This window comes from Marmota flaviventris, chromosome 2 (assembly GCF_047511675.1).
Source record: "Marmota flaviventris isolate mMarFla1 chromosome 2, mMarFla1.hap1, whole genome shotgun sequence".
Taxonomy (NCBI): Eukaryota; Metazoa; Chordata; class Mammalia; order Rodentia; family Sciuridae; genus Marmota; species Marmota flaviventris.
Genome location: NC_092499.1, coordinates 92,129,568 through 92,241,103, shown reverse-complemented (window position 1 = coordinate 92,241,103; position 111,536 = coordinate 92,129,568). Strand labels below are relative to the sequence as shown.

Sequence of the window (111,536 nt, the reverse complement as noted above, 5' to 3'; positions counted from 1 at the left end):
ATGTTGGATTAGGCCCCGACTTCCTTAATAAGACTCCTAGGGCTGGGGTTGTGGCTCAGTGGTAGAACACTTGCCTAGCCCACGTGAGGCACTGGGTTCGATCCCCAGAACCACATAAAAGTAAACAAAATAAAGGTATAAAAGATATTTTTTTTAAAAAAAAGACTCCTATAGTACAAAAAATAATATCAAGAATCAATAAATGGGCTGGATTCAAACTGAAAAGCTTCTCAGCAAAAGAAACAATCAGTGAGGTGAATAGAGAGCCTACAGAATGGGAACAAATTTTACCACATGCATGTTGATAGAGCACTAATTTCCAGGATATATTAAAAACTCAAAAAACTTAACACCAAAAAAGTCAAATAACCCAATCAGTAAATGGGCTAAGGAGGTGAACAGACACTTCTCAGAGATGATATACAATTAATCAACAAATATATTAAAAAATGTTCAATATCTCTAGCAATCAGAGAAATGCAAATCAAAACTAAGATTTCATCTCACTCCAGTCAGAATGACAGCTATTAAGAATACAAACAATAAGTGTTGGCAAGGATGTGGGGGAAAAGGCACACTCATACTTTGCTGGTGTGTCTGCAAATTGGTGCAACCAATTCTGGAAAGCAGTATGGAGATTCCTTGGAAAACTTGGAATGGAACCACCATTTGACCCAACTATCCCACTCCTTGGTTTATACCCACAGGACTTAAAAACAGCATACTACAGTGACGCAGCCTCATCAATGTTTATAGCAGCACAATTCACAATAGCTAAACTGTGGAACCAACCGAGATTCCCTTCAGTAGATGAATGGATAAAGACACTATGGTATATATACACAATGGAATATTACTCAGCATTAAAAGAGAATAAAACTATGGCATTTGCAGGTAAATGGATGGAATTGGAGAGTATTATGCTAAGCGAAGTAGCCAGTCCCAAAAAAACAAATGCCAAATGTTTTCTATAATATGAGGATGCTGATCCATAATGGGGATGGGGTCAGGGTGGGGGAGCATAGGAGGAAACTTTAGATAGGGCAAAGGAGATGGAGGGTAAGGGAGGGGCCAGAGGGATAGGAAAGATGGTGGAATGGACATCATTACCCTAAGTACATGAATGAAGACATGAATGGTGTGACTCTACTTTGTGGATAACCAGACACGAAAAATTGTTCTCTATATATGTACTATGTTTTGAAATGAAATCTGCTTTCCTATATAACAGATTAGAATAAATAAATAAAATCCTATTTTTTAAAAATGTGTGTGTGTGTGTGTGTGTGTGTTTATATATATATATATATACACACACATACACACACACATACATACATATATTAAAAGGGCTAGGAATGTAGCTCTGGTGGTAGAATACTTGCCTAGCATGTGTAAGGCCCTGGGTTCAGTTCCCAGGACTGTAAAAACAAAAACAGGGAAAATAATTCTGGGAAATTTATTCAAGTTTAACTAAATCGACAAAGTTCAATTGTTTTGATCATGTACCTTTATTATTTCAGATTGTTTTGATCGTGTACCTTTATTAACTCATCAAGTCCAAAGTTTTTAATTCTGCAAATATTTCAATTAAATTGATACAGGTACATTAAAATAAGTTGGAAATCATAACATATATCCTTTGTATATTTTCACATATATATATATATATATATGCACACACACACACACACACACACACACACACATATATATTCAGGGTTGTGGATGTGACTCAGTGGTAGATTTAGCATGCTCAAGGGCCTGAGTTCAATCCCTAGCACCACAAATATAAAAAAATATATTTTTTCTGACACCCCAATCATTCACCTATTACTTTTCTCAAAAGAATATAACTCTAAAAACATGATGTTTACTTCAAAAGTTAACATAAGTAGTATATTTGTTGCTCAGTTTAATTTTTTCTGTGTCCCACCTCAGGCACAATGGGACTTAGTGGGTTAAATTTTTCTTCTTTTTTTGGTTGTATGACCTCTTTTTAGGTTTTCCTGTAGCTGGTTTCAATGTCTACTTGGTTTTTGCTGGCCATCTTCTTCTTTCCAAGTTTTTTTAAAATTTTTATTTTTATTCCAAGTTTTAAACGTGTGGTCCTCAGCCATTTTTGCATCTTGCACTACAAATTCTAACTAGTTTTATTCATTTTGTTGTTGGTGGTGGTAGTTTTCATTTGTTTGTTTGTTTGTTTTGTTTTCAATGCTGGGGATCCAATCCAGGGCTTCATGAATGCCAGGCAAGCACTCTACTGCTGAGCTTATATCCCCACCTCTGCGGTAGTTATGTTCTATAAAGTTGGTGCAAACAACTGAATTAGTGAATACTGAACCATCACTGCTATAGGAAATATGGGGTTAGGCTCTTGTGAGATTTATCATCACATTTAAAAAATATATATGTTTTTTAGGTGGACATAACACCTTTATTTTATCTATTTTTTAAAAATATTTATTTTTTAGTTGTAGTTGGGTACAATCTTTATTTTATTTATTTATTTTTATGTGGTGCTGAGGATCAAACCCAGGGCCTCGCATATGCTAGGTAAGTGCTCTACTTCTGAGCCAAAACCCCAGCCCTTTTTATCTATTTTTATGTGGTGCTAAGTATTGAACCCAGTGCCTCACACGTGCTAGGCAAGTGTTCTACCACTGAGCTATAACCCCAGTCTTTCTGGCCACATTTTTATCAAATTATCATACATAAACTTGTTTCCTTATGTGTTTCTATTTAAAGACACTTTATTTAATGTGTGTTCATTTGTTGACATTGGACTCATGGCCATCAGCTCTATAATTCGTCTGTGAATGAATTTTATCTAAAACATTTTCTCTTGGGGCTGGGGTTGTGGTTCTGCGGTAGAGAGCTCACCTCGCACGTGCAATACCCTGGGTTTGATCCTCAGCACCATATAAAAAATAAATAAGTGAAATAAAGGTGTTATGTCCACCTAAACATGTATTATGTACATGTGTCCGACTACAACTAAAAAATAATTATTAAAAAGCAACAACAACATTTTCTCTGTAAAGCACATCATTGCCTACTTGCACTTAAGAATACCACACAACACTTCAGCACTGAGCTTGAGGGCCATTTTATTTTATTTATTTTTTTTATTGTTGGCTGTTCAAAACATTACATAGTTCTTGATATATCATATTTCACACTTTGATTCAAGTGGGTTATGAGCTCCCATTTTACCCCATATACAGATTGCAGAATTACATCAGTTACACATCCATTGATTTACATATTGCCATACTAGTGTCTGTTGTGTTCTGCTGCCTTTCCTATTCTCTACTATCCCCCCTCCCCTCCCCTCCCCTCCCCTCCCCTCTTCTCTCTCTGCCCCCTCTACTGACATTCATTTGTCCCCCTTGTATTATTTTTCCCTTTCCCCTCACTTCCTCTTGTATGTACTTTTGTATAACTCTGAGGGACCTTCCATTTCCATGCAATTTCCCTTCTCTCTCCCTTTCCCTCCTACCTCCCATCCCTGTTTAATGTTAATCTTCTTCTCGTGCTCTTCGATCCTACTCTGTTCTTAGTTACTCTCCTTATATCAAAGAAGACATTTGGCATTTGTTTTTTAGGGATTGGCTAGCTTCACTTAGCATAATCTGCTCTAGTGCCATCCATTTCCCTGTAAATTCTATGATTTTGTCATTTTTTAATGCAGAGTAATACTCCATTGTGTATAAATGCCACATTTTTTTTATCCATTCATCTATTGAAGGGCATCTAGGTTGGTTCCACAGTCTTGCTATTGTGAATTGTGCTGCTATGAACATCGATGTAGCAGTGTCCCTGTAGCATGCTCTTTTTAGGTCTTTAGGGAATAGACCGAGAAGGGGAATAGCTGGGTCAAATGGTGGCTCCATTCCCAGCTTTCCAAGAAATCTCCATACTGCTTTCCAAATTGGCTGCACCAATTTGCAGTCCCACCAGCAGTGTACAAGTGTACCCTTTTCCCCGCATCCTCGCCAGCACTTGTTGTTGTTTGACTTCATAATGGCTGCCAATCTAACTGGAGTGAGATGGTATCTTAGGGTGGTTTTGATTTGCATTTCTCTGACTGCTAGAGATGGTGAGCATTTTTTCATGTACTTGTTGATTGATTGTATGTCCTCCTCTGAGAAGTGTCTGTTCAGGTCCTTGGCCCATTTGTTGATTGGGTTGTTTGTTCTCTTATTGTCTAATTTTTTGAGTTCTTTGTATACTCTGGATATTAGGGCTCTATCTGAAGTGTGAGGAGTAAAGATTTGTTCCCAGGATGTAGGCTCTCTATTTACCTCTCTTATTGTTTCTTTTGCTGAGAAAAAACTTTTTAGTTTGAGTAAGTCCCATTTGTTGATTCTAGTTATTAACTTTTGTGCTATGGGTGTCCTATTGAGGAATTTGGAGCCCGACCCCACAGTATGTAGATCGTAGCCAACTTTTTCTTCTATCAGACGGCGTGTCTCTGATTTGATATCAAGCTCCTTGATCCATTTTGAATTCACTTTTGTGCATGGCGAGAGAAAGGGATTCAGTTTCATTTTGTTGCATATGGATTTCCAGTTTTCCCAGCACCATTTGTTGAAGATGCTATCCTTCCTCCATTGCATGCTTTTAGCCCCTTTATCAAATATAAGGTAGTTGTAGTTTTGTGGATTTGTTTCTGTGTCCTCTATTCTGTACCATTGGTCCACCCGCCTGTTTTGGTACCAGTACCATGCTGTTTTTGTTACTATTGCTCTGTAGTATAGTTTGAAGTCTGGTATCGCTATACCGCCTGATTCACACTTCCTGCTTAGAGTTGTTTTTGCTATTCTGGGTCGTTTATTTTTCCATATGAATTTCATGATTGCTTTCTCTATTTCTACAAGAAATGCCGTTGGGATTTTGATTGGCATTGCATTAAACCTATAGAGAACTTTTGGTAATATCGCCATTTTGATGATGTTAGTTCTGCCTATCCATGAACAGGGTATATTTTTCCATCTTCTAAGATCTTCTTCTATTTCTCTCTTTAGGGTTCTGTAGTTTTCATTGTATAGGTCTTTCACCTCTTTTGTTAGGTTGATTCCCAAGTATTTTATTTTTTTTGAAGGTATTGTGAATGGAGTGGTTGTCCTCATTTCCATTTCAGAGGATTTGTCGCTGATATACAGGAATGCCTTTGATTTATGCGTGTTGATTTTATATCCTGTCACTTTGCTGAATTCATTTATTAGCTCTAATAGTTTCTTTGTAGACCCTTTTGGGTCTGCTAGGTATAGAATCATGTCATCTGCAAATAGTGATAATTTAAGTTCTTCTTTTCCTATTTTGATGCCTTTAATTTCTTTCGTCTGTCTAATTGCTCTGGCCAGTGTTTCGAGAACTATGTTGAACAGAAGTGGTGAGAGAGGGCATCCCTGTCTTGTTCCAGATTTTAGAGGGAATACCTTCAATTTTTCTCCATTCAGAATGATGCTAGCCTGAGGCTTAGCATAGATTGCTTTTACAATATTGAGGTATGTTCCTGTTATCCCTAGTTTTTCTAGAGTTTTGAACATAAAGGGATGCTGTACTTTGTCGAATGCTTTTTCCGCATCTATCGAGATGATCATATGGTTCTTATTTTTAAGTCTATTGATGTGGTGAATAACATTTATTGATTTCCGTATATTGAACCAGCCTTGCATCCCAGGGATGAATCCTACTTGATCATGGTGCACAATTTTTTTGATATGTTTTTGTATCCGATTCGCCAGAATTTTATTGAGGATTTTTGCATCTAGGTTCATTAGAGATATTGGTCTGTAGTTTTCTTTCTTTGAAGTGTCTTTGTCTGGTTTAGGTATCAGGGTGATGTTGGCCTCGTAGAATGAATTTGGAAGTTCTCCCTCTTTTTCTATTTCCTGAAGTAGCTTGAAAAGTATTGGTATTATTTCCTCTTTAAAGGTTTTGTAAAACTCTGCTGTATACCCATCTGGTCCTGGGCTTTTCTTAGTTGGTAGTCTTTTGATGGTTTCTTCTATTTCCTCAATTGATATTGGTCTGTTTAGATTGTCTATATCCTCCTGACTCAATCTGGGCAGATCATATGACTTAAGAAATTTATCGATGCCTTCACTATCTTCTAATTTATTGGAGTATAAGGATTCAAAATAATTTTTGATTATCTTCTGTATATCTGAAGTGTCTGTTGTGATATTGCCTTTTTCATCCCGTATGCTAGTAATTTGAGTTCTCTCTCTTCTTCTCTTCGCTAGCATGGCTAAGGGTCTGTCGATTTTGTTTATTTTTTCGAAGAACCAACTTTTAGTTTTGTCAATTTTTTCAATTGTTTCTTTTGTTTCGATTTCATTAATTTCAGCTCTGATTTTAATTATTTCTTGCCTTCTACTTCTTTTGCTGTTGTTTTGCTCTTCTTTTTCTAGGATTTTGAGATGAAGTATGAGATCATTTATTTGTTGGTTTTTTCTTTTTTTAAGGAATGAACTCCAAGCAATGAATTTTCCTCTTAGAACTGCTTTCAATGTGTCCCATAGATTCCGATATGTTGTGTCAGTGTTTTCATTAATCTCTAAGAATTTTTTAATTTCCTCCTTGATGTCTTCTATAACCCATTGATCATTCAGTAACCTATTGTTCATTCTCCAAGTGATGTATGCTTTTTCCTTCCTTCTTTTATCGTTGATTTTCAGTTCCATTCCATTATGATCGGATAGGATGCATGGTATGATCTCTACTCCTTTGTATTGTCTAAGAGTTTCCCTGTGACATAATATATGATCTATTTTTGAGAAGGATCCATGTGATGCTGAGATAAAAGTGTAACTGCTTGATGTTGGGTGGTATATTCTATATATGTCAATTAAGTCTAGGTTATTAATTGTGTTATTGAGTTCTATAGTTTCCTTATTCAACTTTTGTTTGGAAGATCTGTCCAGTGGCGAGAGAGGTGTGTTGAAGTCTCCCATGATTATTGTATGGTGGTCTATTAGACTCTTGAACTTGAGAAGAGTTTGTTTGATGAACATAGCTGCACCATTGTTTGGGGCATATATATTTATGATTGTTATGTCTTGTTGGTGTATGGTTCCCTTAAGCAGTATGTAGTGTCCCTCTTTATCCCTTTTGATTAACTTTGGCTTGAAATCTATTTTATTTGATATGAGTATGGACACTCCCGCTTGTTTCCGAAGTCCATATGAGTGATATGATTTTTCCCAACCTTTCACCTTCAGCCTATGTATGTCTTTTCCTATCAAATGTGTCTCCTGTAGGCAGCATATTGTTGGGTCTTGTTTTGTGATCCATTCTACTAGCCTGTGTCTCTTGATTGGTGAGTTTAAGCCATTAACATTTAGGGTTATTATTGAGATATGGGTTGTTCTTCCAGCCATATTTGTTTATTTATGTTACTAAACATGGTTTGTTTTCCTCTTTGATTATTTTCCCCCCTTTACTGTCCTACCTCCCACTGTTGGTTTTCATTGTTATTTTCCATTTCCTCTTCCTGTAATGTTTTGCCAAGGATGTTTAGAAGAGATGGTTTTCTAGCTGCAAATTCTTTTAACTTTTGTTTATCGTGGAAGGTTTTAATTTCATCTTCCATCCTGAAGCTTAATTTTGCTGGATACACAATTCTTGGTTGGAACCCATTTTCTTTCAGTGTTTGAAATATGTTATTCCAGGATCTTCTAGCTTTCAGAGTCTGTGTTGAAAGATCAGCTGTTATCCTGATTGGCTTACCCCTAAATGTGATCTGCTTCCTTTCTCTTGTAGCTTTTAAAATTCTCTCCTTATTCTGTATGTTGGGCATCTTCATTATAATGTGTCTAGGTGTGGGTCTCTTATGATTTTGCACATTCGGCGTCCTGTAGGCTTCTAGGATTTGGGATTCTGTCTCATTCTTCAAGTCTGGGAAGTTTTCTCGAATTATTTCATTGAATAGATTGCTCATTCCTTTGGTTTGAAACTCTGTCCCTTCCTGTATCCCAATGACTCTTAAATTTGGTCTCTTGATGTTATCCCATATTTCTTGGATGTTCTGCTCATGGTTTCTTAACAGTCTTGCTGAGCTGTCTATGTTCTTTTCAAGTTGAAATACTTTATCTTCATTGTCTGATGTTCTATCTTCTAAGTGTTCTACTCTGCTGGTAGTATTCTCAATTGAGTTTTTAATTTGGTTCATTGCTTCCTGCATTTCTAGGATTTCTGTTTGTTTGTTTTTTATAACCTCTATCTCCCTGTACAGTTGATCTTTTGCTTCTTGGATTTGTTTATGTAATTCATTGTTGAAGTGATCTTTCATTGTCTGATTTTGCTGTCTGATGTCTTCCTTGAGACTCCAGATCATCTGAAGCATGTATATCCTGAATTCTTTATCTGACATTCCATCTGCTGCAGCTATTACCTCTTCTAAAGTTGAGTTGACCTGCATTGCTTGTGGTCCTTTCTTTCCTTGTCTCTTCATACTGTTCGCGTTCCTTTCTACTTGGTGAAATTGTTGTGCTATTGAATTTTCCCCCTATATATTTATATTGGTCTTGTATAGTTGCAAAGTCTCCCTCGCAGGCGTGGGCGGCGGCTCTGCCCCACCTCCAATTGGGGCAATGTGCCTACCACGCCGGCAGGCCACTGGGCCTGCTCTGCCGGTCGGTAGCAGGTCCACCTACCTTGCAGGCGCGGGTGGTGGCTCTGTCCCTCTGCGGGCCGCTAGGCTTGTTCTGTCGGTGGTCGCAGTTCTGCCTACTTTGCAGGCGCAGGCAGCGGCACTGCCCCTCTGCAGGCCTCTGGGGCTGTTCTGCCAGTGGGTCGCAGGTCCGCCTACCTTGCAGGCGCGGGGGGCGGGGCGGCTCTACCCTTCCTCAGGCCACTGGGCCTGTTCTGTCTGTCGGTTGCAGGTCTGGCCTGTTCTGATGGTGGTCACAGTTCCGTCTACCTTGAAGGCGCAGGGGGGTGGGGGGCGGCTCTGCTCCTCAGCAGGCCGCTGGGCCTGCTCTGTGGGTGGTCCCAGTTCCCTCTACCTTGCCGGCGCAGGGGGAGGGGGCGGCTCTGCCTCTCAGCAGGCCGCTGCTCCTCTTCTGCCCGTGGGTCGCAGGCCCACCTACCTTGCAGGAGTGATTGGAAGCTCTGTCCCGCCGTGGGCCACTGGGCCTTTTCTGTCAGTGGTCACAGTTCCGCCTACCTGGCAGGCGCGGGGGTGGGGGGCGGCTGTGCCCCTCAGCAGGCCGCTGGGCCTGCTCTGTGGGTGGTCCCAGTTCCCTCTACCTTGCTGGCGCAGGGGGAGGGGGCGGCTCTGCCTCTCAGCAGGCCGCTGCTCCTCTTCTGCCCGTGGGTCGCAGGCCCGCCTACCTTGCAGGAGTGATTGGAAGCTCTGTCCCGCCGCGGGCCACTGGGCCTTTTCTGTCAGTAGTCACAGTTCCGCCTACCTGGCAGGCGCGGGGGTGGGGGGCGGCTCTGTCCCTCAGCAGGCTGCTGGGCCTGCTCTGTGGGTGGTCCCAGTTCTTGAGGGCCATTTTAAACAGCGAAATCACCAACAAAAATCACAAAGCTATAAAAAATGTGGCACCAAAAAAAAAAAAAAAAATATATATATATATATATATATATATATATATATATATATATATATATATATAGCATGAGAGCTAAAACAAAAGGCAGACCATTACTTTGTTTGACCTTAACTGGCAATTTGTATGTCTGGTAACACAAACTTTTCACAGTGCTGCACATGTCTGTGAGGAACCTCAAAAGAACTATAAGTATTGAATTTGGTATTACAAATAAATTTAGTGATGAGGTGAATTCACTACCACACAACTTGTAAATAATGAGGATCTACTATAAATGCTGTGAGTTGGAACTTCAGATCTTATAATACTACCGTCTCAACATGCAATTTCTATGTTGCCTCAACAGAAAGACTGTTAAGAAGGATAATTTGCTGCTCTTAAATTCTTTGGTCAGTCACAATCTGCTGGACAGAACTCATCAACTGAGCTCACCTAACTGCAAGGGATCTGGAAAATGTGGGAAATACTTGAGTTTCTAGTAAGTAACAAATATTTTAGTTACAAAATCAGACCAAAAGGGAGAAAAATAATCTACTTTACAAAGGAAGTTATTTATTCTTGTCAGTCAGCAAGTGCCCTTTTGGAACGTTTTGGGAAGTAAGGAAATTTCAGGGTTCTCAGCTCCTTTGACTTCCCCAGGTGTATCAATTCCAATTGCCAGATCACAGTCATTCCACCAGTCTCATCCATTCACTTTAGCAGGACACATGATTACTTTTTTGTTCTGGACCCCTGTAATTTCAGTTTGCTGGTTCTGTTTGTCTTTCTTTTTGGTCATTTACAGATTGGGACTTGCCTTGTTATTGTTGAACCTTAGCAAATTAGTAGTAGTAATCAACATAGTCAAAAAGCCTAATAAATTTGCCATAAACTCTAAGCTCTTGGTTAGCATATAGTCTAAATTCTTATTAGCAAGATAATTACTTAACCAACTGCTTACTCCAGCATCATGTGGACAGCCAAGAAAAATCTGCATCTGGTTTGAGGGAGTCCTCATTGTTCCCATACCTGTTTGACTCAAAATGTTCTATCCAGTCAGCCCTTTGTATCCACATGTTCCACATCTGCAGATTCAATCACACGTAGGTATAAAATATTCTTAAAAAATTTCATCTGTGCTCAACAGATACAGACTTTTTTATGTCATTATTCCCCAAACAATATAAGAACTATTTGTATAGCATTTACAATGTATTAGATATTGTCAGTAATCTAGAGATGATTTAAAATCCACAGGAGGATGTATATAGGTCATAAGCAAATACTATTCCATTTATTTATTTAATTAATATATTTTTTTAATTGTAGGTGGACACAATACATTTATTTTATTTATTTATATGTGGTGCTGAGAATTGAACTCAGGACCTCACATGTGCTAGGCAAGAGCTCTACCACTGAGCTACAACCCCAGCCCAAATACTATTCCATTTATATAAGGATTTTGGGCATCTGCATATTTTGGTATCCTTTGGGGGTCCTGGAATATCAAGAGGTGACTATATTTGTTCTAAAGGTCTTTCACTCAAGATACTATTTCTGGCTAATAATTTTCTGTATTAACTAAGATTCTTTTTAAATAAAATAATTCATTCTGAATAATACTAACAGCAACACTACTATTACTCTGATAATAGTATAATGCCAGATTCGTAGGACCCCAATAGACTTCCAGGAGCCAAATCCGATGCAATCACACAAGAGTCTTTATTGCAAGCTCGAGCCTGGACTCACAACTGTTTCTGACACAAAGGTATGGAGGAGTGAGTCCCAGTCCTTTGTTCAATGAGGATTTATAGATTTTTGGGGGATACTCTATGCGTCACAACATCACATAGCAAATCATTTCACACCTCAGGAAAGTCAAACAACAACTCTTAACATTGATTTGCACATTCACTGGCGGGAACAAGTTGGGTAAGGGTGATTGGTTAATACAAGAGGGGAATTTGTTTGAACTGGTTGGTTTAATCCGTGAGGGGTGTACGTGCTAAACTACATGGTTTCCCAACATGTTATCAACCACCATAAAATACTAGGGGGTCATCTGGTATTTTCCCTGTCTCATGCTGATTGGTGGTTGCTTGGGGGTTGCTATGGGTCCTCACCTAGCCTAACTGAGTCAGGGATACCTGGTGTCTCCTGTTAATTTGCAGACAAACAACTCAGCAGGGTGGGTATGTGCCTAGGAGTGGTCTGTGGGTTTTTTCCAAGGACAAGGGTCACGCCCCCTTCCTTAGACAAGCTTTGATGTAGAGGCTGGTTTCTCAAAAATGGAGTCACATCAGTTTCTCAATAGTAATAGTAACAGTAAATATTTTGTACTAGTACATGGCAAAATAGATGCTTAACAAATGCAGACACTGTACTAAGTACCTTTTTGTGTGTTTGTGTGGTGGGGGATCAAACTCAGAGCCTCATGTCTGCTAGGCAAGTTCTCTGTCACTGAGATATTCCCCAGCTCTTTTACTAAATATTTTAAATGCATTTTCGAATTTAATCCTCATTACAACTCTATACTAGTAACTTTTACTTTTTGTATAAAAGATCTCTATGACCCAGGAGTTTAGAAATGGCCCCAGGAACATACAGCTAGTAAATGTTGGAGCCAGGATTTGAACCTAGCCCATCTTACTTTTTGCTACCCCATAAGCAAAAAAGAAAAGGGGGGGGGTGGGATTGGGAATTTATTATAAGGGAGTTATTATAGAATCAAGGGCAGAAAATCAGGTGAACTGCGGGATGAGCTGAAACCAAAAACTAGGAAGATTTTGGCAATACAAGTCATCTTTTCTCTCTGATTCTCCTCTCTGCTTTTCAGATTAGATAGGGTACTTTTTTAAAATATTTTTTTAGTTGTCAGTGGAAATTTATTTATTTATTTAGGTGCTGAGGATCAAACCTAGGGCCTTCTCCCCCCCTTCTGATTAATTAAACAACAAGCAATGTGGCTTAAGGACCGTGCCTGGTAGGTTGTCCAATTCAACATATGGTTCTTACCCGTCATCGGAAAACTGACCTTTAGGCGTCAGCCTCCTGTCTTAGGTTGATACCACTGCAATTGGATCATACCCGTCACTGACTACCGGTCCAGCACACAGCCATACTTGTGGATAGGTCTATGCACCAGTGGGGGGGGGTGAGGTTCTTTGCCTCACCTCTGTTGGCCCCCAAATTTGGCCTTGGTGCCAGTGGGGGAGTGAGGTTAATGTGGCTTAAGGACCGTGCCTGGTAGGTTGTCCAATTCAACATATGGTTCTTACCCGTCATCGGAAAACTGACCTTTAGGCGTCAGCCTCCTGTCTTAGGTTGATACCACTGCAATTGGATCATACCCGTCACTGACTACCGGTCCAGCATAAGCCATTGGCCCCCAAATTTTAGACCATCACTAGCAGAAGGGAGGAGGATACAGAAATGCCACAACACCAAGCCAATTGACGGCTCCTTGGGAAAAATTGCATCACTGGTGACACCATCAGCAAAGATATGTCAGCACTACCACAATTAACATGGGGTGCGCTGGCAAGGAAATAAAAATTGCATCACTAGTGACACCATCAGCAAAGACATGCCAGCATTACCACAATTCGCTGCACCAAACGATAGTTACATAGTTCAGGCAAGTTTTGCAAGCAGTTCAAAGCGGAGGAATCTATCAATATGTCCATTTCCTCCCAAAATCCGTTTCCTCCCAAAGTAAGTTGACTCCTTGATTGAGCATTACTTGTTGAGTTATATTCACTGATGCATCAGTTTATACAGCTTACTGTGATAGCTATCATAGAAGCTGTAGTTTGGTTTTATCTTTGTCTTCACCGGCACTGGGATGAAGATAGGAATTCTGGCAATGATGCTAAAAAGACATTATCCTGAAAAGAATTATTAAATATAATGAAAAGGAAAGGTGAAAGTAAACAAACAGATCTGTTAACCTACTTTAAAAACAATCCTTAACAGCTTTTTACCTAATTTAAATTAGTAAACAAACAGATCTGTTAACCACCTTTAAAAACAATCCTTAACAGCTGTTTACCTAATTTAAATTAAACCATTTAAATCACGTGAATAAAAAAAATAATAATAATTCGGATCCATTTTTTCATGAGCGCTCCTCATATAAGAAATATGGACATACGCACATACAGACATACAACACAAAACACAAGAGTGTACACAAACGTACAACACATAAGAAAATAGTAAAGGCCTTGTAGCTTTACCTAGGTGAAATCTCCATTGCAATGTTTAAAAACTTCACAGTTAAAAAATAAAACTGATCAGAAAAACATTAACCTAGGTTTGTATGAGCTCAAAAAATAAAATAGAACTTTATGATGTGGGAAAATGCAATAATAAAATAGCTATTGAAAAAAGCATCCTGGTTAATCACTGTCGCAGATGTAAGAATGGCCAAGCTGGAGTTCTGGATATCAGCTGTTATGGATTTGAGTCAAATCATCTTCTTTTCGATCTGTAGAAATTGTTTTAGTTAATCTCTCTGGAATCCAAATTGGCTGCTGTTCTCCCTGTGGAAAAACACAAACAGACCCCCGACTCCAGACAATCACTGGGTCAGGACCTTTCCATTGTCCTGTTAGAATATCTTTCCAAAGTACTTTAGGCTTATGTACATTTTTTGGATACATATGTCTTTCTGCAGCACTAAGTCCTGATGAATCCAAATTTTAAAAGTTTAGAGTAAAAAGGGTTATTTTAAGTTTATCTTTGGGGGATATATACCCCTTTCCAATTCCCTCTTTTTGCTTTAATAAGTATATGTCTGTATCTAATAGTTGTCTAGCTTTTTGCATTTTTCTATCTGAAATACCTTACTTGACATTTTCAACCATTTTTTATCTTATTTCTATCTTCTAGTTTTTTTTTTCCCCCTAAGGTTTGTACATTCACCCTTAGTTGCTTTTTTTTTTTTTTCTCTTAGTTTTCTTTTTCCTATTTTGTGGGTTTAAAATTATTGTCTTCCTACATTTTTTCTATCTTCCTATATCTTTTTTATCTTTCTACATCTTCTCTCTTTTTTTACCTTTCTGTACTTCTGTCTTTAAAGTTTTTCACTTTAAATTTTTAATCTTCTTTATCTAAATATCTTTTATCCTATTATCTTCCCATTTTTTTTTTAAGTAATGTCTTTAAGATTAACTAGGCTTCGAATGATGCAATAAAGCAATCTTTTTTCCGCCATGAAGGTATCTCGACCACCTTCAATTTAACCTTTTAAAGCCTTTTAATTATCATCTATACTGTACTTTTAAATGTACTTTTTCACCACCTACAACTTCACTCTTTTAAACGAGGCTTAGATTTTGTTTAAATTGCTTTAATGTTAGTTTACATGGCTGCCCTTCAACCAAAGGCTTTTTTTTTTTTAACTCCATTGAGAAGTTTTGTCTCAATCTGCCATGTACAAATACCTTTTTCTTCTTTCTTCCTTTCTCAAGCTTTTAAAGTAAGTCTAGTTTCCTCAAAATCTTTTTAAATGGCATTTTACAACTTTTTACTTTACCACACAGAGATTATCTCATCTAGAAACATTTCTTTTTCCTTTAACCTTTTATATTAATATATTTCCACATCTTGAATCTTTTTCTCTTTTTTAACCATTAACCCTTTTAAGAATTCACATTTTGAAACAACTCTTATAAAATTTCTGATTTAGACAAATTACTCCACTTTAATAAGATGAAAGACTTTCATGTTTTTTATGATACTATAATACTATAATTGAAACCCAACTGAAACTTCTTATACTCTTTGTATATAAATTACACATGATAGAATCTTAACTCTTAGTAACCTTGTTTTAGCAAAGACACAGACACAAAGCAATATTAAACATTTTTTCCATTTACCAATTTATGAAAACACACATAATGTTTAAATATATTATCATATGGAACTTAATAAGTAAAGAGTACTTGATTTTATATTTAGTGGTTGATATTTTAACACTTTAGCTTTGTAAATTAATTAGATGTCTGTAAAAACCAAGATCTTAGACAAATTTAGTAAACAGAACTAGTCATCTCTTTCTTGTTGAAGAAAAATCTTTCTACAGGATACCATGATGGTCCCATTAATATACTTAATAACTCGTCTTTAAAAAGCCATGGGCTACATTTTTGTATTGTATCAACATATGCCCTAATTGTTCTTGGTCTCACTGGGGTGCCTCCTTCCTCTAACAATTTCTCTTGCTCGGAGGCGAACAACTTCAAACCTTGAGTCAACCATTTTCCCCAGTTTGCCTGAGAAAGTTCTAGGAACAGGCAACTTGAAATAAAAACAAAATAAATCAAAACAATAACACGTTGTTTTTTGAAATGTTCACCCATTCTTTCTCTCTTCCTCAAGGGTGAGAAATTTTACTTACCTCTAAGCTTCAGAAGTTCCCCGTACGGGCCACCAAATGCCGCAGTCTGGCTGGGCACACAATCACGAGCCACCACACAGCTTGTAGATTCAAACAGCAACTCTTTATTCCCGAACTCACACCAGCACTCTACAAACACATTCTGGGGAAATCCACGTTCTCTGCCCAAATCCACCTCCACTGGGCTTCTATCTCCCAAAAAATACTGTCTGAATCCTGTGAGAACTCAAGGGGAACTCAGGCAGCAGGATACGCCCTATTCCCAGCAGGAATAATCTTAAACCTTAAACCTGGAACCTAAACTGGGAACGCCCTAAACCCGATTATCTTAAACCGGGAACACCCTAATCCGCCCTGGTCCTTGAGCAAGGTCACCTACATTCAATGTCACTGCAACATGGGGTACGCTGGCAAGGAAATTGTCATACCTACTTGGCTAATGGCTCCCAGCAGGGCCTCACACATGCCAGGCAAGTACTCTACCACTGAGGTACAACCCCAGCCCCAGATAGGGTACTCTTGATGAACAAAAGGGAAATATTGAAAATAATGATACAACTGATCATCTCACGGGTCCCTGCTTTTGACTGGCTTTGGAAAATCCCAGCACTATCCCAACTCCCTTAGTAACTTGGGGCAAATCATTTCATTTCATTGGCCTCAATTTTCTTGTGTATAAAATGAGAATTTTGTACCAGAGATTTCTTTGTGTCACTTCCACCTCTAAAATTCTGTGATTCTCAGTATTGATAATGGAGTTGAATGTGTAGGTTTGGTGAGAAGATAAGGAAGGGTGCTTAGAAAAGAGAGACAGAAAAAAAGGTTTGGGGGGAATCTCAGTGTTAATTACTGTTTATAGTAGGAGTCAAGTAAAGAGCTTTGGAAAGATATAAAGAGAGATAGAAATAACTTTTAACCCTGATCACCAGCTTATTTTGAATAGGATCCTTCTGAGCAATCCAAGGATTCTATGAGCAATCCAAGAGGGAATAGTAACTCCTTGCACAGTGATTAATCTGGTTTATCTCTGAGATTTTTTTTATAGGACTTTCACCTAGGCTACAGAACCAGAGACAAAGAGAAACCCCAAATATATGAATGTCTAATAAGAAAGTCACATCTCTCTGGGTCTGTTTCCTTCTGATGTGTAAATTGCAAGGTTTGGTCTCTGTGATCTCTGGGTCCTGTTCATATCTTAACATTTTTGGGTTCTTGGTTGAATCTAAAGCAGCTCCCTTTTCTGAATGATCCATCTTTGGGCCAGACCTCTGTTGTCATTCCCCTCTTTTTCGGTACCAAGGAATGAACCCAGGGGCACCAACAACTGAGTGCCATCCCCAGCCCTTTTTTATTTTTTATTTTGAGACAGGGCCTTGCTAAGTTGCTGAGGCTGGCTTTGAACTTGTGATCCTCCTGCCTCAGCCTCCTGAGCCACTGGAATTACAGGTGTGTACCATGCACCATGTCTGGCATCATTCCTCCTTTCAGTTTATACCTGATTGCCCAGTTCCTTTCTTTGTGGCCTCCTTCCTTCCTCAATTTCCTTGAATCCTACTTGCTTTTTAAGCTCCTTTGCATCCTCTTTGTTTTCTTATATTTTTCTACAGACCCCCAGATTACACATATGATCTCCAGTTCTCTGTTTCTATGTCTGCTTACTTCTCTTTGCATCCCTGGCTCCTAACTCAAAATAACTCCTTGGATTCCTCCAAGGGCCTCCTGGGATCTCCTATCATTGGTTTCTCTCACAGAAACACACCCTTTCCAGAGCTAAAGGATCAGGTATTCAGTGGCTCAGGTGACAAACCTGCTATCAGGTTACAGATATTGTTTCTTGAAAGACCACACTACCATGTCAGTGGAGCCTCGGGGTGCCTATAGTGCCCTGCCCTCACCTGGCTATTCCACACAAGGTGAGAATAACCAGAACTCACCTCTGGTACCAGTGCTTACCTGGAAACATGGCTCTGAGCCTCTGGCCCCCACTGCTGCTCCTGCTGCTGTCCTGCACAGGTGAGAGATACAGAGAACAGTGTTGAGGATTAAGGGGAGGGTTGCTTAGAAAGAGATGTAAGAATGTGTAGGTTAACCAGATAGGAAAAAAAAAAATACTAAAGGGACAAGGAAGAGGGGCAGAGATTGTTGCCAATGAAAGGGACCTCATTTCATCTTTACATGCAGGCAGGGAATTGTGTTCAGGGGCAAGGCTGACTGGGCTTTTTCTCCCTATTAGTGACCTCTGGTTTCTCTCCTTACAGTGACTCTGACCCCTACCGGACCTCAGTCCCTGGACCCTGGTCTCTCTCTCTTGAAATCATTCCTCTCTACTCTGGACCAGGCTCCCCAGAGTTCCCTCAGCCGTTCACGGTTCTCTGCATTCCTGGCCAACATTTCTTCCTCTTTTGAGCCTGGGAGAATGGGGGAGGGACCAGTGGGAGAGCCCCCACCTCTCCAGCCCCCAGCTCTCCGGCTCCATGATTTCCTAGTGACACTGAGAGGCAGCCCAGACTGGGAGCCAATGCTGGGGCTGCTGGGGGATGTGCTGGCACTGCTGGGACAGGAACAAACTCCCCGGGACTTCCTGGTGCACCAGGCAGGTGTGCTGGGTGGCCTCGTGGAGGTACTGCTGGGAGCCTTAGTTCCTGGAGGGCCCCCTGCCCCTACACGACCCCCATGCACCCGTGATGGTCCCTCTGACTGTGTCCTGGCTGCTGACTGGTTGCCTTCTCTGCTGCTGTTGTTAGAGGGCACACGCTGGCAGGCCCTGGTGCAGGTGCAGTCCAGTGTGGACACCACCAATGCCACAGGTCTCAATGGGAGGGAGCCAGCCCCTCACTTTTTGCAGGGTTTGTTGGGCTTGCTTACCCCAGCAGGGGAGTTGGGCTCTGAGGAAGCTCTTTGGGGTGGTCTGCTACGCACAGTGGGGGCCCCCCTCTATGCTGCCTTCCAGGAAGGGTTGCTCCGTGTCACTCACTCCCTGCAGGATGAGGTCTTTTCCATTCTGGGCCAGCCAGAGCCTGATGTCAATGGGCAGTGCCAGGGAGGTGAGTGATGCTGGGTAGGGGGCTTGGATGAGGTAGAGCAAGATGGGTGAGATTGGGGTAGTTCTCTTTCTTGCTCTTTTCCTCCTAGGTAACCTTCAACAGCTGCTTCTCTGGTAAGTAACAAAAGACCAGTTCTGAGGGGTTGGACCTGGGAACTCTAGAGTTGGAGGCTGAAGACATCAGCCTATAGAGCCAAGGAGAAAACTGATGGGAGGAGTGTGGCTTAGGGGTTTTGGAGTGTGAATGTCTGGGTTAGGGTTCTTTGTCCATCTCTTCCTAGCCACGTGGACTTCGGCGTGTTACATACTTTATGTCTCAGTTTCCCCATTTGTAAAATAAAGATGATAATATTAGTTACTGCAGAGTTGTTGTAAGGTATGAAATGAGTTGACATTGTATGTATAAACTGCTTAGAACAGTACCTGGCTTAATAAACTTTAGCTAATAAAGATGGGGTATGGAAAAAGAAGAAAGACTGAATTCCTCTACTCCCTTACTAATTCAGTACATCAGTGTCAGCGTAGTTAGGCATATTCAGTTGCTAGGCAGATTTCCTGATATGAGGCCAATCAAGGATTGAGTTTAAGCTACCTAAAACCAGATGAAAAAAGGAGAAAGGAAGGAGTCAGGTAGACAGAACAGAGTCCAACTGGGGCTGTTCCTAGATGATTTTGTGCTTTGGCAGCACAGCTCTCTCCTTTTCTTCATCCTAGAATTTAATCCAGTAACACCTACACTCAGGAACCTCATTTTTGGAAAAGCCTATGCTTTCCATGCCCTCTGCAGGGCTCTGGGGTAGGGTCATACTCTTCAGTTGGAAGAAATGTGATCTAACCAGATCCTGCCTGTTCCTCCCTCTACGCCCAGGGGCATCCGGCACAATCTTTCCTGGGATGTCCAGGCACTGGGCTTCCTATCTGGATCACCACCCCCACCTCCTGCCCTCCTCCACTGCCTGAGCACCGGTGTTCCTCTGCCCAGGACTTCCCAGCCCTCAGCCCACCTCAGCCCTCGCCAACAACGAGCCATCTCTGTGGAGGCCCTCTGCGAGAATCACTCAGGCCCAGCACCACCCTATAGCATTTCCAACTTCTCCATCTACTTGCTCTGCCAGCATGCCAAGCCTGCCACCCCACAACCCCCTCCCAGCACCGCTGCCATCTGCCAGACAGCTGTGTGGTATGCAGTCTCATGGGCACCAGGTGCCCAAGGCTGGCTACAGGCCTGCCATGACCAGTTTCCTGATCAGTTTCTGGATGCAATCTGTAGCAACCTCTCCTTTTCAGTCCTATCTGGCCCCAATCGCCGCCTGGTAAAGCGGCTTTGTGCTGGCCTGCTCCCACCTCCCACCAGCTGCCCTGAAGGCCTGCCCCCTGTACCCCTCACCCCAGAGATCTTCTGGGGCTGCTTTTTGGAGAATGAGACTCTGTGGGCTGAACAACTGTGTGTGGAGGCAAGTCTACAGGCTGTGCCACCCAGCAACCAGGCTTGGGTTCAGCATGTGTGCCAGGGCCCAACCTCAGATGCCACTGCCTTCCCACCCTGCCACATTGGACCCTGTGGAGAACGCTGCCCAGATGGAGGCAGCTTCCTGCTGATGGTCTGTGCCAATGACACCATGTATGAGGCCCTGGTGCCCTTCTGGCCTTGGCTAGCAGGCCAGTGCAGGATAAGTCGTGGGGGCAATGACACTTGCTTTCTAGAAGGGCTACTAGGTCCCCTTCTGCCTTCTCTGCCACCTCTGGGTCCATCTCCACTCTGCCTGGCTCCAGGCCCATTCATGCTTGGCATGCTATCCCAATTACCACGCTGTCAGTCCTCTGTGCCGGCCCTTGCCCACCCCACTCGCTTGCACTATCTCCTGCGCCTGTTGGCCTTTCTCCTGGGTCCAGGGGCTGGAGGGACTGAGGCCCAAGGGATGCTGGGCCAGGCCCTGCTGCTCTCCAGTCTCTCAGACAACTGCTCCTTCTGGGATGCTTTCCGCCCAGAGGGCCGGCGCAGTGTGCTGCGGACAGTTGGGGAGTACCTGGAGCAGGAACAACCAACCCCAGCAGACTTCGAACCCACTATCAGCCTTAGCTCTGGCATGAGCAAGATGGAGCTGCTGTCTTGCTTCAGTGTGAGTGAGTTTCCCTTGGGGGAAAGTTCCTGGAATAAGGGAGGGACCTCCAGGGGAATTCCTTCAATGTGAGAGGCAGGAGAATGTATTTACAGTGATGTAAGCACACAATTCTAGAGTCTGACAGGCTCGGGTTCACATCTTAGTTCCATGATCAACCTTGGATAGGTTATTTAGCCTCTCTGAGCAATATCTTTCTCTTCTTATCTATAAACTAGGAGTAATAATGGTGCCAATCCCTTAGGGGGCTTGTAAGGATTATATGAGATAATACATGCTGACATGCTGTGGGCTTAGCTCACTGTATGATACATAAGCATACAATAAATGTTATATTATAATTATTCTTTTGCATTCTTTGATTCTCCCCCTTTCTGCTCCAGAAAGAAGAGGAATCAAGTTAGAGGGCTCTAATCCCCTCCCTACCAAGTTAGAACTGGGGGTTGGCAGTATATAGGAAGGTAAATCAGGAATGAGAAAGATTCAGGGGGACTACAAATCAGAAGGCTTGGGCTGGGTTCAATTATGCCATAAATTAGTGTGATCTTAGATAAGTAGATCAGTTTTTCTGGGCTTCAGATTCTTCTCTGTAGAGTGAAAGGGCTTAAAATATGTTAAATACCATATTTCATTCATTGAGTATCTGTTATGTGCAAGGCACTTTGTTAGGTTCTATTGGGTATATAAAGATCCTTGACCCCACATTAGGGCCCCCTTTTTTAAGCTCTGGCTTCAAGGAAATGGAATCGGGTAGACTGGTAGTAATTTGGTTTAGATGTACAAATACTTGTTGAGCCAACTGTGGACCTGGCATGGGAGAGGACATGGAAAAGCTTAGAACATGGACCCAGACTTAATGGGGCTCAATCTCTGAAGAGACACACATACTTGCTTCAAATGGAGGATAATCATCCCTGCAAGTTGATTTTGGGTGCCTGGGGAAGCTGCAGGAGGACAGAAGAGAGGCTATCTTGGCATCTTGTCTTTTTCCCCACCAGCCTGTGCTGTGGGATCTGCTACAGAGGGAGAAGAGTGTTTGGGCCTTACAGATTCTAGTGCAGGTAACAGGTGGAGGGGTGCAGGGGTGGACTGGGTGACAGCCATTGCCTAAAGTCCTTGTCCAGTGAGGTCATGCCCACCATGATCTCCTGTTCCCAGGCATACTTGCACATGCCCCCAGAAAATCTCCAGCAGCTGGTACTTTCAGCAGAGATGGAGGCTGCACAGGGCTTCCTGACACTCATGCATCGTTCCTGGGCCCAGTTGCAGGTGGGCATAGACGGGGAGGGAGCAATGATGGAGGGCAATCTAGGGATGAAGTTTGCTTGGAACCTAGTATTCCAGAGTCTTGCCTTAGTGGGAGAAGGAACTCCAGAGAGGAGATGGCAAGAATACTGAGCATCTCCAGAGCTAGCATCCATTCCTATGTCTCCCAGGTGCCCCCATCCGAGGAGCAGGCTGTGGGTCGCCTGACAGCCCTACTGCTCCAGCGGTACCCAAGCCTTACCTCCCAGCTCTTCATTGACCTGTCACCACTCATCCCCTTCTTGGCTGTCTCTGACCTGATGCGCTTCCCACCGTCTCTATTGGCCAATGACAGTGTGTAAGCACCACTCCTCCAGTTTTCATTAGTATCAGGCCATCCCCATGACCCTAGTAGCCCTGTCCACAACTCCTCCCTGTTAAATTGATGACAGTCTCCTTTCCTTCCATGAGAGCTGGGCTACAGAAGATCAGGGGACAATAGTTTGGAATAGGTAAAGGGTTAAGACCCATTATTCTCCATAGCCTGGCTGCTATCCGGAATCACAGCCCAGGGATGAGGACTGAACAAAAGGAGGCCCTGGCAAAACGACTTTTGGCTCCTGAACTGTTTGGAGAAGTGCCTGCCTGGCCCCAGGAGTTGCTGTGGGCAGTACTGCCTCTGCTCCCCCACCTCCCTCTGGAGAACTTTCTGCAGCTCAGCCCTCACCAGGTATGAAAATCATCTTCTTTACTTGACTGGCCTGTCTTCTGGTAGTTGGGATAGGAATCAGTGACATGTCTCCTAGTGGGCCCCTCCCTGTAAGTGTCCTATAGTGCCCCAACACAGGATGACCCTCCCCATCTCAGATCCAGGCCCTGGAAGATAGCTGGCCAGTGGCAGGTCTTGGGCCAGGGCATGCCCGACACGTGCTGCGCAGCCTGGTGAATCAGAGTGTTGAGGATGGTGAGGAGCAGGTACGCAGGTGAGTGTTTGTGGGAACAATGATCAGACCAGATGGGAGAGGAAGAGAGGTAGGTATAGCTGCCATGTGGATTGGTGTTCTAGGAAGGAAGGGGAAAGAGAGTACACAATGGGTCTAGGCTGTGTAGGGCTCCAGGAGAGACATATGGTGCCCACATTTCCTAGTTTCAAATTGCCTATGCCACGTACTCACATAGTCCCTATCTTAGTACTAGGCTCTGTAATCACATGAAGGCCAGTTTCATGCTCTCCTCAGACTTGGGTCCCTCGCCTGTTTCCTGAGCCCTGAAGAGTTGCAGAGTCTGGTGCCCCTGAGTGATCCAATGGGACCAGTAGAACAGGGGTTGCTGGAATGTGCAGCCAATGGGACCCTCAGCCCAGAAGGACGGGTAAGCCCCTTGACACAGGCCTATAAAACTCCAGCCTTTCTCTGAGATGTGTGGATGACTTGCCTGATTTTACCAACCAAGCTCAAGCACAGAGATACCAACCCCTCCCCTACCTCTGATACCTTCATTTCTCCCTCCATGGTCATTCTTACCTGTTACTACCTCTTCTTGGCCCTACCCTATCTGGTCTGTGGTACCCCAAAACGTCCTTTGCCATCTTGAACTTAATCTACTCTGGTCCCATCCCTGGTTCCAAGGAAAGGTCCTTGGAAATTTAGGTGTGGTATTAAAGAGGAGGTTAAAATCCATCTGTCTCTCTCTCCAGTCTCAAACCTTCTTCGGTTACAGGTGGCGTATGAACTTTTGGGGGTTTTGCGCTCATCTGGAGGAACTGTGCTAAGCCCCAGGGAGCTGCGAGTCTGGGCCCCTCTCTTCCCTCAGTTGGGCCTCCGCTTCCTTCAGGAGTTGTCAGAGCCCCAGCTTAGAGCCATGCTTCCTGCTCTACAGGGAACCAGTGTCACACCTGCCCAGGTGGGCCTGTCTTACTCTCTAGTGTCACTTTCTGGAGCCCTAGTCAAGAGAATCACATTTAGGGACAACATCAGCCCCTCCTTTCCCTGGGTGAGCACTAAAGGTGAACCCTATCCCAATAGGGTCTTCCTCATTCCTCTTCCTTAGCTCAAGAAGGAACCTGACTCATGTTGATCACTGGGGATGGTTGAGAGGGAGCTGGAAGTTTTGGAGAGCAGGCCCTAGGAACCTGTTGAGGACTATTGTTTTCTATTTCATCCCATCCCAGGCTGTTTTGCTCCTTGGACGGCTCCTCCCTAGACATGATGTGAGTAGCAGCCCTCTGGAGATCAGCAGCCCTCTGGAGATCTCTGTCCCCTTTACCCTGCCCTCTCAGTCCCCCTCGTACCTATTGCCATGCTGCATTGTGACTGTTGTCTTCCCACCACTCTACCCTCTTCCTCAGACCTCTTGTCTTTCTTGCTCCTCAGCTGTCCCTGGAGGAGCTCTGCTCCTTGCACTCTCTGCTGCCAGGTCTTGGTCCCCAGACCCTCCAGGTCATTCCTAGGAGAGTACTGACTGGGGCCTGTTCCTGCCTGGCCCCTGAACTGTCGCGCCTCTCTGCCTGCCAGACCGCAGCATTGCTGCAGACCTTTCGGGTATGAGTGTAGGAAGGATGAGAGCATCAGGGATATGGGTGCCAGATGGGAGGAGGGCAAATTTCTTATAATCAGGGAACCTCCCTACCCCATACTTACCAATTACTTTACATACAAACTTACACAAATACATTGCTGATTATCATGCAGGTGAAAGATGGTGTTAAAAATATGGGTACAATAGGTGCTGGTGCAGCTGTGTGTATCCCTGGTCAGGTATGTGTGAGATCTCCCAACTGAGCTCCTCTCTGTGTATGGGGCAGTTCCATCTGGATTGTGTTGCCTTGCATACTTGCCTTGCAGTGGTCTGAAAACTCAAGTTAGCTCTGTGCCCACTTAGATATTAGTAGTTCTTCCCAGTTCCAGATACAGGACAGCATGATCCCATCGTCCTACAATGTCAAAGCCAGAAGTTCCTGAGAATTTTTAAGCCAACCACCACACTTTGAGATGAAAACACCAAGATTCAGAGAAACTAAGGGACATTAGCTTATCAGGTGCCCAACTAGCAGCAACCCTTAACTACAATAGATGTTTATGTATTCATGGCTATAGTGGCAAATGCCATTCCATCACTATCCTAGCTTTGGTTCCTTTCTATGCCTGTGACTCCCCTTCTCTGAGGGCTGAGTGCAGACCCTCTCATCTATTACTACACTGCTACGCCCATCACACCAGCAGCCCATCCCCACCACGTGGCCAGATTGCCTGCTTCCCTTGCTCCCATTAAAACTTCTACAACTGGACACTGCGGCTCTTCTAGCAAACCGAAGACGTTATCGGGAGCTGCCCTGGTCTGAGCAGCAGGTAATTCTCTCACTTCTTCCTCTCAATCTCTTCCATCTTCTTTACCCACCCTTTACCCTATTTGGTGGCTTATCCCTAGGGTAATTTGTAATCAAATCTCTCTCTCATTCTGTCTTTTATTTGGAAGAATAGGGACTGGTATGGTCTACAGAGTGGAGAGGCAGAACTGAGTCCCTAACATCTTAGGCAATATCTTTGCTGGGAAGCAACTCTTCTTTTTTTTCTCTTGTAGGTACAGTTTCTCTGGAAGAAGATGCAGGTGCCCACTAACTTGACCCTTAGGAATCTGCAGTGAGTAATTTGTGTTGAGTGGTCAATTTAATCTAACTGACATTTTTTTTGTGTGTGTGTGTGTGTGTACTGGGGATCAAACCCAGGGCCTTGTACACACTAGGCAAGTATTCTACCATGGAGCTACATCCCCAGTCCCCCACTAATATTTTTTTAAAAATTCTTACCATGTGTCAGGTACCTTATGATATGCAAGGGGGGATACAGGGATGGATAATTCATAGTCCAGCCTCATCAGCATTCCTCTGGTTCTCCCACCCCCATGCCCTTCTGTCCTTTTACAGTGCCATGCCCATCCTGACTTAGAGCTAAGGAACTCAGAAGAGCTGAGTTCAGGTCCCCATCACTTACTTGTGCTCTTAGGCAAGTCATTTAACCTCTCCAAGCGTCAACCTTTTCTTTAATAGAAAGAGAATTAAAATGTACTTACCTCATAGGTAGTAATGACAAGGCAGGGGTTGCATTTGTAACTCTGGTAGAGCACTTACCTAGCATGTATGAGGCATTGAGTTTGATCCTTAGCACCACATAAAATAAATAAATAAAATAAAGGTATTGTGTTCATCTATAACTAAAAACAATGACAAGTCCTATAAGATATTTAATATAGTATCTGGTCCAATACAAACTCCCAATAGACATTGATGTTATTTGTTTAATTCAAGGTAACTTCAGAGCCATGGGCCAAGCAAAAACAAATAGGAATAAATAGGTTTTAGTTTACCCACACCCATAATAAAAGAGCTAGGGGCTTCAGAACTTAAATACATAGTTCTTGTCTCTGTTTACCACACTTCAGGTAGATTGATATTGGGAATGTCAATTGACCTTCTCTAAATCTTTATTTTCTTCTCTGATAAACAATGACGATATTAGGGAAAGTTAATGAGAAGATATGTGTATGAACATTTCTCCAACTGTAAATGACCATAAATGAACATCTGTCTTTGTGTTAAGAGTGCTGATATCAAGGAGCAGACAGGCTGTGGCATGTGTTACATCTACCCACTCCCACAGGGCTCTGGGAAACCTGGCAGGAGGCATGTCCTGTGAGTTTCTGCAGCAGATCAACTCAATGATAGACTTTCTTGAAGTGATACACATGCTCTATCAACTGCCCACTGGGGTTCGAGGGAACCTGGTAAGAGAGGGTACTTGGGCAGTAACTAGCAGGAACACCAAGACTGGGACCCTGGGTGCAGAAACCTAGAACCCATGCTTGGCTCTGTACTGACCCTGCTTCCCCACCCTGTCCCACAGAGGTCCTGCATCTGGGTGGAACTCCAACGGAGGATGACAATGCCTGAGCCAGAACTGACTACCCTGGGGCCAGAACTGAGTGAACTTGACACCAAGCTACTACTGGATTTACCGTAAGCTCTATGGCTGGAGGTACTGGATCCTCAGAAAGCTCAACTAGAAGATCTGCCCTTAGGGAATGCCCAAGAGGAAGCAGTTTTCTGTATGGTGGTTTCCTGATATCATTTATAGCCCAAAGTAGAGGATTCTATTCAAAGTTGCTCTGTGAATTGCTTGGCTCCCAGAATATGGCTCCAACATAGGACAGGGGAGGGAGACAACATTGTGCTGTGACTTGCCAAGTAATCTTGATATAACCCAGGCCACATTAATCAAATAAGAGTATCTGAAATGAGGGAGGCAATGGTCCAATTCTGCAGACTACAGCTCTGCAGACTACAATTTCCAAAGGATTGTAATCTTCTTAGGGCTTTGTGTTCTCTATATGTTGAGGAGTGGAGAAAATATATGAAAAACATGACAAATGCCTTCAAATCCCTGAGGGGCTATCAAATAGAATGTATAAGGGCATATTTCTGAATAGTTCCATAGGGCAAGATGAGGACTGTAAGATATGGAAAATGACAAACTCCAAAATAGTGTGGTCTGGGAAGAGGAAATGAAGAGGAGGGCAGCACATGGATGGCATTGATCCTTTCCCAGTGCATTCTTTCCCCATGACAGAACAATCCCTAGAAAGGAAGCCAAAGTATTGATCCATCCCCAGATAAATCCTTTCCCAGTGACAGTACAATGGGACCCTGAAGATAAAGAGATAAGCACTGAACACTGACCCCAGACCCTCCATTCTTCTCCAAGTAAAAATATTGCCCAGTAAAATTCCAAATTCTCACAAATCTGTTTCCTGAGTGCCCAAACTGACATGCTCTGTTAATAATTAAGTCACCTCTCAGAGTAACCTATATATATAAGCACAGACTCCCTCTTTAGCCAGTATATCATTTTCTACCAGGAAAGTGGGTCCATCAGATGTGTGATTTCATTGCTGAATAAAGGCTGTGCTGATCCATGAAGTTTGCACCTGGCTTGGTCCTTTCGTACTAACAAGGACTAATGAGTTAAAAACAAATTTTTATATAATATGTGAGAAATTAAGGTAGTGCATTCTTTTTTTATGAAAGTCTGATTGAATTTATTCACTTGCTACTAAGACCTAGATAATCATACATTTCAAGGCAATGAAAGGAGAAATGGTTTCTGAGTTTTAATAAAACACATCAACAACAACTAACACAACTGTAATTATTGAGATTATTTGTTAGTTGTTTGTGGCAATTTCTAAAATTTTTAATTTGTTTTAATTATACATGCAGTAGAATATATTTATGCACTTTGATATATCATACATAGATGGGATATAATTTCTCATTTTTTAAAAAAATATTTAGTTGTAGATGGATATAATATCTTTATTTTATTTTTACATGGTGCCAGGGATCAAACCCAGTGCCTCATGCATGCTAGGCAAGCTCTGTACTACTGAGCCACAACCCCAGCCCCATAGTTTCTCATTTTTCTGAGTGTACATGTTATAGAATCACATTGGTCATGCAGTCATATATATACATAAAGTAATAATGTCTGTTTTGTTCTATCCTTCCTATCCCCAATCCCTTCCCCTCTCCTCCCTTCACTTCCCTCTTCCTAAACTAAGGTAACTCTGTTCTTTTCTAGTGACTCTTCCTTATTGTGAATTAGTATCCACCTATTAGAGAAAACATTCAGCCTTTGGTTTCTTGGGATTGGCTTATTTCACTTAGCATGATATTCTCCAGCTCCATCTATTTTCTGGCAAACGCCATAATAGTAATAGTCCAGTGTGTGTGTGTGTGTGTGTGTATGTTTCACATTTTCTTTATCCATTCATCTACTGAAGGACATCTAGGTTGGTTCCATAGTTTAGCTGTTGTGAATTGAGCTACTATAAACACTGATGTGGCTGCATTACTGTAGTATGTTGATTTTAAGTCCTTTGGGTATAAACTGAGGAGTGGGATAGCTGGGTCAAATGGTGGTTCCGGTCCAAGTTTTCAACCATAGGAGCTATTCAATCCTAAGCTGGGTGGCTCTGTGGCAGAAATGCTATGGAGCAGATTCAAGTATGGGTTGGGAGGACCAGATGAACCTAAGTCCTCTCCATCACAGAGATCCTAGGAGCTTATGAATATCTCCCTGATATATTTATTTTCCCATTTTTGATCCCATTTCACCTCACTGCCATCTGAACTGTAAGTCAGAGTGGGAGAAGGAAGGGTTATAGTGGTCCAGGGGATGTGGTGATGGTAAAAAGCTGTTGACTCCATATATGCATTTTTATATGCCTTTCCATTGATTTTGGCTCTCGTATATAACTGGCCCAGTTCCAGAATTTGCAACCTTGTACAGAGTACAGGATATCACTTTGATTTCTGGGCAAAAGGGCTTTGGTTTTGTTTTTATTAATGCCATTCAAATCCATTTAAATATGTTGGTTCTCTGAGATAACTTAGAATCCCAAGGGCATGGATGAGGTGAAAGATTAAGACCATGAATCAGAAATCCTCATTTGTGAAAAGGTGTGAAGAATTTTAATAACTAATATCTAGAGCTTTGGAGTCCATTAGATCAGGTGAGATTGTTATTTCTTTTTAGGAAGACAAGAAATAGGTCACTCTCTTTGTTCTCTCCCTTCAAGCAAACAGTGAGAATTTGTTCAGGGCTGTTTGATATCAGTTCCTGTTCATGGTCACAGGGCTTGATCTAGTCACATAAATTATCTGGGGAATGTGGGGTCCTTTCTCAACTTGGCTCGGTTCCAAATGAGTGCACCTGTTGTCTAATTGCTATAATAGGATCCAGTTGATGGACAGACTGTCTGATGAATCTATTATGTTGGTGGTAGAGCTGGTACAAGGAGCTCCAGAGCAGCTGCTAGCACTGACCCCAATCCACCAGGCAGCCTTGGCAGAGAGGGTACTACAAAACCTGGTAAGAGTTCATGCTTCCAGATTCAGATCTGTTACCCTTGGTAATGTGTACCTTTCAAACAGTGTTCTCACCCCCACCTCCCTCTCCTTGCTGCTAAATAGGTTCCTATGCATAAGGCCTTATCCCCTTAGATCTGCCTCTTGATTCTACTCCTTGATAATCTGCTTCATGTTTCTTGTCCATACCCCTTGAAGTTCAAGAAATCTCTTGGATTCCACCTTTCAGTCTTTATGCCTCCTCATATCTGGGCTCATTCACTATTTTTAAAATGTGAACAAAGGTAATGAGCTCACAAAGATGCTAACTTGGGAGCATGAGGGAGGGAAGGTCAAGGGGCTTGGTGTCTGGATCAAAGAGGCTGGTACTCTGAGTCAGAGATAAATTGTCCAAGGGTTGATACTCTTCTCCAGGCTCCAAAGGAGACCCCAATCTCAGAGGAAGTGCTGGAGAAACTGGGTCCCTTGGTTGGATTCCTAGGGATAGAGAGCACACGGCGAATTCCCCTACCAATCCTGCTATCCCATCTCAGTCAGCTGCAGGGATTCTGCCTAGGAGAGACGTTTGCTACAGAGCTGGGATGGCTGCTGTTACAGGAGCCTGTTCTTGGGTATGGACCTTTGAGAACTTCAGATTCTAACTTACCCTATACCCAGCCCCTCAACCATCATCTTCAGGGGCAGACTATTCCACTTGCTTAAGTCCTAAGTTCTCCCAATCCTAGCATATCCTCATATCCCTCAGCTCCCTAGCCCATGGTCTTCTTCCTGTCCCCCAGGAAACCAGAGCTCTGGAGCCAGGATGAAGTAGAGCAAGCTGGACGCCTAGTATTTACTCTGTCTACTGAAGATATTTCCTTGATCCCCAGGGTGAGATGAAAGAACAAAGGAGAGTAAATGCATAGAGAGGACTATAAGCTGGTATTGGGGATCTTAGACCAAAAAGTGTGCAGTCTGATTCTGGAAAGTACTGCTGACAGACATAGCAGCTGCAGCAACTGGCCCTGATCCTGTGTGGCTCTCCCCACCTTCCCTTTCCTCTGTCATGCAGGAGGCTTTGGGTCCAGAGACCCTGGAGCGGCTTCTAGAAAAGCAGCATAGCTGGGAACAGAGCAGAGTTGGACAGTTGTGTCGGGGGCCACATCTTACTCCCAAGAAAGCAGCCCTGGTAGCTGGGTTTGTGCGGCCAGCTGCTGAGGATCTTCCAGGTGAAGCTACCCAAATACTCATATTTCCAGCAGGCCATACAGGAGAGGGTCTCAAACAATGATGCAGTCAGAAGTCTGGCCTCTAGAGCTGGGGTTTTAGCTCAGTGGTGTGCTGAGTCCTTAGAGCAAATTCGCAAATCTGTGGTAGCAGGTTTGGTTTGGTAATTTACAAAACAAAATGATTGGAGGGATGATATTCAAATTCCTTTCTAGTTCTAAGGTTCTGTGATTCTGGGAGTTTATAACCCATTAGGTTTTTAGTCTAGGACTCTTAACTCAGTTCTTCCTGGGCTATGTGTGGAGCTCTCTACTGAGATCCCCAGAAGGAAGAAGACTACTTGGGAGCTAGAAATTCTTTGGAGTTAGATACCTGGATTCTAATTTAGCTTTGTCATTAAATTACTGGGCAACTTCCTCAGTAGTGCATTTATGAAATCAGCCCTTGTTCCTCTTCAATCACTTATTGTTCTAATATCCTCTGAGCCCTATAAATCTCAACCCATAATCATTCCTTGACTCATACTGCCTACACTACCCCACCCTCCAAAAGTTGGAAAGGTCATTCATGTACAGATATCTCTCTGGGCATATTTTAATACTATACTGACTCCCAGACCTGCCTTTCTACTCAGAACCTGTACCAAATTGTGCAGACATAAGGGGGACCTTCCCAGCAGCCTGGTCTGCAACACAAATTGCTGAGATGGAGCTCTTGGACTTTGAGGACTGCCTGGCACTATTTGCAGGAGATCCAGGACTTGGGCCAGAAGAACTACGAGCAGCCATGGGCAAGGCAAAGCAGGTTAGGGATAGAGAAGCCAGTAGGAAATTGCAGGGGGGAAAACATGAGGAAGTTGGTTGAGAGTGTTATAGGACACAAGAAAATGGGGAGTTGGGTGAGAGGGGAAGAAACAGGAGATTAAAGGGTTAGAGGGTTTTGGATCACAAATAGATTAGAGGGGATCAATGTTTAAGAAAGGGGCTAGAATAGTGGATAGAGAGACTAGAGTAGTGGGAATCAAATTTAGTGTGTATTAAACCATCGGAGTGGCAGGTTTTTAAAATGCTGTTCCTGGGGTCCCATATTAGACTAAGAATCTCAGGTTGGGTCTAGGAATCTACATTTTAACAGATACATCAGTGAGTCTGGTGTACTTGAAAGTTTAGAACTCATAGACTAGAGTTTTCTTTTTTCTATTGATACTCTAATTTTTTAGTCCCAGAAACTATAATCCAATTCTCTCATTTTACAGTTGAGGAAAGTAAAGAAAAGGCAAGTGATTTGCCCAGTGTTCCACAGCTAAGGTTAGAGACAAGATTAAGACCCAACATTCTGACTCCTAGTGCGGTGCTTTCTCCATTCACATTATTCCTCTTTTTTTCCTAGTTGTGGGGTCCCCCCCGAGGATTTCGTCCAGAGCAGATCCTGCAGCTGGGCAGGCTCTTAATTGGTCTAGGAGAACGAGAGCTACAAGAGCTGACCCTGGTAGACTGGGGAGTGCTGAGCACCCTGGGGCAGATAGATGGCTGGAGTTCTGTCCAGGTAATACCTTCTCTCCTCCCTGCCACTTCCCAAAAATCCATCCCATAGACCCAGGCCTATAGGTTACCCAAAGTCCAAGGAATTTTTTCCAGTGACCCTCCCTGACCATTCTTTTTTAAAAGTATGGTGCTGAGAATCGAACCCAGTGCCTCACATGTGCTAGGCAAACACTCTACCACTGAGCTACAACTCCAGCCCCTCCCTGACCATTCTTTCTGTCATTTCTCAATAGCTCACTCTAGCTATCTAAGGAACTCGGTGATTTATTCACAGTGAGGTCCTGGACACATAATATTCTCTCCTGCCTCTTTTTCTTTTGCCTCCTTTTTTTTCTCCCCCCCCCTCCTTTTTTTCTTGAGCAGTAGGTATCTTTAACCTTCCCCCTTGGCCATTGGATCTTCTGAAAGAGCCAGGTCTGGGATTTTTTTTTTTTTTAAAGGATATGGTCCAGTAGCAACTACCTAATCCCCTAATAACTTCCCTATTCACTAATTCCCCATGATTTCTCTTATCCTATGTGCATGTACCTCCACTCTAGCTCCGGGCTGTGGTATCCAGTTTCCTACGGCAGAGTGGTCGGCATGTGAGCCACCTGGACTTCATTCACCTGACAGCACTGGGTTACACACTCTGTGGACTACAACCAGAGGAGCTACAACATATCAGCAGTTGGGAGTTTAGGTCACCTGTAGAGGGGTTGTGGGTGATGGTGCTGAGGTGAAGGTGGGCTCTCTGGGGAGGGAAGGATTATGAAGGGGTAGTCCCATGAAAAAAGGGAGATCATTTGAAATCATCTCTTTCCCTCTTAACCACAGCCTCTATCACTGAAGCTGAATTTTCCTTTCTTCCCACTTTTCCACAGCCAAGCAGCTCTCTTCCTGGGCAACCTGCATCTCCAGTGCTCTGAGGAACAGCTGGAGGTTCTGGCCCACCTCCTTGTGCTGCCTGGTGGTTTTGGCCCAGTCAGTAACTGGGGTCCTGAGATCTTCACTGAAATTGGCACAATAGCAGGTGGGGAGGCTGGACTCTAAATGTTGGTGCTAAATTTCAGGATTTGGTTTCCATATCATGGGTGGACTGGGTGGAGGATTGCTTTGGACTTCTTAAAGCAGAAGTCTGAGAAAATGTTTAGATAAGGAGTTAGAGACAATGTTAGAAAAGGTAAAGTAATTTTGGAATAGTTGGAAGGGAAGTTTTAGGTTTGAAGAGAAGGGAAGAGACATGACAGCCTATGACATTTAGATGAATCCTGCTTCCTTCAATAGCTGGAATCCCAGACCTGGCTCTTTCAGCACTGCTGCGGGGACAGATCCAGGGGCTGACCCCTCTGGCCATTTCTGTCATCCCTGCTCCTAAATTTGCTGTAAGTTTTGTTGCATTGGGGTCTGGGTTGACAACAGGAGAACCAAAGTTACATGTATACACTAACGCCTATCCCCACTTCCAGGTGGTGTTCAATCCCACCCAGCTATCAAGTCTCACCAGTATTCAGGCTGTCGCTGTCACTCCTGAGCAAATGGCCTATCTGAGTCCTGAGCAGCGACAAGCAGTTGCATGGGCCCAGCATGAGGGGAAGGAGAGCCCAGAACAGCAGGGTGAGTTCCTGACCCTCTATATCCTGATTCACAATATAAACCCTAATTTGGTGCTGTCTGACCCATAGATTCTGCCTAAGGAGATCCTTGGAGTGAAGGGGTCTATAGGAAGAAAACTTGTTTCCAAGTACCATTGGCTCCTGGGAAGCAGAGTTGTGATATTCCTCTATTCCTCATAGGGCGAAGCTCAGCCTCGGGCCTCCAGGAGTGGTCTCAGTCCTCCTGGGTTCTGGTATTGACCATCAGCTTCACAGGACACCTGCTATGAGCCTGTCTCTACAGTTAAGAGAAATTATTGAGCAAGAAACCTTACATCATAATGAATAAAGTGCAAATGGAAGTACATCCCAATTATTCTCAGGAAGCTGATGAGAAATATGGGTAAAATGCTAATGCTTTCCACCCACCTGGGAATCAGTGTTCCTGGCATGCCTTATCTGGAGTCTCTTTCTATCATAAACAACTCCACTGCTTCTTTTTACTTCCTGGAGGTTTATCCCTACCCCTCACCCACCAGTAGAAATAACACAGACAGCTGAAGCATAGCAAGGAGTCTTTACTAAGATGGGGGCTGGAGGTTGAGACAGGTTAAGGACAAGTAGAATGGGTCACCATTAAATGGGAAGAAGTCCTGGGGCTCTTGAGTCATCTGCCAGAGACAGGGAGTCAATGTTTGTTTTGGATGAGAGGTGCAGGGATGCGGATATCCTGGCCTCTCTCCAGACGCCGTTCACAGTCAATCAAATAGTTTACTCCATCGATGACCAGTTGCACCAGCTCCACCTGAAGGACACTAATCCTTGATCTCTGCTTCCCATAATCTGAGTTTCTTTCTTTAGCACGTACTGACTTTCCTGCTCTGGAAATTCATTTCCAATTGCCTTTTTGCTTAACCTGAATTTCACTTCAGATTCTGTTACATCTTGAGGCTCACTCTCACTGTCACTATCTCAACCCCCATAGACCTGTACCTCTTTTCATTCTAACCCCTTAGGATCTCACCTCTGACTTGCCCAGTCGATCCAAATTAGAGATGTCAAAGATATTGCCTGTGGCAGCAGTGTCTACTCCTCCAGTCCCACGCTTCTGGAGTCTTAGGTTCTCTAGGATCTTTGGAAAACGGCTATCCTAGAGGGGAGATAGGGATTGGAGGTAGGGTCAATAGAGGCAGAGACTGTTCCTATCTGCTCAGAGATTTTCCCCTGACCCTTTAGTCCCAATATGTCTGGCTCCTTTTGAAGTATCCAACCCCACCCATCCACACTCATCCTCTTCCTCACTTATACTACTTTCTAAACCCCCACAACTCCTTTACTTTGCTTAGCAGGGGCAGTTTGATGTGCACTCCAGCCCGAAGTCCAGTGCCCAGGTTAGATGGACAGGTCAAGATGTATCCCAAACGCTCATTCCACATGAATTCCCAGCCACGCTCCTGGATTAGCCGTTCCACCTGAGCCCACAAAGATTCTGTTAGTCAAAAAACAAAGGATATGTGGACCCTCCCTTAGGAACTCTAGAAATATATAGAACAAGAAACTTGGGTGTGAATAAATAACATTGTTTTTTTTTAAATGAAAATAGTCGATTATTGTCATCATATATGCAAAGCAATTTTGATGTTGTAAAATAATGATGTGCCTTATGATGAGATTGTGAGAAAATATATTGTGTGTGGAAGGAAAGAAAGTTGAGGAATGCATTAAGGATGATCTAGGGAGCTGGGCCCAGTGGCATGTGCCTATAATCCCAGAAGCTTGGGAATCTGAGAATTGCAAGTTCAAACCCAGATTCAGAAACTTAGAGAGGCCCTAAGCAACTCAGCAAGATCCTGTTTCTAAATAAAATATTTTAAAAAGGGGTGGGGACATGGCTCAGTGGTTAAGTGTCTCTAGGTTAAATTCCCAGTATGGGGGTTGGGGATGACCTATGGAAATGAACAGAGGTAGTACAATGAACTGAGAAAGAATTGATTATTCAATGAATTCTGCATGCTTTACAATGAGCAGAGGCTCCTTTCAGATAAAAAATGAAGGTACAAGTTTTGCAACAGAAAGATGCAAGAAAGCCTTCTGTTAGCCATGGAAGGAGCACAAGTGAGAAAGCAGAGACATGTGATAACAGAACAGAAAAGCCAGATTCATAGGGGTGTGTGTGAGAGAGTGAAAGGGGACCTGGAATGGGTGTTCTCGTTTCTCTTAGCTATCCTAATCATAAAGATGAAGATTAGAGTTGAAGAGACAGAGGATCTGTCAGGGCAATGAACACCAAGACCATTTTCCAATATTAATAAAGGGGACCCTGTTTATAATTCAGAAAGACATGATGGTATGGGGGATTCTTTCATGCTGAATATGGGGAACCCTTCTGTTAAGAATAACAACATATACCTAGCACTTATTAAGTACTTGATATGGAACAACCACTTTATCTGCATTATTTAATGTCTTACAACAACCTAAAATGTAGGAAATCTTATTATCTCAATTTTACAGATGAGGAAACTGAGGCATTTAATTTAAAGAGTACTTCCCTACATATGCATAGTCAGAATATGTTATCCCTTATTGCCAAAAATAGTTTAAACTTCCCAGCTAGAATCTAAAAAAGGAGCTTGCTTTCTTTCAAGTCTAAAATAGAACTGTATATAAGAGAACATACAGTAAGAATTGGGTTTATAGCAGGTTCTAATATAGAATTAAATATGGAGATTCAATCCATACAGGATTGTAGATTCTGTTCAATCCCTTATCTAGAGCCATACATTCTGGAACTTGAGCCATCCCATCCTCCTTTTTCTCTTATCCTTCTCCCACTCTTAGTTTAAAGCCAAGACATGATAATTTAGCAAGAATGACAGAATCTAGAGTCAAGGCCCATCTTGACTCAGAACTGAGGGATTATTTTGGAATCTTGAATACCATAATCTCTCAACCCTACATCAATCCAGGCTCCAGTGTTTTCCTAATCTGCACACTCCACCATCCCACACCATATGTCCCAGGAACTAACTTGCCATCTCAGTTATTTCTTCTTTGCATTATCTGGAAACTGCTTTATTTACTTCTTTTTGTTTCTGACATTCTTTTTCTCTTCCTATATTTCGGGTGACAATATGTCCTGGCTTTCCCAAGACAGTCCTGGTTTTACACCCATTGTCCTGGAGTGACAAATGGTAACCCTTTTTACTATTAGAAATGTCCTGGGTTAGTTGTTTATGTCAATCTACCTAGGCTGCTCTTTGGTTTTCCTTATTTCCTCCCACCTAGCTTCCTTATACATTCTTTTTCTTTTAATATTTATTTTTTAGTTGTAGTTGGACACAATACCTTTATTTTATTTATTTTATATGGTACTGAGGATTGAACCCAGGGCCTTGAATGTGCTAGGCAAATGCTCTACCTCTGAGCCACAACCCCAGCACCCCCTTATACATTCTTCTCCAACCTCTTTGAGGCCCCGGCAGAATCTTTCAAACACTCTCTTCATGTTGCCACCCTTTTCCATGGAGATGACCCGTGTATGATCCTCCTCATTCACCCAAATCAAGAAGCTCTTCTCATTGTTGTGCCTGAGGGCAGGAGGAAAAGGGGTCAAGTGGCAAAACAAGAACTGGGAAAGAAAGGGGAAAAAAACATTTATGTGGGCACAGGGGATAAAAGAGGTGAAGAGCAGCCTCATACCAGATTCCACGAGCATCTGGCCAGTCTCGAGCCATTCCTGCTGCAGTCAGTAATGGGGACACAGGCTTATCAAATAGAAAGTGGTCCTGGGGAGAGTAAAGCAACTTGGGTTAAGAATCCTTCAGGTATTGAATGAAGCCTTGAACCCAGAGCCCAGCTATTTTATATGGCCCAGGCTCCCCTCTGGTTCTACTCCCCCAACCCAGCTCCCTTTCAGGGTCCCTCACATCAATAAGCTGCTGCTGCTCAGCCTCTGTCATCTCACTGAGCCTATAGTAACGTCCAGCCAGGTCACCCTTCAGGCCACTCAGTGCATCCACCACAACGCGTTCCACCTCTCGCCGCTCTGCCCGAGTGCAGGCTGGAGGCAGACTGAGTCCCCGGATACTTCGGCCAGTTCTGACTCTTGAGGACAATACATACCTCTCATCAAAGTAGCCAGAACGAATCTGAGGGACAAATGGAATATAAGTCATAGAAACAAGTAGATATATAGCTCAGTTGGTAGAGTGTTTGCCATGCATGTATAAGGCCCTGGGTTCAATCACCAGCACCAAAAAAAAAAAAAAAAAGAAAAAGAAATAAACACCCTTGGGGAAGGAGAGATTTCAGGGATTAGAGGACCTTCCTTCACACAAGGTATGTATTCTTCCTGCATACAATGAGGGGAGGAGTCAACTGGGCAAGACTCCAATTGAAGGAAGTATTGTGGACCCTTCCTCAAACTTCCCACCTTGGAGCATGGTCATTCTTATTTACTGTTTTCTCCACATCTGTTATTTCTTAAAATACAACTCTTTCCCCACATTAAGATTAAAAGCTCAGCAGTATAATGACCATGAGTCAGGAAATAATCAAGGTGAAGGAATTGGAGATACAAAATCTTTTACATGAGGCAACACAAATCAGAAGTGGAATATATGGCTCACCTTACTGGCATCCAGGTCAGTGGTGTGCTTCATTGTTCTGGGATCATATCCATTGTGTCGCTCTTGAATCACTGGGTCAAACAGGTCAGCAAATATCTAAAGGGGAGTTAAGAGGAAGAGGTGGTTACAGAGAGGAAATCTCTTCTTAGACTTCAATTATGAATAGATTTCACTGGGTCAGAAAACTTCAGTATGGATGGCCCAGAGTCTTGAGGGAAAGTGAGGGATCTTTAGGAGAAAGGAGGTGGAATTACTGGGAAGACAGCTTGGATTACCAGGGAGACTCTGGGGGCCCCCTACCTCATAGGTCTCCTCATCTCCAGCCACCATGCCCACAGTCTTGATGAAGGGGTGGCCAGGGTTGTCCACGCCAGTCTGGATGCACTGATCTAGAGTCCAACCCGTGGGTGTGGTCTTGTCGCAGAGCCGTGCATAGACTGCTGGGGTCAGGTGACTGGCCATGCAGTTGTTGTGCTTTCGGAGGTCTGGGTACTCAGCGCTGGGGAGGGGGTACCCAGTAACCATGGAGGGAGGGCACAGAGGCCTGCACTTAGTGCTATCAGCTGGGAGCTGTCCAGTTAGCCACATTTGCCTTTGCTCCAAGGGAGGAGGGGGAATTAGAGGTAGGCTAAGCCTTGATAATCTCTTTAGGACTTTCAGGGTCTATTCTTTCCCAATAGTTCTAGCTGCCTGTGGCTGGCTGGCTCAGTTCCCCCAGACCTGCACAGTCCTTTCCTCCCATGAACACAGCATTAGTGATGGGGGAGGGGAAAGACTAAGGAGGAGAATTCAGGAAATGGGGGAGAACAGCAGGAAAAGGAGATGGAGAGTGAAAAGGATAGTTCCTGGTCTTCGGATTTGGAGTCTGGGCAGGGGTGCAAGTAGAACTCATAGGGCCAGAACTGGTCTTGGTGGCGGGGACCGCGGGTTAAAGGTCCCCACAAATGCTCTTGCTTTTTGGGTTTGGTCCCCGCTTCCGCCCCACTGAAGTCTTTTTGTAATTATTGTCCTTGTCTGTTGCCCAGGTCCTCCTCACTATCCCCACCTCCGTTCCCATAACCTCCTCCTGCGAGCCTCAGGCACTGATACCTTGGGGGATACAGCCTTCGTCGTTCACTGGCAGCTCGTACAGGTTCCGGGCGGAGCAGAAATCCAGCAGCTAGGGATCCGGCTCCGGCCAAAGCCAGGAGCCTGAGCCCGGGGCGGGCAGACAGCAGACGAGAGAAGGGACCAGCCATGGCTTATGGGGTCCGACTACTGGATCCCAGCGCAGGAACTGGTGCGACAGGATCAGGGAGGGAGGATGCAACCGGTCAGACTGAGTGCTGGAGCTGGGTCCCAGGCTGATGCCAAATGAGGGTGGGGGTGGTGGCTGAAGCCGGAGTAGGAGCGGGTGCCAACCAGGCTGCTGGAGAGGCGCAGTGAGCTAGTTGGAACAGAGGCGCAATGAGCTAGTGAGGGCGGGCGGAGCAGAGGAAGGCTGGAGCCGCAGTCTCCAGGGGTGGGGCTCACTTAGACCCCGCCTTCTCGCCTGCCACCGCGCTAGGTGTGTGGGGGCGGGGGTGGGCAGCACTAGTCAGGTAATTTGGAAGACCTGAGACTCGCACCCCTAAGGCTGGGATGTAGGCCCACCTGGGATGAATCTGCCCAGATTTCAGCACCACGTAAAGGACAGCACCACAGCACTCCGAAACCCGAACACCATACCCCCAAGCTCCCTTGGTTTAATCTGAAACCCGATCCGTCGACTTTGTGGGTGTGATAAGGTCACATTGCCAACCTCTACTCTGCTTTCGGCCTCCCCCAGCAACCTCTCATCTTCCCAGGGGAGGCGGCCGCAAGAAAACCGCGGAATAAGCACCGATGCCAGAGGAAGACACACAGAAAGCACAAGGTTAGAGGCAGACAGTAGGATAGACACCCGCAGGCTCAAGGTCACCTTTTCCTAAGAACCAGGAAGAGTACCAAGGTGCCTCCTTGACATACCTGTGCTCTCCTAACAAGGTGGAAAAAGAATTCCCTGAAAGGAATCAGAGAAATATTTGCTCTTTTCCCATCCGCTATGCTCTGTCCTTCATTCCCACTCTGCCCCCAATTCTGCAGCCCTACCTCCACTTCTAAGTCTCTACTTATCTTTCTTCCCCACCCTTCTCCCCATTCCCTACTTCACCTTCAATCTTTTACTTTTCTTCCTCTTTTCCAGGCTCAAACCTGTTTACTGCTCACAGGTCTCCCTCCGAGTAGTCTCTGCGAGCTTGCCTACCTGTTAGTTGCACTGGGGATGGGGGCGGGGCAGGAAGGGAATTGTTAGCTTTCTCTTCCTTCTTTCCCTTCTCTGTAGCTCCCAGTTCCTGGACTGGAGAGGAATATAAAGAGAGAAGGGTGTGGTGAGATGACTGGGTGTGGAATGGAACAGGCAGGCACAGGTCTCCAAGCACCACATGTGTTTCCTCTCTTGGCTCCCTAATGCTGTTTAATCCGGAGTGTAAAGGCAAATGGTGTCCAAGGGCATAAGGTCATCAGGGAATCTCTGCCTTCCTCCTAGTCTTCTCTCCTCTCACTCCTCATAAAGTTCCTATTCAGATTTGAGAGGGCTTAGTTTCCACAGCTCCACATATGACTGGTAGGGAGGAGAATGAATGCTGGAGCTGAAATAGGGATGTTCAGGGCTTCAGTGTGGAGGGTCAGTTAAGATGGAGTAGATATATTGGTATTAGTCCCTTCCTTCAACTGTCCTAATGTACCCACAATACAGGAAGATACTTTGAAATTTCAAGAGAGAGTATTTTGGAAGGAGAAATTCCCTTCACATTGTCCTCTGGCTCCACTGATGTCTCCCCACCATACTCTTATTCCCTTAGCTGTCCTGAATGTCCTTTTTCCTACCTTCCTCGTTTTTAGGTATCCTTAGAAACTATCCATCTCTCTTTGGTATCCATTATTAACTCTTTCTCCTGATGAGACAGTAAGTATCAGAGATTACGTTAAGTTCTGCAGTTAGAGTGGTCACTCTTGGAGAGACAGAAAATGTTACCTGTGCTAAAGGTGCCCATTACTTAGGTAAAGGTATAGCTATGAGTAAGTAAATATAATTACTGGGTATGGTGTATATTTATCCAGATAAAAGAGAGAGATAATCTTCCAAACCAGTAGGGTTGTAATTTTACTTAGAGGGTGTTAAGGAGATAGGGGGTGAGAAGAGAATTATATATAGAAAGAGAAATAAGACAGCCAGAGGAGTAGAGAAATTATTTGAGTTTGAAAAGTACTTATCCTAATTTATAATAGCTCCACTGAGAAGGAACATTTATTTTTATACTTTTATTGTTCTTTGTGAGCCTCTGACAGACATATCATGTATTAATACTCATTTAAAAAATTATCCTACAGCATATGTGAAATAGTCAACACATCTGTATTTGATTTATCTAATAATTACTGCTATTTTAAATAATATGTAATATTTTTCAAGCATTTTGCATTTGCAAAGAACTTTTATATATATTATTTTACAGAATCAAATTGGATTATTCCAGTGTATGACTAGGAACAGAATCTATATTTTCATGGAGATCATAAGAGAAATTAAATACATGAAAGATACTATAATAACTTGTTTGAAGGGTTGGAGTGATGAAGAAGGTATGAGCCTGAGCATGAACTAGGGAGGCATCTGTTCTTCTGAGAGCCAGTGCTTAGAATCATCTCTCTCCATTCAGGAGAGTTTGGCTTTGGGGTAGGGGGTCAGTACCTTCAGGCACCTGACTGGCAAAGGGGCGATATCCCTAAGGTTGCAAAGAAGAATTTGTAACTGTTCTGACAAAGGAAACCCAAGTGAAGATGCAAGGATGATAATCAAAACACAAACATATCCAAAATACTTTCACATAACCAGTACCCTATAAATTAGTTAATTTATAAAAATTAGTTATAGATGGACACAATACCTTTGTTTTATTTATTTATTTTTATGTGGTGCTGAAGATTGAATCCAGTGCCTCACACATGCTAGGTGGGAGCTCTACAACTGAGCCACAATTCCAGCCCCTAAATTAGGCTTTTAATATTACTTTTAAGAAAGATGGAGGCTCAGGGAAGTTAAATGACTTGCCCAAAGCTACACAACTGTAAACGTTAGACCAGGATTTCAAATCCAGTTTTGCAGATCCCCAGCTTGGAGGGTATAGAAAACACAGGGTGTGGAGATAGGAATCAACTTGTCCAGTCTTCTGTGTCCATCCATTTTATTGTATCCAACAAAAAATAAGTCTCTTCGTAGCCAGGCACTGTGACTCATGCCTGTAATTTCAGTTATTTGGAGGGCTGTCACAGAATGATCACAAATTCGAGGTCAGCCTGGACAATCTGGAGAGCTCCTGTCTCAGAATAAAAAATTTAAAGGACTGGGAATGTAGCTCGGTGGGAACCCTCTCCTCTCCGCCCTCATTCAATTCACAGTACTGGAAAAAATAAAAGCCTCTTTGTTCCTTCTCTTAACTTTTTAATCTGCTTCTTTGTTTTTGTCTTTGTTCTCCCTGTCATTTCTCTTTGCATTTTACATTTTACATTTTACATTTTCAGCCTATATTGGATCTTTTACCCCGTTTTGTCTTATAAAACAAACAAAAGACTGATTTTGCTCTCAAGGAGGTGCAATGGCACAAACTCTTGTCTTCTCCTTTGGGTCTCGCTTTTCCCAAAACCGCACTGCCTTTGTCTCAGACCAAGAGTCTGAACTGTGGCGACGCAGTAAGAAATTAGAGGTAGAAAAGCATCAGGTTGCATTCCCGCCCGCAGCCACTAGGAGCCACCCTCCTCTGTGCAGAAGCACCGGCCAACGCAGCCTGACTGTTGCCGGTGCGCGCCCTCCGCTGATTGGTGGCACCGCAAAGAAGTCGAGCTTTGATTGGACCACTGTCAGGTGTCGCTGCCGGCAGGTTCGGCTGTGCGAGCGGAGAGAGGCGGGTGAGTGCGGGCCGGGGGCGGTGGGGGAGTGGCTGGGGGCTGGGGGCGGTATCGGAGGGGGTGGGCGCGGTGGAGTGGGCTAGGTCTTTGCAGAGGGCGGTGGTTAGTATCCGTTTGGGGCAGCTTCGGGGAAAGAGGCCCAGCGGAGAGGCCTGTGTGTCAGCGCAGGGAGAGTGAGGCGGGGGCGAGTAAAGGCTAGAGAAGTCCGGATGCCAGGGCGGTATTCGTGATCCCGAGCTCTGTAAGGAGAGGACGAAGGAGAGGGTCAGCGAGAGGGGAGATGAGTGTGTAAGGATCCGAGTGAGGAAGAGAGGGTCCTACAAGGGGGCGGAAGGAGTGGAGTGTACAGGGGAGAGGAGCAGGGAGGAGGGGGGCCAGCGCGAGGAGGATGGGGACTGGATGGACTGGGGAGGGTCCGGGCGGGAGGGGCTCAGCGCAAGGAGGGGAGGGAGCGGAGTGGACAGGGGAGTGGGTCCACCTCTTCCCTACAACAGTAGGGAAGAGGCGAGCCTCCAAAGAACGTCGTGTGAGGAAAGAATGGGGATCTCAGGCAGCCATTGTAGGGGAATCATTGAGGATTTAGTATAAATATGTAACCGAGTGTGATGACTCATGTAAAGGTTTGAAGGCCTGTGTAATTCCGGGGAAGCAGTGAGTGGGAGGATTAATATGATTAGTTGACTAGTAATGGGGGACAGCACTCAGTGTGGGGAGTGGTTGGGGGAAATCAATGAAGGGTCATTATAGCAAGTAGGGGAAAGAAGGCAATATGAATGTGTTAATGCTCAGGACAGGGTGGCCGAAGGAATAGGGAGTAAGTATGGAGGATTAAAATGTGCATTAAGAAGGAAGTGAGGGGTCCACTGTTTGAAGGTAGGAAGGAGATAGTGTTGGTAGCCTGAGAAGTTTTTCTGTTGGAAGTATTTCTTTATCACCCATGGAGCCCTCCAATCAAGTGCAAGGTGATTTAGGAAATTAGGGAACTATGCAAAAAGCAGCACTAAGGGATAAAGAAGTTACATAGTTTATTTATCCTCCCTTTTCACCTCTCTAGATCTGGTTAACATAGATGTTTCTGAGAAGATTGCCTGCCCCTTCCTTCCTGCTTACCTTACCCACTTTCTCCTTCCACCTTCTCGTCTTTCTTTCCTGCCTCCTTCCCTTCCTTCCTTCTTTTCATATTTATTGAGGCCATAATTAGTCCGCTCTTTTGCCCAGTGTAGAATCTGAAATTTTCTTTCGCAAGAAAATTTGGGGGAGAGGATGAAGGGTAAAAAGCATAGAAAACAGGGAAGTGGTGCCTGACATTGTGGCGCAGTCCTGTAATCCCAGTCTCTTTGGAGACTGAAGCAGAAAGTTTGAGGTCAGTCTGGGCAGTTTTAAAAAGATCCTGTCTCAAAATGGGGATAAAAACAAAAACAAAAAAACAAACTGGGGATGTAGCCCAGTGGTGGAGTACTTGCCTAGCATGGGTGAGGTCCTGGGTACAATCCCTGTACCAAAATAAAAATAAATAAAACAGGGAAGTGGTTTTGGGAACACCACATTAAACCCCAGCTTCTCTCAGAGGTACTTCTAAATAAGTCCAAGCTTATTTCATAGCTATTTCTGTCAGCTTTCTATTTTTGCCTTGTTAAATATGAATTTGGACCTTTCAAGTCTGTATTCTTGAATAGACTCTTCTCCATTCTGTTATTTTCCATCACCCCCCATTACAGAGTTGTAATAGAATTTCAAGAGCATGACTGTACATTCAGTAAAAATTCATTAAGCGCTTAGAGAAAGAAAAGGCAAAGGATTTTGAATCTTAGACATGAGAGAAAGGTTAAATAGTGAAACACAATTCTAATTACCTAAACTGTACAGAAATCTTGGGAATGCAAGTCATGGGCATTGGGTCAGGTCACTAAAGAAGAATTCATAGAAATAACTATAAATTAGGAGGAGGAGTACATGTATGAGACCTGCAGTGCATAAGTGGAAATGTTCAGTCTAAGAAAATGTCATACCCGTGGTAGTTGAGCAATAGAGATAACAGGTGAAGACTGGAAAGGTCAAGGTCTATGTAAAGGTCATCTATTACTTCCTAATCAAAACTGCAAAACCCCATTATAATGACAGAGTTTTAAATAAAACTAGTAAAGTAGAGAAAGTAATTGTTGAAGACTTTAAAAAATCTATAAAACTAAATTAGTTCATTTACTTAAGGAGTTTGTGGCTTTCATTAGAGTTGTCAGTATTTCTGAGAACTCCTGGAGACCATGGAAAATTGCTGATGTATGACTCAATTTTATTTTTGGAAAATAATAACAGATGCTAATATCCCTGTAATTCACTATTAGCAAATGTTTGCCCTTTGTGTATTTGCTTCAGATCTTTTTAAAATTTAAATAAACATTATAGTTAAGGCTGTGAAGTACCATGTGAATCTTTTTCAGTTCCATTCTCCTTTCTTCTCAGAGGTAACCACAATCATAAATTCAATGTCTTCCTTTTAAGTCCATGTTTTTATACTTTTAGTAATTATTTTTGCAGTCATAAACAATATGTACTCAATACAATACAAACAATATGACTCAAATTAATGTCTTAAGATATTTTTACTGATATGGCTTTAGGCAGGACTTTTTTCCACTTAGCTCCTGAAGTGAAGGACCTTGCCCTAGACCAGCACTGGTTTTGTAATGTGTAATATTGCTTGTTTTTACAAATGGAATTGTACTGTATGCATATCTCTACAGTTTGCACTTGGAAACTGCCAACTTGTTATATATATATCTCTGTTCACTTTTTATTTTTTCTAGCTCTATCACTAAGCTCATTCATCATAGCCTTTTTAAATTTTTATTTTGAGTCAGGGTCTCTCTAAGTTGCCAGGACTGGCCTTGATCTTGTGATCCTCCTACCTCTGCTTCCTGAGTAGTTGGGATTACAAACTGTGTGTCACTATGCTAGGTCTGATTCATTTCACTTTTTTTTTTCCCTGGGTACTGGCGATTGAACCTAGGGCTTCTCACCCATGCTAGGCAAGAATTCTACCACTGAACTACATCTTGCCCTTTTATTTTTTATTTTGAGGCAGGTCTTGGTAAATTGCCAAGACTGGCCTCAAACTGAGATTCTCCTGCCTCAGCCTCCCAAGTTGCTGAGATTACAGGTGTCTGCCACTGCACTGGTTAACCTCCTAAATTCTGATTCACTTTACTATGTTTCATTTATTGCATTGTATCCATTCTTCTACTTATAACATCTAAATTGTTTTCAGTTTTTTTTCCATTAGCAACAGTGAGATTAAGGACAGCTGGGTGTAGTGGTACATGCTTGTAATCCCAGCAATTTGGGAGACTGAGGCATCTTAGTGAGGCCCTGTCTCAAAGAATATAAATGACTGGGGGTGTAGTTTGGTGGTAAAGAGCCCCAGGGTTCAATTCTCAGTACCCTCCCCCACCAAAAAAAAAAAAAAAAGAAGAAGGAAGAAGAAGGGGAGGAAGATGGTTAAGAACATGTCTTCTTGGGCTGGGGATGTGGCTCAAGTGGTAGTGCGCTTGCCTGGCATGTGTGCGGCCCGGGTTCGATCCTCAGCACCACATACAAACAAAGATGTTGTGTCCGCCGAAAACTAAAAAATAAATATTAAAAAATAATTCTCTCTCTCTCTCTAAAAAAAAAAAAAAAGAACATGTCTTCTTATGTAGGAGAATTTCTCTACAGCAGGGTTTCTGTACATTGTCACTACTGACATTTTGAACTGGGTAGGTCTTTGTTGTATGTGGATATCATATACATTTTAAAATGTTTAGCAGTGTCAGGTATGCTAAGCAAAAATGTCCCCTGTACAGCAAAATCACAACTGGTTGAGAAAGACTGCTCTAGCTGTGTATATATAAAAGTGCAACCGCCAGCTTGTTCTGACTCATTTTCCCTGATGTGAAGGACCTTGTCCTAGACTAGTACTGATATCAGGAGACAGTAACAAAACATTGAGATTAGAGTTTCAGAATGGACCAGAGACTGCTCTTTGGATGCTTGCATCATCTACCTCCCAGCCAGCACTAGACTTCTTTCCTTGAACTAATTTTCTGGACTTGGGCTTCTGTCTTTTAAGATGGAAGAGGTGAAGGGGAGACATTGGGAATTTTAATGTTCTATTATAATGCTTAGAACAGAGGGTGCCCTCAATGTTTTTTTTTAATATTTATTTTTTAGTTGTAATTGACACAATACCTTTATTTTTATTTTTATTTTTGTGGTGCTGAGGATCGAACCCAGGGCCTCTCATGTCCTAGGTGAGCACTCTACCTCTGAGCCACAACCCCAGCCCTCAATTAATGTTTTTTTTTGAGTTAATTCTTGGTAGAAACGAAGATGAAGTTTAAGGGCAAATGGCATCTGAATTGTCTCATTCCTTTATTCCTGAGTTAAATCCTTGAGTTCAGAATTACTGTGGCACAGGGTAGAAATATTGTGGAATTAATCCAGAATTTGAAATGTCACTCTTACTTTCTATTCTGGTAAGGAATCAACAATAGCCTTCCTTGAAGAACTGTCTTTCCCATTTGCTACCTGAAGTTAACATTGTTTCCTGCTGGCAGAATCAGGGACATGGGAGCACTGTAAGTCTTAATCTCCAGATCCTCTTAGCTTGGTTAGGGTGAGATGATCAGGGAAGAAAAGGGAAACTTTTCTTTTACAGTTCTTTTTTTTTTTTTTTTTTAAATTTCAAATCATTGCCCACAGCCTCCCTTCTTGTTGACCTTTCTTTCACATAGCTTTGTTTCCTGTTTCCACTTGTACCATGTAGTCCCCTTATTTTCTAGTTCTCCATACCCAATTCCCACTCATTGCTTGAAGGCTTAGATTCTGAACTGATGGGGTACCCCCTCTCTGCAGAACGGGATGAGTGGGTGTTCCGGCGGGGATGTGGTCATTGACGGCCAATGAGGACGAGAGCACCACTGCTCACTTCTTCCTTGGAGCTGGAGATGAGGGGCTGGGCACTCGTGGAACAGGCATGAGGACAGAAGAGAGTGACAGTGAGCTCCTGGAGGACGAGGAGGATGAAGTGGTAAGATTAGGGAAAATGATGTAACTTGGTGTTGGAGCCCCCATCATAGAGACTTGAGATCCTATGGGATAGAGACATCTCTCTGCTCTTTCCAAATATATAGACTGTCTGTCATAAACAAGCCCTATCCTGGTTTAGGGGAGGGACAGTGAGATGATTAATTGCTTCTCTTTGAAACCCCTGCCCTTTTGCCCTTCTCCTATTGTCTCATGGTTATTGGTTCTCTGACTATTCTGCTTGAGCATATATTTCCTATAGTGGAAAGCTCCTATTCTGTAGACAGTAGTAATCCCTAGACATGCCTCAACCTAGACCAAAGTTAGTAGGCATCCTTGGTCCCCAGTGTTAAAAGTCCTGAGAAGAAACTGTGCCCTAAAGAGATGAGATTGTGTTCCTTAATGAGGGTAATATAGATGGGAAGTTCCTACATTCCTGATAGTACTTTTTCTCTGTAGCCTCCTGAACCTCAAATCATCGTTGGCATTTGTGCCATGACCAAGAAATCCAAGTCTAAGCCAATGACCCAAATCCTAGAGCGACTCTGCAGATTTGACTACCTGACCGTTATCATCCTGGGAGAAGATGTTATTCTCAATGAACCTGTGGAAAACTGGCCATCCTGCCACTGCCTCATCTCTTTTCACTCTAAAGGTTGGTATCTGGAAAGAAAGACAGGAAAGGATGGTGGTGGGAATGCAGGATTGGGAATGAGGTTCTTACTGTCTTATTAGTAAAAAGGCCATCAGCTCCTCCCAACACTAGAGAACAGTGCCAAGGGATTTGCTTTCCCTACATCTTGGAGGAGTTGCTGGGTGTAATTAAGCCTCAGGATAGCTCTAAAACTGAGAATCTCTGACAGAGTTGGGTTTCTGGAAGGATCTTAAACATAATCTTTTTTTCCTGATGAATATCCTAGACTTAGGAAACTGGACAGAGGAATAAGTAAAGGGTTGGATGGGTAGAGGAGCTCAGTATCAGCTATGACCTTTAATGTGTCTCTCTGTCTCTCTTGCCATTTTCTTACCCTGTCTTTTTCACTTTCTTTGTTTGGTCTATTTCCTTTTTTCCATCCCAGGCTTTCCTCTGGACAAAGCTGTTGCTTACTCCAAGCTTCGAAATCCCTTTCTTATCAATGATCTGGCCATGCAGTATTACATCCAAGATAGGTATAGCTTTCTGTGGACCAGTGGGATGGATAACCCTGAGATCGTGCCCATTTAGGGAACCACTCTGGGAGGGGCAGAGTCAAACAAACATGTTTAATTTTTGTATCATACCCTATTGAGTTCTGTGCCCTGGTATCTTCCAGTTCCTATGCAAATGATATCCCTAGCCTCTTCCCTTAGTCAATCCCTACTTCTCCCAGCTAAATTTATTTGGGGGTGACAGGAGAGAGGTGTACCGGATCCTGCAGGAAGAGGGTATCGATCTGCCTCGATATGCCGTGCTCAACCGTGACCCTGCCCGGCCAGAAGGTGAGTACCTGCCCTTGCCTTGCTTTCCATGACTTAGCCCAGTGTCTGTCCTCTAAATATCTCCTATATACCACCTATCTATGTGGGACTTTGGTTATTGGATTATGGGTAGGATAAGAACCATGGGTCTTTGGACAAAGACTCAGACCTGTTACACAGATACTGTCATATCTATATACCACATATCTATATTACTATATCTGTTACTAAGAGATGGCCATAAAGTTTTGAGGGTTGTAAAGATTAAAACCCCAGGGAAATGGGAGTTGGAAATATTCTATAACCTTAGGCCCTACACACTCCCACCTTTTAGAGTGCAACTTGATAGAAGGTGAAGACCAGGTAGAGGTCAATGGAGCCATCTTTCCTAAGCCCTTCGTGGAGAAGCCAGTGAGTGCAGAGGACCACAATGTTTACATCTATTACCCCAGCTCTGCTGGAGGAGGAAGCCAGCGCCTCTTCCGTAAGGTGGGTGGGGACATTTGAGCATCTGGGAAGTTAGAGAGGTGGAAGGATGAGGATGATATTGTGAAGAAGGGGGCTGAAGGATTTGGGGATAGGGTGGTGGATTGAGGCAATGTTTTCTTTCCTTTCTTTTCTTCCTGAAGATTGGCAGCCGAAGCAGCGTTTACTCTCCTGAAAGCAGTGTCCGAAAGACAGGGTCATACATCTATGAGGAGTTTATGCCAACAGATGGCACAGATGTCAAGGTTATGGTGGACACAGGGATTTAAGATGTTACAAAGGTCTGGGTGGGGATGGGGTTCTTGGGAAGCCAGTGCATGTGGAAGGGGTGCTAGAAATTAAATGTGAATTCAGTTGGCTTTCAAATTCAAGTGAAGATAATGAATGGAGAATGTAGACATTCTTATTTATACTGTCAGAGCAAGGGCAAGGTGGCATGAGAAATGGTGTAGTGTTGATAAATTACTTTTTAGTGAGGACTAGATAATAGTGCTAGAGTTCTAAGAAGAAACCTTCCTAATAATGCTGCAGTTGGGCTCAATAAAAATAGTGTCAGTCTCCTTATTCTTAATACTCAGGGGTTTTTTGCTTTGACTTTGTTTTGTTTTGTTTTTACTCTGAAACTAGTCTACAGACCTAGTCCTCATATTGTCTTCTCATATACAGGGTGAGCTGTGGGCATACTCAGTGATGCTATGTACCTGCAGGTGTATACAGTGGGGCCAGATTATGCCCATGCTGAAGCTAGAAAATCTCCAGCTTTGGATGGAAAGGTTGAACGAGACAGTGAAGGGAAAGAGGTTCGATATCCAGTCATGCTGACTGCCATGGAAAAGCTGGTGGCCAGGAAGGTCTGCGTAGCTTTTAAGGTAGGGGAAGGACCATGGCATTTGTGGAATGAGGGAGACAGACAGGAGCAGAAGTCTGGGAAAGAGTCTTTTTTTCTCCTTGTCTCCTTCCCCTGCAGCAAACTGTTTGTGGATTTGACCTTCTTCGTGCCAATGGTCATTCTTTTGTGTGTGATGTCAATGGCTTCAGTTTTGTCAAGAACTCAATGAAGTACTATGATGACTGTGCCAAGATTCTGGGGTAAGAGACAGTAGTCTGTGCTGAGAGAATGAACTTAGAGAAAAGAGACAGAAAGCTTTTGCTTCTTAAAAAATATTGCAAAAAGGGCCAGGTGTGGTGGTGCTTGCCTGTAATCCCAGCCGCTGGGGAGGCTGAGACAGGAGGATCACAAGTTCAAAGCCAGCCTCAGCAACCACGCGAGGCATTAAAAACCTCAGTGAGACCCTGTCTCTAAATAAAATACAAAATAGGGCTGGGGATGTGGCTCAGTGGTCAAGTGCCCCTGAGTTCAATCCCTGGTACCCTTCCCTCCAAAAAATATTGCAAAAATTATTTAAGAGTGAAAAAGGAAAAAAAAAGCAAAAGGGCTTCTCATCCCCTTTGCTTTCCCAGGGCTGCAGTCCTCAGAGATGATAACTGTTAACAGCTTTAGACATAACAGATTATCTTTTTCTGCCATGTATAAATAAATTAGATTTATTTTACTTAAGATGATCATATTATGAAACTGTTCTGCAACTTGGTTTTTTTAAAAAAATCATCATATAATGTTTAAACTATTCAAAAATATGTAAGGAGTAATGAACATGGTGAACATCCATGAATGTAGTAGTGTTGGCTGAGCATTTACTAGCCTAAGAAATAAACAAGAATATAGGTGAGCCAGGTACAGTGGTGCATACTTGTAATTCTAGTGATTCAGGAGGCTGAGGCAGAAGGTTTACAAGATTGAGTGCAGTTAGTGAGATTGTCTCAAAAACAAACAAACAAACAAAAAACCAAACACTTCTGGGTTCAATCCCCAGCACTGCAACAAAGGGGAAAAAAAATAATATAGTTGAAGCCCCTTACACTCCTCCCTGGTTACATCCCCTCTTCCATGTCCAGAGGGAACCACAGTCCTTAATTTGCATTTATTTATATTTCCACCACCTATGTGAGGGTATATGTTTGCATGTTTTCAAACGTTTTATTAATGTATTCTTCTGTCACATTATTGTTTTTGTGCGCTTCATTCAGATTTATAGTACTGATTTGTTATTTTCACATTTTTTTCATATTTCTCCTTCTAGAAACACCATTATGCGGGAACTTGCCCCACAGTTCCAGATCCCATGGTCCATTCCCACAGAGGCTGAGGACATTCCTATCGTTCCCACCACATCTGGCACTATGTAAGTGAAAATAAAAAATCTGGAGTAACACTTGGGATTCCTTAAGCCAGACCAGTGGTTGCTCCTGACTCATGCCATCTAACAGGTAGAGCCTGGGTCTCTTCTAAGTAGTCCCCTTATCAGTACCTATATCCCTAATCTCAGATCCTTGCTCCTCTGTTCTTTGACGTGTCAAGTATGATGTGAGGATGGGGGGTGATGGAAGGTTGGGATAGGAGAGAGGCTCTGAGAACATTCCTTATCTTAGGATGGAGCTTCGTTGTGTCATTGCAATTATCCGTCATGGGGATCGTACCCCCAAACAGAAGATGAAGATGGAGGTGACACACCCAAGGTAGGAGAAATGTCCAAATGTACACAGGTCTTTGTGAGGGAGATTGGGTAGAGAACAAACAGCTCCTAAAAGCTTGATTTGTCTTGCTCCTTACTTCTTCAGGTTTTTTACTCTATTTGAAAAACATGGTGGATACAAGACAGGGAAATTAAAACTCAAGCGACCTGAGCAGCTTCAGGTAAGGTGGTGAATCTCACCAGAATGAGTGCTAGGAGAAAAAAGGTGTGGGGTTGATAAGAGATAGGGTGGAAGGGCAAGCCTCAAGGACATGGCCTCCTACATGGAGACCCTATTATTTCCTCTAGGAGGTCCTGGACATCACAAGGCTGCTGTTGGCTGAACTAGAGAAAGAACCAAGTGGTGAGATCGAGGAGAAGACTGGGAAGCTAGAGCAGCTGAAGTCCGTGTTGGAGATGTGAGAAAGGGGATAGCAGAAGGGAGCCTGTAACAGTGAGAAGTGAGGTACTAGGGCACAAAGTAAACTGTTGTTGTATCCTGCAGGTATGGTCACTTTTCAGGTATCAACCGGAAGGTGCAGTTGACTTACTACCCTCATGGAGTAAAAGCTTCTAATGAGGGGCAAGGTAAGATAGCCCCTCTTTCAATTATCATTCACATCTCTTGTTCTTAAACCTGTAGAGTGCCTCTACCTGAAATTACCTTTATGGTTTCCTCAGAAGTTCACCAGTTAGATGTTCATAATATTTTCCTTACATCTAGACCTACTCACTGCCCCATATTCTCTCAGATTCACAGAGGGAGGCTCTTGCTCCATCTCTGTTGCTGGTTCTGAAGTGGGGTGGAGAACTGACTCCTGATGGCCGTGTTCAGGCTGAGGAGCTGGGGAGAGCTTTTCGCTGCATGTACCCTGGAGGACAGGGTGAGTGTTGGGGTAAAATCCTTAGTAGGGCTGGAGTAAGATGATTAGAAAATAAGTCAGGGAAAATGGAAAGAGGCAATGGGGAAGTTAGAGAGGAATAGAATATTCTTTCCTCTATATGGGTACTTATAACAGTCTATTTCTGGTCCTTTCCTTTGCCCCCAGGTGACTATGCTGGCTTCCCTGGTTGTGGGCTGCTTCGTCTCCATAGCACTTTCCGCCATGACCTCAAGATCTATGCCTCTGATGAGGGCCGTGTCCAGATGACTGCTGCTGCCTTTGCCAAGGTGCCTATTATGGCTTTTTCACAGTCCCAGCGTCTATTAAGTAGAGAAACAGAAGGTTTGGAGAACTAGTTGGGAAATGTCAAAGTGTTTGTATACCAACTCAAAAGAAGCTATCACATTGTATACAACTGAAAAGAAGATGAGAATAGTTAGGGGGAGTAGGTCTCCTTGCTCCTCAACCAGCTCCTGTTTGCTCTCTGGAATAATCTAGGCCTAAGAGAACTGGCTTGGAAAAAAGAACTAATTGACCTTGGGCTTCCCCTTCAGGGCCTCCTGGCTCTAGAAGGAGAGCTGACACCCATTTTGGTACAAATGGTGAAGAGTGCCAACATGAATGGTCTCCTGGACAGTGATGGTGATTCCTTGAGCAGCTGCCAGCACCGGGTGAAGGCTCGGCTGCACCACATTTTGCAGCAGGATGCACCCTTTGGCCCTGAAGACTATGATCAGGTCAGGCTCTCCCTATTTCTGTGCCCCAAATACCCTGGATCCCAAGTTCCTAGAATTCTAAATAATAATAGTTATCAGTGTAATAGACTTATTACACGCCAAACATTGTTTTAGGTGTCTTACACATATTATCTTGTTAATCCTTATAGCAACTCTTGGAGATAAGTAAATGCCATAATTCTCTTATCCACAATTTCAAAAATTAAAAAGGTATTTATCAGTTTGACATCATTCATTTGGCAGCCAAACCCTACATGAATTGTCATAGGACTATTTATACTTCTTAAACTTCCTATTTAGTGTCAATAGTCATACATTTTGTTGCAGAAATATTAATGTGTTTGGTTATGCCCTAAATTGAGCTGAAGGCATTAAATAATGTATGACATAAACACTTTTAAACTTCTGAAGTTCAAAAAATTCCCACCAAATGTAGCTAATCCCAAGGACTGTGAATAGGAGAATGTTTCAGTTATCTCTTGTTATATAAGCCCCTGGGAGCTGGGGATATAGCTCAGTTGGTAGAATGCTTGCCTAGCATGCACAAGGCCCTGGGTTCAATCCCCAGCACCACAAAACAAACAAACAAACAAACAAAAAAACTATCCCCCAAACTTAGCAACTTAAAGCAATAGCCATTCCATTATCTCTCATAGTTCTGGGCTTTACTGGTCTAGCATTGGGTCTCTTCTGGGGCTATCTAGGAGGTTTGACTGGGGTTCTGGGATGGGTGGCTTTCTCCTTCTTCATGCTGTCCCTGTAATCTCAGGATTACACAAGTTTTCTTGTGGCTTCTCAAACATATAACTGAATTTCTTTTTTTTAATATCATTTTTTAATTGTTGTTGTTTATTTTTTTTATGTGGTGATGGGGATTGAACTCAGGGCCTCATGCTTGCTAGGCAGGTGCTTTACCACTGAGCTACTCCCTAGCCCCATGACTGAATATCTTAAATGATGCTTTAGGGTTCCCTTAACACAGAAATTTACCAGCTTTCTTAAAGCATAGACCCAGAATTAGCACAACATAAGTTTGTTATTTTTTATTGGTTAAGTAGTCACAGGGCCAGGCCAAGGGGAGAGTCAAGGGAAGGGAAGACAAAGAATTAATGATCACCTTTAATTACCACAAGGACTGTCGGAACTGTACTACTTTTCTCCCATTTTACAAATGAGGAAATATAAGCTCTAAAGAATTTAAGCAGCTTTTTCCAATATCACACAGCTACACAGCTAGTATGAACCCTAGGAGTCTAACTCCAGAGCATAGGCTGTTAATTACTACAATACACTGTCTCTCAGTATCAATCATAGTGGGTACCATTATCCAATGTGACCATCCTTTTTCTTGGGTATCCAGGCCACAGTTGACCAGGCAGTGGTTTTCCACTATTCCAATTCTCATTTCTGATAGGTTCTTTTTTTTTTAATTGTAGTTGGACACAATACCTTTATTCCATTCATTTATTTTTATGTGGTGCTGAGGATCGAACCCAGGGCCCCGCACATGCTAGGCAAGCGCTCTACCACTGAACCACAATCCCAGCCCCTCTGATAGCTTCTTTTAAAAATGATTCATTTTTAAAATTGTATCTTTTTAAACATTTTTAAGTGTACAGTTCAGTGGCAGTAGGCATATTCATATTATTCTGTAACTGTATACTGATAGGTGTATTTTTGGTGTGTTTGTGTGTGTGTGTGAGTGTGTGTGTGTGTGTAGTGCTTAGGAACCCAGGCAAGAGCTCTACCAATGAGCCACAGTCCCAGCCCTATGACAGGTTCTTAAATGAGTTACATAGCTAAATACATAACGTGTCTTTGCTGTGTTCTCCTCTGAGCAGGACTCAATAAGGGACAGAATCTTGCTGCCTTATTTTTCAATCTGTGTTCAATGCCAAATCTAAAAAATCTCCCTTGCTTCCTTTTTCTAGTAAGAATGAAACTTATGAGGCCTTAGGTAGACCTGTGCATCCTACCTAGAATCTTCTTCCTCCCCATTTCTCATTCTTTTTTTAATTTTTAATATTTATTTTGTTTGTTTGTTTTTGGCAGACACAACATCTTTGTTTGTATGTGGTGCTGAGGATCGAACCCGGGCCGCACGCATGCCAAGCGAGCGCGCTACCGCTTGAGCCACATCCCCAGCCCCCTATTTCTCATTGAATGTGACTGTCCTAAAAGCTTGAGTTGGAATCCAGTTCTGTGGCAGCACTTCTACTCTAGGTCCAGGCAATAAACACTCATAAAAACATTCTGTCGATGTTTTGTAATAATGTTATAGAGATTCTGTAATAAACTCACAGGAATCTGGGCAATCAGCACTAAACCTATCTTGCCTTTCTTCACTCTTCCTCACAGCTGGCTCCTACAGGAAGCACTTCCCTCCTCAACTCCATGACTATCATCCAGAATCCTGTGAAAGTCTGTGATCAGGTATTTGCCCTGATCGAAAACCTCACCCACCAGATCCGTAATCGGATGCAGGACCCCAAGTCTGTAGGTGGGTGTGAGTGCTACTGTCTTCAGGTACGGGTGCATTTCTCAGGCACTTGTGTGGACTTTCTTAAATGTCTGAGACAAGGCATCCTCATCCCTCTGGTTCTACTCCAGAGTTGTCAGGGTCTTTTGTTGGAGGTCAAATCTTTGGCTCTATCTGACTGCCTGCCTTCCTCCCAGACCTGCAGCTCTACCACAGTGAGACACTAGAGCTAATGCTACAGCGTTGGAGCAAGCTGGAACGTGACTTTCGACAGAAGAGTGGGCGCTATGATATCAGTAAGATCCCTGACATCTATGACTGTGTCAAGTATGATGTGCAGCACAATGGGAGTCTGGGACTTCAAGGCACAGCAGAGTTGCTTCGTCTGTCTAAGGCATTGGCCGATGTGGTCATTCCTCAGGTGTGTCTCATAAAAGTGATCTAGCCTGGGGATAAGGGCATTAGGAAAGGGAAAAAAAGATTTGGGAACCAGGGGAAGAAAAATTAGAGAAGTAATTAGTTAAGTTGTTAAAATTCTCAAGATCCACTCTGACTCTGGGTAAGTATAGAAGGCTAATTGAGGAGATATTTGGAGAGAGGAGAGGGAAAGTGGTGGATAGAAAAGAAGCCTTAGATCTGAGGCATGATCTTGGGGCTAGAAATATGAAGCAAGAGGAAAGCAAGATTCACTGAAGTACTTATTCCTGGCGCATGGCCCCTTAGGAGTACGGGATCAGTCGGGAGGAGAAACTGGAAATTGCTGTGGGCTTCTGTCTTCCACTATTGCGGAAGATACTACTTGACCTTCAGAGAACCCACGAGGATGAGTCTGTCAACAAGCTGCATCCCCTGTGAGGGAGGGCTGGGAGGGGTGATGGATGGAGGGAGGGGCATGTTGGGAACCCTTGGAAAATCAAGTCTGGGATGGCTTGGGCAGCCAAGAAAAAAGGGGATTCTGGGATGGAGAGAAGTCTTTGAGGTGGGAAAAATGAGTTTGTGGAAGCCTGAGGAAAGGATTCTCTGACTTCATGCTAATGTAATTGTTATCTCAGGTACTCCCGAGGAGTGCTCTCCCCAGGTCGCCACGTTCGAACACGGCTGTATTTCACCAGTGAGAGTCACGTCCACTCTCTACTCAGTGTCTTCCGTTATGGGGGACTTCTTGATGTAAGGATCCTCATTATTCCTTTAGTCTATGAACATCTATCCCCAGAATTCTTCTACTGTCTTCCTCATGCTGCTTCTCCTTTTTTTTTTTTTTTTTTGTGAAGTACTGGGCATTGAACCCAGAACCTTGCACATGCTAGTCAAATACTCTATCACTCAGCTTTCACCAGACCTTTTAATTTTTATTTTTAAAAATCTTATTTTGAGACAGGGTCTCTCTAAATTGTTGAGGCTAGCCTCAAATTTGTGATCCTCCTACTTCAGCCTCCTGAGTAGCTGGGATTACAGGCATGTGCCACCATGCCCAGCCTCATACTTCTTTTTTTCTGCAAACTTTCTCTATTCTCCTTGGCTCCCTGAACATTCCCTGACTCTCTGTCCTTGGGCATTGGCTTACCTCTTTTTGTGTTTGGTAGGAGACCCAGGATGCACAATGGCAGCGAGCTTTGGCTTATCTTAGTGCCATCTCAGAGCTCAACTACATGACACAGATTGTTATCATGCTTTATGAGGACAACACACGGGTGAGGAGCAAACAGGGTGGGATGAGGAGAGGGCCCCTTCTTTCTGCCTCCATTTAAAACTATCTTCTTATCCTTAGAATTTGTGGAATCCAGCTAAGTGTGGCACCTAGACACAGCATGGCACAGAGCATCCAGGAGGTTCCTATTGGAACAGAAAATATGTTCTGGGATGATGTTGAGCCAGAGAGATTACCTATAGCACAGTTGTGATGTTGGGGAGGATATAGAATTTGGGACATTATAATGAGTCTTTTTCCCTCAAATATGATTATATATATACTTTCTGCATCTGTCTCCACAAAGATGTCTTTAACATGCTGCTGAATGCACCATAGCAAAGTTGCAGTATTGTAGAACTAGGAGTTTGAAAGTCATGTGGAGTGGTGAACTATAAATGGTGGGAGGTGAGGGAATGAGGATCCAGTGACAGAGTATAGTTAAAGGGAAACTAAAACAGATCAGCCTCAGATTGGTGCAAGACCTCAGTCTAAAAGTTCAGGCCTGGATGTATCCTCTTGAGTTTCTCTCTGTTGCCCTTGCCTGCTCTTCCACCTCATACCCAGCTTTTCCCAATGGCCCCTTCTGTTCCATAGGACCCTTTATCAGAGGAACGTTTCCATGTGGAGCTGCACTTCAGCCCTGGAGTAAAAGGCTTTGAGGAAGAAGGCAGTGCCCCAACTGGCTATGGTTTCCGTCCAGCCTCTTCTGAGGTGGGTCAGAGGGCTGAGATATGATTTAGGAACCAAGTGGTGGGAAACTACAAACCATCCAGGACAGAAAAAAGGGTTGGGGAGTTTGAGATTTGGAGGCTGGAAGCTTTAACACCTATTCGGTCTGTTATGGAACAGAATGAAGAGATAAAAACAGACGAAGGAAGCACGGAGAACCTGTGCCCAAGGAAGGCACCAGATGAGCCAGATCGGGCTTTGCAGACCTCACCACAGCCTTCTGAGGGCCCTGGCCTTCCAAGAAGATCACCCCTCATCCGTAACCGAAAAGCTGGTTCCATGGAGGTAATGGAAGGGGCTTGGGAAGAAGATGAAGGGGTGGAAATATCCATGTATACTCTGAATCCTCTTGGAGTTATTCTTGGGACCTGAGTCTTCCTACCCCTGGTTGATATGTTTTACCCTAATCTCTCTTTCACAGCTGGTCCCCCAGTAGAACTTCTTTAAGCTGATTGCTACTTCTAATATTAAAGTTGCCAATGACTCGTGCCTGAGAGAGAATGATTTTAAATGACTAGGTTGAGGAGGACGCTGGATAGCTTTGAACAGGTGGTTCTTTAAAAGGAAATATATTAGAAACAGCATGATCTCTGGGCTTACATCCTAGTCTGATTCTTAGAAGCTGTATGACCTTGCCTCGATAACTAAACTTCTCTAAGCCTCATTCTTTTATCTATAAAATATAAGTAATATTCACTTTATAGATGCTTATTAAATGGTAACTATAGTAACAATACCAAAAGATGGCTCTCTCCATCTTTTTTTTTTCCACCTTGGGTAAAAATTATAGTGCAGACATGAGCAAACACCTGACACTTTAATGCCATTAGGGTTATATCTGTGTGTGGGCCTGTGCCCTGCCACTCTTTTGTCTCTAGTTCTGGTTCTTATTCTCAAGTCTAGAGAAAGGAACAGTTTTTAATCTCACATTGGGTTTATCTAATTGTCCTGGGGTTTTCATTTGATCTTTTTCCTGGAAACACTGTTTTATCTCTTTGACCCAATGATACTCTTTTTGATGCCATGATTTATTCCTCTCTCGGGGACTTTTCTAATTTGGATGCTTCTGTGACCCCATGAATTACTGTTCACTTGACTCTGTGCCAGATCTCTATCCTGGAGGAGTTTTTTTTTTTTTCCATTTTAGGGATTTCTTAGAAGAATGTACAACTGGCTTTCATAGGTCAGCCATAGGTTTCCACTTCAGATTTTGGAGAAAGCCAAGAAGAAACACAATGGTCTCTTTTCCAAAATCATCCTTTACTTCCTAATTATTTTAAGGTAGAATTGATGTTGATAATTCACATTGGGATATGCATTATTTTCTCCTTGAGGTTTAGGTGTAACTTGATGTCTACATTTCTCTACATACCCTACAGACTCATATGAAATTGATTAAATGGACAGAATGACACATCATCTTCCACAGAAAGCTGCTGCTTCACATTGAAATGTCTTCCCCACTGTCGTGGTCTGCTGGTCTGCCTGGCAGGATTGTGCTGGACCTCCTTTTTTCTTCTGGTCTAAGCACAAGAAGACATAGGCAAAGGAGAGCTCTCTGTGTATCATATCTTAGTCTTGATAATATTGTCTTCCTTCAGTAAGCTTCCACATTCCTTCTTTCAGTTACTGTGTTACTTAGACCCTGGCTCAGCCAGGATGATGGCTGCTTAGGATACACTCCTCAACATTGTAAGAAATCTTCTTTTTGCTCTTTGGTCACAAAGCTTTATTATAATAATATTTCCTCTCCTTGCTGTAGGTATTGGACTATCTTATCCTTATCAATGACATCCTTCCTCCCATCCCTCCTTCTTGTCATCTCATATTTTTGAACTGTTTTGACCTTCATAGCAGTTGTGCCCTAGGTGGTTATCCTCTCCAGCTCTATAACTGGCTCAGCTCTTTGGGCACTGGGGATTTGGGAGCCAGGAGGTTAAAGGAGCCGTGACCGGCTTTTCATCCGGTCTGATTGCAGGTCATGAACATGCAGTGCACGGGGAACCTGGACCTGATCCCCTTGAGGGGACGGCGCCGCCGGAGGTCAGGAGACCTCCCCCGGCCTTCCCCAGCCATCGGCCTACAGCCCCGGGCTGTGTCCACCACCCACCTGGCATCCTGCACACAGGTGTCCCTCCCTGTATCACTTTCCTTTCCTGTTTTCTGTCTCTGCTTTTTGGGATCTAAGGATATGAAACACTATCTAGGTGGGATGTGTGTATGTTAGGGATTGTGTGATTGGTCCTCATGGACATTGGAATAAATTGGTTTTATATATCCAGAAGTTAAATAGTTGGGAGTGGGGCACATTTGATGTAAATTAGAAACCTATGCAGTAATCACAGTTGTCCCATGGAAAAGAGGAGAGGGTGACCAGACTTTGTGGCTAAATCACTATAGTTGTCTTTCTGAGTCCTGGGGAGGGATAGATAAGATTAGGGACCCCAGTCTACTGAGAACTATGAATAATTGGATCATGATTTCTCAGATTTGGGGTGGGAGGGCTGTGAGGACAGTTATCTTAGGAATAGAAGTGACTTGTATAATAGAAGAATTCCCTGGACAGTTATCTTGCAAAAAAACACTCTCTGTTCTCTTTTCATTTCTCTTTCCTATAAAAATTCTTTGATTCTTTCAAATTTTCTGATGCTGCTTGGCTTTGTAGGGGCAAGAATTAAAAACCTGGGTTTTATACTTCTAGGTTGAGGTAGCAAAATAATAACATAGAGTCTTTTTCTGCAGGTGCTGTCTGAGACTTCGTCTTCAAGGCCTGGTGGCTATCGGCTCTTTTCATCTTCACGGCCACCAGCAGAGATGAAACAGAGTGGCCTAGGTATGGTTTTCTAGCATCTCTCACATATGGTGGAAAGGGTTGTCTGTCTGTTCTTCAGAGTTTTATTGTGGGAAATCTTTGTCATGGGAGGTGGGACCATCCAGTGAGTGGAACTGTCAGGTGGGGGTAGGGAGGATGAAGTGTGAGAAGCCATAGTTAAGTATGAACTTGTATCTCAGATGATTGTTTCCATCTCATGAAGGTGTCTGTCTTTTGGTTTTCTCCACAACCCCCCATTTCCCTGGCTGAATGGCATTTTTCTGGCTTTCCCTCTCATTCCTTATCTGCCCCTCCAGTCTACCTCAGACCTTAAGGGGCAGTGAAGACTCTGAACCTTCAGAGTTATCAGTGACAGAGCTTTAAATAGAGGTACTCATGATCCTCATAATTGTCATATTCCTCATATGGAGAACTTGTGCCATGTCTTCCTCTGAAGCCTGTGTTTTTCACATCCCTGTGCTGCCCACTCCTACCTCTATGCCCTGGCCTTTATCCTGTCCTAATACTGTAACTTTTTTCCTTTCCTTTTGGAAGATTGAGGGACAAATCTGAAACTGGTGTAGTGGCAGAGGCTTCTCTCAGGACTTTGAGGGAATGTCTCTTGATTTTTTTGATCCCTGGAAAGGGGTGGAGAACTTCATTCAACCTTTTCTAAGAACACAGACTGCAGGAAGAACCAAGCCACTGAGGGTATTGTATTCTTTGGGAGGGGGAGGTGGTCCTTGGGAGAGGCTGTCTCTGAACATGCTGCCGTGTCAACCAGTAACTAGAATTAGAGGTCAGAGATGAATGTGTGGGGTCTGAACTTGTTCCCCACCTTTTAAAATTTTGTCCTAATATTCTATTTAAATCTTCTCACTTTTCTGTTACCTTTGTCCTTAGTACCTAATTTCTTAGTTCCCAAATGGTCAGCATTTGAATCAGCAAGAGGGTGAAAGACTTTGGTCACTTTCCAGGCTAATTTTATGAGAGTTGGGTACATTTTAGATCCCTGAAATAGAGTAGATGGTTTGGGGCATGAGAAACAAATGACAAATGTGTATATCTGTGATACGGGCTTTTCTTCCCAGAAGTCCTAGTGAAGAGTAGATTTCAGATAGTCTGGAGAAGTGGGTAGGTATGTCTGGCCCAGTTAAATGGGAGTGATGTCAAGAATAAGGCATGGGTAATGGACACAGAACTGGTTGACAGATGGTGGTGGTAAGGTAGAGACCACTGGGCAGAACAGGATTGGCATGACTGCACTAGAAAATTTTTCAGTGGAGGAACTAAATGTAGGACAAAGCTTGGGGTGGTCTGGGATAAAGCCAGCTAGTGTTTGCTTTCCTGAATAAAAACAGACATATTTAGCAACTCTTATTGCTCTATGGCACCCAATTCTAGCATGAAAGATAGTGGAAATTGTTATAGAGAAATCCTGAATTTGGGGGTAGAAATTATTAGCTATCTGATCTTTCTGATTTCTCTGGTTCCCTTGAAACCATGGTCTCTTCTTTGTGAGCTCAAGGGAAACTGACCTTCTCTCCACTTTATTCATTTCCCCTATAAATATTAAGTCACCAGCCAAACTGAGGGTCTTGGCAAAGATAGATTTGAAAGTAGAGAGCAAATCCTAAAAATCTGGGTGTCAGTTTTACCTCTTCCTGACTATGGTAGTAAAGACCATGTAATTCTAATTTTATGCTAAATCAGATATTGGGGGCAGTGACTGGTTTGATTTAATCAATAAAACCTTATTTAATCAATAAAAACTTGATTCTTGCTGGGCATGGTGGTGCAGACCTGTAATCCCAGCAGCTTGGGAGGCTGAGATAGGAGGATTGCAAGTTCAAGGCCAGCCTCAGCAAAAGCGAGGTGCTAAGCAACTCAGTGAGACCCTGTCTCTAAATAAAATACAAAAAGGGGCTAGGGACGTGGCTCAGTTGTTGAGTGCCCCTGAGTTCAATCCCCAGTACCTCAAACAAACAAAAAAAAACTTGATTCTTCAAGTTTTGCTCCTCTGATTGACAGTAGAATTCTCTTTGCTTTCTTTGAACTTATATGTATGAAAATCTGGTTCTCATCATAGGGCTTACAAAACAATAAACTTTGAAGACAGAAAAAAAATGCCTGTTTTTATTGTTGTTTCCTGCTTTCCTTCTTAGTAGGATGCTTAGCCATAATAGGTATGCTCTACATATAATCAGCTTACTTTTCACATGCCTTCCAATTTGTGTCCATCTTGACTTCAGGAACTATACTGTTTTCTCTATGAAAAAATAAATTCTTTTCTATTAGAAAAGAACTGTACTATTAGTACAGTTGGTCCTCAGGATCAGGAGACCTAGATTCAGGTCCACCTTAGCTCCTAAAATACTGTGTGATCTTAAGAAAAGGAGAATACTTCTGGATCAGTTTCTTCATCTCTAACATGAGGAAGTCAAATAGATGGTCTCTTAAGTCCCTTCCAGCTTTAAAAATTCAATGAATCTTTTACTTTCATTCTTGAGAAATGTTAAAAAGGCCTGAAGATGGGGAATGTTGGATGAAGAAAGAATTGGAAGGGTGCCAGCTGAGTGCACAAAACATGTCTCTAGTTTCAAGAAAGGATTTTCCCTTTCAAACCTACAAGAGATTAGATTTCTGGGTTTCTCAAATCCTATATCATTTATATCCTCTAAAGGGCACTGAGTTTAATCTAGGGGAATCCAGAGGGACCTAGCTATTCTTGTAGGAATTCTGAGAGCCACTCAGAGAGCATAGTCTCTCTCTTTCAGTAGCTTTGAATACCATACTGACATGACTAACCCTGTATTTGTAGTGGCCTCTTTTCTCTGCCATGTAGATCTTCAGGAGAATTCTCACTTTGCTTGCTGAGTGTGGCAATGGACAGTAGTGAATGCTGTTTGTGGTTACATGGAGTGGCCAAGTGTAGTGGTTTTGAATGACTGTGTGTGTGTGTCTTGATGTTGTCCTGTGAAGTTCTGTATACTTCTCTGTGCAGCTTTGTGTGGCTACTAACACACTCCCGGCCTTGCAGGCTCACAGTGCACAGGGCTGTTCAGCACCACAGTGCTGGGTGGCTCCTCCAGTGCCCCGAATCTTCAGGACTACGCGCGCAGCCATGGCAAAAAGCTACCACCTGCCAGTCTGAAGCATCGAGATGGTATGTGGGTGGGTTATGGGGGGCAAATCTTTTTTTTTTTTCACTTGTCTCCCCGCAAGGACACAGCTCCAGAACTATTCATGCTTAAGATGGCACTGAAAATGGCATTATAACAAGTTTTCTTCATCAGTAATAAATGGAAGAAGAAACCAGGACCCCTTCCACCCCTCCATTTGCATTCCCTCTCACCATACAAATACTACTTATTTATGCTTATCCCTTCATAATCTCCTACATACAGGCTTGCTGCATCAATTTGTACTCTTTCCTGGATTCTGGCCTATAGGGGTGAGGACCAAGAGAATAATCCATGGTCAGGAAGAACACAGTGGATTCTTGATTAAATTCCAGGAAAGCAGGGTTAGGAAAGTAGCTCAGTTAAGGTAGAAAAGATGTATGGAAAGAGATTGGGGAAAGGGAGGAATGTGTCTGCAGAGATTTTCTTTTTTCCAGATGACCAGAAAGAGGACATGATGGTGAAATTAGTGTTGTTTGTGGGACTGTATTGTTGTAGAGGTGACACAGATTACTGAGAGATTACACCAGAGGACAAGATTAATATATGGTAGCTAGGAATCTTAAGGGGTGGGAATGGGATAAGGCCATATAACTAATTAAAGAATAGACTGTACTGTGGGCAAATTCCAAAGCAGAGGGTGGGGACAGGGGTGGGTATAATCCCCATGATGTCTTTTCTCCCCAGAGCTCTTGTTTGTCCCGGCCGTAAAACGATTTTCTGTGTCGTTTGCAAAGCATCCGACTAACGGTACGTTTGCTTCTGACTCAACATCATTCCTCCTCACCATGTCACCTCCAGACACTTAACCTCTGAGTTCTGACACTGACTTTGCCTCTCCTTCCACTGTGTTGACACCCTCCTGTTTCTGAATGAGCTACTCACTAAGTGTTCCTAATGGGACATTTCCCTAGTGACAACTTTAGCCTTGGCTGCAGCCTGGTTGACCTATCCCTGTGGCAACTCAGATTCTTACTTCCATAATCACCATCATCACCATTATGTCTTTTTTGTCAGCATCACCATCAAGACATTGATTAGATCTCTCCTTTTCCTATCACATGACTGCCAGGCTGAATACAGCCGATAATGAATGGTTCCCCTTCCTAGAAAGAATAGCATTGCCTAGATTGGGCCCATTTCTTTTACCCCACCCATTTCTCACTTTATGTAATTTTAATCTTCCTGGGTTTTTTCTCCAACTCTTTTGATGGGGTGGATTACTAGTTTGTTTCTCTTTTAGAGTAATGTTGCTGTTGCCAGGTCCCAAGCCTACCTATAAAGTCATTTGTCTCAAAGATATAGTTTCCCATCTCCATATTCCTATCTTCCTGCCATTGTGTGTACTTTGTGTGACTCTCGTGCTCCTGACATCTGCTTTATGTTACTACTAACCTAGTGCCTGGGCCTAGAAAACAAGAGCCCAGATTGTTTTGGGATAAAAGAGGGAAAATAATCCCAGTGATAAGTTGCCACGCTAATACGGAGCCACCAGGTAGGGCAATGTGGCCCTGGTTTGGGTGCCAGTGAGTTTAACAAAACTTCTCAAATGCAGACCTGAGGGACATGTTAAAAAAATACACTCATATATATGTATTTATATATACATGCGCGTATATATATATATATAAAGTAAAGAGGGAATATAAAAGGAGTTGGAGGTGGGGAAGTAGCAGATAAAGGAGAAAGAACTATACCATGAGGATTTTTTCCTTGGTGGTTTTGTATGTATGTGTGTTTGCGTGTGTGCACATGCTCTAGGGATTGAACCCAGGGCCTCACGTGTGCTAAGAATACACTCTACCACTAAGCTAGACCCCTAGCCCCTGTATCTTGAATTTTTAAAGGTAGTTTCCATGTGGTCCTAGCCTACCTATGGCAAAACTGCCTAAGAGAAGCTGGAGGAGTTGAGATGTCTGCAGGGGATCCCAGGGAAGCTTAGGAAAGAATAATATCTCAAGATTTTTGAAGAACTGGGTCTGCTCACACTAAGGTGGGTGAGTTTGGAGATCTGTATAAATGAAAACCTGAAAGGTTAAGGTCTGTTTGCATGTTTTTCTGGATTCTGGCTAGTAGTGTATAACAGGAGAACTCAAGGTTTATTCCCTGTTGAGTTTTTATCTTTTATATCCTTAGTTTTCTCTGTATTAGTCTTATCCTCAAGGTAAATCTAGTTTTGTTAGATATGGTTTTCTTCTTTCCAAGAGCTAAGACTCTCTGAGGAAGATAAAATTAGTCTGGTTTCCTGGCTAGGAAACCTCCCCATGCTGATATCCTACTGCTTAGCCAGTGGCAGGTTTTGGATTTTAGCCTAGTCAGGTCATACATCTCTACTAAACACTGGTGAAATCTCTCCTTAGGTCAACAAACCTGTATTTGCTTAATTTATCCCCATCCCCAGACCCCCACTTGTACCTGTGGCAGAAATCCCCATTCAGAGTGATATGGCTGTGCCTACTCATTTAGCTTCAAGCTTTTCTGGCCTTCATGTGCCATAGGCATCTCCAGAATAGAACAATATACACCAACCCCCAACTCTGTCACTCAGATTTAAGGTCCACAATATAGTACTAGGTGCTGGGGCCCCTGAAATGAGAGATAAATCACATATCTCTAGATCCTTAGGTTTTATTAAAAAAGATCCAAGTTCATAAAACAGATCCTCAAACTATATCTCCAGTTCCCTGAAGCCTTGGTTGGCAGACTCATCAGCTGAAGAAAACAAGAATTAATTTTACCATAAGGAGGAGAGGAAGAAAGACCTGGACAATTCAGGTATAGTGCAGGAGAACAAATTCAAGGTCTCCTCCAACACTTTGCATACTTTAGGGGTTTTCTGGCCTCCTTTGTTTTTCTTGTGCTTGAACTTGGAGGCTAATGTGCCTTAGAAACTAGAATCTGGGGTCTGTTGGCAACAGAAGAAATTTTTGTCTCTTGCTGAAGATTCTGTAGATTTAATTTGGCCCTTAGAACAATATGAGAGCTCTGCCCCATGGCCAAGATCTTGCTTGACCCAGCAAGCACAGAGTGGATGCTGTGTCTACAATTGCTTGTGGTAGATTATACACAGCAGTATGCCAGCCTACTCTTATTATCATCATCTCCTTGCATGATGTCTAGCTTTGAAACAGCAGCTTGAAAAACTGGACCTGGCTTTCAAAAGGAGACAAGATAATGCTTTCTTCATACTTGGACAGAAGCATAGCCCTTGGTCTCTTCCTGCCTCTGTTCCTGATAAGCTTCTGTGGCATCCCTGACTACATCCAGCATACAAATGTGCCTGTTACTAAACTGTATGCTGAACTCACCAAAGTAAATTAATAAAGTAGGAGAGAAACTGTGGCTTACCCTCATCCAGAGTATCAGAATATGCCTAATGGATTTGTTAAGCCCATTATCTTCTAGGGACCCACGCGACTGTGTGACCGTTGGTAAAGTTGGTTCTCATCAGACTAGTCTGGGTAGAGCTGAATTATTTCTTGACATACAAACTAAAAGTCTCTAGAAACCATATTTTCATGGGATCACCCTATGGAACTAGCTCTGGTCTGGGAGTTCTGAGCAGTCATCCTCACCTGCCTTGATCCTACCTTTTCTATACCAACATCCTGAACTCAGGTTCTTACTCATCCTCACATCAGGTCTTATAACCCCATGCCTTTTCCCCAAGAGCTTTCCCTGTTATTCTTCTTATACTTACCCCACCACATATCTTTCATTGCTTTTTAGCCTTTTTCAGCCAAATCCCATGCATCCACAAAGTTTGACAACCAGCTTAAATAATGAGGAGTTCAGAATCAAAGCTTTTCCATTCATCAGCTGAAAAAAGTTCAGTTAGACTCATCAGCATAGGAAGAAAACATAAAATGATCTCTTTTGGCTTCTGTAATGGCTACATTGTCCTCAAGAACTGAGATTTATGCATTCATTTAAAAAATATTTATTTGAGTAAGGTAAAGGATGATTAGTCAACATTGAGAGTTTCAAAAACAGATTCAATTTTTTACATGCACTATTTTAAAGGAGTCCTACATCTGGTTTCCTACTAGTCTTTTGTGCCAGCTTCATAGTGCCAGCCCTGACTACATCTATCTTGGAATCTGGTCCAGAGAGCCTGGCCTGAGCCTTCAGGAGAATTTTTAGCTTTAGGTGTATCTTGATACTTAATAGAATTCTTGACCCCCCTTCTCTGAGTGACTTTGAATCATTCCATCTCTATCCCAACCTCATTAATCCATTTGTCTGAGAAGTGGGCCCTAATTAGAGTTTTCCCAAGAATGACCAGGGATACTAAAGCCCTACTCAAAGCTACCAGTGACAGAATTTCCAGCTTACTCTGTCCAGAATGATGTGACTACTCTCTGGAAGTACTGACTGAATTATGCTCAAGAAGGAAAGGGAGGACCTTGTATGATAAGGTCTCATTTGTCCTTTCTTTTATTCTCACTGTGTGATGTCAACATTCTTCTTTGCTGCAAGAGATGCCCAATGGCTCTGACCATCTCTGCTTCTCTCTTAGCTTACCTTGGATCGAGTGGCCCTCACCTCCCAGTAATCCTTGTGCCAGTCAGTGCCCCCCTCATTGTCTCTCCCTCTTCTCTTTCTTTATCTTTGTGCTTCCTACCATGGTTCCCCCACCCCCTCCAGAACTGCTAGATGACCAGCACCCTGTGGTCCGGTTGCTGCGCAGTTTTTCCTCTGACTGCCCAGGGGGCCGGCCAGTCTCCTTGGATGCCACGCTGGCGCATCACCTGCACCAGTGCTCCTACCACCTGCGCCTCTTCCGGAACTGGCTGCGCTCAGGCCAGGATGACCCCGAGTGCCTCTACGGTACCCCCTGCCACAGGCTGGCTGCTGCCACTACCCTGGCTGGGACTGATTGCTTTGCTTATTGCACTTCTGGCAGGAGAGCCCATCTAGTCCTTTCTCCTGTTTTCCCCAAAGTTATGTGACTTGCATTTAGTTGCTTGGATGGGACTGGAGCCAGTCTGCCTGGTAGCTGTAGCATTGGCTGCTCATCCCCTTCCTATTCTCCTTTGTCACTGCCCGCTAATGTTTCCCATTCCCTAATCTGTTCGGTAGAGGTGTAATCTCTTGCCCTAGAATCTTTTCTTATCTTTATAACCCTCTACTACAACCAGTTTCAAAACCAGAGGTTTTTCTAACCACCCCGAGGAGCTAGAGACTCCTCTGTGCACCCCTGCCACTAGGTTATGGGGAAACAAAGGCACAGAGGCCTCAATTAAATTCTTGAGGCAAACAAAGGCCAAAGGTTAGAAAATGATCAGATATGATCATTTTGAATTGTAGGTTTTAGTTGTTGGTGAACAGGAGGCCAAGTCTGCATAGATATTGCTGCCCTGCCTACCCTTTGTCCTTTTAAGGAGATGTAGAAAAGACATTGGAAAGACTGGGTACTGAAAAAGTGGCTGGAATGCATGTTTCTTGATCCTTCAATGGGAACATTGTTTCTATCAGTAGTCCCTGGAAGTAGGGTTACACATTTAGGTTTACCTTTGATCCTACCCAGACTAGTAGACCTATATTAGAATTGTTGGGTTTAAAGCATAGTTATAGTGTAGACTCCTTTTTCTAGGAGTTTTCCTCATTTATTGATGGAATATACAGATCCAAACAAATCTAGGATCTTCTAATAGAGCAGATGGGAAAAGCTTTGATGTGATGGAAATGACCAAGAAAGAACTTCCATCCCCCACCCGTTCATGCATGTGGTTTTCCTTGGCTGAGCTTCATGTGTATTGCATGCCCTCCAGTTTGCATCCAAGTATTCTAGCCTTTCTACCCATATCCTAAATTTGCATGAACCCTGCCTCCCTCAGATTTCATGCCCTCCTCCTTAATCTAGTTTTCTTGTTCATGATACCTGAAATCTGCTGTTTCTTCCCAGCTCCATGATCTCCCTGCCTCATGTTAGATCTACAGTTTCACTCCTTACCTGTGGATCCTTGTTTTATTTCCCTAGAAATTGCAAGAGCAATGTTAGTGCTTACCCTACTGGGCTTCTATTGATTTTTCCAGGGGACATTGCAGGCTATCCATAGATAGGATCAGAGGTGACTTGATTCACCTGGAAGCTTTAATAGATAGAATTTTTAGGAAATCTGGAGGTGAGAAAAATAGACTTTCCCTAGGGGCTCTAAAGAGTTCCCTCTCCTGGGAATCTTGGATACCCCACATTCTAAAAGCCACGGACTCTCCTGATGGCTCTCAGGGACTGTCCATGCTTCCTTGGCCAATTTAATTGGGTTCTACCTGATAAGAATAACATTGACTTTCCTCATCTTTTTTCCAACAGGATTTGAAGGGTGCTCCATGGTACCTACCATTTACCCACTGGAAACACTGCATAATGCCCTTTCTTTGCGTCAAGTGAGTGAATTCTTAAGTAGAGTCTGCCAACGCCACACAGATGCCCAGGCACAGGCATCTGCAGGTATGGAGAGTACTCTTATTTTGTACCCCTGTCTCTACTTCCATTCCCATGATTCCTAGAAGACCTGAAAGTAATAAATTAAAAACAGGTACTCCATAAAAACACAAAAGTAGACTTGAAAATATGTATAATCATATAGGCCAACTAAACATCACAGAAATATTACTCCTTCCTAAGTTAATTTCGATGTTTAATGATTCCAATTAAAAACACAAGGGCTGGGGTTGTGGCTAGGCGGTAGAGCACTCACCTAGCATGTGCGAGGCCCTGGGTTCGATCCTCAGCACCACATAAAAATAAATAAATAAAGATATTGTGTCCAACTAAAAAATAAATATTAAAAAAAATCACAAATCAAGGACTGGGGTTGCGGCTCAGTGATAGAGTTCTTGCCTAGCACGTGCATGGCACTGGATTCGATTCCTCAGCACCACATAAAAAAATGAAGATATTATGTCCATTTACAACTAAAACTATTTAAAAAAAAACCCACAAATCAATTCTTAAATTCTCTTTGGAAAACAAATAAATGAGGGCTAGGGTTGTGGCTCAGAGGTAGAGCGCTTGCCTAGCATGCATGAGGCACTGGGTTCAATTCTCAGCACCACATAAAAATAAAATAAATGGGCTGAGATTGTGGCTCAGAGGTAGAGTGCTCACTAGCATGCGTGAGGCACTGGGTTCGATCCTCAGCACCACATAAATATAAAATAAAGACATTGTATTCACCTATAACTAAAAAATAAATATTAAAAAAAATTAAAATAAAATAAAGATATAGTATCAACCTATAACTAAAATAAATAAATATTTTTTAAAAAGACAAATAAGCAGCAAGGTATGATGGCGCACACACCTATAATTCCAGCAACTCAGGAGGCAGAGGCAGGAGGATCATAAGTTTGAGGCTAACCTCAGCAACTTAATGAGTCACTAGGCAACTTAGTGAGATCCTGTTTCAAAATAAAATGAAAAATAAAAAGGAATTGGGATGTAGCTCAGTGGCAAAGGGCCCCTTGAATTCAATCCCCAGTATACACACACACAAACACACACACACACACACACACACACAAAGGCAAGGATAGCAAAGAAAACCTTGAAGAATAATAAAAGGATACTAGCTTTACCACATTTAAAAAATATTCTCTGATCCCAATTTCTTGGGAAGCTGAGACAGGAGGTTCATGAGTTTAAAGCCAACCTCAGCAATGGCAAGGCACTAAGCAATTCAGTGAGGCCCTGTCTCTAAATAAAATACAAAAATGGGCTAGGGATGTGGTTCAGTGGTTGAGTGCCTCTGAGTTCAATCCCTGGTACCTCTAAAAAAATTCTATAAAATGTATATAATAAAAACAGTGTGATTGATACAAAAATAAACAGTAAAGCCAAGGAAACAAAATAGAAAATCTAGAAATAGATAATATTAGCATTCAAAATACTTGGTAAAAGAGAGTCTTTTTTAAATAAGTAGACTAGGGCTAACTAGCTATTTGACCAAAATTAAAATCAACTTTATACTCTGGAAAATAACAAAAGTTTGCAGGAAGTAGTAAAATGCTGATTCAAGAGAGAGGTAACCTGGGCTGTGGATGTAGCTTGGTGGTAGAGCACTTACCTCATGTGTGTTGAGGTCTTGGGTTCAGTTTCCAGCACAAGAAAACAATAATTACTACATTGGTAAATGTAAAAGCCAGCATTATTATATTTTGTTTTGTAACTCTTTTTTTTATTATATATATGATTTAACATACAAATGTTTGAAAGAATCACTGTGTCTATATTAATTCACAGACTTGCACACAGATGTAATCTGTGGTAAAAACAACATAAGGTGAAGACGGAGCTTTATAGCAGTAGAGGTTTTATATGTTACTGAAGCTAAATTGCTATCAAATGAAACTACATTGTTATATTTTCTATGTTAATTGTAATCTCCATGGTTACTACTAAGAAAACACCTTAAAATATATGCCAAAAAGGAAGAAAGAGGGGAATCAAAATGATATACTACATAAAACCAATTAAACAAGAAGATGGCAGTAATGGAGGAAATGAGGAAACAAGGAACAAAATAAGTATGTAACATACAGAAATATCAAAATTGCAGAAATAAGCAATTTCTTATCAATAATTGCTTTAAATATAAATGAATTAAACTCTTCAATCAAGAGGCAGAGTGTCAGAATGGAGTTTTTAAAACATGACTCAACTATATACTGTCTACAAGAGACTCATGTTAGATCCAAAGACACAAATAAGTTGAAAGGATAGAAAAAAGATAGTTCATGAAAATAGTAACCAAAAAAAGAGTTTGAGTAACCCTACTAATATTAGACATAGGTTTTAAGTAAAAAATAGTTACAAGAAACAAAGAAGGTCATTATATATTAAAAAGATAACTTATCGAGAAGATATAACAATTATAAAATGCATACCAAACAATAGCACCCAAAACATATAAAGAAAACATTGATCAAACTGAAGGGAGAATTCTAAAATAATAGTTGGAGATTTCAATACCCCATTTTTAATAATTGGCAGAACATCTACACAGGAAATAAGTAAGAAAAAGGATTTGAACAACCCTATAAAACTAGACATAATAGATAAACAGAATATTCCACCCAACAAGAGCAATAGATTCTTTTCAAGTTCACATGGAATATTATCTATGATAGATCATATGTTAGGCCACAAAACAAGTCTCAATATTTAAAAGATTGAAATCATATAAAATATGTTCTTCATCTACATTGGAACAATGCTAGAAATCAATAACAAAAGAAAAACTGGGAAATTCACAAAACCTATGGAAATTGAACAAAATGTTCTTTTTGGGTGTGTGTGGTATTGGGAATTGAATGCAGATTTATTCTACCACTAAACTATATCCCCAACCTTTTTAAAATTTTTTTAAATATTTATTTTTTAGCTTTAGGTGGACACAATATCTTTATTTTATTTTTATGTGGTGCTGAGGATCGAACCCAGTGCCTCATGCATGCCAGGCAAGCGCGCTACTACTTGAGCCATATCCCCAGCCCCCTTTTTTAAATTTTTATTTTGAGACAAAGTCTTGCTAAGTTGCCAAGACTAGCCTCAAACTTGGAATCTTCCTACCTCAACCTCCTAAATTGCTAGAATTACAGGTGTGCACCACTGTGCCTGGATGATAAACAACATATTCTTAAACAAACAACGAATCAAAAAAAATCACAAGGGGAATTAGAATATGCTTTGAGATGAATGAAAATGAAAATAAATACCAGAATTTATGAGATGCAGCAAAATCAGTGCTCAAAAAGAAAATTATAGTTGTATACACCTACACTAAAAATGAAGGGAGATATTTAGTCAGTCACCTAATATGTACCTTATAGAACTAGCAAAATAGTAAACTAAACATAAAGCTAGCAAAGGGAAAGAAGTAATAAAAGTTAGAATGCGGGTAAAGGAAATAAAGACCAGAAAAACAATAGGAAGAATCAACAAAAACCAAAAGTTAGTTCTTTGAAAAGATCAACAAAATTGGTAAACCTTTAGGTAGACCAAGAAAAAGAGAAAGAATATTGAAATATCTAAAATCAGGAGCTAAAAGAACTTTATTGGGGCAGGGGGAGGTACCAGGGATTGAACTCAGGGGCACTTGACCACTGAACCACATCCCCAGCCCTATTTTGTATTTTATTAAGAGACAGGGTCTCACTGAGTTGCTTAGAACCTTACTTTTTGCTGAGGCTAGCTTTGAACTTGCAATCCTCCTGCCTCTCAGCCTCCTGGGCCACTGAGATTACAGGCATGCCCCACAAGGCCTGGCAGATTAGAACATTTTTAAGCTGACAAGGAAAAAAATAAAATCAGGAGTCAAAGTGGGGACATTCCTGTTGCCCTTGCAGAAATTAAAAGGATGATTAGAGGGTTCTGTGAACAATTTTGTGCCCCTAAATTAGGTTATCTAGATAAAATGGACAAACTCCTAAGAAGAAATAGAAAATCTGAGCATTTTTATAACAAGGGAAAAGACTGAATGAGTATCAAAAACCTTCCAACAAGGAAAAAATCCAGAACCAGATTATTTTACTGATAAATTCTCCCAAATATTTAAAGAAGAATTAACCCCACTCCTTCTCATGCTCTTCAAAAAAAAAAAAAAAAAAAAAAAACAGAAAAGAAGGAAACATTTTCTAACTCATTCTGTAAGGTTATCATTAACCTGATATCACAAGCCATAGATACCATGGAAAAAGAAAACAACAGACGAATGCCCCTTATGAATATAGAGGGCTAAATCCTGAACAAAATGTAACAAAGTGAATGCAACACTACATTAAAAGAACTATATGCCATGGGGAAGTGAGATTTATCTCAGGAGAAGGTGATTAGCCATAAGAAAACCAGACAATGAACATTAATGGAATGAGGTGGGGGACACTGTCATCTCAGTTGACACATAAAAATATTTGACAAAATTCAATACCTTTTCATGACAAAAATTCTCAGCAAACTAGGAACAGTTTGAACTTCCTCAACATGTAAAGTGCATTCATGAACATCCATAACACAAATCATGCTCAGTGTTGAAAGATTGAAAACTTTCCCCCTAAGATCAGGAATAAGAAAAAAAGAGTCCTACTTTTACCATTGCTATTCAATATTGTACTGGATGTTCTGGGCAACTGAAGATGGTAGGGAGCGGACATCTAGATTGGAAAAGAAGAAATAAAATTTTCTATATCCACAGTTGTCCTATATATAGAAAGTCATAAAGAAACTTTCAAAAAAGATCCCTAGATCTAATAAATAAATTCTGCAGAGGTTCAGGGTTTAAGACTGGCTCACAAAAGTCAGTTGTGTCTCTATACACCAGCAATGAACAATCCAGAATGGAAATTAAGAAAACAGTTGTGGCTGGGCATGGTGGTACACACCTATAATTCCAGTGACTTGGAGGTTGAGGCAGGTTTGAGATCAGCCTCATCAATTTAGCAAGGTCTAAGCAAACAAGATTCTATCTCAAAATAAAAAATAAAACAGGCTGGGGTTATAGTTTAGTGGTAAAGCTCCTCTGAATTCAATCTCCACTGCTCAAAAAAAGGAAAAACATTGTGTTTATAATAGCTTCCAAAGATTAAGATACCTGGGGGAAAACTTAACAAGGTAGTTGAAAGATATGTGCACTGAAAACTACAAAACCTAAATAAATAAATGGATAAAGATCCCATGTTCATGACGAAGACATTATTTATTATGTTATTAAGAAGGCAGTACTTGGGGCTGGGGTTGTGGCTCATTGGTAGAGCACTCACGTAGCAAGGCCCTGGGTTCGATCCTCAGTACCACATAAAAATAAATAGATAAAGTAAAGGTATTGTGTCCAACCACCATTAAAAAATAAATATTAAAAAAAAAGGCAGTACTCATCTGGGCATTCTGGCACTTTACTGTAATCACTGTTCTTCAGGAGACTGAAGAGGCTCACAAGTTTGAGGCTAGGCTTAAATATTAAAAAAAAAAAAGAAGAAGAAGAAGAGTTAGGGATGTAGCACAGTGTTAAAGAGACCCTAGGTTTAACTGCAAGACACAACAAAAAAGTCACATATTGTATGAGTTCATTTATTTGGAATATTCAGAATAAGAAAATCCATAGAGGCAGAAAGCAGATTGATGGAATCCAAAATTGGGGGTAAGATGGATACAGAATTTTTCTTTGGGGATAATGAAAATGTTTTAGAACTAAATAGAGGTGATTGAACAACACTGAATATATTAAATGCTACATAATTATACACTTTAATGCCATGCGCAGTGGGGCACACCTGTAATCCCAGCAGCTCTGGAGGCTGAGTGAGGCAGGAAGATCACGAGTTCAAAGCCAGCCTCAGCAACAGTGAGGTGCTAAACAACTCAGCAAGATCCTGTCTCTAAATAAAATACAAAATAGAACTGGGGATGTGGCTCAGTGGTTGAGTGCCCTTGAGTTCAATCCCCTGTACCCCCTGCAAAAAAAAAAAAATACACTTTAATATGGTTAACTTTATGTGTTATGTGAATTACCTCAATTAAAAAAATACTGAAAGATCGTGGAATGAGATGGACATCATTACTCTAAGTACATGTATGACTGCACATATGGTGAGACTGTACATTGTGTACAACCAGAGAAATGAAAAATTGTGCTGCAATTGTGTACAATGAATCAAAATGCATTCTGTTGTCATATATACCTAATTAGAATAAGTAAATTAATTAATTTTTAAAAATACTGGAACTGCTAGACTGGTGGTATATGCCCGTAATCCCAGCAACTCAGGTGGCTGAGGCAGGAGGATCACAAGTTTAATGCTAACCTTGGCAGAGCCTACGTGACTTAGCAACACCATGTCTCAAAATTTTAAAAATAATAAAATAAAAATTTTTTAAAAGAGCTAGAGAAGTAGTTCAGTGGTGAAGCCTCCCTGAGTTCATTATGATACCTAAATAAATAAATAAATAAGCAGGGTGGTGATAGTAAATTTCCTTAAATCTGAAGGAAAGCCTAATTCATGACTCAAAGTCATATTTAGGAAGAAATAGGAAAATACTGATAAATTAAGTAATATAAACATTTTAAGGGCTGGGGTTGTAGCTCAGTGGTAGAGCACTTGCCTAGCATGTTTGAGGCACTAGGTTCGATCCTCAGCACCACATTAAAAATAAATAAATAAAATATAGGTATTGGGCTGGGGTTGTGGCTCAGTGGTAGAGTGCTTGCTAGCATGTGCAAGGCCCTGGGTTCGATCCTCAGCACCACATAAAAATAAATAAATAAGGGCTGGGGTTGTGAGGCACTGGGTTCAATTCTCAGCACTGCATATAAATAAATAAAGATCCATCAACAACTAATAAAAATATCTAAATAATAAAATAAAGGTATTTTGTCCAAATACAACTAAAAAAATAAATGTTTTATATATACATAGTGTCCTTCTACAACTAAAAAAAATACTTTTTAATTTTTTAAATTGCTAGCAACATCATAAGCAAAGAAAAAATATTTGCAATTCTATATATTATATCATCCTGTCTTTCATTCCTATAACAAAGTACCTAAGGTAATTAACTTATAAAAGAAAAGGTTTATGTAGTTCATAGTTCTGAAGGTTCTAGTTTGAAATTAGGCAGACCCATTGCTTTGGGCCTCTGGGGAGAAGGTACCAAGTGGCAATGGCAGGAAACATGTGGCAGGGCCAACCACTTGCCTCATGAACCAGGAAGCAAACAAACAAAACAGGGGAAAACAAAAGAGACCAGGAACCTATAATCCCATTCAAGAATATATTGCTCAGTGATCTAAGGAACTCCCACTAGGCCCCATCTCCTAAAGATTCACAGTGTCTCTCAGTAGAACCACCCTAGGGACCAAGACTAACCCATGGACCTCTGGGAAACATTTATCTGTATTCAAATTACCATATTCAAATCCTATATAGTATTGGATTAATCATCTCAAATATAAAGAACTCTTATATTTTAAGAAACAAAGACAAAAATGTGATTTTCTTTTCTTTTTTCCTTTTTTTCCTTCTGTGGTCTGGGGATCAAACCTAGGGCCTTGCATATGCTAGGCAAGTGCTCTCCCACTGAGGTATATTAATAGCCCTCAAAAATGTGATTTTAAAAAATGGACAGTATAAACAAAAAGAAATGCAGATGATCCTTGTGTATGCAAAATTATGCTCGACCTTGGTCATAAGCAATGTGCAAATTAAACTACATGGAGATATTATTTCTCACCCATCAAATTGGGAAAAATGCCATATATACTCACTTAGAAAATCTTGTGAAACAAGAAATTCCACACATTGTTGGTGGAAGTATAAAATGATAGTGTATTATCTGGTTTTTTGTTGTTGTTGTTGTTGTTTACATTGGGGATTGATACCCAGGGTTATTTTACCCACTGAGCTATATCCCCAGCCTTTTTTATTTTATTTTTAATTTTGAGATGGGACCTTGCTTAGTTGCTGAGGCTGCCCTCAACATGTAATCTTCCTGCCTCAGCCTCTTGAGAATGATATAATCTTCTTTTTTTAAGATTTTTTTTTAATTGCAGATGGACACAATAGCTTTTTTTTATTATTATTATTTTAATGTGGTGTTGAGGATCGAACCCAGTGCCTCACACATGCTAGGCAAATGCTCTACCACTGAGTCATAATCCTAGCTTGATATAATCTTTATATAGGTAAAAATTGTAAAAATATAGTTGATCTAATAATCTACTTTTAGAAATTAACTGAAATCTATTCTGAAACTAGTCTTGTACAAGGTTGAAATATTACTTATATGAAGTTATTCATTATGGCATTATTTATAGTGTTGAATGTTGGAAACAACCCCAAAGTTCTTCAGTACAAGGGTGGTTGAAAAAAATTGTTCCATCCACTCCATTGAATACTACTTACCTGTTCAAACTAATGAGGAAAATCTATATTATCTGATATGAATTAATGGCCAAGATATATTTTAAGTGAAAAATAAAGGTACAGAATAGTGTTAATAGTATGCTACTGATTTTGTATGTAAAAAGAAGAATAAAGAAAAATGTATTTATAAAAAATGCTGTAAGTATAAAAAAAAAACAACTAATAAAAGTGGTTACCTTTAGATGTGACAACAGGGAATGAGTCTGAAAGGCGTGAAGGAATTAAAACTATTCTACATGTGCCTTTATATAGCTTTGATTTATGAACCTAAAAATGTTTCCACAATATATAATCTAAGTCAGTGTGGCCCAGTGGCAGAGCGCTTGCCTTGCACATGTGAGGCCCTGGGTTCAATCCTCAGCACCACATAAAAATAAATAAACAAAATAAAGATATTGTGTCCATGTATAACTAAAAACACATTTAAGAAAAACTAAATCAACAAGGAATAGATCAACAAGCAAATTCTAAATAGAAAACAAGAAGGGAATTATCTAAACTGTACAGTTGTGGCTCAGCACTCTACCGCTGAGCCACAACCCCAGCCCTCTTAATGTGTTCTTAACAAAAGTATTTAACCTAAATCATCTAAGATAAAATAGTAAGATAATCACATAGGTAAAAACATTTTTCAAACAATTCTAGAATACTTTGTAAATCCTTTGGTGGAACAAAAAACTATAAAATAATTTTAATCCTCATTCAATAGATAGTATCCTTATTAATTTCTAGCAGTGATCTTGATACTGCATACTTAGAATTATGTAAATAAGGAATAAGGAATTATGTTCCTATTATTAAGAGCCAAGATTTTCAAGTAAGTAAGATAAATTAAACACAAGTCTAAATTCAAAAGCATTTTAAAAATTCTGTGATATTTAATTTGAAAATAGCAATATGAATTCAGTTTTGTTCAGTGCTTTTTCTATACATTAGAAGCAGTAGCAATGAGCACCTAGATTTTAGACTCTACATACTCTTCTTTACTAAGAACAACTAGGATTCCATGGGAAAGTAGCTGATTTTTTAGTCTAGAGCAGTGCTTTTAATCTTTTAAAAATTCCTATGCCGGGCACACTGGCACATACCTGTAATCCTAGTGGTTTGGGAGGCTGAGGCCAGAGGATCAAAGCCAGCCTCAACAAGTTCAAAGCCAGCCTCAACATCATAGCAAGGTGCTAAGCAACTCAGTGAGACCCTATCTCTAAATAAAATATAAAAAAGGGCTGGTGTCTGCCTAAAAAATAAATAAATAAATGTTAAAATTCTCTCTCTCTCTCTCTTTAAAAAAAAAGGGGGGGGGGCTGGGATTAGCTCAGTGGTTAAGTGCCCCTGGGTTCAATCCTGGTTCAATCCAAAAAAGATTAAAAAAAAAAATCTATATCCCAGGAGCCTTTTTAGAACCCACCCCCCCATCACCCTATACCACATGAAAATTTGACACCACAAATATATCATCTATCTGCTTATGTATGGTGACTATTTGATGAACCACAGACCTTTGGAATATCTTAAGGCTTTTTCATCCTCACCAAGAACCATGTTTTTGAGAAGGCATGGAGAGAGCAAGGAAAATATAAGGTAATCCTGGGGCTTGTTGTAACAGAAAGCAAGGAAGCAATCAAGCCTGGAGGCTCCTACTTACTGGAATTGTAATAATTTGAGCATTATGAAGAGTAATTTACTAAAGTACATTGAATATATAAAAATTAATAAGCCCATACTTAATCTTACAAAAAAAGAACAAAAATAAAATAAAATAATATTCCCCTGCCAACTTTGGACAATTGCTTCACCAATTCTTTCTTTGAAAACTAAAGGCTAATAAACACTATGTTGCCTTTTCAGTGAGAATTGTAGTTTGATTTGATCAAATAGCTCTAATTGAAGAGGGAAAGAACTTTTTTTTTTTACAGAAAATATTGATAGAAGTAGAAAACCATCATTTGACACCTCTAATACAATAATTAAGGATTGTCAAAGTAGACTAACACCATTTAGTGAAATGTTTATAGGGAGCTAGACATTACCAAAAGGATCACCCATAAGCAGAAGGAGAAAACTTTGCAACGGTGAGATCTTTTGGACATCACCCTAACCCAGTTAGAAAGTCAGCTTTGACAAGGACACATTATGTGTCTTCAGTATTATTCAATATAAAGTACACATGATCAACTGTTAATGTATTATTATATTTTTTTTGGTGGGGTGGGGGGTCACTGGGGATTGAACTCAGGTCCACTCAACCACTGAGCTACATCCCCAGCCCTATTTTGTATTTTATTTAGAGACAGGGTCTCACTGAGTTGCTTAATACCTCGCCATTGCTGAGGCTGGCTTTGAACTTGCAGTCCTCCTGTCTCAGCCTCCTAAACCACTGGGATTACAGGCACGTGCCACCACATCCAGCCCTCTTAATGTGTTCTTTTTTTTTTTTTAATATTTTTTAGTTGTAGATGGACACAGTACCTTTATTTATTTTTATGTGGTGCTAAGGATCGAACCCAGTGCCTCACACGTGCCAGGCAAGCACTCTACCGCTGAGCCACAACCCCAGCCCTCTTAATGTGTTCTTAACAAAAGTATTTGACCTAAATCACCTAAGTAGGTCTTTTATGTCTAACTTCCAGTTTATAGAAAATACAAGGATTAATTAAATAAGTTAAATGATTTTATGAGGAAGTAATCAGGTAAGTTCAGGACGTAGGATGTGACACTCTGCAATATAACTATCCTGTTTTTTTCAAAAAGTTATAAAGGAAAGTTGAACTATTTTAGACTAAAAGAGATTTTAGCTGGGCATGATGGTGCACACCTATAATCCAGTGACTCAGGAGGCTTAGGTAGAGGATTGCAAGTTTGAGACCAGCCTCAGCAATTTAGTGAGACTCTCAGAAACTTAAGTAAGATCCTGTCTCAAAAAATTAAAAGGACTGGGTAATAGCTCAGTGGTAAATTCCCCTGGGTTAAATCTTCAGTACCAAAAAAATAAAAACAAAAAATAAATTAAAAAGAATTTTTAAATACTTTTTTAGTTGTAGATGGACACAATATCTTTATTTTATTTATTTATTTTTATATGATGCTGAGGATTGAACCCAGTGACTCACACATGTGAGGCAAGTATTCTACCATGAGCTACAACCCCAGCCCAAATTTAAAAATTTTTAAATAGAGATTTTAAAGGAAAAAAGAAAATCAATGCATAATTCATGTTTTCTATGTTCCTGCTATGAAAAGACATTTTGGAAATGTGGGAAAATTTGAATAGGGACTGGGCATTGGATGGCATTAGGGGAATTATTTTTAATTTTGTTCACATTATTAATGGTGTTGGGTTACATATGAATAATTCCTTATTTTTAAAGACTCATATTGAAATATTCAGATATAAAATGTTTCATAATATCTATCATGTATTTAAAGAACATTAACATGAAGAAATAGCAAAAGAATAAGGAAAATAAGCAAAAATGACTAAAGTGTTAAATCTAGGAGATGAGTGGGTATTAAATGAGCTAGCCTCTCAACTACTTTTAAAAAATATATTTGGAAAAGTTTATAATATAGGATTTAAAAAAATTATTCTGGTTTAAGTGAAGGGTTCCTAGGATATTTTAATTCTCAGTCCAAGGAATAGTAAGTTAAATTTTGAGAACCTCTGGCTCTTGGATTCTTCATGTGCCTTTTGTTCTTCCCTCTCTCCCCTCCACCTGTGCAGCCCTCTTTGACTCTATGCACAGCAACCAGGCCTCAGATAGCCCATTTTCCCCACCCCGTACTCTTCATTCACCTCCCCTGCAACTTCGGCAGCGCTCTGAGAAGCCCCCTTGGTGTAAGTAAACCTTTCTAACTGCCTGGACCAAAACCATGAGGGATGGAGGGATTGGTGAATAAGGGACCTGATGCATGAGAGGAAAGATGAAGGTTGAAAGACCAGGAATGATCATTCAGGATGCAGTTGCATCTGCTCTTTCCAAGATGGAGGGAGGATCTGTTTGTGCTCTTTCTTCACCTCTGTCCTCCGGGATCCCTCTATCTAGTTGGATAGGCTCCTCAAAGACAGTGACCCAGAGGCCCTTTGGGGAAAAAAGGATAGAGACTCTGTTCTACTCAGATACGCTTTTAGTGTCTCTATAGCTTTCTTCAGTAAAGAGAACTAGGAGGCAACCTAGATACATAGAAAATTTGGAGCTACTCATTTCTATATGTCCCTTCTCTCAAGTTGTCTGTTCTCAATTCAAGTCAAGGTGCTGCTTTTTCCTTGCTTGTCTTTATTATCTCTAGCCTGTCACTAATTACTCTTGGTAACAACACGAACAACAGAGCCACAAGCAGTTACTAGGGTGATAGGAGGGAAGAGGAGATACCAGTGGTCATCAGAAGCACTAGTGAAAAGGAAATTCTTTCCTTATCATCCTGCCTCTGGGGAAAAACTGGAACCAAACATGCCTTACATTATTTCACTTGGATAGGCCTGAAGCAGATTTATATTTCAGCAATGGGGTTTAATAGACGTAAAAATTTGCCTTTCCTCTGATACTCTGTATGAGGAAAAAACTTTGCTGACAACAATAATTCTTTATGATCTTTTGATTGCCCTACATGCACCTTGCCATTGCCCCTTTTACCTCTCTCCTGGTGAGTGTATGGGAAATCTTATCCTTCTCCCTTTTTGATTTGCCTAAAATAAATCAGACTATTGGCTGGCTATAAAGTCTACTTCTATACTTGGGGAAAACTCAGCTTACATCTTTTCTTCTCCTTTCTTTTTTTCTTCCTGCTATCAGACTTTCATTGCTAAACTTCTCCTTTGTGCTCTGTCTGTACCATAAATAGGTTGCATATCTTGCTGGCCCCAAATCATGTTCCTCCTTTTTTCTACTTGAAGCATTCCTTCTCTATTCCTTTACAGAAAAGGAATAGCTAGCATTTTTTAAATTCAATGCCTGATTGAGCCTTTGCAGACTCAGGTTTTCCAACTTTCCCAGCTTCTCTTTGATTATGCTATATCCCGGTCTCCTTTTTTCCAGAATCTATCATGGCATTTGAATATATAAAATACCCTCAATAAGTACAGTATTTACAAAAAGAAAATAGGTTAGTAGTCTCCTATTAGCGGTGAAAGAAGAAGTAGAGATTGGGGTTGGAATCATCCCATAGTGTGATTGAAGATCTTCATTATACTATTGTCAGGATCTAGAAAATTAGTTTTTATGCTTTCTGTATATATGATATGTGCAGACCTGTAAAATTGCATATTCCAAGGCTTAGAGCATCTTAACCTTGGTTCCAGGGATGGGTTTCAGAGTAGAGACTGTGAACTCCAGGAATCATATGTAAAGACGAATGTGAACATTTGCATACGTCCATTCTCCTGAAATATAATTCATTACCTTCCTTAGAGCCTCAAGGGGGCCAGTGACCCTCAGAAAGGCTAATTAAAAACTTCTTCCATTTGAAGATTCTGCAGCAGTCTTTCATCTTTGGGTAAACCATTTCTTTCCTATGGTTCTGATTTACAATTTTTTTCTACATTCTTTTTTGCTTACGTATCTCTTGGAATATAAACAATGATGTGCTGTACTTCAGAAATATATTGAATACTTTAAAGAATGATTCTTAACAAAAGATATACATCAGATTCAACTGGGAGTGTTTCAACAAAATGATATTATCCTCATCCTCCCTGCTTCCCTCACCCATGCCTTTATACAAAACTAAATTAGAATCTCTGGAGATAGAAACTGGAAATTTGTTTTTAAAATTTTTTTCACAATTTTGATATGTAAAACTAATTATGAACCATTAGGCTAACATGTACATATGCATCTAAAGTGAGAATGAGGAGCCATAGGAATTTGGAGTTAAGATGAGAGTATATTTGTGAAAGAACCAGATGAAATAGCCCTCATTATTTTCTCCTGAAGTCTTAGAGGAACCTTAGTGCTATTCATATAGTAACCATTAGACCAGGGTGACAATTCCTGAACTGGGCAAATTTAGTATCTATTGAATTTGGAATTCAGTTCCTCTTTCCCCAGATCGCAAGCAGCACAGGCCATCCATTCTAGCATTTGAACTATGCATAAGATAGAGCTTACTCTTCTAGCTTGTCTCACTTGTTCTCCTGACTTTGCTTTGTAGACAGCAGTGGCCCTTCCAGCACTGTGTCCAGTGCTGGTCCCTCCTCCCCTACTGCAGTGGATGGCAACTCCCATTTTGGCTTCAGTGATCAAACCTCTCTAAATGCACATGTGATGGAAGAAAGTCAAGGCCTTGGGCTGTTCCAGGAGATGCATGGAAATGAAATACTACAAGAGTTCCCCATTGAAGGGCAACAAGAGCTTTCTGAACTACACCAGTCCCCACAGGAGCCACCTGTGGGAACCAGCCAGCCAAGAGGCCAGGAAGTTGTTGAGAAGGTCAGCCAGCCATGCCAGGTGATCCCTGATATCAGCCAGCCATGCCAGAAGAACCAAGATACTCTTACCCACACATGCCCACCATGCCAGAAGGCCAGCGAACTATGCCAGAAAGACTCTAAGGAAGTTTGCCAGCTTTGCCACAAGAACCATGATGATGTGAGCCAGCCGTGTTGGGGGATTTCTGTGGAGGTTGGCGGCCTGGTCCAGGAAACCCTTGAGGAAGTTGGCAGGCCAATCCAAGAGATCCCTGAAGAGATCAGCCAGCCATGCCAGGAGTTCTCTGTAGAGGTTGCCAAGTTGGCCCAGGAGGCTTTTGCAATCAATCTTTTGTCTCAAGACATCCCTGAGGTTGATAAGCCATGTCAGGATCTCCCGGGGGAGACTGATATGCAGGCCCAGGAGATCCCTGAGGAGGTTAGTCAGCAATCTTGGGTGGTCCCTGAGGTGATTGATCAGCTGCCTAGAGAGGATGCTCCCCAAATGCTGTGTCTGTCTAGTGATCTAAAGCCAGTCTCTAGCCCATGACCAGCATTCATTCCTTCCACCAGCAACATGTAATTGATCATTTTCTCATTATTGGTGTCACATTATACCAGCTATTTGAGTCAGAAACTTTTTGTGTTGGCTAACTCACTGATCAGAGTGAGGCCTTGGCTCACAACAAAGGTGCCTGAGGATGCAGTCCTCTTGGCATGAAGCATGCCTGTGCCAGGGCTGAGCTTGGGGAGGAGCTAGTTTCATGTTCAAAGCAGCCACTGGCTTCTCACTTAGCCATTAGACTTGAATATGATTTCCTTGGGATAGGCTGGTCTATCGTTACCTAACCTACTCTGATTATCCCAGGAAATCTCAGATTGTTAACTGCTGAAGACACCACTGTGGACAGGAAATGCAAAACGGGGGACTCCAGGGTCTTTTCTTTTCTGGGGAAATATTCAAAACTTTTTCAAGGTACCTTAGACCAGATGTGCATTCAGGGGTTCACAACTTCTTAAGGTACCTTAGATTAGATGTGCATTCAGGGGGACTCTAGTCTTTTAATCTCAGGTGGGCCCTGGATGGCCATCTGAAATGTCTGGAAAATAGAGTTCCTTTCCCAAACATTGTCATGGCCACTATTCTTCAGACTGGGCTTATAGGTATTTCCGTATCATCTCCAAGTGATCCCTGTACCACAGTTCTCCTCCTCTGGGCAATTATTTTAGGAAAAAATAGGTATTAGATTGCTGTGCAACTTCAGAGTAACTACTTAAAATGCTCTGGAGGAGTTTTGGCCAATCTGTGAAGCTGGGCCTCCTTTTGTTGTGGGGCTATTTGGCTTAGGAGATGCTGTAGTAGAGAATCAGGTTCTATTTTAAGCAATTAACAGAGATCAATATTGTACAGACATGAGCAAAGATTTTATATATATATATATATATATATATATATATATATATATATATTTATATTTATATTTCTGTAGTTTGCCAGGGACAGACTGGCCAAAGACCAAACACTCCAGGGTCCCCAAGAAGTTTGTCCTCATATTATGTATCTTTAGAATACATGTGATTATAAAGCTTTTCCCAAAGATCTGGGGATGGGAGTGGGGGTGGGTAGGAAGGGTAATGCAGTCATTGGAGTTGGGGGCCAGAACATTATGAGTGCTCAATAAATATGAAAGAACGAAAATGGTGATGGTGGTGGTGATGACTTTGTGAATTTAAGAATGAAGATGACTGTTAGTTAATCTGTGTCTGTGACTGAATCCGAATCAGTCAAAAGCCATTACAGTTTAGCAACAATGGGCCATAAAAATGTAGAGCTCTGGCATCCCAGAAGGTCCCTGGAGCAGTCAGCCCACCATCTCAAATGTCTTTAATGAATAGACTGCTGGGTAGTGGGAGTGGAGATTTGTGTTGAGAAGCACCAGAGGGTACTTGACCCTTGGAGTCTTCGTTTAATTTTTCATTCTGATGACTTGGAATGAATGTCAGGAGGACTTGATATAAAGAGGCCATGTCCCTTCTCTTTCCCACTGACATCTTTACATTGGGAGAACCCAGAACACAAAGAGGACTACAATATCCCCCTCCCTATAAAGGGTTTTGGGGAGGGACTTAACTTTTTACTACATGAGTACTATAAATACAAAAGGGGAGAACTCCAGGGTCTTTACTTTTCTGGGGGAATAGTCACAGTGACTATACAATGAGGGGGCATTTCCAACCTCAATAGGCTCTGGATCTCATAGGGCCCCTCAACTCCTTACCCGTTTGCTATTTCTCTATCCATTTAAAATGGTCCTCTGCTGTTGACCCCCTGGAATACAGATCCCATTCCCAGGAGGCATCCTACCCCTCTTCCATCCCCCAAACCAAATGTATGTTCTCACCTTACACTCCTATTCCCCATACTCAGGCATTCTTTTCCATTTTCAGAAATTATGCTGGCTCCCATACTATTTCTCCCTTCACCCACCCTGACTATGTTCTCTGGCTCCCTCTGGGTCGTGGAACTGCTTCCAGTAATAAAAGGAGTCTTCCAAGATAAATGACAACGCTGGTTGAAGCAGAGAGGTAGAAGCCAGGGCCCAGAAACTCAGCAATGTGTGGAGTCCAAAAAAGCCTAAGCAGCACTACACCATCTGCAATGAACTTGATTTATTGTTAGACTTGGAGGCAGCTCTGTTACAGCAGCTGGGAACTATAGCAGGAAAAGTGCAGGGAGGAGCAGAGCACAGCAGCACGGAGAGGGTGGGAGCTAGGAAGAACACAAGGTGGGCTCATTTTGGTTTCTCAGTCACTTGGCAGAGAAGGTGAGCCCCGATGACTATCAGCGTCTGGATTTCTCAGTCCAGCAGTAGTCTGACGGGGCTGCTCACTGGCTTGCTTGGGGTGAGGTCCTCTCCTGGGGTGGTATTTTCACTTCACTCTGTAGGAGTTAAGCTATAGCTCAGTTTCGTCTCCCTCTTTCCTTCCTCCCTTTGTCCCCCAAGTCCTCTGGCTTGGTCTCCACCTTCCAGATCCTCTTTCCAAGACTTTGGGTTTGGAGAGGCAGCCAGTGTTCCCATTTCAGCTGCAGAATGGCATAGTGAAATGTTGGGGGAGTCACACATGGCTGGGGTGTCAAATGTTGGGATGTCAGGCAGTGGCTTATTTTTAACCCATTACACACCAGGCCACAGCAGATGACCACATGCAGAGAAGCCAAGCAGAGGATGTGAAGGTGTCAGGATAATTGGAATGGGGTGACTGAAAACTTCAAAGGGTCAGGGAGTTGGGAAGAATTGGGATTGGGACTGGGGCTCTCCTTGCCCTTTTGTGCTGCCTTATAGGCCTGGTCTGGGTACAGCCCTAGGATGTGAATGGTATGAAGCAGGGACTGGGAGATAAGTTCCTTTCTCCTCTCACCAGTCTGTTGGTCTAAAGAGCTTCAAGTTTTGGATTGAGACATTCAGATACTGAAGAAGCAGTAGTACAGTGTAGCAGTGGTGTACCCTAAGACCCCTGCTAGAACTCAGACCTTGGCAGCTAAAGGAATGGAAGGTGGAGGAAAGGGTGCAGCTGTGGGCACCTCACTGATAGTATCCTATCCCCACATAAATTACTAATGGAAATCCTTCCAGGGATGCTAAATAAATAGAGATAAGGAGGCCCCTGGGATTGGGGATATAATCTCCCTCCATGAGGGAGGAGGTTGCTGAGACCCATCCTCACTCCCCATCCAATACCAAACTTGGCAGTGCTAGGAGAGGGTACCACTCCAGGGTTCTCAGGCATGGGGTGACCTCTTATCCTAATTTTTTGCCCTCCCTCATACTATCCCTGTTACCTTTGGTTTTAAGACCCCTCTCAGAAATTAATGAAGGGAAGGGATAATACCTCCCATTTAGCCCAGGCCAAGTCCCCACAGCAAGACACTGCCCACCCCCCAGCTCCATCTCCCACATCCCCAAAGGACTCAGCAGTAGCCATTCTCTAAAGGAGCTGGGGGAGTGGATCCTGGGTAAGGGAGGGAGGTTCTTTCAGAACTCAATCTTGCAGGCTGGGAAGGACTCATCCTGCATGACCACAGTGCTGCTACTAGCCAGGACCAAGACGTTCAGTTGCTGCTGCTGCTCATGAGTCTGCTGGTACCACTCACGAGTCACCTCCGTGTCATGAGTGGGGATCAGAGTCACCTAGGAGGGAGACAAGACATACCTGATGTGAGATCATGAAGGGAAGGTAGGTGAGAGGTAGGGGCACCTGATGGTCTCAGAAGTAGCCTGCTGCCCAAGAAAGGACCATGTTGTTTTATGAATAGGGACTATGTTCTGCTATTGCCTCTAAGAAGCTTTGAACAGAATACTTCCTTGGCATCTCTTGCTACTCACCTGAAGATTCTCCCCCCACTGAGCCTTGCCCTCCAGCAGGGCATCCAGCACAGCCCGGCTTGGCTCGCCATTGGCAGGGTCATTCCCACTGACCACATAGTAGGATGCACGGACTCGACGGAAGAAATCAAGGTCAGCAGTCTTGCCACTACAATGATTTGGTATATAGGCGAGATCCACGTATACAGGGGAGCCAGAGCCACCCTTGGAACCTAAGGTCACTGTAGAAACAAGCCAGGACATATTGTAGAGGAAAAGTAGTACCCTCTTGGCAACCTTCCCCCTCTTTCCCATGGCTGGAGCCTTTGACTAGCCCATACGGAGCCCAAACCCACTATCTCCTCCTTCCTCTTTTCATGATATACTCACTTGGTCCTGCCTTGAGTCCATTGACTAGGCCTTTGGACATGGGGCTATGTCCATCCTTTTCCTCTGCTGGGGTGACCTGGGTTGTAGTGCTGCGTGGTCGGGGGGGTGCCCGAGATACACGATCTACAGGCCCTTTACCAGGGGTGGGTGAACGTTTTCCCCGAAGATCCAGACGTCGTGCCGGGGATGCTGGCTTGGCCCGGCCTGGGGCCCGGCGCCCTACTCGCCCCTGAGCCTTCTCCTTTTCTCGAAGCCTCTCTACCCTCCCAGACTCTGAGCTGAGCCCCTCAGGGTCAGCCATGCACACATCAGGGCGGGGAGGGGATGGGTGGGGGTCTGGCTGGGGAACAGGGGGTGGGTCATGGCCAGGTCTGGGATGGTGAGTTCCACTGACCCCCCCAGCTTTGTCCACAGGTAAGAAGTCCCCATCTTCATCTGAGTCTAGCACTGCCTCAGCTGTGATGGACGGACACTCCTCAGTTTCTGGTGGAACATCAGAATCTGACTGTGAGGAGCCTGAGTCACTGGCTGACGTGGGGGGTGTCTCATCAGCCACAGGGCATGGGCCCCCTGTGGCCCCTGGACCTCCAGCCCGGCGCCGCCCCACTTTTCCTAGCAATCGAGCTTCTTCAGTTGAAGGGTCACTGTCATCTGTGAATGGGGGCAGAGGGGGGTTCAGGAAGGATGGAGAAAGCTCCCCACAGTGTGGCCGGGGATCGGCAGCACATCCCTGAGGCCCAGCCTCAACCTCAGAAGAGACACTGTGGGGTGAGCCAACAGAACCCTCTCCAGGACACAGGGGCTGCTCAGGAGAGAGCAGTGTGTCAGGCCGAGAGCTTCTCTCAGCTCCCTCAGGCCAGGCCCCTCGTTCCCAAGCAGGACAGGCCTTAGCCTCTTCTTTTTCCGTCTTGGCTGTGGCAGGGCCTGGGGGATTCGGGCTGGTTTCAGTTGGGCCATTGGCTGCACAATCCCCAGTGGGACCCTGGCAGGGGCTCAGCTTCTTGGTGGCTTCCCCTGAGCACTCTAGGCGGCAGGGCAGGGTGCCATCATCCATGTCTCTAGCCAAGCTTGGAGCTGGAGCCGGGGCCAACTCCAGTGAAGCTGGGGGTGCTGGGCTCAGAGGAGTGAGGTCCCAGAGGCTGTGGGCAGCTGGCTCCATTCCTGGGTCCAGCTCTCCTGACCCCTGTTCTGCAGCTTCCAGGCCTGAAGGGAAGCGCTCAGCCACACTTGAAATCACAGGTGTGGTAGCCTCAGAGGAGGAGCCTTCAGACAAGGCTGGCGAGGCAGGTCGTGGCAGACTGGAGAGGAGAGGGGCTCCAGGAGAGCTAGGTGATGGGAGCTGGGGCAGAGAGGAGTCCAGGCTGGGGGCCTTGGTCACTTCCAAGTATTCATCATGCCGGGTTCTGGCTGGGGGTCCTGGAGCCAGAGCCAGAGCTCGGTCCCCAGAGAAGGCGAGAGAGCCACAGGGCGCAGAGCGGGGTTCAGCTGGAGAGGGCAGCTGAGGGGGAGCAGGCTGCAATGAAGAAAAACCAAAGGCTGAAGCGGGGAAGTCCAGGCTGGGTCGGGCAGGACCCAGGTGTGAGTCCATGGAAGGGCTGGTATGTGCCTGAGTTTCAGGCCACAATGTGGAGGGCCCTGCAGGGGTGGGATGAGGGGGACTTGGGGACTGAGTCTCTTTTTCTGGCTGTTCCCGAGCCCCCTTCTCCAGCTCTGAGTCACTAGTGCTGTCATCCCAGTGACCCTGGACTGATTCTTTGGGGGACGGGGTCCTCCTATCTGGCCTACAGGTTAGAATGTTACCATTGAGAGGAGGGCTTGGGCCTTTGCTGAGGGGTATAGGGACACGGGGGGGCACTGCAGGTGGAATGAGGCTGGGCTCCACACTAAGCCCTAGCTCAGGCTCCTGCCTGGGGGGCACAGTGGGACCTGCCAGGGCTGCATAGCTAAAGCTTGAAGTGTCAGATTGGAGGTTCTTGGGTGAGACAGGAGAAGAAAGCTCCTTCTCTGCAGACGTGTCTCGGCCAGCAGCTTCCTCTTTGGTTGAGAGGCGTGGGGGCCAATCCCCAGCTGCACCAAGTGGAGGCTCCCTAGTGGGGCATGCAGGGCCAAGTCCAGTAAGCATCATCTGCTCATAGATGTCTGCATACTGAAAGCTTCTCTCATCAGGATAGGGTGTGGGCTCCCTTTGTTCTGGCTCAGTCTGTTCAGTATCCCTGGTGGCATGGCTCTCACTGGCCTCTGGGACCTTTGAGCTACAGGGGCTGCTTTCAGGAGCCCCAGCTCCACTTTCCCCTTCCCTTTCCCCTTCAGCCTTGCGGTAGTCCTTCCCTAGGGGGGAGTATGGTCCTCCTTCCAACTCAGCTGCCCCCTCCTGCACTGCAGCCACTACACTGTCATACTCAGCTGTGCCCCAGGAGAAGGGTGCAGGAGTGTGTGGCTCTGGAGCAGGTGTAGGAGGAGCTGGAGCTGGGGAGAGGGGTGCAGGGGGAAGGGGTCTATCCTTAGGCACCCACGGTGGGATGTCAGCCAACCATGAGGGGGTGGTGGGTTCATTCCTCATGGGGGGCATGGGCTTAGTCTCTGGAATAGGACTTTCTTGTCCTGAGGCTGAAGGAACCCGCTGTCCAACCATTTCAGGTGGAGAGGTTGGAGGGGAGATGATCTCAAAGGGAGAGCGGGTCAGCTTGTCCTCTTCCTCTGGTGGCAGCCCAACTGGTGACTCGGCAAGCCAGCGCTCCACTTCCAGCCCTTTTTGTGGTGAAGTCTCCTGGAAATCCTTGAAATCTGAGGCCCAGGGACTCCGGGGCGTCTGCTGCAGAGGGGATACTTCCTGTTCATCTGGTCCCTCATCGAGGAAAGTGCTCTCTCGTTCCTGGGTGTACCGTGGGCGGACCCCCTGGCCATCCAGTTCGTGAGGGAACCAGACCTTCCTCTCACAGCTCAGCTCTCTCCAGTATGCATCCTGTTCGAGTGTCACATCTCTGTCCCTCCAATACCTGACTTCCTGCTCAGGAGATGTGTCCTTCCACGCTGGTACAGGATCTTTCTGTTTTCCAACTGGCTCCTCTCTGATTGGAGGTGTTTCTTGCCACTCCCGGACCATACCCTGCTCCTTCCAGTACCTGTCTTCCTGCTCTTGGCCCTGTTCCTCCTGAACTGGACTCTCTTCCAGTCCCAGAGCTTTGGTCTTCTCCAGCAGAGTTCCTCCCTTCTGTTCTGCAGCTCTGACCTTTTCTGGAGATTTTTCTTCTACTGTTGTCTCCTTTGGTTTCATGGTTTTATCCTCCTGAACGAAGCTTTCCTGTCCCTGAGTTTTGCCCTTTTCTTCCAAAGCCTTATCTTTCTGTTCAGCAACCTTACTGTCTTGTTCCAGGGCTTCATCCTTCTTTCCTAAGGCCCAATATTTTTGTTCTAAGGACTGATCTTTCTTTTCTAAGGCCTTATCCTGTTCCTGGGTCTTGTCTTTCTGTTCAAGAATTCTGTCTGTATGTTCTAGGGCTTTGCCCTTTGTTTCAGGGACTTTGTCTTCTGGAACCTTATCTTTATGTTCAGAATCTTGCACTCCTTGTTCTACGGCTTTGTCTTTCTCTTCTCCAATCTTGTCTTTTTGTTCCAAGATCTTGTCTTTTTGTTCCTTGTCTTTTGATTCAAGTGTTTGGTCCTTCTGTTCCAGGACCTTGTCTTTTTGTTCTAAGTCACTATGTTTTTTTTCTTTATCTTTTGATTCTGTGGCCTTGTCCTTCTGTTCTAGGGCTATGTCCTTTTGTTCCAGGGCTGTGACCTTGTCTTTTTCTCCTGGGATCTTGCCCTTCTGTTCCAGGACCTCATCTTGTTGTTCTAAGACTTTGTCTTTTGTCTTCTGCTCTAGCCATGTATCCTTTTGGTCTATGTCTTTGCCTTTTTGTTCCAAATCCTTATCCTGCTGTCCCAAAGCCTTAACCTTTTCTTCCAAAGTCTCACCTTTTTGATGCATGGTTGTATCCCTTTGCTCTACAACAATATCTTTCTGGTGCAGAATTCTGTCCTTTTGATGTAGGATTTCATCCTTTGGCTCAGGTTCTTTGTCTTCCTGCTCTGGGGTTCTGTCTTTCAACCCCAGAACCTTACCTTCCCACTCCATGGCAATGTCTTCCATGGCAGGGCTTGGCAAAGACTCATGACTCTTGGTGAGGGAGTTATCAGATGTTAGATGTTCACTGGGGCTCGTGATTACCCCAGGTGAGTGCTTTCCATCCCCTGACAGTGTAGAGTGAGAGAAGGAGCTGGCAGGTAATTTTCTGTCAGGGCTCTCATCTGTGATATGTATCTGTGAAGAATATACAGTGGTCCCATCTGTGGGAGGTGACACTGTGGCTACATTGGGCTCTGGAACAGATACAGGAGCTAGATGGTAAGAGGTGTCATCAACCTGCATTAGAGGCCCCTTTTCATCCTTTTCAAGGCTTAGTTCTCCAAACTGGAGGGTGCCAAGGCTTTCTGGAGAGAGCTGCTTTGAAGAGATATCCAGAGAGGTCTCCTTGCTAGGACTCTCTTCTGACAGAGAAGGTGATTGTGTGCCTTCTGGAGAAACCTCTGGCCAAAGATCTTTATGTAAGTGCTTCTCTGTCAGACCACAGGGAGATCTGGGAGTAGGCTCTTGTTTGGCGGTATCTGGAGAGACTACACTGAGGACAGACAGAGACTCTGCATCTTCAGGGGAAAGGCTTTGATCAGGAATTAGGAGTGTCTCATCTTTCTGAGGTTCACCAGGTTCTTGGAGTGATGTCCTCAATTCTCTGGGAATAGCTTCTGTTCCCAAAATTGGGCCTGGGAGCCCAATTCCTGCCTCCATAGTCTCTCCTGCCTCTATGGTTTCAAAGACTATTGCTTTGTCCTGTTCTGGCAATAGCTGAATGGTGCAGCCGGTATGTATCCCAACAATGCTGGCAGGTGCTTCCTGGGCCTGTGGGCTCTTGGGAGGAGGCACCTTTTCCTCTTTCTCTAGTGTTCCCTCTTCAGGCCCTGGCTTGACTGACTCTTTGGCAGCATCTTCCTTGCCCACAACTGGTGTGTGCTTAGTGTCCCCCCATGAGTCATCTTCTTGAAAATCTTGGGGCTCAGACTTATCTTCAACCGGGGACTGATGAAAGGGTGTATGGGTGGCACTGGGTGGGCCAGATGGAGGAGGAGAAGCCATCTTCACTGTACTATCATCTGGGCTGAGGCACCGCTCCTCTATTTCTCCAAGGGCTGGTTCCCCTGGACGTAAGGTATGTCCAGGAGTACCAAACACTGGAGTTCCATATTGACTGTGAAGTTTCTCAGACATCTCTACATTTGCCCTCTTCTCTTCCTCTTCCACAACTCTCTCCCCAGCCAAACCTCTCCCTACAACCTCTCCTCTTCTCTCTGACTCCCCAGTCACAGAGAAGTCCTCACAGGGTGGTGATTTGAAGCCCTTGTCTTCTTCCAGGGAGGAGGTGGGTGAGATGGTACCTGCTGATGGCACATAATCTAAGCCCTGAGTAGCTTCAGTGCGGGAGGAGGGGATGCTTGTGACTGTATCAAGTAGCAAGGAGCTTTTGCCTGTTTCCTCTGTCTGGGGAGCTGTAAGTGAGGCCACGGACTGGTCCTCAGCCACTGATGTGGCAAAGGAAGAAAGCTTGTCACACTCAGTGATTGAAGTGGCTGAAGATACATGCTCCTCTTCAGCCAAAGGGGCAGCCACCATGTTGGGCGGGTAGGTGAGTTCAGTCTCTGGTGCTCCATAGCCTTTGCTTGAGGTGACAGGAACAGCAATATCAGCAGGCTGGCTGGCTTCAAAGGGACCAGGACCTTCAGGCCCAGGGAGGTCATATGTACTTGTAGGGAATCTGGGTGGAGCTGGGCGTTCCTCTGGTTCATCATGGATCTCTTCATCTGAGATGGTCTGCTCAGTCTCTGAGTAACCAGGGATCGTCTCATCCTGGATGTAAGAGACGTGCTCAGTTGCTCCTGCAGGGGTGGCCAGGCTGCTTAGGAATGATGAGGTCTCCCTTTCAGGCACCTTTCCCTGGAGTCCCAATTCCCGGCCCCCAAGAGCCTCCCTGCCCTTTGGGATTACCTTCAAGGCTTCCTGCATATGTTTTTGGTAAAAACCCACAGCCTTTGTCTCTTCCTCTTCTTCTTCATCTGAAGGGTGCACCTCCTCCATTTCTTCTACCTCAGCCTTTTCTATCACATCCTCCTTTACCTCAGGTTCATTTTCCTCTCTGGCTTCTGCTGTCTCTGGAAGCTTCTCTGTGTCCCTCTGCTTCTTTTCCTCCCATGTATCTTTCTCTTCCTCTGTTTCAGCCCCAGAGTCTGGGCCTCTGTCTTTGCTGCCTTGTTCTTCAGGGAGGTCTGAGATAACTTCTTTCTCCTTCATTACCTGCTCCTCTTGTTCCAGCCTGGGGGCAGAGAGTTGTGTTCCCTCGATAGCTGTGCTTGGAGGTCCCTCCTCTGTAGTATCTATAGGGAATGGCTTCTCTCCTAGTCCTATGTCCCTTTGTTCAGCTAGCAAACCTCTCTCCTCACGTTTCATCTCCTCAAAGTCCTGTGTGAGGTCCTCTGGTGAGGATAGGACCATCTCCCTGTGTCCACTGACATTTGGGAGTGGTACAGTCCCCTTTTGCACTGGGGGTGTCCGAGGCTCAGAAGACAGTTCCTTCTCCCCCCGGGAAGCTCGGCTCTTGTCCATCTTGATTCTTCCAGGGGCCTTGGCTTTGTAGAGGGTCTTACGTACCTCAGGGGTAAAGGGCTTCAGGTCTGGTTTGGAAATTTTCTTTGCCTCAGGTTTGGTATCTTTCCTCTTCTCCTCCTTCTTGACATCCTTTTTCTCTTCTTTCCTTCCTTCATCCTTCTTGAGCTCCTTCCTCTCCTTCTTGATCTCTTTTTTCTCCTTGTCTTTTTTCTCTTCTAGCTTTGATATCTTTTCTTTAAGGTGCTTCTTCCCTACCTTGTCCTTGATCAGCTTTCGCTTCTCTGCCTTCAGTACCTCACTTGACTCTGTCCTCACCCTCTCAGGTTTGGCAGGCTTCTCTGGGGGCTTCTCAGATGGCTCTTTTGACTTCTTCTCTGTCTTGGCTAACTCCTTGGCCAGCTCTGAGCGGGCCTCCTTGGCTCCCTCTTCTGCTACTTCCTCCCGTTTGGCCAACTTGCTCACAGCTGTCTTGGTAGCAGCTTTAAGGCTCTCTTTGCTGTCAGTCCGCTGTTTGATTTTGCTAGGCTTCAGGTTAGCAGGCACAGCCCCAGCAGCCAGGTCCTTCTGTGTGGCCACAGGGTAGCGCAGAAAGTCCAGATGCCGAAGCTTTTCCAGGCCCTCCAAGATCTTGTTCTGGGGAGCATTTCCTGGAAAAAGCACACGTACAATCTTCTCAGTAGGGTTGGCTGGTAGCCAGACCACAAGAGCTGTGATAGAGGTCAAGTAGGGCACTGAGATTTCAGCCTCTTTCCCATTGGCCAACACAATGCCTGTCTTGGCTTTACTATTGCCTGCCCACTTTTGCATGAGAAACTGCATTTCCTTGCTGTCCTTGACAGGGTTGAGAACATACATGTCCAGTCGGCCCACACCCATTTTGTGGAAAAGGGTCAGTGGCTCAATAGTGTTGCTGACCACACGGTACAGAGGCTCAGCCTGGATGCCCAAGCGGTTTAGGTGCTGAAGAGTGAGGCAGGCCTCCTCAATGCTGCGCTTGGCCTTCCGGGAGGCATCAGGCAGCCGCAGCTTATCGGGCACGTTGAAAAAGACAACTCCAAGCTCAGGGGAGATGAGGTTTTTCACCCAATCACTGTAGCTGCTGGAGCCCTGGGACTGCTCCTCCTCTAGTTCTGCCACTTTGCGCTGCAGGAGTCCATTGATGCCTGGCAGGTTGTCTGCCCCAATGTGAGTGAGCAGCACTGAGTCAATGCGGTCCAGGTGGCGTACCAGCTTCCAGAAGCAGGACTTGCGATCAGAACCGCCATCTACCAGAATGTTGAAACCATTGACAGCAAAGAGGGCAGAGTCCCCTCGGCCACCTGGGAAGATATAGCAGCAAGGCTTGGAGAGTTTGAGGAAGCCCCCTGAAGTGGGGGGTTCAAGCAGGTCAAAGGGGGATGGCACATCCACAGTCTCAGAAACGTACTCGGAGAATTCAGCCACACCATCCATGGTGGGCAGTATGGGTTCAGGGTTTAGCCGGAGATGCAGGGTCTCTTGGGAACTGGACAGTCCCAGGTGGCTCCAATCACCCTCCCCTAAGCAGGACACAGTGAGGAAGGCCTGGATTCCAGGGTCTCTATTGCTGAGCAATTGGGCAATCTAGAGGAATGGGAAATAGAAGCTGATTAGATCACTGGGTTTGTCTTAGCCTGACTCATATTTAATTCCTTAATCTTCAGCTCTCTACAAAAGTGAAATCCTACCTTTCTGTCAGTACTCCTAATAGAAAGGCAATATGAGACTTTCCCTTTCTTGGATTCCTCCCCACAATTCAAATCCTGTCCCTTATCCCCTTCTTCCTCAATACTCAGACATGAAACTTACCTCTGGGTTGTGAAGGACCTGTGCAAAATTTTCATAGGAGTAGGTACCACTCTGAAGGATGAGGTCTCCCCCAGGCTCTAAATTTTGCCCACTCAAGATCAGTAGTTTGTGAGCCGATGGGCTACTAAGGAGATGGTGAACCTGGAATGGAAGGAGGGGAGTGGTCACCGATGTGGGGAACACAGTGGAAAGCACTGAATATTCTTGCCTCCATCCAGTACTGCAAGGACATGCCAGCAGTGTCCCCTACAACACCTTCAGAGTAGGGCTGGATATTGTAAGTCAGCTTAGATGACGGACAGAGGATTCTTGGCTTAAAGTAGTGGCATTGGAAAGGGTGGATGACATCACTTGCAGCAGTCCTCTTGGCAAGTCACAGGCCCTGGCCTTACCTCAGAGCTGATGCTGTCTGCACTGGGGTTTACCAGGATGATGGTCTCTAGGATCTCACTCTGGTGGCAGAGGGTCCTCTGGCCTGAGAGCAGGAGAGGGTAGAATGCACAATCAGAAAATGGGGCTTAGGGGAAAGAGAGAAGCCTGGTTATCCCTTGACTCTGCTGCCTTGTATACAGTTAAATAAGGTCTAGGAACTGGCTGCTCCAGTCTTTCCCTTTCAGGGTTTCCATCTCCCCTCTCCCATACTGACTGTCTTCTCCCTCCCTTCATCCGCCACACCCTCCGCTGCCCAAGTCCCCACCCTTCTGCCTGAAACTCAGACAGTTGACAAGAAGCTTTTGTCCCTCTGGAGCACCAAGCTCCTGGTGCTGCCTGGGGAGGGAGGGCTCAGCTGGATAGAGGTCTCTTGGGATGATGATCCTTACTAGCTTTCTCCTCGCTAGCTTGCCTTTGCCCTGGGCTTTCATGCCAGCAGAGTGTCTAGAAATAAGAACATGGGAGTTTCTGTGGAGTGTACAGACTCCTAGTCCTCTTTTTCAACCTCCTATCCAAAGCCAGAGCTCCTGTTCCAGAAGTCAGAGAAACAAGTGCTATCTTAGCTCTTGGGGTTTTACAATTCAAAGTGAATACAGGATCTAACTTAAGGTTCTGTTCTCTAGAGCCAGCCAAACCTGCACTCACACGCGAGTACAATCATTTTGTTCCCATGCCCAAAGTTTTCACAGCTTCTTTTTCCACCTCACCTTCATGTCTCTAGGTTCCAGAGAGGCCTGGTTCACTATCGTACAACCCATTCCTTGTGAATAGTTTCTCCTCTCATCCTCGCCCCTCTCCTATGGGCCTTTCTCCCATGCAGATGGGGAGCGAGGGGTTCACAAACAAGAAACACGTAAATGCTGGGTGTGGTGGTACACCTCTGTAATCCCAGCAACTCAGAGGCAGAAGCATTGCAAGTTCCATTCCAGTCTTAGCAACTTAGCGAGGCCCTAAGCAACATAGCAAGACCCCGTCTCAAAATAAAAAATAAAAAAGGATTGGGGATGTAGCTCAGTGGTAAAGCATCCCTGTATTCAATAATACCAAAAAAAGAAAAGAAATAAAGAAAGACACAAATAAGGAAGGAGAGATTCAGGTGTTCCCCAAACCATGGAGAAAGAAAAAACATCCCCATATCCCCTATTAACTGCCCTTCTCCAGGATCACATGAAACACCAAGCAATGAAGCAAAGGAAGTAGCAGGTTGGACCAATACTAAGAAGGATGCTACTGTTCCCAGCTTCCACCCGTTCTCCCCCACCCTCTTCCCAATTACAGTCACAGTGGAGTTAACCTTACAAGCAGAGAATCCAACAGATGGCCTGGGAAGTGGGCTGTCTGGAGGACACTTGTGGGAGAGCTCATAATCTGCTTCCTAGACCCTCTTCTGTGACCCAACTCTTTTCTTTCTGGGCTCAGACAAGAGGAGCCTGGGGCCAAGGCCTTTGTTAAGAGGAAGAGAAATAATGCTAGGATCAGGAAGATCTGGCAGCACAGGGCTATAAATGCAACTGCAGGGGAAATAAACCATGATTGGTGCCAGAAGACCAAATCCCATACGGGGTGTGTTGGGCCCAAAAGGAGTTCAAGGATTCTCTTCTATAAACTTGGGAATTGAGGGAAACTCTGAGGTCTGTTCAGAGGACAAAGCCATCTCTGAGCAGGCAGAAGCAAGGTTTGGGCAGGTCAAGATATCAAGGTACAGCAAGCTGCCAGCCTCAAGTAATTTAGATTTAGAAGAACAATGACTCCCCAAACAAACAAGGTCACATTTTTGAGCTAGAAGGGGCAAAAAGAGAAATAACTATGGTGCAAACTGATTTTCTTTTTACCACTATTCCATACAGCTCCACAGTCCCCAGTTTATAACCACAAGTCCTTTCTGATCCAGTTCCTATCTTAACACAAGACTATTCCTCACTGTACCCCTGGGGAGTGACTCTGACTGTCAGCTCCATGGTTTATATCCTTTTCCCCTCTTTTTCAGGTCTGGGGGAAAGCCTATTTCTCTCTTCTACATCCCAGCTCTCCCACTGAAGGGAACCGACTATTTTTTTTTTTTTCCTTTTTCTTTGGAGAGGATTATTTTGAGGCAGGGACACTTCACTTGGCCAGTACCGGGGTGCAGGGTGGGCTGCGGGTGTGGAGGCTGAGCAGACAGGAGGGCAGGTGTCTCCGCAGTGAGGCAGAAGGGAAGGGGGGGGTGATCGGGCAGCTGCAGTTTGCCGCAGTGTGTGTGAGTGTGCGCACTGAGCTCAGCCTCCAGCTCCGCCCCCACCCCCCACCCCAGCATGACAAGTCATTTTCTTGGCTGCTTCTGCATGGGGGGTTGGGGTGGGGGGGAACGAAGAGAGGGAGAAGAAACTGGCTCCTCTGTTCAAGAGCCCCCATCTTGGGAAGAAAAGCAGAGATGAGGTGGGGGTGGGGCTGAGACAGGGAACCTGAGGGGTAGAAAGTACCGGGAATGCAGGGCAGCTGCTGGGGAGGCAGCGCTCTCAATCTCTGAAGTGGCCTCAGAGGGGCCACAAAGGTGGTGGTGGGGGTTAAAGCCCCAGTCTCAAAGCGGCCCACAGGGTATGGGGTAGGGGGAACCCTTTGCAAACCGGTTGGTCTGTGAGGAGGCATGTGCCACGTCTTAATGACCCTTTTCTCCCTTCTTTTCCATAGTGTTCCCCACCTTCCCTTACTTGGCAAAAACTCGCTACCCCATTCACCCTCAGCACAGGAGCAGCTAAGCAATCCAGCAGTTGACACCCAGGAACCCTCCCATTAGGTACATTCCCATAACACCCCTTTTTTCAGATTCTTCTGCCTCTCACCAAAGACAGCCCCCAAAACCCTCCAGCACCCTGAGCTGCCAGGCAGAGCCAGTGGCACCACCCTCTGCTGCTGCCCCAGGACTGATGTCTCCCACCCCCGCCCAGCTGCAGAGGTGAACTGTCACAGCCCCTGGTCGCCTCTGCCTGCTTCTGGGTCCAGGATGACCCCCGTGTTCATCCTCTCTTTCCATCCCCCCAGCTTGCCCAACCCGCTGGGCTAGTTCAAGATGCACCAGATTGCCAGGTACCAGCTCCCTTTCTGTTACCCCCATCCCATCTCGCTATCACAGCACCCTCACTTCTCTGCCATTGCAAGCCCATCGGTTTGGTTCTTACCCTGGGGTGTGGAAGGGAGCCCCTCATGGAGGCGGCAGCTCCGGCCTCAGCAAGCAGCTTCAGGGAAGAGTCTGCGGCACTTGGGGTGGGAGTGGGGGTGGGGGGGGCGCTAGAAGGGGAGGGCGGCGCCAGGGCGGGGAAGAGGGGCTGGTCTGTGACGAGGCACTAGAGACTTAACTGTTTCTTTCCCTTCACAATGTCAGTGCTCCATTGCTTCAGTTTGGCTGTAGTGGGCTGAGGAGTTGTCTAACAGTTTAAAGAGCCAGGGTGACATCCTATGGCCCATAGTATTCTTCTTGCCCAACCCTGCTTAGTTAAGAAATACCTTTTCAGCATCAGCCTAAAGACCAAAGCCCTATTTGCTAGAACACAGAGCAGGGATATAGAAGACCCGGGCCACATGGGCCCTCCCCTTTCTCTTAGAAACCATCTGCTGCCTCTTCTCTTAGATGGACCCAGGGAATGAACTTCAGTCCCTGTAGGAGCAGGAGACAAAGAGGCTGGGGGCCTCAACATGAGGGGTAGGTGGGGGATGGGAGATATGCTGAGCTAAACTTTCTTTTGAACCACAGCTATAGACACAAGAGAGAGCAGAAATTAGTTTGTTTTAGGGTGAAGGGTGGTTTGAAACTCTGGAGTGGATATGGCTCCTAGCCTGTTGGGGTGGGGCACAGGGACCCTGAGGCACAAGTCTGTGCCAATGCAACACAACAGAGCAACCACAAAGGCCCTGATCCTTGGGATTCTTGAGTCATTGGATATAAGGAAGCATCTCTGAAGGGGCAGGGAGATTTCTGCTTTCAGAGAAGGAATTAACAAGGACTAAGGACCACCAGCTCAAGCAAGGTTTTCTTATTATATGCCAATTATTAATGTAATATAAAGTACTGTTTGGATTAAGAAAAAAATTTAATAATTTTCTAAGGTGATTGGGTCTCTATACCCTTCTTTTCTCTGTACCATTTTGTATCTTTGATGTCTATGTCTTACATTATCTTGATCCTTCTATTGTTGACCCTGTGTCCCTTAGTCTCTACCTCTGTCTTAGATATACTAAAGTATTTCAGAAGGATCTGAAGAGCTCTGCCATTGACTTCCAACAGTGATGCTTAGGCTCTCACACCCTGCCCTCTCCTCATTAACCCTCCCCAGTCCTGGCCAGCTCCTAAGACCTTGGCACACAGACTTTCACCCACCCACACCACAGCAACGGCCCCACCCTTGCCCCTGGCTGCCAAGACTGCTTTTGAAGGTCAGAGAAGCCAAAATAGTCTCTGCTTTCAGCATCCCCCCCTCAACTGCAGTCAGAGAAGAGGAGCTGAGTCACCAGTACTCCTGGGGGGGGGGGGAGGCGGGAGGAATCCTTGCTCAGATCCGGGGATGCTAAGCAGCAACATGGCAACAGCCCCATTAGGAAAGAAGAGGCCATCTGCAGAGGTACACAATGCAAACCAGACTAAGTTCAGAGCATCACAAAAGGGAAATACCTCCCTTCTGCAACTTCATAGTTCTTATTTCCTCCTACCTGAGCCTTCTATCTCTTTTCTGCTTTCTAGGGCTCTCTGGAGTGTTAGGAGGGAAACTTGAATAGACATTTGACTTGAGAACAAAATAACATTTCCCAACCCAATGTGGAGCCCACCCTTGTTCTTAGCTGCCATTCCCAAGGGCCACACCCTGGGCACAGGTCCAACTCACAGCAGAGCTTTCCTTCAGCCCTCACCCTCTGAACAGCCACCCACAACAACCAACCCTCAACCTGCTGTGTCCCTAGTTTCTGCTGCAATGCAATGATGAGATGCCAAAGAAGAGAGGCTAGAGCTCAGGCACAAAGTAAGATCAGAGTCCCTAGATTTGAGACCCAACTCCACCATTACTAATCATGCTTTTAAACAAGCTACTTTATTTCTCTCAGAGCTTGCTTCCTGAACTATAAAATGAATATAATCTTAGTACCATCCTTTAATGCTGTAAGGATTGACTAGCATAAAAGATGAAAAGTGCTGTGTTCCTGAAATCTTAAACTTGCAATGTAAACTTGCCACTGGAAGTCTGCAAAAAGTCACTTAGGTGATCAGGGAAATCCTAAATCAGAATTTCAGACCAGATGAATCCTGGACTACCCCAAGTTTCCAGGTTAAGCCAGGACTGGAGATGCTCTGAAGAATGAAACTTAAGGTTCTATTCATGTTCCTGTTTTCCCATTTCAGACAGCAACATGGACCCTAGTTCCAGGGACCAATTAGCTGTTGTCTTAATTCAGGATAGCTTTCATGTTAGCAGGAGTAACAGAACTATCCTTTCTGAGCACACCGATGATAACAGAGAGTCAAACAGAAGATCTCAAATGGGTTCCTCAGGCTGTTTTTTAGTCCTCAAATATCAATCCTCCTTTTTTTCTTTTTCTTTCGTGTGTGTGTATGTGTGTGTGTGTGTGTGTGTGTGTACTGGGGATTGAACCCTGGGGTGCTCTACCGATGAGCTACATCCCCAGGCCTTTATATTTTCTTTTGAAACAGGGTCTTACTAAGTTGCTGAGGGTCTTGCTAAGTTTTTGAAGTTGGCCTTAATCTTGTGATCCTAGAGATGCTGGGATTGTAGGCAGGTACCACCACACCCAGCCAATCCTCCCTTTTCTATAGGTGCTCAGTAAAATTATCATAGTATTATTTAAATTTAATTTTTCTCTCTTTCTTTTCTTCTTTCTTTTCCATTTTTCGTTTTTCGAAGTGTTGGGGATTGAACCCAGGGCCTTGTACATGCCAAGCAGATGCTCTATCACTAAGCTACATCCCCAGGCCCAAAGTTATTTTCCATTGTTCTAATAGTTTCTAGGTTTGTGTTAAAATGCTTAGAAGCTGCAGATATTTTTGCCGGAGTTATAAAGGAAAGCCCCAAGTCACAGCTGGTGACTACTTGATGCAAAAGCTGCCCTTGAAAACTTTTACCAGGCTTGACCACTAGAAGGAGCTGGGCCACTGGCTATCCTTCAGAAGGTCCCTCATTTCTGTGTGTGGGTGGATAAATGTGGAGGGGGTGGTGCCTAGGAATAATTGCACTCTTCCTGTCATCACTGTAGGATACATTTTTTGTCCCCTTTCTCATCATTTTGGCCCAGGTTAGAGATGGTGATAGAAATGGTGGTCCAGTCTGTGAGGTAGGCAGAAAAGGGTCAAGTCATAAGGCACTAGCAATTGTCCTTTGCCTCCTCACTCACATGAGGCTGAAGGGAGGGGCAGTGTCTGCAGCTGCTCTGAGCTGACTGTTGTTTGTGGGGACAGCTGAAAGAGGAGCCAGCAGGGGTGGGGCTGTGGCTGTGGCTGTCTTGAGCTCTGTGGGGTTTTTTCCAGGAAATTCTCCACTATTCTCCAGGGAAACAGACAGGCCACTGTGAAAATGTCCAAACCTAAAAAATATCAATATGCTAAAGTAAGCCCTGATAATGAATGATCATAAGCCCCTGGAGGACACCATAGCAAAACTCTTTGATTGAAAAGGTCTAGTAAGTGTTTCTCTATCTGTGATTGAGAATAATTATATAGCTCCCTGTAAGCCTCTTCCCAAGATCCCTTCATCTTAATCTGCAAAAGTGCCTAAGAACTTTGATTTAAGCTCTGATCATTTCTTTTCATTCCAGAAAATAGCTTACTTTCAAGTCTCTGTGGCCAAAGGGACAAGGTAAGAGAATTCTGTGTGAATTATTAATATCAGCAGGTAATCTCCAAACTTAAATTTAGTCATTAATTTCATCCTCTTGCGCTGGGGTTGTAGCTCAGTGGCAGAGTGCTTGCCTAACATGCGTGAGGCATTGGGTTCAATCCTCAACACCACATAAAAATAAAAACAAATAAAATAAAGGCATTCTGTCCATATACAACTACAAATTTTTTTTAAAATTTCATCCTCTTTCATCCCTTTATCACCTTGCACTAATGCTTCTAGGAGTACTAAGTGGTAAAACGGTTGATTCCTAGTCATCAGGGAAAAATGGAGGAAGCCATGACATGAATAACTTTAAATAGAAAGTAGTCTCAGTGACAAATGTAAATGTGGGGCCCCTTTTTAAAAGATCATTAAGAATTTCAAGATAGGGACAAATAAGCTGTAGTCCTTCTGACATGGGGTGACAGGAACTGCACAGTTCTCATTCCCGTGAAACTGAGGAGGTAGGAAAGGTCATTTTGGATTCAGTCATTGTAAGTTCTGCTTTGCTTTATTCATTACCAAACATTTTAATTAAGCGTTCCAGCCTCTCACAGAGTGCAGTGATGCACGCCTGTAATCCCAGTGGCTGGGGAGGCTGAGGCAGGAGGATTGCAAATTCAAAGCCAGCTTCAGCAAAAATGAGGTGCAAGGCAACTCAGTGAGACCCTGTCTCTAAATAAAATACAAAATAGGGATGGGTATGTAGCTCAGTGGTTGAGTGCCCCTGAGTTCAATCCTCGATACCAAAAAAAAAAAAAAAAAAAAAAATAGTTCCAACCTCTCATAAACAAATAAATAGAAGGTGGTATCAAAAGAGTAAATGGCTATGGCTAGCTTTACAGGAAGCCAATAACATCAGGAAGATGACAGCCTCACATTTTTTAATTGCTGCAGATATTCCTAAGGTAATGGAGCTTTAGTCATATTAACCTTTTCAGCAGCATCTCTAGAGCAGTTAGTGATCAAGACACAACAAAAACATTTCTGACAGTTAAGAGAAAGAGCAGGAAGAAGAGAGGTGACTATCTACCTTAGAGAACTGAGAATTACGTGAATTCAGTTACTTGGTGGCATGGATTTTATATTTTATAAAGCTACGTGGTCAAGCTTTCAAAATTTACCAATAAGATGATTAGATACCTGGTACTTTTATAACAGGATGTAAGACTTTCTGTAATCTCCCCTTCTGTCATGGAATGATGGTTCTTAAAATATTTTCTCAAATCAAACTCATTTCTCAGACCCAGCAGAATGAGAAATCACCTTCTGTAAGGTGATTTCAGTCCAAATCTCACACTGTAACTGGCTCCTGTAACAATAAATCCAGGAGAACCCATCTTTCCATCTTGGATTTGATGGTTTTTATTAGCCTTTGGCACCAGGATTCTGCCTACTCTGGAGATCTGTTGGTTAGGCCAAAGGCAGATGTAGAAACCCTGAATCCTGGAGAGTAGATTTTGCTAAGCAAGAGTCTGGGAAGGTGAGTGGGACATTATGGGGTGTCTGTAAAGAGAAGCAGGGATGCAGAAAGGGGTATGCAGAAAGGGGAACACACATGAAAAGAGTGGATTTTTGCACGAGAGTTGATCGATCAGTCAAAATGAATACCTCAACATGGCAACAGCTGTCCACAAACAATTCTCTTTTTGGAGAAATTATGTTCTCCAGGTTCCTTCTACTATCATACCCTGTGTCTGCAAAGTACACTGGGTATGTGGAAATAGCTATGGAGACCTTCGACTTTTCCATCAGGAATCCTCCCTTCTCCCCCCCCCCCACGCCTCCCACAATTCCAGTTATGCCAGGGAGACTGGACCTCTGCTTTTCTGTGACCAACCCTCATCCAAAGCACTGAGACAAATGACACTAGTCCTAACCTTTGACCTCTGAGGAGAAGTGAGCTAGGTGCCGGGTAATGAAGAGTCTCAACTGTTGGTTCAAGTCAAAGGATGATAAGTCAATGTTCCAGGAGAGAATCCCTGTGAGAGAAAAGAAACAAAGAGGGTTCTAGATAGAGTTAGTGGGTAGGACTGCAGGAAGCACTTTCAATCTCACATAAGGGGAAGGAAAAGAGGGGATCAGGACAGCTGCCATGATCAGCTATCTCTAAGAAGGATGATTAGTATCTTTGTCTATCTCCTAACCTGCACCTTTTCTTGCCAGTGCCAGAGGAGGACAGAGTTTAGATTAAACTCCGTCATTAATGAATTTATAGGTAGCAATTTTCTAGAAAGATTGCCCAGTTCTGGTAAAGTAGATCCTAAAGGACCTATACTGTGGACTGCCTTCCTGGTCTTTACATCTTAATCATATTCTAGATTCTCCCTTCTATCTTTCTATGCCCCTCTCCTTTCCTCCACCCCTAGGCGGCTAGCTTCCACCCGCAGGTGGCTCCGCAGCACTGCGCCACAGGCACAGGAGAGGGAGGTGAGGACTGAAGAGCTGATGGTCCCGAAGGTCACTCTCACGTTGGCTGCTGGCATTCAGAGATTTGACATTTGTACGCCGCGTTCAAAAACTTCCCTGTGCGGTTCAGGGACCTAAAGAAGAAACTGAAGGTAGGGACATGGACTTTACAGGGAATGGTGAGGACTTTCAGGACACTGCGGGAGAGGGGTGTGGTGTGACCAGAGGGGCTTCAGGGGCTGCACAGAGTTCCCCCTACTCAAGGAGATTGCGGAGTAGCACCGGGTGTGAGGAAAGGATGGGGAAGCAAGATGTTAGCAGCTTGGAAGGATACAGACACAGGCATGGACGATGCAGGTGACAGGGGCGCGTGTCTCTGGAAGTGCGGAATGGGATGGAGAATGCAGACGTGCGTAATGGGAGATGAATGCAGATGGAGGAGAAGCAAGGGTGGAGGTGCTGCAGGCACAGCCAGGACAGCAGCTCACCTTGTTCAAGGTGGGCCCGCACGGCCCTCAGCTGGCTCTCTGTACCGATATCGCCGATCACGATGAGCAAAGAGTGTTTTCTCAGGTCCCAGCGTGCCGCCGCCACCGCGGCTTCGGTCTCGCACAGCCGCTCCGCAGGGTTCTGAGACAGCGGTGAGCCCGAGCTTCGGAGCTCCAGCCCCGGAGTTGTCTCCATGGCAACGCCGCGAGGCCGCGCCGGCCGGGCCTCGGTCTCCATGGAAACTCCGGAGGAGTGCTTTGCCGGCAGCGTCCGCTGCAGACAGACTGAGCGCGGTTCTTAAAAGGCCGGCGGCAGGAGCCGCTCATTGGTCGCTGCCTGTCAGAGGGCGGTGCACTGACGCCGCAGGGGCCGGGCTGGGGCACCCGAGCCTCTGGCTTTGCGTTCTCGCTGGGTTGGAGGTGGTGGCCGCCACCTTTAACCCC

At 43.6% G+C, this 111,536-nt stretch overlaps 4 protein-coding genes and 1 non-coding gene across 29 annotated transcripts; 3 read left to right on the top strand and 2 right to left on the bottom strand.

Annotated features, from left to right (window-relative positions):
- The first annotated feature begins 17,921 nt into the window (after positions 1 to 17,921).
- Positions 17,922 to 34,981, top strand: Strc (stereocilin). Its single transcript, XM_027925918.2, has 29 exons — positions 17,922 to 17,973; positions 18,219 to 19,004; positions 19,093 to 19,117; positions 19,872 to 21,123; positions 22,122 to 22,184; positions 22,282 to 22,392; positions 22,560 to 22,726; positions 22,912 to 23,098; positions 23,236 to 23,351; positions 23,607 to 23,739; positions 24,088 to 24,270; positions 24,539 to 24,577; positions 24,741 to 24,908; positions 25,059 to 25,124; positions 25,590 to 25,715; positions 25,948 to 26,006; positions 27,024 to 27,147; positions 27,267 to 27,379; positions 30,158 to 30,293; positions 30,704 to 30,900; positions 31,069 to 31,159; positions 31,341 to 31,497; positions 32,130 to 32,299; positions 32,885 to 33,040; positions 33,579 to 33,721; positions 33,903 to 34,051; positions 34,306 to 34,403; positions 34,488 to 34,635; positions 34,815 to 34,981. The coding sequence occupies exons 1-29, from the start codon at positions 17,922 to 17,924 to the stop codon at positions 34,901 to 34,903; spliced, it is 5,304 nt and encodes a 1,767-aa protein (XP_027781719.2). The 3' UTR covers positions 34,904 to 34,981.
- Positions 34,982 to 35,171: 190 nt separating this feature from the next.
- LOC114084852 (creatine kinase U-type, mitochondrial) lies at positions 35,172 to 41,645 on the bottom strand. 4 transcript variants are annotated; one of them, XM_071608203.1, is made up of 11 exons: positions 41,508 to 41,645; positions 41,231 to 41,264; positions 40,334 to 40,670; positions 39,545 to 39,743; positions 39,245 to 39,340; positions 38,543 to 38,764; positions 38,316 to 38,401; positions 38,080 to 38,203; positions 35,951 to 36,085; positions 35,638 to 35,763; positions 35,172 to 35,418 (listed from the first exon to the last, which is right to left on the bottom strand). In XM_071608203.1, exons 3-11 carry the CDS (start codon positions 40,480 to 40,482, stop codon positions 35,302 to 35,304), a joined length of 1,254 nt encoding a protein of 417 aa, XP_071464304.1. In that variant the 5' UTR covers positions 40,483 to 40,670; positions 41,231 to 41,264; positions 41,508 to 41,645; the 3' UTR covers positions 35,172 to 35,301. The 4 variants fall into 4 exon arrangements, with proteins under 4 accessions (XP_071464304.1, XP_071464303.1, XP_034492983.2 ...); XM_071608202.1 differs by lacking the exon at positions 41,508 to 41,645 and adding an exon at positions 41,415 to 41,501; XM_034637092.2 differs by lacking the exon at positions 41,231 to 41,264.
- On the top strand, positions 41,072 to 89,314 carry Ppip5k1 (diphosphoinositol pentakisphosphate kinase 1). 22 transcript variants are annotated; one of them, XM_071608182.1, is made up of 32 exons: positions 41,072 to 41,138; positions 44,042 to 44,209; positions 49,100 to 49,274; positions 49,730 to 49,925; positions 50,350 to 50,440; positions 50,664 to 50,749; positions 51,063 to 51,217; positions 51,358 to 51,459; positions 51,922 to 52,083; positions 52,182 to 52,303; positions 53,356 to 53,457; positions 53,705 to 53,791; positions 53,894 to 53,969; positions 54,097 to 54,206; positions 54,293 to 54,375; positions 54,540 to 54,671; positions 54,837 to 54,958; positions 55,226 to 55,408; positions 57,767 to 57,908; positions 58,085 to 58,308; positions 58,611 to 58,738; positions 58,940 to 59,054; positions 59,471 to 59,578; positions 60,172 to 60,288; positions 60,427 to 60,591; positions 62,285 to 62,434; positions 63,049 to 63,139; positions 66,159 to 66,284; positions 66,988 to 67,050; positions 72,617 to 72,754; positions 84,944 to 85,057; positions 87,370 to 89,314. In XM_071608182.1, exons 3-32 carry the CDS (start codon positions 49,128 to 49,130, stop codon positions 88,173 to 88,175), a joined length of 4,443 nt encoding a protein of 1,480 aa, XP_071464283.1. In that variant the 5' UTR covers positions 41,072 to 41,138; positions 44,042 to 44,209; positions 49,100 to 49,127; the 3' UTR covers positions 88,176 to 89,314. The 22 variants fall into 22 exon arrangements, 21 of the variants coding, with proteins under 21 accessions (XP_071464283.1, XP_071464286.1, XP_071464285.1 ...); XM_071608185.1 differs by lacking the exon at positions 41,072 to 41,138 and adding an exon at positions 48,726 to 48,822 and having other exon boundaries at positions 44,191 to 44,209; XM_071608184.1 differs by lacking the exons at positions 41,072 to 41,138; positions 44,042 to 44,209 and adding exons at positions 44,334 to 44,450; positions 48,726 to 48,822.
- LOC114085098 (small nucleolar RNA U6-53/MBII-28) lies at positions 67,757 to 67,866 on the top strand. Its single transcript, XR_003581393.1, has one exon. It is a non-coding gene; the product is annotated as a small nucleolar RNA U6-53/MBII-28 (small nucleolar RNA).
- Positions 89,315 to 90,323: 1,009 nt separating the features above from the next.
- On the bottom strand, positions 90,324 to 111,330 carry Map1a (microtubule associated protein 1A). The gene is made up of 7 exons (XM_071608181.1): positions 111,093 to 111,330; positions 110,076 to 110,177; positions 101,299 to 101,381; positions 100,907 to 101,047; positions 92,380 to 100,681; positions 92,011 to 92,231; positions 90,324 to 91,815 (listed from the first exon to the last, which is right to left on the bottom strand). Exons 1-7 carry the CDS (start codon positions 111,328 to 111,330, stop codon positions 91,660 to 91,662), a joined length of 9,243 nt encoding a protein of 3,080 aa, XP_071464282.1. The 3' UTR covers positions 90,324 to 91,659.
- Positions 111,331 to 111,536: the final 206 nt, after the last annotated feature.

Coding starts and splice junctions, on each gene's coding strand:
- LOC114084852 (XM_071608203.1), bottom strand. CDS start 40,482: ATGGCTGGTCCCTTCTCTCGTCTGCTGTCTGCCCGCCCCGGGCTCAGG. Junction 39,341..39,544: donor GAGATGAGGAGACCTATGAG/GTAGGGGGCCCC, acceptor ACTCCCCTTTAG/ATATTTGCTGACCTGTTTGA. Junction 36,086..38,079: donor TCTGCCGGGGCCTCAAAGAG/GTTGGAGAAGAA, acceptor TTGTGGGCTCAG/GTGGAACGGCTAATCCAGGA.
- Map1a (XM_071608181.1), bottom strand. CDS start 111,330: ATGGAGACCGAGGCCCGGCCGGCGCGGCCTCGCGGCGTTGCCATGGAG. Junction 101,048..101,298: donor CAGACAGCATCAGCTCTGAG/GTAAGGCCAGGG, acceptor CTTCCATTCCAG/GTTCACCATCTCCTTAGTAG. Junction 92,232..92,379: donor TGGACTCAAGGCAGGACCAA/GTGAGTATATCA, acceptor TTGTTTCTACAG/TGACCTTAGGTTCCAAGGGT.
- Strc (XM_027925918.2), top strand. CDS start 17,922: ATGGCTCTGAGCCTCTGGCCCCCACTGCTGCTCCTGCTGCTGTCCTGC. Junction 21,124..22,121: donor AGCTGCTGTCTTGCTTCAGT/GTGAGTGAGTTT, acceptor TTTCCCCACCAG/CCTGTGCTGTGGGATCTGCT. Junction 31,160..31,340: donor ATATTTCCTTGATCCCCAGG/GTGAGATGAAAG, acceptor TCTGTCATGCAG/GAGGCTTTGGGTCCAGAGAC.
- Ppip5k1 (XM_071608201.1), top strand. CDS start 49,128: ATGTGGTCATTGACGGCCAATGAGGACGAGAGCACCACTGCTCACTTC. Junction 57,909..58,084: donor GCAGGACCCCAAGTCTGTAG/GTGGGTGTGAGT, acceptor CCTTCCTCCCAG/ACCTGCAGCTCTACCACAGT. Junction 59,055..59,470: donor GTTATGGGGGACTTCTTGAT/GTAAGGATCCTC, acceptor TGTGTTTGGTAG/GAGACCCAGGATGCACAATG.